Genomic DNA, 144179 nt, shown 5'->3' with positions numbered 1-144179 from the left:
ATTGCCTTCATGGTAAAAGTGGAAGAATTTGTACCTCGCCTATTAAACCTTCAGAACAATTATATAAGCCTGTATAGGACACTCTTCTTATTTCTTTCTAAACCACCTGAATGATGCATAATCACCTTCAGATTCAAATGAAAGTCCATTTATTTTCGTCTTTAACCTAGAAAATATAAACTTCAATAGTAATTCCTTTCTTTGACACTGGTAGAAAGGAGAGAAATACACATTACATAACAGATGGTAGCAAAGGGCCTTATACTTTGCAGTTAAAGTGTACCCTTTGTAACTCAGAAGGGTAAAAAAGGCAAACCATTATGGGACAGTAAAAATATACTCTGAAGATATTAGTCACAAAATGCACTATAAAAGCATTTATTCAAAAAGAGGAGAAAAAACCTGTCATCATTAAAATGTCACAAAATTTAGAGAGGCCAGTATTTCTTTGTGTTAGAGGCTATGAACATAACGATTATGCAGTTATAATGCTGAGATAGCTGCATAAAATATTTCTGTTTCACATGACTGTTTTCAGTCTTTCTGTGTTGATTTCAACTTGCCTTCCAAAAGAGCACTCATTCTCAGTCACTCTGAGGGCAGCCAAGTGAACCAAAAGGTCAATCTAATTAAAAACGAAGAGAACTTCAGTCCACAGGGAAAAGGGTCCAGTAAAATGCCAAAGGAGTTTATACTAGAAGAGTACAAACTAAACAGTCCAAAACAATGAAGAAAATCCACATTGGTGTCAAAAATACCAAAAAAAGAAGAGTAGGTGACCTTTTCCTACTTTATAAATAAATGGTCTTGTCTACATAACAGAAAAATATTGTTTATTAAATACAAGGGATACAACTTTCAGTTAGGAAATTTTACTACCATTTTATCAGAGACCCAGAAAATATTCTATTTTAATAAGGACTTTGAGGGGTGGGGGAATTAAAATGAAACCTGTTTTGAAGTTGTTTTTCCCCCAAAAGACATACTTAATGAGTTTGATATCAATGTGAGTCATCCATCATTCTGAAAGCTTCAAAGAAAAGATATAATTTTAGTGTATAACTGTGGTTTAGTTAAACTCAGAAAGAGCAGGAGATTTAAACCCCTATGGCCTTTGTAACTTCTTTAGTCAAACAAGAATTTACTAATGAAAAATAAACTTACTCTGCATTCTGTTGAGTCTGGGCTTATGGATTGGAAATAAGTAGTGAATTTCAGACTCCGAGTTTTCTGAAATAGTTCATAAATCATATGGAAAGGCACACCAGAGAAACACCTTACAAACTCATCAGAAAAATAATCATTAGCTGTTTCCCACTACACAATTTATGTTCTATAGCATGACCCCATCCTTTAGCCATTTTAATTACTGACAATCTTTTTGTCTTTGGAAACCCTGCCTCCACCTTTCAGGGTGAGCTTTTCATAAATTATTGGAGCCCAGCTTCTGTACTAGAAGCATGTACATAAAGCACAAACACTTAATGCAGAGATGGTGTAATGCAACGTGACTGGAGGTGCTTCTCTTCATTTAGTCAGTGGTCTTGTCCCAAAGCCATAGTGCAAGAAGTTGCCACATGGCCTAAGTGGATGTTGGTGGCTGGTTCTTTGATGGATGTGTTTTGCAAATTAGCAGTATCTTAACATACAGTAGAAAGTATTAGTCACAATTCAATCTTTTTAAAGTTTCTCTCTTCTGAATAATGATTATATGAAAACAGTATTGAGGGACTTCACTGGTCAATGTGGTCAATGTCTCAGTGTTTTCAAATCAAATTCCCATTAAAAAATGGAACTTGTACTCATATGCTATATCTCAATAAAAACAGAGGGGTTTTGAATGAATTTCTGAACTTACTTATTCATCTTGGAGTTTAAAAGTGAATCTTTAGCACATTTGTTTTCATGCCAATAATAAATAAATTCTCTCCATGTGTGTATGTGTGAAAGGCAGTATCTGTAATAAGTGTAAGGAAGAATTCTGGGCTCTGCAGTTAGGGCTTTGTTACTGATTGCATCGATAGCATTCACACCTGAATCAACTTTCTTTCAACATTTTTTCCTCTGCAAGTTGAAAGGGGACTAATGAAAATAACTGTTATTGAGAAAGGAGATGACATTTTAAATCCAGGGAGAATAAAATCTGCTGAACAAAAAAATACTGCTGTCTTTCCTTTGTTAATATTTGGAATAAAGGTTTTTGGACCCCTTTTTCTATGTCATGGTTGAACAAACTTTCTTTTTCCAATGGAGAAGGTACTGTTGCTAAAACAACTTTCATAAATTAAGTTTTAGGTTTTAATCAGGTTTTTGTTTGTTTTTATAAAGTTCTCCATTTTTCTTCTGCAGTTCTATTGTTTGGAGATCAAACGGACATGCATTCACAGCAATGCATTTGTTATTAATAGACAGTAGTATTTTTAGTATAATACAATGTCTGTTATACTAATTTGAATATTAATGAATAATAATTCAGTATATAATAAATCTTAACTTTTTTTGTGTTTAAAAATAGATATTTGTTCTTTGAGCAAAACATAAAAAGGACCTGATTTTAGAAACTCAGCTGTCACTAGGTAACCCATATTCTCCATATACTGAAAATCAGGCAGCAAAGCAGATTTATAATATTTTGTTAGCCTAAAGTTTATTCTGAGGTTTCTAGTAAATTTCAGCAATCTCTTCATTTTCCATAATAAGAGAGGAATACTATCCAAAACTGCTGAACAGCTTTTATACTGAATCCCACAGGTGGCTGCATTTCCGTAGTGGCTGAAAGTGTTGTTTATATACTATAGGGTATGGAGTATTATTATATACTCTCAGGTTAAATGTATTAAACTCCCACCGAGAGTAAAAGAATTTATGCTTGCTTCCCTCAGTGACAGAATTTAGTGTATGAACAAAAGAAGCACCTCACAAGCCTACAAAGTGAAAATCACTGTCATAAACACAGGCAACCCTGCTCTCACTACATGACATCTGCTATTGTTCCCTTCCACTGTTTGCACTACATACGTAATGGAAAGGAACCTCAAAGGCAGGGGTAACTCAGTTCCACTTCTGCATCTTCAGCTGTGCTAAGTGTGTGCGGAAGTGTTTTTTGAAACAAAGCCTTACAGTGGGAGCTGCAGCTAAACAAAGAAGACTCAGAAATTTACTTTCATGTAGACTTGAAATGCTGCACACGTAGATTCTTTTCCACAGTTGCCAGCTCTCTTATGGTAAAACTCATCTCCCTGCAATATAATAAAGAATTCAGAAACTTCAGGTTTCTCCATAACAATAAGACTGCTCCTTAATGTTGTTATACTACATCAGCCATGCCTTCTTTCTGCATCAGTGGAGAGACCCTTAAATCTAATCTAAGGAGGTATCCAATCAGTTATTTTGAATTCTGTATTGCATACGTGTATATATTACTGTAGATTTCCAGCACTTTAAAGTATTTGTGCAATCTATTGCTAAAACACTTGGCAAGTTATCAAAACATGAGGTGAATACTAATGATACTGATCTGATTCTTTCTTGGGTGCACAGGGGTTTAACGCTGCTCTTCAGAATTTCATAGAGTACCAGAATCACACACTAACTGAGCTTTATACTCAATAAGATTTAAAACTAAGAACATTTTAGTAATCTACCAGAATAACAAAACAAAATTAATAAATAATGATCACATTTTGGGATGCTGAAACATATTATTCAAAGCTTAGTAACTAAAAGCTACCAGCTTCTTAATGCTTATTTCAGGAGTTGTGTTATTTCACAGCCTGTGTTGGAGGAAATAAATGTATAGGTTTTGTGCAGAAAATGTCACAAGCTGTAATGGAATTCTATTCTTGGAAGTCCCCATTGGCTGAAGTATGAGCTTTACATTATGTGATGGAAAAATCTGAATCGGATTTTAACAGTATCCATAGAAAAACATAGTTCAAGTACGTCCATATGAGTTTGACAGTGGTGAAGGTCTCTGGGTATAGCTATATGGAAGATACCTGAGCTACTTCCAAACAGACTACTTCTGGAACTGGAAACTGTAGAACCATGGGGTTATACCTCAATAATTATTTCTGCTGAGAAGCCATATATGTTAGCTACTGGAGAACCACTGTAGTGATTCAGCACACTGCTTCCAAGTCCGAAGGAGTACTGCTGTATGGGGCTGCGTATCGTATTCAGCCACGCAGCTATAACTCAGATGTGATTTTTATCTGCCAGATTTCCTGTTCTTTCAGTCACAGCTGACTCCTGAAACACTGTTCCAGCTTTCTTATCCCTGTTTCTTTTCCAATAACGTGTATATTGGAGGCAGAGACTTCACATCGTTCTTCGCATTCTTGTGGCAAAAGGACATCTCAGGAGCAGGGAGAGAAAAAGGAAAACATTGTATAAGGCAATGTAGTGAACATGATTTACACAGTAAAGCCCACAGCTGTTTATCACAGATCTACAATGAATTATACGACCACCTTAATTAAAAACTAATTCAGTCACCACTAGTATTATTCGGACATTTCTAAAACAGGGTCACACATCACAGGTATTATCAGTGCATGCTGTTTTTAGTGCTTCAGAATAAACACTTCCCATATGTTTTTCAGTATTTTCATAATTTCATACAGGAGAGAAACAAAGGAATACATCTGCTGAAAACATCTCAGTAATTTCAGTAAAGGTTGCCCCATTTTCACCCCAAGCCGCATCAGGCAGTGTGCCCTAGTTCCATACATTTTCATTATACCAGCTACTGCTGAACTCCAGCCACTCTCTTAAGTCTGTCTCCTGCCCAAAGTCATCATTTCTCCTGAAGGTAGTAGGGGATGGACAGAATCTGTCAGAAACCTGAGGGCAGTTTCTCTTTCTTTTGTAACCTCTGAGTACTTCAGAGAAAATCTGCTGCACAGACCAGGAGCAAACATTTGTTGGTATGTGATATAGCTGGTTGACCCTAGCAGATTAATAGCTCAAGCTATGCATGGTGGTCACAGTTCAGGTACCAAACTGAAATACGACTTGACTCAAATCTTTCCTTGAAAAAAAAAATAAACATTCTGTTTTGTCATAGTCTTAGGAAGTCTTTCAAAGCAAATGTAGATTTTGTATTTTTAAAACACTAATTCTAATGCTTAACCTCTTAAATAGTAAGAAAGTATTCTTTTTTTAATATCCAAGCTAAATCTTTTAATCTGCAAATTAAGCAGATTATGTCTGTCCTCAGTAGATATAGTGAAAAAAAATACATGATTATTCCATTCTTTTTCCATATGAACAAATTTGGAAGCAACAAATATTGACTTGTGTTTCATCATATGCTATGCATTTTATTAAAACATTAATTGAATCAGAACAACAGAAAAAGGATAAATCATCAATAGGCAGCTAAATCAAGCCATATATATTTGAAAATTCATATTAAGTCCCCTGCAGTCCTTTTTGTTTGCTTGTTTGTTTTCTGAAAGGAAATTATTTAATTCCTTCATCCTTTACTCTGATATCATGTTCTTTTCTCATTATCACTGTTATCATCTTTGTAACTTTTCCATTTAGCCCACAGGCCCTAAATATCCTGTGTCTTACATATTACAATCCTCTGAACATGTCCTCCAGTAAGTTTTGACTTTTCTGAGTGTTCTTTCAAATGTTGGTTTTTTTTCTTCCCCCAGTTCATGAACTATTATAATCCCAGGCCTCTCAGAATCTTCCCTTCAGCTCTGTTGGTTACCTATTATTTCCCTTTTTGTATTCAGGCATTCTATTTCTTCTTTTAATTATATTTTGCTGTAGTATTTAATATGTTTTGTTTCTAAACTTCCTTTGCAAAGGGCTTGCAAATCCTCAGGTTTTGCTGTTACCCATAAATTTCAAAAATTGCTGGTTGCAGATCTGGTGTCTGCTACTTCTCAGCTGTACTACAAATATACTTTATTATGTCATTATTTGAGCTCTATAAAATCACTGTCGTGGAGACATGGGTCAATCAAAACTATAGCATAAACAAAGACTGGCATTAATCATGAAAGCATGTTTAATAAGTCCTAAATATGAAATCAAGTAGGAGAAAATACGCTATGCATTCAATTTAATTTTTTTTCTTCATCTGACAGAGTAACTGTCTTTCAAGGTAAGAGAAAGTCATAAGTGTCATATATGCTTAATATAGTAAGGCTTTAGATCTTCTTCCACTTAAAATTCTTATAGGAAACACTATGTAAAGAAAAGCTATTATACAAGATCCCTAAAGGCCATATTCACAACTTGTTCAAGAATGTTTAAAACTATAATTTTTATTTATATCTTTCATTGTAGCACCCAATTTGTTGAGGAAAATACTGCTTAGTTTTTGACTGAAGATAGGCCCCAAAAGCATTAGGCTTTTTTTTAAAATAAAATGGTTAATCTAGGAAGTGCCGGTCTCCTAAAATCCCAGTTACATATTATACTACTAAAGTATATCTAAATACTTCTACACATAGACTAAAACAGAATAGAACAGAGTAGAGTAGAACAGAGTAAAGGAGAAGAGAAGAGAAGAGAAGAGAAGAGAAGAGAAGAGAAGAGAAGAGAAGAGAAGAGAAGAGAAGAGAAGAGAAGAGAAGAGAAGAGAATGTAGAATATTTTCAGTTGGAAGGGACCTAAAATTATCATCTAGTCCAACTGCCTGACCACTTCAAGGCTCACCAAAAGTTAAAGCATATTTTTAAGTGCAACACCCATCTGCCTCTCAAACACTGACAGGCTTGGGACATCCAGCCACCTCTCCAGGAAACCCGTTCCAGTGTTTGACCACCCTTTCAGTAAAGAAATGTTTCTTAATGTCAAGTGTGAATCTCCCTTGATGCAGCTTTGAACCCTTCCCAGGAATGATAAACTCCAGGAAGAAGAATGAAAGTCAACTATATTTTAGCTCTGGATCTAAGAAATGTCAATTGTACTCCATACCAGTTTTTCTACCCTGTTATTATCCCAATAAAAAATCCTGATAAGTTGTTCTGGGTTTTGTTTCCCTCCCCAGAGGTAAGGTTTGAGGAAAACAACTTCAGAAATTAAATGGATAAAGTTCAGGCAAAATAATTTTCAGCCACTTGAAAGTTAGTAATGAATGTGAAAACTTAAATGAGGAGGACTAGGGGAATGTGCTTAACAATCTGTATAAAATCCTGGCTTAGAGGAAAAAATACATTTTTCTCAAAAGAGATCTCTGAGACTGGTGAAGTAGTCTGAGGACATTAGTTTATTCTTAATTGTGTCTGCTATGCAGTACCTTGGAAAAGCTGATGCAGTGGTATCAGAGCAATGAAATTTTATATATTATGACAGACTGAAAAACCAGTAGGATGCTCAGCAAAATATTGTAGAACCAATTTTGCTTTTAGACTATTACATAAGCTATAAAAATCACTTTTTAAAAAACATAATTCTGTCCATGTCTGCTCTCTGCTGTGAAACAATATTTTCTGTACGTTGATCCTACATTGCTCACACTTCATTTGCTAAAATGAGACAACATAAGATGCCTACCAAAGTGCACCATTGATTCCATATTTTTGCTTCCACAAAACACAGTGGCCACAGATAATTACAGTATACTGGTCCAAATTTGTTTGTGCAGTCACTCACTCACAGAAATAATAATTTGTATCAGATCATGTATTTAAACCATTAATTCTGAAAGAGCTTGTTTGTAATTATTTTGCAGAGCTACATCCCATCACACTTTATGTATATATAGTGGGCCCCCATTACCCCTTCTGAAATGGTAACAGACCATCTAAACAGCTGTTAATTGCTGTTATTGCCTCATTTTTTAATAACAAAACCATTAAAACCTTTGGAAGAAGGCAATTTGTTATGGACTTTCCTTTAATGTGATAACAGAAGAACCAAAATATATTTCACTGGAAAAAAAAGGAAGTAATACTTTTTGATCTGAGTAGGATTCCAGTGAAATCATAAAACTAGTTTCTTACTACTTCCAAAAGGTTGTGGGAGAAACTGAGTGAATAAGATTTCCTGATCAAACTCATAGGACTAGTGTGTTCAAATATTACTGCAGATACACCATCAACAAGAAAAAGAAAGGCAATTATACGCTAATGAGACTTAGATAGCATTCAGCACATGCAGAATACCCCACTCCCTGAAATGAGCCAATGAATGAAATTAAATATTATACATTATAACATGAAACATTAGAGTATAATATATAGATATTGTAATAACATCATGTTTTTCAGAATTCTTGTGCCTATTTATTGTATGATCTGGAGATGTTTGAGAATGTATGTTGTCTTTATTAGTAGTAACTTTAAATCCATAACATTTAGGGAACTCATGCCATTTTTCTCTTCCTTTGCTGCTTTCATGTAAGAGTTTCTGCAACAGAAGTAACAATCGGAGACCTGTTGTAATGTGCTGAAAATTGAAAATGTTCTAATAGACCTAATTTCTTCTACAAAAGAGCAAAGAGAGCAGCCCATAAACATACTTTTGCAGTAAATTTATATTTGCTTTTTTTGTTTTATCAGCAAGATGCCTTTGTTGTACTGTTCTTGGCATCTTTTCTGTCATGAATAACCCGACACTCATTTCTATCCTATTTAATTATCCACTTTGGCTTAAAATATAATCAGCATTAAACCAGCTGTGCAACCTTGAAAGAACACCATTTCAATAATACATTGATAAAAAAAGAGCAAGCAGACTATTAATTTTAATAGGAGCCCTCCCTTCTGACTATAGCCTGGACACCGTTTCAGAAGCTGTATCCATTTACCGCCAAGCAGTAGCATCCCTCGTGCACTCATTATAGCAATAGATTCCATTCATAGCCTGACACTGTGACGAGCTAGATGGCCATCCTGGGCCATAAGGTCACCTTTGAGGTGCCGGCTTCCCTGCTAATACAGTGGAATGGCTCATGGAAACAATGATCAGTAGCAGAAGGAAATATATGTGGTAAATAATGAAGAATCTTAATATAATTTCAGAATGTTTTGTCAACTAAAAATCTGCAAAAGTTATAATTCAGTGCTGTAAGAGTCTTAATCACTCCACTCTGCCAGTTATGAGTTCTGGCCAGAAACCTTAATTGCTGAAAAAGTCAGACTAATAACAACATATATGCTCTGATCCCTTAAGCTGCCAGGATATAAAGCAGAAGTTTTAAAGTAAATATCTGGATTTGGACTTGAATTCTTCTATAATGCTTTAAAAATCTATCTACAGGTGCTGTTATTCAGTGAGCCGAACCCGATCTAGTGAAGTTGTACTAAGGATAAGCAAAGTTTTCAAAAATTACAGCATTTTCCTATTCAGTGTATTTGCTGCACACTAATACAGGCCATTCAGGTGGAAACTTTACTGATCTCAAATTCATGTTCCTTACCAGAATGACCTGCCAGGTATGTGCTGATAGTAGAAGTACCAAGGCAATCAAAACTTCCCTCACTATTCCCTACAGTTGCTAATAATGGTGTCATGAGCAGTACACACAGTGAATTCTTTCAAGCTTAGTAACCTGCCAGGTCTGCTATACATCACTGAAGAGTTTATGCACAGTGGTGATCATGACACTTTACTCTTCCCTGTGGTGAGTACCTAATTTACAGAAGCTAGTGCTGATAGATTTAAAGAATCCGTATTTGGTTACTTTTGTATGGTGGAAATCCTGCAGTCCTCTTATTTTAGGGATAAAGACCTTTACTTCTGAATTATTTGCAGCCATAAATTACAAAGTGTGCAGATGGATGCTTAATATTACTGTATTTTATAAACCCTTAGGATGATCTATCGGTCAATGCTGCCATGAAGTGCACTAATTCCTACATGTCAATATATGTTTCTTTAATATAGAGCCAAACATATATAAATTAGCCCAGATGGCCAAAATCTTGATGAAATTAATTTTAAAATAATATAGCAAGTGCTTAAATCAGCTCAAACAATCCTTTCTCAGTGAGATGCTTTCAAGCGATCTAGGTATTTTAGATGCACATTTTTCATTAATTTGTTTATAAGTTCTATGGTTAAATCTCATAGCCTGCTTTGAAAATAAGCTTGAAAATAATGCTTCTGTCACAGTCAGGACATAACATGGAAAACAGAGAAACTTTAAATTAGATGGGAAGAGAAATTTTATTTTGCCATTTTTGTTAATATCTACTCACAAGCACCTGTTTCTAATGAAATAAACAAGTAGAAGCTTTACTGGTCCTGCAAAAGTTTTGTAATTTTAAGTGTATGTTAAAGGCTGCTTAGCTTAGTTTTACAGCTTAGCTAAAAAGGACTTGATCCTCCCACAGAAGTAACAGAGACGAAAATCCTGACCCTTAAAAGATGCCCTGTAAACTGCTGTCCAAATAAGCAGCACTTTTTCACTCTGAACTTCTTAGGTACCTTGAATTCTGGCTGTACATGTAGCCAGAGGAGCTACAGGAAGAACTTCATAATGCTCTGACAAAAACCGAGAGGGATCTATAAACCAAGTGGTTTTGAATACATTAAGGAGTTTGATGCCATAACTGTTTTCTGAATCAAACTATGCAAGATTTTCCTGGTTTCAGCTGGGACAGATTTAATTTTCTTCATAGTGTCTGGTACAGTGCTGTGTTTTGGATTTGGTGAGAACAATGTTGATAGCACACTGATATTTTTAGTTGTTTATACATATTAAGCCAAGGACTTTTCAGCTACTCAGGCCCTTCCAACGAGAGGGCTGGAGCAGCACAAGAAATTGGGAGGGGACACAGCCAAGACAGGTGACCCAAATGGCCAAAGGGATATTCCATACCATGGCACTACATGTTCGATATATAAACTGTGGGTAGATGGCTGGGGGAGGGCAACCGCTGCTTGCAGAGTGGCTGAGCATCACTCAGTGGGCAGCAAGCAATTGTACTGTGCATCACCTCTATTTTTTCCCCCATGAGTTTTATTTCTTTTTCTCTTTTTTTAATCTCCCTTTTCATTACAAGTAGTAGTAGTAGTAGTAGTAGTAGTAGTAGTAGTAGAAGTGGAAGATTTTACTTTATTTCAAGTATTAAACTATTCTTATCTCAACCCATGGGTTTTACCTTTTTTTCTGATTTTCCTCCCCATCCCACCGGGGGGTGGGGAATGGCAGTGTGTGAGTGTCTGCATGGTATGTAGATGAGCTGGGATTAAACCATGACAAAAATGCAATAGTGAACACTTTTTTATAAAACTCACAAACATGAAATAGACACCTTTTCTATCTATTCTGATACAGCTGCCTTTTCCTAGCTATTCCCTGACTTCATAAACAACATTATTCTTCCTAAGGCTGAGTAATTGACCTTATAGATGGCTTAAATGCAATTCTGATCCTTAAAGCATTTTGGAATAGCTCATTTTCAAATCACAGGAGGTATTGTCGGTCTCAGCTAGGCTGGCATAGAAATGCAGTGATTTCTTATGACTAGTTTTGATGTGATCTGTTTATGAACTGTAATGAAATGGCTGCTAACGTAAACAATGTCCTCAGGCTGAAAACTGTAAGCAACTGGAGCAGTTGTGTCCCTAGCCAAACATCGGTACATATTTCCTGATGGCCTATATGTTATTATGTTCCTATTTTCACATTAGATTGCTACATTACAGGAAATGTGACAACAAAATACATAAAATGCATTTTTCTGGGTATACTGTTGGAGTGATGTTCTCCACAGTACCTATTTTTCTGAGGTACCTCTATCCAACACATTTTAGACATCAACTGAAAGGTATCAGCTGATATCTTCCTTTTTTTTTTCTTGTAGTTAGTTAGCCAGGGTACCTAGGGATCTTATCATTCATATTTTTGTGGTAGACTTACCCTAAAATATTTTATATGAGAAAAATGTTACAGCAATTTGAAAAGGCCCACGTTTTTTTGTCTCTATCCCCGAGTGAAAAAAAAGAGGGGGTTGTCCCCTTTTGCAAAATTAACTAATTTGCTGAGAAAGGAGGGAAAACCAACACTCCTCCATGGATGTTCAGCATCCTCTGCATGCTCACGCCAACCGATTCACACTGAATGTTTGGTATTACTAGAGCTTTATGTTGTGTACTGTGAATCACACTATGAAATGCACTGAAGTGGTGTAGTTCCACTGACTTCTCTTAAGCTACAGCAATTTGTGTAGCCTTATTATCTTATAAGACCAGGCCTTATTACCGTTTAAGAGTATAGAATTTTAAAATGCTGAACTTTTTTGGGGGGCTTCAAATTGTGATGTGGTATGTGTTTTTGTGGGTATCTGCACATCTTGGGTGGCTGGAGACACTTCACTTCACCGTACATCTGACTATACTCCCAAATCATTATGATGACTAATAAACACTACTTGCTTGTCATGTCTTATTGCTTAAAAGCATCTTAAAAGCTTAAAAACATAAAAACAAAATGTATTTATGCTAGCAAAACAATAGATTATATAAATTTAATCACATTTTTTACCATGTACCATGGTACCATGGTGCCACGCATTTTTGCATTTCTTAAATATGTTCTAAAATTTAATAAACCATAGCAATAAATTTAGAGATGGGTAAAATCTACAGGTTGCTGGGATTTTTTAAAGCCTAATGGAAAGTTATATTTCAAAATTCTGCTCACAGCTATGTTCTTTTTTTATTTCTTTCTCTTTTTAAGAAAAAAATAGAAAGTCAACAAAATTCTAGAGAAAAATGTTGCACACTATGCTGGGCACCACCTTTGACAGCCAAGTTTACCACATTTAATAAATATCACTAGTTACTTTATTTCATTCCAATCACTATGTGTGCTTGTTAAACTGCATTTAAGTTGCCAAAAAAGATTTATTTTTCAGCTTGCAGTAAAATGGATTGTGCATGCAAATTCCTGAACAGACAGCAGTGCAGAAATATAACGGCTTAATGTCAAACTATCCTTAATGTCATACAGGTACATTACATAATATCATACTATAAATTCAAAGTTTGTTTGCGTTGATAAAATGTTTTCCTCTCCTTAGGTGCACTTAATTATTGGTGTTTTTTTCTCAGCCATGGAAGTGTCTGCTTTACTTTTGTGTCTTGAAAAGAAAATGAAAACTAAATAAAGTGAAAAACTGTGGGGAACTATTAAAAGTAAATACTGCAAAAGTATGAAATGTTAATTAAAGACCAAAGAGTAGGCAAATAAATTATCTAGGAGCTGTGCAATCATTTCTAAACTTCATCCATTTAAAAAAAAAAAAGTAAAGTATTTCCAAAACTTACTTTTCATTGATTCTGTTTAAAGCTTTTAAATAAACACAGACAATAAAAAGGAAGGAGATTTTAACATTTCCAGCTGAAATTTTGCACTTCACACATTAGACTTATTCTAAAGAAAACAGTTGGATGTAGAGGAAGCTCATGAATTTCAATAAAGGTAAGTGTAGGGTCCTGCACCTGGGGAGGAATAAACCCAGGCACCAGTACGGGCGGGGGGGGACCTGCTGGGGGGCAGCTCTGCGGAGAAGGACCTGGGAGCTCTGGTGGGCAGCAAGTTGCCCACGAGCCAGCAGTGTGGCCTGGTGGCCAAGAAGGCCAGTGGGACCCTGGGGGGCATTAGGGGCAGCGTGGCCAGCAGGTCGAGGGAGGTGATCCTGCCCCTCTGCTCTGCCCTGGGGAGGCCACTTCTGGAGTGCTGGGCCCAGTGCTGGGCTCCCCAGTTCAAAAAGGACAAGGAACCACTGTGGAGGGTACAGTGATGGGCTATGTAGATGAAAGGAAAGGTTGGGACAGCTGGACCTATACAGCATGGAGAAGACTGAGAGGGGATCTTGTCAATGTCCACAAACACCTTAAGGGCGAGGGCCAAGAGGACGGGGCCAGGCTCTTTTCAGTGGTGACCAGTGACAGAACAAGGGGCAATGGGCACAAACTGCCACACAGAAACTTCCATTTGAATATGAGAAAAAAGTTCTTTACTCTGAGGGTGACAGAGCCCTGGAACAGGCTGCCCAGAGAGACTGTGGGATCTTCTCTAGGGACATTCAAAATGTGCCTGGATATAATTCTGTGCAACCTGCTGTAGGTGAGCCTGCTTTAGAAAGGGGTTGGGATAGATGATTTCCAGAAGTCCCTTCCAGCCCTGACCATGCTCTGATTCTATGAATGCCAAGGTGAGAAAGACTAGTGAACAAGAGAGAATGAAAATGCTGATAAAACTTCACTACAGGTAAAAATCCCTTAGAATTCTTAGTGATGCAGCTATGTAGATTTATGATAAATTGCCCAAAATGTGTCATTGACATGGATGCACTGGAATATTTTAGGTAGGCAACAGGTAGTTTCCTCCTCAACAACCTCCCACAATTCTACAAAAGGTACCATTAAATCAGATTGCCAAAAAAAATATTGCTGACAACTAATCAGAATATAATAGTACTTAAAAGGTTTAGCTATGCACTCTGTGTTGATCATTCATGCTATCTTCTGATAGGCAACAGGTAATTGATACTGAAAGTAGTAAATCTATGCCTGTATATAAGGTCCAGTGGCTGAATTTCCCGTCCTTTTAGAAATGAACACTCCATTGGTCAAATCAATCAAAACATCACTTACATATTTTACACTGTTCTTCCATCAGTACAGGATTTTCAAAGCATCACAGAGGGACATTTGACTAGCTGAAAGAGATTTCTATTACTGCAAAGATGCTGGTTGAAATTCTGACCCTACTGAAATCAGTGAGTGTGGCTGTTATTTCATCATAGATCAGGATGTCAAGCTTCAGAAAAAATGCAAATTAGAATAGCAAATTTATAAAAACAGACTTTGTACAAGAAATGGTAAGTCACCCTTAACTACCTGTGAGGCACTGAACATGACACTACAATGATAGCACTTTGCTACCTGTTCTGCATTGTGACTATCACAGACAAGGAAAAAGCTAATCAGCACACTTACCATCAGAGACAGGGGACTTTAACACGTATTTGATTTTACCTCATGTAATGCCATTCTTCCTGTATTTTTTTAGCTAGTACCACATTTTTAATTGGAAAGTTAAATAGATAGTGCTTTAATTTTGAATTGACTTCATGCATTTAAGAGGTGGCACAGGTATTTTCAGGGCAATTCTTGTGTATATTAGCTATTTTGTTTAGGCAAAGAGAAAGGCCAAACTCAAATTCACTTCTAATGAGCCATGTGTTAATGTCAGGGTCTCTGCTGTCCACTCAAATGCCATAGAACACATTTGACTTTATAATGAGCCAAACAGTTGTCTCTTCATAATCTCAAATTAGCCTTCTGTTAGGTATCTGTTTCCAAATTTTACAACACTATAGTGGAAGTTGTGGGCTTTCATGGCTAAAATCCAGTTGAAGATGTACTTGTTTTAAAATCTTTCACATTTTGTCAAAATTATTGGCAAGCAGTTGCCTTCATATCCTTTGCAGCAAAAACGTTTGACCTTACAGAGTCCAAATGGCTTATTGCCTAGTTTTGATCTACTTTGTACACTAATGGGGAAGAGATCAAAACCAGATGACAGACATCAAGGCAAACGGCCAGTGGCAGTATGGTAAGCCTGTAGGCAGAAAACTGAAATAAACCTGCCAAGTATTATTTATCTCAAGGGAAAACTACCTCAAGCTGACCACTTCTATGATTAACTCCTAAATGGTTACTGAGAACCACCAACAAAATTTATTTTGAAATTTGACAGCTTGAACCTTTTTTCCTCTTCTAAAATGGATTTTCTTGCATTGGATTTAGAAAGAAATGCAGAACAACCATGGTTTGATAGCTGCACATAAAGGCAGACAGATCTTGAGGAGATACAAATATGGCCAGATGAAGGATGTGGTAATAAAAATAAGTAACTTTCCCATATTTTTCTTAGGGCAAGGACAGTCTTAAACAATTTCAGTTTCATGGCACTTTAATCAGGTAGGTTGGTAGTGTGTCTGGTGGATTATTTTCTCTAATATAGCCTCAAACAAAGGGATTTAACTACAGACATAGCAAAAGGAAAAGTATTAAAACCCAAACATAATAAAGCTTATTTTTAATACCAAAAATAAATTAAATTAGACTATGTTCCTGCTCTATGATTGTTTATCACTTGTACTGGCAAACAAATTTTATACTCAGAATAACAAATAATAGAAGGGCTATACAAAATTAATAGCTTAGTTAATAAACATTATTGTCATAATTAAAAGTCACAATTTAGTCCCCACAAATTACACATGTTCTTTAAGTATGATAGCTTGTATTTCTTTAGTCTTCAATACCCTTGAACACATTCACATTTAGATGATGAAGAGTAGAGCACAATAGACTGCAGTAAAAGAAACCTCAGCAAACTATTACTATATTACTGTTCTCCTGCTTAGAGAAACAAGGAGTAAAACATAGCACACAAAACATAATCACAGTGCATTGACCCAGACATCAGAAAAAAAAAAAAAAAGACAAATTGTTCACTTAGGTGGGATTAAACCAAATGTCCTAAATAATTTTTGCCCAAGATTAGGTATACAAATCTACAATCACACTTTAACTAATAATAATGCATTACCAAAGGCAAATCTGTAGATGGCAGTCACCAAAATCCTTGGGTTATTTAGGGATCCTGCAGCGTAAAGACAAAAAGAAGTATTTCACATGGATGCAGAAATCTCAGCCTCTGCCCCAGAGCTCAAGGCCCATAAGTCTTTAAAATTCTGTCCCCAGTCAGAGACCATGGTCCACAAAACTGCTCTCAGACCTTGCTTTTGTGAAGACTGACCCTTGGCAACCTAGCTGTATGATTTACTGACTGAAACAAAAACTAATTAACAGAAAACATTAACATTGAATATCAACACTTGTTAACTTGTAGACTCTGTAAAAGCAGCTCACGGAGGTGGAATGGTGTGGAAAAAGTAATCTTTACAGTGTGGTTTGGGTGTCCAATCCTATGTAGAAACACTACTGGAGTTCCTGATAGTCCACAGTTTTAATTATGTTTAAAACATTGCAGTGGGATTTCACAATAATCTCCTGCATAAACGACTGATAATGTTGGTTTCATAATATCCTCAAAGTGTGATAACACTGTGGTGGAATTACTTTGCGCTGCAGATAATTCTTTAAGTGGCAAAACAAGATTATCACAGTAAAAATGACACATAATAAGCATTAACTCTTTCTTCTTCGTTTTTGTCAGTATATTTTAAGTTTTACCTACTGAGATGAAAAAATATGCAGCATTGTTTACTTCTTTATGAAGGAGAAATTGGATTTATTTCTAAAATCTTTGCAGCTGTTAGATGATTTTCAGTCTCCTTCTTGCATATTTTCTTTCCTTTTCAGTCTGTTTGGAAACAATAAAATGTGTAGTTTAGGAATACTTGAGCTTGTCCTTAATAAGAATAGTGATACTGTAATCACAGTGAAGTGACGCAACAACATTGCTAGCTTAATTGAGACTTTCATCAAAATGGTATAGAATTAAATCTAGTATTCTTTAATGGCCCTGCATTATACCATGTAGAACAGCTCTAAATCTATTCAAAGGCCTACTGAGAATATAGCATCTAAACTAAGGTAAACTTCTGGAAGAAAGAATGATTCATGTATCAATTCCTCTGAAGTAGTTCTGAACTTAGCTTTAGTGTGGTGGTGAAGTGGGAAATATTACACTTACAACAAGATATTTCTACTTGAAAATCCTTTAAAAAAAAAAATCTGGTGTCCACAGGGCTGTCTTTTTTTTTTTTTTTCCCAATAAAGTAAAAGTTATATGCACATTTTTAATCCAAACCCGACATAAGCTCACCCTGTACATTATGTTGCTCCATCCTCTAGCTTGTGTGAAGAGAATTAGCTATGGGGTCACATAGTGTTCCACATTGTATCTGATCTCACAGGTGACAAAACACCACTAATATTTTGGAATACAGTAGCTGTGTCCCCTGCTGTCTATAACTGAGACAGCTTTGACTCCTGTGTCCAACACAGGACATGTTACATCTTTCCATGAAAGAAGTGTAAGCATACCTTCCTTTCAAGGTGACCTTAATTTTGCTTTGAGAATGGTAAAATAATAATAACAAAAAGTAAAATCTCTTTGGAAAAGTAGCATCTATCAAAATGACATTGTTTTCCTCTTCAAAAGAAAGAATATTTGTGGGTGGATAAAGATCTAATTTTATCTAATGAAAATGAAGCATTCTGAATTTGTCTCAATTTTATTTAACAGAAATTTAAATGAGAAACAAAGGTGCATCTGAATGGAAAACATAATGTTTAGTTCCAAGAATTTAGTGTTAAATGTTTTGATCTCATAAATTAAATACAAAATTATATAAAATTTATTGAGATTAACAGATTCTCAGGACCAGGATTTCCCAATGAAAGGTATTTTTTCAGAGGAACTGCTGATAGTTCTGTGTGTAACTGTTGTTCACTTTTGCAGTAGTTTGCTTACGGTTGTAAATCTTACAGTACTCTGAAGCAGTTATGGTAATCACCTTTAAATAATGCTCAAAATGAGCCTTCTTCAACTGCCAAGGTAATATTAATGCTATGTACATATAACATTGTGGATGGTGTAACTACTGATTTCTAATATATATAGCTTTCCAAGTTATTTTTCATGGTACATGAACAAGTTTAGGTTCTTGGGTAACTATCATGCCAAGTTAGGAATTCAAAATTACATTACTTTTTTATAAATCCAGACTACACCTTGCTGACTGTTTTGTTTGTTTGCTTGGGTTTTTTTCCCCAAATATTTAAAAAAAAAAACACCAACACTATTTTATAGAAAAGGAAATAATTTCTACTTCATTGTTCTTATTTGGAAAAGAAACAAATCGGATGTATATTTTTCTTGAGAGGAAAGCCAGATTATTCAATATTCTAGATTTTTCCTGTGGACTTCATTTGAAGAGAAGCTGCATTAACAACTTGAAAAGTTTACCTTCTTCCCTTAAAGGGGAATGCAATCTTGGGAGTTGTTCCTGGAAAAGAGGCATTGTTATGGGCTGTTGTGTATGAAACAAGGAATTGCATTGCAATCTGTTTTGTCAACTGGTTTCTGTACTATATATAAATAAAGCATATATACATTGACCTGTGTTGCCAGCAGGTCAAGGGAGGTGATTGTTCCTCTCTGTATTGGTGAGACTGCATCTGGAGCACTATGTCTGGTCCTGGGCTCGCCAGTACAAGAGAGATCTGGAGCTACTCTACAGTGTTCAGCAAAGGGCCACAAAGATAATTAAGGGGCTGGAGCATCTTTTACCTAAGGAGAAGCTGAGAGAGCTGCCACTGTTCAGCAGGCAGAAGAGAAGGCTCCAGGGGAGGTGCGGGGGGAGCACTCTTATCAATATGTACAAATACTTGATGGAAGGGAATGAAGACACAGGAGCCAGACTCTTCTCAGTAGTGCCCACTGGCAGAGCAAGAGGCAATAGGCCCAAATTAAAATAGAGCAAATTCCATCTGAATACCAGAAAGCACATATTTACTATGAGTCTAATCAAACTAAAAGAAAACACTCAAACTACAATCAAACACTTGAACAGGTTGCCCAAAGAGGTTGTGGGGTCTCCATCTATGACCAATCCATTTGGATCAGAAAGGTAAGTTCTCTATCTGGACACAGTCCTGGACAACCTGCTCTAGCTGACCCTGTTGATCAGGGAGGTGAATCATTTCAAAATGTACTTTCCAACCTCACCAAGTCTGTGATTTCCAGAATTCCCTGATGTCTTTTCCTGAAAGAAACAGATTAGAAAAGATTATTTTCAAAAGAGGTATCACTGCTGTGAAAGGATACAACAGTAAAAGGAGGGGTTTATTACATATATTTTTTTTAATAAGACATATATAACATAAAGGATGATGAAAAATTCATACAACCCAAAGTTGTTCTTCATTATAGCATGGGAAATTATAAAATAACTTATAGTAAAAGCTCTTATAGCATACAACTACAAATCTGAGTAAATTCAACCCTAGAGTCTGGAAACTGATATTCTAAGCTTCTTAAAATTATCTGAATTTTAAGACTCTTAAGGAAATATCACTCAATTTCCAACAGAAAAAAAAATATTCCTCTGGATAATCAGTTTCCAATAGAATGAAAATTCTATTCTTCTGGATTTTGCTAGGCTGGATAGTCTTTCATTGTTTTAAAATGACAGCTCAGCGAGAAGCAAAATAAACCATAATATTAAATAAAGTTGCTGCCATGTCATGCTGATTTCAAGACCAAAACTATTAATCTGGTTCATGGGGAAAGTAGAAAACTGTGATATGCAACCCAAAACATAAATATATGCTATTTTGTTTCTTTCTAGTTTTGAAATAAATTGTATTTTCTGCTATACCCCTGTCACTGCACAGGCCTCGATAGGTGTCACACGGGATAGTACCTCAGTGATCAGATTTGAGCCCACTGTGTCCAAGTTCTACAACAGATGGTTGCTGGACTGAACAATGCCTTGGCTGTTTAAAGAAAGTGTAAATCATTTGCTTGTTACAGAATAGTAAAATACACTTTCAAAATGCTAAAACCTGGTATGGTTAATCAATGTTGGCTTGGGGCTTTTTATTTATTTATCTATCATAAATATTATCCTACCTTTGAACGAGACATTTTCCTGTTCATTTGAGCCATCGTCGTGTCATCATTTCCCCTTAAACTTAATGCTACTTCTTTGTTCATTCTTTTTTTCCACATTTTTTGTTTCAGTGTCTTACAGCAGGTTTCTGAAGAAACAATTTTGCTGGAACATCCATTATTGTGTGGAGCAAAAAACCAAAAAGAATTAAAATCTCAAAACCAAAATATTTTTTAAAATATGTTATATTGCCATACTTGTACCAAATCCATTGCCTCTCAACAGAATATTAAAAAATATCTATTCTTCCATTTAATCCAGTTTTTAGGAGTGGAGAAAAGTGTGCTGTCTTACTAGGTAATAGGAGAACAGAAGCTACACATTTTCATCTTAACACATTTCACAAGATGCTTCTAGCATTTTTGTATTTCCTGAAACACTCATTTTGAGTTTTAAGGTCTTTGATACTTTCTTGCTGTTGAAGGGTGTGATATTTTCTCCAAACCTTTTGTGTTTGATGTGTAAGCATAATCTGAAGATACACATTCATCCCTCCTCAGTCATAAAAAGTTGGTTGAAATATATGATCCATTAAACTGAGGGGAAATGCCAAACATCAGAAGATATTATAGATATTTTTTTTATGGACAAGCTGGATTCTGAACTCATGCAATCAATTCAGTTAAACCATACAGTCCTGGGTCCTTGAAATTTCCCCTGGCCAGCAAAAATTAATGTTTTTCTTCACATTTGATTTTTAATTATTATATAAATGTCACTGACGCATGGATTTACTTTGATTCCAGAATTAGGTGAGAGAATCCAAAAGGAACAGTTGTAAGAATGTATTTTCCAGTGACTAGGCATATTCCTCAGTCTGTATGCATTGAATAATGCACTAACAATTCCTAGTACTTGGCACATACTTCAAAGATACTTTTAAGTGGTATGTGAATCAGTAAAGATAATAGATAAATTTGATTAATTTAAAAAGTACTATAAAGTTTCCATAATGTTGTTCAAGAAATGTTCCTGAAATACTTCCATTTTCTTCAATTGTTAGAAATATGGTTTCCAATTTTTTTACCATCTCTTCTATGTCTCCTCATTTCCAAGTGGCAGCATATTATAGCACATTATTATAGTACAGGAGGTGAGATTTTTCTAATACAGAAAAAAAATAATACGATATATCACTTAATCCTACTTAAATGTTTTCACGCAATTTCCTCTGAAATCTTTTTCTAGTGAAAAATGAAGATAATCAGGTTTCTTGTTTGTCCTCATCAGCAGGGGAGATACCAAATTTCTGTGTAGCTGTAGACTCTCTATGAAAAGAATAGGCATTTATAAAAAGAACAGGAAAGTAGATGGTACTAAGTGTGTTGAACAAACTTGGATTTTTTTGACTGTAACAAAACTGGGATATGAGAAACACAGCTCAAGGCTTGCCAGAGATGAGAGCAAAAGTACATTTTACTTTCCTAAGACTGGGGGTAGTGTCCCTATCCTGAGCAGGGTAAGAATAAAGCCAAAAAGTGTTGCACATGGCAAAGGGTCCTCAAGACTTAGTTTCCTGTGTTATTCCCATTGGACGGAGTAAAGGAGGAGAGAAACATCAGAACTCTTGGATTAGGAATGGAGGTGATTAGTGCTGCTGTTGGAAAAAGTTGGCTCAGAAATAGATCCTGCCCCACTCCTAGGAACCAGTCTGTCTTTCCAGAACTCTGCCCCAAGGTTACTTTTCACCATCTCCAGTAGTTTGATGTTCTCTGTGAATCTTTTTTGTCTGTATCTGCATCCCTCCTTGCTCAGTTCCTATGAAACTTTATGAAAGCAAACACCATTTAAAAATTAACCTCATTTTCTCATACAGTATACATGCTACTCCTTTGCAAGCTGCACAGAAGACAGAGGGCAAAAGACCAAGCTAAAACTTTTAAGCAAAGGAATTTTGTAATGAGTAACAGTCAGCTTGTGACCTGAGCTGAATTGCCTCGCCGGAAAAGTTAGATACCTGAATACTATACTTACAAGAAGTAGCCTATATTGTTTAGCCCTGTGTACTCCAGGTCTGCCTACACAAGACAGTGTATAGACACATCTTGTCACCTTCAACCTAATACTGTTGGCTTTTAATATTTCTATAGCTAACTAAATGAAAACCAATGTTCAAGAACATTTTTGTCCTTTTCTTTTTTTGACTTGGTCATAAGTGCCAAAACAGATTTCAGAGTAGATGCCAAATCTGCAAGACTTGAAGACTATATCAAAGCTTAAAAACTGGAGGTTATTATGGGACATTTTGGTGTAAAAACAGATAACACAGAGGATACCACCTAGACAGTTATAGATCTGTTATTTCTAAAATGATCCAGTAAAGACTGAGAGAGCTCATAAGTGCATTCACCCCTGAACTAGGATATCTGAGAATGAATAGAGAATCTAAGTCTGTACCTCACTTCTTTCTGACAATGAATGTCCTTGCCTTTTAATACTATCCATCTCCTTTGGGTTGGTGAAGGAGTCTTGCAAACTCCAAGATTATGTTAGTATAGTGACAAGCCTGATTAAACTTTTTTAGGGATAGAGAGATAGTAAATAGTTATTCTCTTGTGTCTAGGACTTTGACACTGCTATTAAAAAAAAAAAAAAAAAAAGCCACTTCTAGAATGAGAAACCAATAACACTAATAACACATTAAAAAGCCCTCCATCTACTCTATGTGCTTTATGTAATAACTTAAAGGTATCTTCTTTTCCTTGTTTGTTTTTTCTAGTTTCATTTGTGAGGGTTTTTTATATTGTTATGAAGAAAACAATGTCTAATCAAAACTTGTGAATGTACTTCAGAGTGCTGGGCTTTTCATTTTTGTAGAGATAATGCTCATGTACTATCTGTCTTAATATTCAGATAAAATCTTGAATAAATGAGAATTATTTTACATGTATTGATGTAAATATGACTTATATAACAATCAGAAAACAATGAGAAAATAGCCCAATGTGAAAACAGGACTATACAATATGAAATTTGTGACACAAACATATGTTTGAATCTGGTAACTACCTTAAAAGGGCCTTGAGAAAATGCTAGGCATGCCATTAAATTGTACTAGGTGGGACATTTATACCAGCACACTGTTTATTGTCATTAGAAATCTATTGCAAAAAATATGTTCCCTGCTGATCACCCCAGAAAATGTTTGCGCTTTTTATAAGGGATCTAAGGAAAACTGGATTCCACTCCAGTAAATTACCCCCAAAAACTTAAATAAAGGTAATGACAACTAAACCTTTCTAAAAGCTCCTACCTCCAAGAATTCCATGTTAAGAACTTACCTCCTCTCCTTTGTCAAACATCTGTGTGACCTACTTTCTTATTATTAACTACATTTTATTCTGTTGCTGGGGATTGGTAGTTATACAGCACAGCAACACTCTGCTCTATTTAAGACAAAAACCCACTGTTGAATTCAATGTCACAGCAGAGTTTTATAGCAGTGAGGAATTGCCTTGATAAATGGCCCTGACATTAGCGCTTTCATGACTCTACCTTCAATGTCATCGCATCACAGTGCAGAGTGCTAAAGTAAGACCACTGCTACCTTCCAACAACATATTAAGTTGAAGCTCACTCTATCTCTGGATCCCATAGGCACAATAAATGGAGAAAATAACACATTTACAAACTGATAAAACCCAGCAAAGCTAATAAAATCAGACACTTTATAGCTTGGCTAATAGTGTCCTTTGAAGGGCATCAAATAACACATCATGTACTGCTCTGGGGGAAATCAAATTAGGTACAGCAATGCTCCCTCTGAACTATGCATTTGAATAGGCAGGAGATACTAAAGCTAATCAACCCATAATGATAAAAATTTTACAAATCATGTCCTTTATTTTTGTTAGCGTGGATGTATGCTGTTTTGATAGGAGCAGCGATCATCTATCAAATTGTTCCCATTTCAGTAAGGAAGTTTTTTTCAAAATTTTGGAAATGTTTCAGCTATTACACTCTACTAACTTTGAGTGTGAGAGTTTATCTGAAGGACATCATCATATGTCACGTTAGCAAAGAGGACTCTTTTTGTTATTGCCAGACAACTGCAACAATAGCTACATTATTCATTTGTTCTGGCTCAAAAATATTAATACAAATCCTTTTTATTTTCTGATAACACATTCTGTGCAGCCATAAAAATAAATAAATAAATGTGAACTGCCTTTGTTCTCATGTTGCAGTTTAAAATAATACTTCAGTTCCACTTTTCTTTTACTCTGCCACAGGTGGATTTCACTGTGCTGATCTTAAGTACCAAGCATCAGATTTAGTCAGTGCTGAGGCTTATCTACCCTTGATCTCTGACCACTTCTTTCATTTTAACAATATCTAGTCTGCAAAGAGTTGAAAAAAACCCTTTTTAAGTAGTATAGAAATGTGGTGCAGAGTGCCTTGAAAGGCAATAACACTCATTTGTGTTCTGATTCTATCAGATATGACAAGCTAATCAAGGTTAAGCCTGGAGAGTAATAATGGAGGGGATTTCCAAGGACGAGCTAGACTAAGGAAGAAAGGTAGTATTCTTTGATTTTTGTCATTATCTCAAAGATTATGAAGAGAATGTCTGCTTTGGAGCAGAGAGAGACTGCTGTGGTTTTTGTTTTTTTTTTATTTAAGTTACATAAGGCTAAAAACTGAGACCTGGGGACCTGTTTGCTATCATTGCTAAAAAATACCACAGTATATAAAACCATTAAAAAAAATAGTATGTTTTCTTGACCCAAGGAACTTGCAATAGAAAGGTGCAGCAAGTATTTCTGGAAAGCACAGTAAATGATGTCTAAAATGCAAAATGACAAAATGGTGTTTGTGAATAATGTAACTGAAAATCATAAAGGGTATATCACACCTTACATGAAGAACCCATTGCCTTCTTTAGGATTATGGGCTCATATGTTGTCATATTCTAGCAATATCTGCATATCTATCATCTAGAGTTTAGTCTCATTTCATGAGAGATAGTGGTCACTATTATGAACTCAGGAGAAATTGCTCAAAATTTCCATATGTATTCCATCACATGCACAATAAAAATACATTATAGTGAGACTGAACAAATAACTTTCTAAGATGGGATTTTAAGCTGCTTATAAGTAATCGGGTTTTAATATTGTAAGGTAAAGCGTAGTGCTAACTCCTGATTAGCTGTAGTGCAATTGCTGTTTGTTCCCATTTAGCAATTATATTCCATCATTGAAATCACTGCATATCTCAGATACATGAAATAATCTTTATTTATAGGAAATCTGATAGATTTTGTGAGAAAGCTAATATACATATATATATATATAAGCTGACAGAATCAAAGAACTTTGAAGAACATAGAAACATACCCTATGCATGGTAGAAAGTTGCTCATGTGATTTCCTGCAGTGCCAAGGAAGTTTTGGTATTGGATAGAACTGACCAAATGACAGTATTGGCAGTCATTGGTGGGTTTACCCAGTGATAAGTCAGCGAAGGGACTTAACTGAATTTTAATACTTCGATATGACTGTATTTCCAATATTGTATTTCCAATAGATAGATTGGAACATTTAAACAAACATTTACTGACTAGTAGGAGCTCTTCTGAGAATCAAAACAGCCCTGTTACAGTGCACCTTTTTTTTTTTAGATTAAAAAAAAAAAAAAAAAAAAAGGAAAGAAAAAATATGACAAACTTTCTTAATTGTGAGGTCTTTTCACCTTTTTTCACCTTGTGAACTCTTATGAGCTTCCTATATATGAAGCACTGGTACATCTACCATAAGCAAGCAGTTGGATTTGTCACATGGATTAAATAGTTCTGGCATGTTTTTATGAGATCACAGCATGTCTTGTTTTACCAGAAAGATTGCTCCTTGCTCTATGGTTGCGTGCTTTCTAGGTCAATGTATTTCTTTTACAGCTGATCAAAGACTGACTGACATGCCTTGGAAGACAAGAATAGGCATTTTAGGAAGTGTTATTTGTCCCATCTAAACATATGTCTGTTAGAGGCTCTGTCATCCTATTTAAATGTTCATGTATGCTGTATTAATGTCTGATGCTGATATAACATAATCAGTCATTCATATTGACAGTGGTTTCTATGTCCTTTAATTAAGGACAGAAAACAAGTTTATGCAAAACAGAAGCTAAGAACTGAAATTTCTATTCTGTACTGAGGAAACTGACCATTTACAACTTGTGTGAATTTGACTCTATATACAACTGTGTCATCTAAAAATATCGGGTACAATGAAGAGCCAAGAAAGCTAGACTTAACCTCAATTCTGCAAGAACAGAGGCATCTTAAGGTTTAACATATTAACATCAGCTTCCTTTTCCCAGCCTGTGGAATGATGAGGATAGCCATAAGTTTCTGATGTGGTTCTTTGTTAACAGTTCCAGCATACCTTAGTATTTGGGCAAAGTGATAACATACAAGAACATACATTACCTTCCTTTGTCGTTTCTGCAATAGCCATTGCCTTCTCTTCTTCCACTCCTCTTTTTACCTCCCTTTTGTTCTGTGGGTATTAGCTACCTTTCTGAGATGGTCTGAAAGATGCAGATCTTTTTTACATAGATCTGTTAAGTAAATAGACAAATATTAAATACACGATACATGCCTAAATATCTATAGATATAAGCAATAATAAAGTCTAAATGATAGCTAGCTGAATGGCTTCTAACTTGTGTTTAACTGTTTTTCACCAACAGAGACTTGGATAACTGAAAGTATTAATGCAATTCGAAAAACTTTTATTATCAAAATCCTTACACCATCAGAGCTCCAGCAATATGACAATTAATTAAATACTAAGAATCCAGGACACTTCTTTCTAAAAGTACAAAGCAGTGCTTCCTACAGTTAAGATGAAATAAATCAATTTTCCACTAATCCTTACTTTTGCATAACCTCCTTTGAATAGTGTGTTCAAGAGTTTACCTCCTAGAAAGTTTCATGTACTTTGTGGGGACAATCAGTACAAGAAGACCACAAACTTCTAAAACAAAACTTGATCTTTCAGAAGAGTGAAGAAAGATTAATTTCCTAGAATCTTCTACAATTTCTTCTTTTCTGTGGTGTTCTGTCTTATGTCAGGTTGTGTGCTTGTTAAATGTTTTCTAACAGATTGTACCTTTTTTGCAGCATTTGTGACTTGCTACAGACAGAGGTTGTTATCTATGGTTCCTGCTATTGAGAATGGCTGTTTTATCGAGCAAATGTGTCTTATTGTGCTTCATGGCTCTTCAAACATTCCAATATTATAACTTCAGTGTCACTTCTAATTTGTCCTGACTTTTTCTTTGGATATTTCTAGAATAAAACCATTAATAATTAAGTCTTTTTAAATGGCATCCTTATTCTGGCATGTACTCAATATGTTTGAGTGTGCCAGCATAGGGTTACTACTTGACAGCTGATTTTAGTTTCACCTGTCCTGCGTCTGTTGTCATCTGACCTGTGTTTCAACTCATCTTTGCCTTGTTGCCTTTTTTCATTGCTTTTTATGCACTTTAACATTGAACCCAGGCCTATTCCTATATACAGTGGACTGTAATCCTCTGCTTTGTTGTTACAGTCTCCTGCCTAACAGTTTCCACCCACTTTTTCTTTCTCCAGGCAGCAGAAGTCAAACTCTCATGGAAAACGAGTGTCAGTAGGTACAGATTTACTGAGCGGGCTGAGGTAGCTTCATTTGACCTTCAACTCTAACTTCTTAGGAACTTAAAGTCAACTCTACATATTAAGAACAGAACATTTAGGTGTCAAGCACATGGGGTACCAAGCAGTCTTTTGTTCTCCTTATTCATAGTCTTGTAATGCAGGGACAGAAGCCATGACACTGACACCCCTCTTCCCACAATGTAACATGATGTTATAAGGACAGACTTACCTCTCCTTTGCTCCTGCTGGCATCAGGGTTTCATCTGCTTCCATTCCATTCCATTAGTTATGGTGAAACACTGACAGATAAACAGCTCAGTTGTCTATTTTACCATCGTTATCAATCCATCAGCAGTTAAAGCTACCAGATAGCTCTTTCTATGTCTCTGTGGGTGGGCAGGGGAAGATTCAGATATTCAGATTCCCACTTGGCTATGACTTATTTAATTCCTCAACAGTATGCAGAATAAAGTGGACAAAATGTTAATTGTCTGTTAAAAGTGTTATCTATGACATAATTTTAAAGTTGCTTTTGCCTTTAAAGGTCTTGCCTGAACGTCCTCCAGAAATTCCAACTTCCAGAAACCATTACTAACAAAGGGGGGTGGGGACGTGGGGGTGTTGTACTGTTTTCTGGTTCTGGTTGTGATTTCTTGTGTCCAAAAAAATCCCTTGCTCTTGATAAATGCACATGTTAACAACCCAACCCCAGCTTATATTTTGCCATGTTTGTTTGTTGGTTTTGGGGCTTTTTTTTTTGTACTGAGGATTGACATCTGTACAGAAGACAATCCCTTTAGGGCATCTTTGACACAGTTCTATCTTGAAGTATGAAAAGTGCCTTTCTTTTATTTAGTCTGACTGTTCTGTCACAGAAATCCGGTTTACACATGATCTCTCATCAGCCATAACTGGGTAACATCATCTAATACTTATCCTTTACTGAGATTAATTCCAGAGCTTCATTGTTTTCTTGTGTCAGGTTGTCTTTGTTCAGTGCTTTGTCAGACTGAAATGATACTTACCATAGAAATACATCTGTGCTACATTCTTTTTTGAGTTCCTTTGAGCAAAATCCATGTTATACTGTGGAACACTGAATATAATTTAAGGACTTAGCCCTTCATGTCATCATAACAGTTTATTAAGCTACCATCTCCTGGAGAAACTGACTGACCATGGCTGGGACAGGTGTACTCTACACTGGGTGAAAAGCTGGCTGAAAAGCTGAGCCCAACGAGTGGTGGTGAATGGAGTTACATCCAGCTGGTGACCCAGTCACAAGTGGTGTTCCCCAGGGCTCAGTACTGGAGCCAGTTCTGTTTAATATCCTTACCAATAATCTGGACAAGGGGATTGAGTGCACCCTCAGTAAGTTTGTAGGTGGCACCAAGCTGGGGGGAAGCGTTGATCTGCTTGAGGGCAGGAAGGCTCTGCAGAGGGATCTGGGCAGGCTGGACTGATGGGCTGATGCCAGCTGTATGAGATTCAACAAGGAGAAGTGCCGGGTCCTGCACTTGGGTCACACCAGCCCCACACAGCGCTACAGGCTTGGGGCAGAGTGGCTGGGAAACTGCCTGGGGGAAAAGGACCTGGGGGTGGTGGCTGATGGCTGGTTGAACATGAGCCAGCAGTGTGCCCAGGGGGCCAAGAAGGCCACCAGCATCCTGGCTTGTATCCCACACAGTGTGGCCAGCAGGACAAGGGCAGCGATTGTCCCCCTGTACTGGGCACTGACGAGGCCGCACCTCGGCTCCTGTGTTCAGTGCTGGGCCCCTCACTTCAGGAGGGACATTGAGGTGCTGCAGCGTGTCCAGGGAAGGGCAACGGGGCTGGGGAAGGGTCTGGAGCACAAGTGTTATGACAGGCAGATGAGGTACCTGGGGTTGTTTAGTCTGGAGAAAAGGAGGCTGAGGGGAGACCTTACCACACTCTGCAACTACCTGAAAGGAGGTTGTTGTGAAATGGGTGTTGGCCTCTTTTCCCAAGCAATAAGTGATAGGACAAGAGGAAACAGCCTCAAGTTGTACCAGGGGAGTTTTAGATCGGGTATTAGGACAATTTTTTTCACTGAAAGGGTTGTCAAGCACTGGAACAGGCTGCCCAGGGAAATGATTGAATCATCATCCCTGCAGGTATTTAAAAGACGGAGAAATGTGGTACTGAGGGACATGGTTTAGTGTTAGACTTGGCAGTGCTAGGTTAACAGTTGTACTCAATAATCTTAAAGTTCTTTTCCAACCTAGATGTTTCTATGATTCTGTGCCCTTCATAGGTTTTCAGCTACTTCATAGGTTTTCAGCTAACGTGTTATGAGCATCTAACCTTCTAATCTTTCCTATTATCACAGAGGAGAATGAATATGTACATAAATAGAATAAAATAAAATAAAATCTGCAGTATGAAGATATTAAATCAATTTATTATTCTATTAGCAGCAGTGTTGCAAGAGTTACAAGTAGTATATGGTACTTTTTCACCGCAAAGGATTTTGCACTCTAATCCTCTTCACACCTGTACACAAGGATTTATTCTGGTGTTGATTTTATATCAGTTGAGCAAGACATCTTCAATTTTTAAAATATTTTTTCCCTCTAAGGTACTGAAAACAAACACTGGTGTGGTGACTTAATCTAGGTTTGCTAGACCCAGTATCTCTATCGCTCCCTCTCAGAGAGAAAATAAAATGGGAAAGCTCATGCACAGAGATAAAGGAAGGGAGATCACCCATCATTTACTGTCACAAGCAAAACAGACTCAACTTGGGGTCTAGAAATTTAATACTTTGGGAATTAAAAATAAAGTAGGATAATTATAATCAACATAAAAATAAAACCACCTTCCTCCCACCCCTGACTTCTTCCCAAGCTCAATTTCACCTCTCCATTCCCAACTCTTCTACCTCCTCTCCACCTCGAGTAGTGCAGGTGGATGGGGTTTCCAGTCAGTTCATAACACCACATCTCTGCTGCTCCTTCCTCCTCACATTTGTCCCCTGCTCCATCCTAGGGCCCTTCCTATGGGATACAGTCCTTCATGAACTGCTCCAACGTGACTCCTTCCCACAGGCTACAGTTCTATAGTTAGGCAGTGATTCAGAGTATGGCACTGATTTATCAAGCAGTGATCTTTGATATACTAGGACCAAAGTATTGGAAAGGATAAAATTCTTCTGCTGAAGTTAATTTAGAATTTTTACTACCACTGTCTTTGAGAACAACCTCCCACCTTTCACCAAACCTATTTATGTTTTCCTTTCTGCTTTCAAACTGTGATGTCATGAAGATTTTATTTGAGATCAGTGCTTTATTCTGGTTGCACTGTTCTAGACTGCTTAGATTTCTTTTAGCTTTCCTACCATCATGATTCAAACTTCTAACTCACCGATCTGACTTATGCTCCTCTTTCCTTCTCAGTTCTGAATATGGAAAGATTTTGACGTAGATGTCAATGGCATTTAACTGCACAACAAAATTGTGATAACAATCAAATAAATCTGTTATAATAACTGGTCTCTACTGCAGATCCAGATTTGAATTCCTTATATACTTCTAGTTTAAAAAATATTTTTTTGCTACTATTTCTCCATGTCTCTTTCTTTCATCACCTTCCTACACTAAGGTTTGACCTGATCTACTGGTAGTTCTTAAAAATACCCTGTTATTTCTGGGCAGTTTCTAATCATCTAACCTCTGGCAGCTGCTCAAAAGGTTATGGGATTATATTTGTACAAATATTTTGATGTTACCAGTGGGGATCTAAAGAGCTCTGTTTTTCAAATAATGCCTGTTCCTGGTTACCTCTGGAAAAATGACAGTGAGGCATCACTTGCAATTGTAAATGTTGGATGTAATCTGCAATATAACTCATACATCTTCATTAGAGTGACAGCTCTCATCAGATATTTTCTGTGCTAGAATCTAGTAGCAAGTGAAGCATTGATGAGGCTTGGAGCATGTCCCAAATCTGTGAGGAGCATATATATTTCACTACTTTTTCAGCTGGCAACAGCCTATGTGAAGTAATTTGAGCATTCAGTTTAAATTATAAGGTTATGCTAAATGAAAGAGTACCTAGTTAAGCTCTTAAGAAATTTATTTTAAAATTTTTCTGGGGTCTTATGGATAGCTACCTCGTTCATAAAACTAGCATCATCTCTTTGTCAAATGTCCCATATTCTCTAGGATCCATAACTGAAATGTATCTTACAACAGGACACATGTCCTCAAAGGCCTTAGATGCCTCAGTCAATGCCAATACTACAAAGTACGCTTGGATTTTGGGATAATTGAGGCATGAGTGGTGTATTGGCCTTGTATGGTTTTGGGTGGTTGTTTTTTTTTTCTTTTTTGGCAGACTCAAAAAAAAAAGATTAAAAAAAACAAAGCCAGAACTGGATATGTGAAAAGTGATATTCACCTTTGCTTCTGGTATCTCCCATCTAGCACATTAATTGAATGGAGATGGTGTGGAGATACTTCCACTGCCACTGACTGCATTGTGTTTGGTCATTACAGCTCTGTTTAGTGAATAAGATGCAACACTGGCTTGAACTTTTAATTCCTAGAAAGTAGACATTATTAGCCAACAGGAAATATATTGTCATGTCCCTAATTTCATTTTCTTCAATTCTAGTCTGCACTTTCTGACCATGTGTAAAATGAAATAAACCATGTGAAATTTTCATTCTATGTGGATGTAAGAGTATATCAGGCATAGCTGCTGGCTCATCCTTTAGTGCTATGTGATGTTCAGCAGCAGGACAAGTTCTTGCAAAAAGTAAAAAAAAAACAACCAACATTAAAGGCTGGCCAAGGTGCCCTCAGGTTGACTTGCAGCCTGAATGTTCATACTGCTAAACAGTGTGATAAAGTTTATGTTCCATCAATGTGTGAATGTGTTCTTTGGAAGTGTTTTTGCTTCATGCCTGAACAACCAGCAATAAAGAGAAGAGGCACAGCATGTGAAGCAGATCCCATCCAGATGCACCCTGATGTCCTTTCTCTGCACTGTGCCAGATAATGGACAGGATTGTTACCAATGATCATCAACTTCAGTTTTGTGTTCAGTGAAAATGAAATTAAAACACCAGATAGATTTATCTCCTCTTTTAATATAGAGGGGTTTTTTTTCTTTTTTTTTCTTCTTTTTTTTTTTTTTTTTAAGAAGAGACTAGTAGGCAGACATGGTAGAGGCAGAATTTCACTGTCAAACCAACACCACAAAACATGAGATGAAACAGAAAGTGACTGAGCATGAACTTTGTTTAGTGAAAATTCTCAGATGATTTGAATACTGGATGCTAGCTATCATGCCTGCCACAGCAGCTTTAAAACTACCAAGATATGATTTCAGTTAGTAAGTTCTAATGTATGACAAAGCGGTACATTTTACCCTTAACTTCTTGGATCGGTATATGCTTCCAGCAAGTTCAAAAGCAGCAGGTATTCACTAATGAGAGCAACTAAAATTGGTTGAATTCCTCTTCCATTACTTCACAATAGGTTTATGGTCACAAGTCCTTGCTGGATGCAGTTAGATGCAGAGAAGGTGCCTATCCAAATAGTTTACCTTGCTTGTAGCTGCTCAATGTAAATACCTGATGGTTTTTTTTGGTGTTTGTGTTCATCATTCACATTACAGGACATAGAACATTACTTCCTCCCTCCCTGTCTCCCCCCAGAAATGGATAAAGCATTTGGCTTTTTTTGAAAGCAGCAGAGTGTGGCCTCCACCAAACCGTAAGACCTGACCATGACATTGGGATATTCTGTTGCTAAGAAAAGAATCTTTTTGGCTGAGACACATGTGATACCAAAGTAGTTCTGGAAAAATTACTCTGCTTTTCCTGTGTGGAAAGCTATGGCCAGGATTTCCTTGTGGTTATTCCTGCCTGCCCTTAACTCTAAGCACAGACTTCAGGGAAGAGTCATGCAGGGAATGTTGCTGCCTTAAATGAACTTTTTTGTCCTCTTTGTCAAAATATTTCTCCTGGAATGGAATCTGGTAGAGCTTCTTGTTTTTGGAGAATTTGCCCGTAATGATTACAATAAATAAATACATTAGCCCTTTCTTCTGACTTTTAAAAATAATTAACCAATTTACTGTACTCATGACAAAGAAATTTTATGCAGAGGTTTGGGAGTTTGTCCATCAAGGGCAAGATTCACCTCATTCCTCTTAGCTGACTACTTACTTTAAAAGTAACCCTTTTGCACAAGCTGAGATGTTTTAGGAAACATTTTGATTGTTTGTTTTCAAGGCCATTTTTATGAAACCTGAGAAGAGAAGTCCTGGAGATTTTGTCACATTTCAAATGTTATTTGTAGGCTAGAAGTGTTAGAATAGTTCAGGCAGTTTGGGTAAGTAAGTGAGCATTTGGGAGTTCAGCCAAAGGAAATCCGATGTTCTAAGCCTTCAGAGGTCACAAAGGATTGATTTCAGCCTTGCTTGCCAGGAAAAATTTATTATAAATCTACAAAAATTGAATCCTCCCTGAACAATTATTCACACTATTTACACTCCTAACTCTTAATTCAGTCATCCAATTGGAAAATTATGGAATAGGGATAGTCAAAAACTTCAAGTTCTTGAAGTAGGAAAGAGATTTTGGTCTCAAAAGTGTGTTCAGACACTAAGTCATTCATCTGTGGTAATAAGTCTTTCTTTTTTCTTTTTTTCTTTTTTGAAAGAAAGCTAATACCTGGTCAAATCTCTTGAATATATGGGAATATAAATGTAAGTAATAGAAACTAGAAAGTTCGACTGAGTTTTGAACACAGATCAAATACAGAAGGGGTGAAGCAAATTAACTAAAACCAGAGTGATAATAGTTGTTAAGGACCCAAGAATCCCTCATCTCTATTCGCACAGATCACAGATGCCTTGACTGGTTACGTGGGAGCTGAAGTAATTATTTTCAAGTATAAAGGAACTTGTCTCCAGTAAAGTCCTCAAATGTATTTTCCAAGCCCCAATTCAGAAAGCACTTAAGCCAGCAGCTTCATATATGTAGTATACCCATATGTAAATGTCTAGAACTGAGGGGCTATGCTGTAAAAACAAGTCTTGATCCTTGAAACATATATAACAGAAATAGAAAGAATGGAATCGTAATTGGAGTATACAAAAGAATATATTGTTACAGACTCTGAACTCATGACTCTGATAGCTAGACTGGGGACTCATACATAACAGAGGCTAACAAATGAATAAAATTCCTGTTGTTAAGCATGGAGCAGACTGCAGCACTACACTTGTTTAATTTGTAAACATTTCTGTCAGTCTTGCAGTTAGAAGCCTGAAGTCAAACTGAATAAAACTTTACTAATTTTTTGATTAAACCTGACAAATATTTCAGGTAGAATATGAATCAGGGTGAAAAATTACAGTGCTTATTATGCTTGGAGATTGCAAATCCAAATATAGCAGCTTGAGAAATAAGAACTCTCAGAAATGCTTAGTGGACTTAGGGACTGCAGACTGTTTCCTAACAAGATACAAGAAGTGTCTGAAAAGAAATTGTGTCTGATGGCACAAGCCAGTGCTCATCCTGAAAATATCAGAAAGCTAAAAGGCTTTTCTCCAGCCGTAGTCGAGTCTTCAGGTATTACAACACAGAAAGCAACAATGACAGATAAGCAGAATCTTACTTAGGTTTTGGTTTGGTTTGGTTCATTTTTTGAACTGTGGAGCATTTATACATTAAAGTGTTCACTGAATGTGAATCATTATTATTATTAGGTTGGAATGCAGTAAAAAATCATACTACAGATTTAGGACTTATTGTAAATGGTTCTATATAAATACTGCATAAACCCTATTTCTTTTATTATAAATCACAATGCAGGGAGATATGGATAGGAGAAAACAGGAAGGAAGAGGGAAAGAAAAAGGTCAATTTACTAACTGTGAAGCTAAGCACTTGCATAAATTATGTTTATTCCCATCAGTGTTTTGCTCTTCAGTTAAAATCATTAACTAAATCTAACTATTCTTTGCAAAAGTCCAACTGAGTTTTCACAGTGGAAATATTTTTTACAGGTTTCAGGACCTAGGAGCTGATCCTAAGCAAGCTGGTTTTAAGAAATTCAGGCCCTGAAGAATGAAAAATAATTGTAAAGAAGCAAATGTAGCAACTTTGCAAACATGTAAGAAAAAATTCTGGGGGTGAGGAAATTTTAACAGGTGACACGCTGCATCCTCTTCTGCAAATCTACTGATTTTCCTTCTCACTTAACCATAGTGCCTAAAAAAATCCATCTGGCCTTAACTAGAATCATATGTGGAGTCCTTTTCTCTAACAACCGCCATCCATATTCATAAGGGTCAATTGCTCTGAGGAGCATGATTTCTGCTAGAACCCATTGGCTCTATACATTTCACTCTCACAAGTACAGTATCACATACCCTTAATTGATATAATGACATTGTGCTGTTTTGTTCATCTCATGCTACCATGAAAGCTGGCTTATTGCCTAGTTCAAATAATCTAAGCTTGTCAAAAGAATGAGGTAAAAGTAGCTTTCTGGAACAGTAATTTGTTAAGTGCCTATCTGGCAGATTCTAGTTCCTGAAGTCATGTACTGCACAGGGGATAGAGGATAGCTTTCTAACTTTTTGTTCCAACTCTGCAAATGCACTGGGACTGGATTAGAACAGTTATTAACACAAATTCTCCTTGCAAAAGTAAGAGGGCTTTCGCCTAGGAAATTATGTGGAATGGTAATGTCAAACAGCATCTTTTTTTAGAAAGCTGAATTTTAAGGATTTTTTTCTTTTTGTAAAGTCAGTCTTCAATACTATTTGAACTTGTTCTGTGGGAATAACAGTGTTGTACATGTAATTCCTAACTCTGCCAGTCCTGTATCCCTGTCATTTTCTTACACTGATGGAATATTTTTCTACAGACCCCTGGGAAATTAATGTTTTTATCTATGCAAGTATGGGAAATTACTTTCAATATGACATCAGAAGCAGGGCTACGTAATAACAGTTCAGCTGCCTCATACTTCTCACTGTAAGACTTTCTCAGAAAGCTGCTTGAATGTTCAGATATTTTTCTTAAAGTTTCAGCAGAACTGCTCCAACCACTTCTGAAAATAAATTAATGAAAAATTTTCTTTTTTCAATCTCCCATTACAAGTGGATGTTAGAGTAGTTTAAACAAGAGGCTGTAGCAGCCCCACAGGTTAGAATAGTAATTTGAAATGTATCAAAACACACACTAGCAATTGGCAGAGTTATGGATATATCACTAAGATGGAAGTCTTTGAAGACCCCTATTTGTATACGCCTTGTAGAAACTTACTAGAGTTTTGCATGCAAATTCACATAAGACTTTATTTCTACTGAGCATGCTCTGATATTAGAGCACTTCTTGGTGTTCTTAGTTCTGTTACATCTGTTACATCATGTAACATCTGTTACAGGTAGAATGGAGGATAACACTGTCTGACTTTAAATGACAAGGTTTGGATGCACAGCTAAGGCTAGTGGAAAGTGTAAGTTTAAAAAAGGCATGTATGAAAGAAAAGTGAAAATAAATGCTGTTTTGTAGGTTGGAATAACCTGCAAAGAAAAACCTCTGGCAGCCCTAATGACTGATGTCACTGGAAAAGCCTCATATTTCCCTATTTCATTCACTTCTGAAACAACCTTAGCAAAACCAAATTACAACCCTCTACACAAATGAGCAAACCTCACAAACGCACTATTTTAAAATGAAAATTTCAAAATAATATCCTTTAATTATATTTAAACTATGTCTTTAACCAATTCTTTATTTTAATCATTACATAAAGGACTTAATTACATAAGATGTGAAAAATACACACCAAGTATGTGATAAATCCTACATGTGAGAAATTTAGTAAAAATCCTCCTCTAATTAAAGTACTTCTGTCTATAACAAATCTATGCCCATTAAAGTGGAGTTTTTCAGTGAGTTATTATTTTCATGTATTTCTCCTGCACCATTGACATTAGATACTTTTTTCTTTTTTCTTTTTTCCTTTTTTTTTTTTTTTTTGTGTGTGTAGAAAAGATCATTAATGGTAACAAAACAGACACCATTCCTCAAATCTGCCCAAAGAAGTTTTGGCTTTTTAATAGATCACTTTTTCATTCTATGCTGAATACGGGGAAACGCTACACTTTTCAGTATTATTCAATATTTTCAGTAATCTTCATCCTCTCCTGAGCTTCCACCGTGCAAAGTGAGTCAATGACCTCAAGTTGCACAGCAAGTGAGGGGGAAAGGAGAAGCCTGTGATACTATTCACTGTGTTGACAGCCAATATTTGCTTACTTCAGCTGATGAAATGGGGCTCATTTAATTTGGATGCCGTTTGTCCCTCACTTTGATTTGCATAAATTCTCCAGTATTGCCAGTATTTTATATTTGTTGGGTTTGTCCACTTTGCTTTCACTTATTCACCATACAATTTTCTGTTGCTGTAGGTGTAACAAGGTTAAGAAATGTCCCCTGATACTTCCTTTTCAACCTTCCTTATTGCAGTATTGCTTAAGGAGTCCATTTACCTTCATGGAGAGGGGGTTTGGACTGACAGCTGTACAACTGGAATTTTTCATCTGACTAGTAGTTTGGTAACCCATCACATCTTTCCTAAGTTAGTCATACTGCCTTATCATTAAACTTTTTTGTAGAATATCCTATAGTGTTTCATATAGCCTTGTATAGATTCCATGAGTTAGAAAGGAAAAGAGACTGTTCACACCCAAGTCAGATATCCAGAGTTAAATGATATGAATAATCTTATTCCTGTGGGACCTATGAAGAAAAGAAAACAAACAGAAGCTCCCTTTCAGGTTAGTCAAAGTTGAGAAAAATAATTCAGATGATGTTGTTGATTGACGAAAAAACTTTATTCATTCCAATGTGTGCATATACAAATAATTAAAATATTTTTGCAGAAAACCAAAGAAAACTAGAAAACTGCTAAATATGAAAGGGCTTCACATTACAATATAAACATTTTTGTTAAAATACTTTTTATGCTAATTAAAACTACTGATGTAAACAAAACATGTAGGAGAAAGTTCTGATTCTCAGATTTGGAAATTGGCAAAAGACACTGTGATATGTGTTTGTGATTAGCTTGGTGGAGATGAATACACAGGGGCAGAAAAGAACTTTGCTGGCAGTTATTTGGAAATGGTTCTGTAATGAAAAACATTAGAAAATTATTTTTCATGTGCTGCAATAATTCTATTGTATAGCCTTTGGATTAACACAGTGTACACAAGAAGAAAAGCTAAAAAAACCTACACTCACAAATTTACCTTAAAATGAGCTTCATACTGAATTCTTACTCTATGTTTGAGATATATTTAACCATTTACATTCTTGTACAAGAAGCAAATTAATTGTAAGTTATACAAATTTAATTTTTCCCTCATGAAAAACTTCTCATTCACAAATTCATCTACAGATGTTTGACATCATATATTCCAGTTCAGTAACCTCGATTTTCTGTTGGACTGGTCCTCTGCAATTTGAAAGACAGTGGCAGCCCAGGGGCATAGTATAAAAATGGATTTTATATAGTTTGCATTTCTTTTCAGCTTTTATTATTTTATTGCAAATGTAATATTGTTCTAAGAAAAAGGAAAAGAATATTTTGTTCTATTCATTCTTTGCAGCCCTACCTTTCTTGGGACTGCTTTGGAATAAAGGTATTTAAAATTAAATGCAGGGCTGCTCTAATTTTCTAAAGCAAAATGCTTTAAGATTTGGCTGACACAGTTTAAAAAAACCCTTGGGAACTGAGAGATAAAAAAACCTACTATCAACTTATTTTTTTCTATCTGAAGTAATATGGTCTCAAACTTCTACTGCATATGTAAAAACTCATAGGATAGCCTATGAATTTTTAAAGGGGTCAGTTACACAATAATAGAAGTGTATTTTCCCATGAGCACAACATTCCTAATAGCATTCTGAAAACAGGCCTCAGAATAGGCAAAATATAACTTTCTTTTGGAAGTTTCATTTTCTCTGCTATAGCCTAGATACGTGTTGCAGAAGAAGAGGAATCTTAAGGCAGTAAAACAGGGGCAAAGAACAGCCTCAATTCATAACAGAAAATTGAATGATGCATATTAAATACAGGGTTAGATTCTAATTTATGAAAGTTTTTAATATTTTCATAAAATATAACAGTATCTAGAAAGATATTATTGAAAGTTCTAAGAAGAATGTCTGTTGTAAAGAAAAGACAGGTGATGAGCAATTATATCCTCCTTAATCCAAAGTTATTGCCTGGGAACACTATGTGAGCCCCAGACGAATTCATTTAAGCACCACTGATGACACTAGCAATAAGAGAAGCAGAAGTATCTCCTCCATCTATATGTATGTGCATATAAACATGTTGATGTCACTTTCCCACCTACTATGACATTAAACCCAAACTAAGCCACAACCTTACTGAAAACATTACTCTCCACTGAAACTCCTTCACAAGTTCCTCACCTTCTCACAGCATATTTTTATCATCTACACTAAGGTTCCATGCCCAGGTCCCATACTATGGTTTCCTTCCACCTTCGTGCATTCAATTATGTCTCCTCAAGCTACAGACTTGTCTCTAAGGCTTCAGCTACATGTTCCTTCCTACTGCAACACCAGTTCCCTCATAACACAACTGAACTGTGTTACATTCATTTGTAGATAAGTGTTCTCAGTATGTTTATCTTCCGTCTTCTGCACCAGGGCTATAGGGAGCCTTCGTAGGACTCTTAACGTCCTCTGTAGATTATTTTAGAATCACTTAATTAGGACCTTCACAACTATTTTGTTGGATCAGTATATCGTAATGTACATTTTTCTTTTAGGAATTTATTCAATCCACTCCTGAGATAAGTCTTCAGTTTAATTTTTCTCGGTGCGATTGATTTACACCATGGGTACAATCCTATACTGCAAAGCTAATTTAAGATGTCTCCAGTCTCTCTGTTACCTATCATCTTGCCTCTCCCCTCCCACAGCACTTGACTAACCTGTCAGTTGTGTTGTTACCACTGTTTGAGATGACACATTATAAATTAGATTAGTGAAATCATCTGGATGAAAGAAAAAAATCAAGCAAAGGAATTGTGTACAAAAATTTAAATCTTTTTTCATAAACCAAATTTTCCTCCCAATAATCTTTCGGCCTTGGTCTTCTTTAGATTGCCTCCAACTAATATAGTTTTTTTTGCTATCAGGGTAACTGAAGGCTGACATAGTTATTTAAATTGTGAAAGGATAGAAAGGTCTATTTAAAGAACCTCTCTGGTTTATGCCAGGCTAGTTGTTCAGATCACAGCTGTCTGACTGCTGCATTATCCAGTTAGGCAGTATCCTAGTTGTTCACTGGCATCTTTGATTTCTAATACAGGTGCCATAAGTGCAATACTGCTACAAAATGGACAGAGAATTATGTAGAACAATGGACATAAAAATACTTAGTCTCCTTACTTGCTACCAGGCTACTGCAAGAGGAAATGTATCTCCTACTGGTAGGTGTAAGGAGAACTGATATCTTGGTAGCTTATATTCTTTTCACCTTGAACCATTTCATTTATAGTTAAATGGTTAAAAGAATAGTTTTACATCTGCTGAAGTAATCTTTAAATATTTTACTCCACCCATGTGACTGTTCACTTAACTCCCGCATATATTTTGGCTAACCTAGCTCATGCTAAGGCCTGATGTGTGCTGGCAACAGTGCCATGAGGCCAAAGTAAGAGCAGTGTAGGCAGGACAGGTGGCCAGGAAGAGCTGAAGGACCCTTATGCAGCCATGGTCACCTGCAAATTGCTGTCTCTGGCAGCCATAATCTATAATCTGGCAGTTTTCTCAGAATCCACTAACACAGAAGTGGTACAGACCAAACCTCCAAGCTGGAAGGTATGAAACATTAGCTTATCCAAAAAAAGTTTTTGAAGTAGATCCAACAGCAACTGAACTGCTGAGGCTTTCATGCCTCCTGGTGTGACACATGGGACACCTGTTCTGTGATGGAGAAGGAAGGATGAGCACTCTCACCATCAGCTGTGTAACCAAATCTTTTCTTTTGTTCTTTTGTTTTGTTTTGTTTAATATTGTGCACAATATTAAAAGTTACAGGCTATAAGTTATAAAATCTTATGATTGAATGGTGAATAAGTGAATTAATGTGGTGGACTAGTTTGGGCAAAAAAGGCATTGAGTCCTTCTTTGTTGTGTTTGCTTATTATATTTCTTAATGCACTCATGAAATAAAGTTTAAATCACAGAATACGTCATCTTGTACATTTGAGAGATCTGGATGTACCCTGACAGCCCAATAATGTGTTAATGCCATTTTTTCTTGTTATGTAGAATAAGAAAATTTTCCATTCTTTAGGCCTATATAGGCCTAAAGTACCTCCTCTGCTCCTCTGTGCAAAACAATTGGCTGCATCCTGAAGTAGTTTCATAGAAGTTGTTGCATAAACAATTGTTCCTTATTTCAAATGAGTTGTTAAAATGATTCCCTAAAAATGCCATGTTTTCTCTGGTGCTTTCACAGCTTCATTTTGTTGTAGACACAAATCTGGTCAAGCAGTAGCCCAGGAAGGTTTATGACAGCATAATTTTCTGTCTGCAAAGCGGTCTTTGAGTGATCACAGTGACAAACCGAGATCATGATAGTTTGGCTGTTGATCAAGATCCTATCCATTCTACAGTTCATGCACCAAAGACTGGTCTTATCACCTGAGGCTAAAAGAGAATCTTAGAGTTCATTGACTCTTGAGGTGCACTTTCACCACCTCCTTGTAGGAAGTTTTGTGATATTTCCCTGCTTCAGTTCTCATTGCACAGCAGTTTCATGCTGAAAAACTTAGGCTTCTTCAGTCCAGTTTGATTCCTGAAACTCAACCAGATGTATTTCAGAAGCACATATAATGTTTTTGGTAATGTTTATTTATCCATGCAATGATACTGTAGATAGTCTAAAGTAAACTTTTAATACCACTTATATTGTGTACTCAGTCTTCCAACTGTTCCAACAACTCCACTGTTATTGTATCATACTGCTTGCTAATGAATATCTAGTCTTAAAAGTATGCAGAAGAACTAACAGTGGGACACTTCTAGGTTGCAAAAAGAGGGAAAAGATTGGAACCCTTTTCTTAGGTATGGTCCCAAGGTGTCATGGTTTAACCCTGGCCAGCAACTAAGCACCACACGGCCCCCACTGACTCCCCCCTGGTCAGGATGGGAGAGAGAATCAGAAGAGTAAAATTGAGACAGCTTATGGGCTGAGATAAAGACAGTTTAATAGGGAAAGCAAAAGCCACACGTGCAAGCAAAGCAAAACAAGAATTCATTCACCACTTCCCATCAGCCTGAAGGTGTTCAGCCATCTCCAGGAGAGCAGGGCTCCATCATCGGTAATGGTTACTTGGGCAGACAAACGCCATCACTCTGAACATCTGCCCTTCCTTCTTCTTCCACCAGCTTTATATGCTGAGCATGACGTCATAAAACATGGAATATTCCTCTGGTCAGTTGGGGCCAGCTGTCCCAGCTGTGCCCCCTCCCAGCTCCTTGTGCCCCCCCAGCCCCTCACTGGTGGGGTGGAGTGAGGAGCAGCAAAGGCCTTGGCTCTGTGTGAGCACTGCTCAGCAATAATGAAAACATTCCTGTGTTACCAAGTGTTTTCAGCAGAAATCCAAAACATAGCCCTACACTAGCTACTATGAAGAAAATTAACTTTATCCCAGCCAAAACCAGCACACAAGGGAATATTTTGATGACCTACAATTATTGTGTGAAAACACAATTTAATGCAATTTTTAAAGCTTAATTAATCTTAAAACCTTATTAAATGATTTCTAGGGTACTTTATAAGTACTTTAGGTGCACAATGTACCTATGGCAGACAGAGTGAAACCGAGTAATGATTAAGTATTAAAGTTCTAAGGTGCAGATAGATTGTTTTTTTAATCATTAGTCTTTATGTGAATGCTTTTTATTGGGGTTTCAACTGCTTTGTTTGCATTTGCTCATTTGCAAGTTTATGTACACAGTGATTATGTGATGTATATATTGCACATGCTGAAGTTCAATTTAACTGACAAATCATTTTCACATTATTATAATATCTCTTTTTCCAATTGCTACAAGCTAGAGTTCAGAGAAATGTTCTATATGTCATGCCAATAAAGTTAGCTAAACTGGTCTCCTATTATTTTAAATAAGACTATGGTAGCTTGTATCAAGTAATAGTAAATTGCTTTAGGCAATGTCGAATAGTTCCATCCAGGCTGAGCTTTCCTTGTTTTCTGGCTTTTTTTCCCCAGTTTATCTGGCCTACGACCATAAACCCTGACAATTGTACAGGCATTCTTAGATTACATATTTATTAATCTATATCCCTTGCATATCTTTTCACTTCATCCAGAATAGAAGAGATCTTCAGAGCCATGTTATTTCTAAACAAGTTATTTTAGCAAAGTTCCATCCAATGCCCTTTTTGAGCAGAATACATATGTGTACACAGATGTATATACATATCCAGATAGACACCTAACTTTCCCTTTAGAAAAGTCTCCCCTATGTATTTTCATAAGAAAAACATTGCTGTTTGGATGGGACAGCTGATGCTAAGTCTACACTGAAGATGCACTGATCTGGAAAGATGCACATAAGAACTGAATAGCCAAATGTACTCCACAGATTTGGAAAGAATGAGAGCTTCTACCTAGCACTAATAAAACAGAAAAGCCAATCCCATAAATTATATCTGTGAGATTAAAACAGCAAAGGTTTCATGTGAACTTTGCAACTGCTAAAATGCCTATCCCAAAGAGCAAGATCGATAGGAAATGTATGACTGACCTGGTTCATTAATTCTTATTGGATATTAAATGTTTGGGTCAGATTTTAGTGATCAGTAGTTTAGGGGCTTACAGTGAAAAATAGGTTTAGACATGCCACTACTGCTCCTCATAAGTTGGAGGAAAAGAGTCTGAATGATCAAGTGCCCACTACAATGGCTTTTGGAATTTCAGCAATATACAGTAGTGCTCAGTTAGAGCATGGCACCAGTAAAACTTGGGTTGTCACCCACTGACATTTTGTTCAACACAAAACTGAAAGTAAGAGAGTCTGCCCTCTTAGATGCTGCTGCATCAACGATTTATAGGCATATAAAAAGACAAATATAGTGTAAGAATATACAAATATACAAAATTCTCAAGAACTCCATCACCTTCAGAAGAAGCTGGGTAGTCTTAAAATTAACATTATACTATGGAGACTAATTTCAGTAAGCTCTTTCTGTAGTCAGTGGATATCCTTCTCAAGGGGATAATTGAGAACACATAAGTTGGATGGTTTTGTGCAGCATTTTAACAGAATTCTTTTTCAGATTAACTGCTTGCTTTCTTTTTACCAGGCAACCGAGGCAGACCATTATCTGTAAGCTGCAGTGTTTTGTATTTCTGTAGTAGGAAACTGCAGTTGTAATGTTAGAGTACATGTAGATACATACTTGAAAGGAATAAGCACTGATCAGCTGGTGACACAGTGTACTGTCCAGAGTGCTCAGAGAGCAGGTTATTGGAAACCTTAATGCCTTTGCACAGAAAGAATTTCTGTACTTTTCCTTTGCAAACATTTCTCAAAAATTCGAGCAGTAGAAATGAGCATGTAGACCAAAAATATTCACTCCTATTCTTTAGAGGTCTTCATCTTTGCAAATACATGAAGAAATAAAGTAAGCTTAACAGAAATAATTAAGTCTCAGTAGTTTTTATCAACATCATGACTGAATACTGACAAAAAAAAGCTGGAAGAAAGATCTACTAAATCATTCTTTGGATCCCTCATGAAAACAGGGAAGATACCAAAGCATCTAGTTTTGGTCTCATTGTGTTAACCATCTTCATAATGTTGCAGTAACAGTAAAAACACAAACATAGAAATTTTAGTACTTTTGGATTCCCAGTCTGTTCTGCTTGTAAAAAATCCTGCTTTTCATTGAAGGTTTAATACTTGTAAAACACAGACTCATTTGACTGCTTCAGTTCAAGAAAGCTTTCTCAGCTATACCCTGAAAATTCCAGGAATTTAAATAAAAATAATTATTTCTGATGTCTGGCTTGGTAAAACTTCCTCCTCTCGTGACATGGCATAGAATAATTCAAATCTGCAGACCAATCCTCCATGTCAATAACCTACCTGTCACCCTTACAGGGTGTGTTTTTATATATAATATATTAAAAATTTCTTCCTTTGAATAATTCTGTAACTATGCAAGTTTATTGCTTTATCAGATGTGAGTCACTACATTGAAAAATACTGTACAATAAAATTGTTACACAGGAAACCACTGAGAGAGCAGTGGTTTAAACAGAGCTACTCAAGAAATTTTGCTGAATTCGCTAGCGAATTCTACTAATCTCATTTGTTAGATTTAGTACTGTCATGGATACCTTGAATTTTCCACCTTCTTATTGTATGGCTTTCAAGCACTACCTCAGTTATTTTCACTGATTTAACCAGGAATGTGCTTGCTATAAGCTATTCTACCTTTTCAACCTATTTATGCACTTCAAATTGAAAACAATTATTTTTTCAGGAGTCAGCCCCTTGATACTTTGTTTATTAATTCATAAAGTCAGATGAAATGGTAGAATGTCTTTCACTTGTCTGTACACAGAAAAAAAATATCTCACTTTCATGATATTGAATGATATAATTTTGTTGTTTATTCAAGTAGCTTGACTATTGTCAACAAAGATCAGTTATAAAGGAAATGATGAAAAAAAACCACCCCGAAGTACTGTTACATTAATAACAGAACAGCTTGATTATGAAGCATCCTATGTACTGAAATAGAAGCTAACTGTTTTACAAGTTTGGATGAGAATAATATGTTAACTATGAGAAGAAAAAATAAAGTTTACTTTAATTGTAAAGAAGTTACTTCCAAATACCAGGTTTATAATACTGAAACTTGGAACAAGCTCGTGAAATTAACTTGGAATTAGTTAATAAAAACTATTCTTGGGGTAAGCTCACTTCTTTTCTTGATGAAAATAAGTCCATCTGGTGTACTTCACTGTGCCCATGAGAAGCTGGGAGCTTATCAGCTCTCACTTTCATAATGGATTAGGTGTTAAATGAGTATCAAAGAACTTGGAGATTTCTTGATTTATATGCGATACTGAAAACTCAATATTTCATGGGTAATGCTTCTGCTACAAGAGTTCTAATTTCATGAGTAACAGATTGAGTGGGGGGCTATCAGTAACACACTAACTTGTTTTACTATTGGAAATTGTGATTAATGACATTTCAGAACAGAATGTAGAACAAATTTAGATGCCATTCTACAGAATGCTGCATCTTATAGGGACACTTTTCTTTTTTCTGGGAGCAGCAATTTGCAATTATTTCAAGACACAGCTATTGGTGGAAAAACTTACAGGTAAAACATATTGCTATTCTTGTAGATCTGAGAGATTGTTTTCTTTCTAGGAGTGGGTAGTTTGTTTTCAGCAGGTGAAAATGGAACAACCATGGGGTAGAAGGTGGCACACCATTTGAACCAAAAACTTAACTGTAGGAAGAACAGTGGCAGAGAAATATCCTCTCACGCTGACTGTAACAGACTTTCAATTCATCTCCATTATCTGGGAATGAGACTGAGGAGAGGTTTATGTGAACAGCAAATTAAGACTGTTTCACACCTGCATCACCCATGTATTGATGGATAGTGTCACACAGGGCAGACTCCTGGTACCTTTTGTAAGTGTGAAAACCAGTTTACAATGTAGTAAATGGAATATTTCTTCATTCATATTAATGTCCATTTTTTCATCTCAATACATATTTGTTTACACAAAATAATTCCTTATTAATTGAAAACTTTAAATTATTTCAGTGGGGTTTCTGGACTATGGACTTCATTCCACTTGAGCAAAACCAGTATAATCAAATTAATTAACATATTTTTTAGTAGAAGATCTATGCTGTAAAATATGGACTATCTGGAATCACTACTAAACCACAGAGCCAGGAGAATTCAGGCATTAGATTTGTGATATTTGCTCATTTTGAACTTATCTTGGGATTCCACCTAATTTGAGATTTATGGCCTATTACAAAGTTTTCATACAGTAATGCAAATCATTCTCAAAGTGTTGGTAAAGGATCATTGTATGGACATAGGGAAGGCATCTTAAAAAGGAGGACAATAATACTCACTTGGAAATTGGGCTGCACTTTCAGATGCTTTTTACAAGAGTTACACCTTAATACATAAATAGTGTCATTTTCTTACAATTAAATCATTTAAAAATAGATAATGAGTAGCAATATTTCAGTTTATATGAAATACAGAAAAACATACAGCCTAAGTAATATCAGAGTTTAATCTCATATCATAATTTTCATAGGATTACCTCACAGCATCATTTTTAAAAATGCTAGAAACCTTACCTCATTAGGAGAGCACAGCACACTTCAGAATAAGTGCTCAAAGAAGGAAAAGGTTCATGATAAAGCAAACACTTTGGCTTTAAACCTTGATGTTCCTTTCCATTCCACTTCATTATCTCTGTTTTGCAGCATAAATAAACCCAGTCTATGAAATCTTTCTTAATCTGGATTTTGTGCTACAGCGATCTTTTCTTATCCGTAATTTTTTCCATCAGTGACTTTATACTCACCTCCAGGTCACTGATGGAAAACTGAGAGAGTATTGAGGGTCTGCTGAGCACCTCCAAACGTTCCTGGAAGCCTTTTTTTCCCCTTTCATTGATGACTTCTGGCTGACAACAACCTCTCTGGATCCATCAGACAGATTTACTATGCTCTACCTGCACTTTAACTTCACCAGATATTTTATGTGTCAAGAACCCCTCAAAACTGGCTACAATTATGTAAAGATTTTATATAATCATACCTTTTAATTAATCAAACAATTAGAACAATTGCTTGGAAGCTTGTTATGCAGCATCTTCAAATTACTATTTGTTACTTTCTAAATCACTTCTCTGTTCATTCTTATTGTGTCTAAGACTGATGCAAGGGTTATGTGACATACCACACCCATTCTCAGTTTTGATACAAAATTATGCCTCTTCTAGGCTGCCAAAATTTCCTAGGCATTCTAAAACTCACAAAAAATCAAGAAATATTTGGCATAGTTGGAGGCAACTCAGTAAGAACTGCCCTTCTGCAAGAGATATCATAGGTAAAAGCTAGAAATAGTGTCTATCTACCCACGCACACAGATTTGGGGGTCAATAGCACAGAGATTAATACAGGTGAACTCACCCATGAGTTGCAAACAAAAGTAGGAATTACCAACATGTTTGACCCACAGTGACACCGAAAAGCAGGGGATAGGTAGGAGTAGAATGCATTTGTAAACTGTACGATTGCTGTCATCTGCATCCAGACATTGTGGAAAACCTTAGAGAGACCAAAAGGATAGATGTGAACCACAAATGCAAAAATATATAAAGATGTAAAGGTGCTGGAGGGGAAAGTCCAGAGTGCATGGCGTGGGGGGGGGCACAGCAGTGCTGGTCAGTAGGGCTGCAGCCCTGGGTGTGGGAGACTGTACTCCTCAACAGTTATTGGGGTGGTGTGAGTTAACCTTGGCTGGCTGCCAGACACCAACCAAGCTGCACTTTCATTCCCTCTCCTCAACCAGACGGGGGAGAAAATAAGATAGAAAAACACATGGCAGATATAGACAGAGAGATCACTTTACCAGTTAGAGACCTGACTTGGGGAAAACTACTTTATTACCAATTAAAAACACAATAGGATGGTAAGAAAGAAAACAAACAAACAAACAAAAAAACCCTACACCTTTCCTACAACCCATCCCTCTTCCCAGGTTCAATTTCACTCTTTCATTCCCAAGTCTTCTACATCCTTCCACCCCAAACAGTGTGGGGTGGGTGGAGAATGGGGGGTTATGGTCAATTCATAACAGTTTGTCTCTGCTGTGCCTTCCTTCTCACACCTTTCCTATGCTCCAGTTCCTTCACAAACTGCTCCAGCATGAGTCAGTTGGACAGGCTACAGTCCATCTACAGTTCCTACCAGAAAACATAACTTACATGGACTCTACTCCACAGGCTTCAGTTCGTGCCAGAAGACAGCTCCAGTGTGGGCTTGGCATGGGTGCAGCTTCCTTCAGGGAATATTCACAATCTCCAGTGTGGGATCTTCCACATATGTGGTCTCCATGGGCTGCAGGGAGACAACCTGTTTCACCATGGTCTTATCCACTGACTGTAGGGGAATCTCTGCTCCTGCCTGAAGCATCTCTTCCCCCTCCTTCTTCACTGACCTTGGTGTCTACAGGGTTATTTCTCTTGCATGTTTCTCACTTGTCTCTCACAACTTCTGCACAGTATTTTTTACCCTGATGGGCTCGGCTTTGGCCAGTGGTGGGTCCATTGGAGCTAACTGGAACTGGCTATGTCCAACATGGGGGCAGATCCTGGTGCCTTCTCACAGAGGTCACTCCTGCAGGCACCCTACTACCAAAACCTTGCCACACAAGCGAAATACAGATGGACATATTTGGAGCTCTTCTAATGAGGAATGGAATGAAGGGTCTGAGTATGAGAACAGGACATTCCCCTTTGGCCAACTGCTAGTGATTATTAAGTCAAAAGCGGCCTTGAGTGCCATGCAACATATGGTTTCTGTGTGCAATTATACAGAGACAAAACTCCACAAATTTTGATTATATATATTGACCAAAAAACATGGGACTGTCTGGGGCAAAGGCTGCTATGTGTCTGGGACACAGGTGGGGATACTCTGCAGCTACACCCTCAGAAGTTACTCTGCATTTTTGAAAACCACTTTGACTATGCAATGATTCAAAGTGATACGGTTGAATGTAACTCTCCCCTTGCAGGACTGGCTCCATGCAGCTGGAATATTGTAAAATTTTCCCACCTTGTAAGTTATTCCACTACATTGATAGCTCTATTATACAGATCTGAAGTGGGTACTGTCCTTTATCCTCCTATTACTGATACCCCTGCTGAACCCTCCAAATGCTGAGCCTCATTAAAGTTCACCCACAATAATAAGTCTCTGTGTCTGAAGTAACTATTTGGTAACTGGGCCGTCCAGTGAGGCCTCCATGGTCAGTGCCAAGCAGCAAGGTATGTCTGACCAGGGTGCAAAGAACATTGCTTTTTATCAGTTAGGCCCAAATGCTGGATACATGGACACTGTATAGAGTTTCTTGTGTCACACACTTGTGTTTTAAAAAGCAAAAGACAGACAAACTTTCTTAGATGAATGCAAGTCACCTATAGTGCCTTCTTTTTCTGAACAAAAAGACCAGTATAATACAGACACAATTTTTAAAGCCTCTGGAATAGCAGTAAGCAGAAGTATAACAATTCATTCCTTCCTGCATTCTGCACCCAAAGCCAAAAAAAAGAAAAAATATGATTGATTTTACATTGGCAAATATAATTCAGTGAGGGTTATATCTCAGAGGATTCTCAAGCTGTCCAAACAACCCAAAATGAAATCATCAGTATTCAAAATACAGTTAAAAATTTTAAAGGCAGTAAACATAATTTGAAAAACTGCAATAAACTGAAGTAAACTTGGAGGAAACTACAGAGAAGCCCTACACTATGTAAAATATATTCTTGTTTCTTTGAAATTTTTATGTGGTCACTCTTATAAAGTTTTGGACCTTCTACCTGTGCTGGATAATACATGTGTGCTGAGCAAGTCAATCCAAATGCCCCTTCTCTTAAGATACATTCCAACTTCACATCCTCAACTTGCAGAAAAAAACAGCATTTTTAGAAAGAAAAGTGCTTCACAGAGCTCTGAAATGGCTCTAGGTGACCAAAATAAAAGGGTAGTGTGGCCTAAGAGTTTATCAAAGAAAGCTACTTAGTCTTTTTTCTTTTGTATTATTATTATTTTGTTGTTACAGTACATGAGCTGTTTCTGTTTCCTCACAAAATGCCAATCATAACTGGGCAATTGACAGATCCACTGGAATTAATGATTTTGTAGTTGCAAGAGAGAAAAATTGTAAACAGTTTTAAAACTGCCTTGAAATTGCTCAGTTTCTCTTTTTCACTTCTCATTTTTTTCAAATGTATGTGGTGGCAATGGCCAAACTAGATAGTTAAATTCTGCCTAGAGTTCAAGATTTCATGCCCTCCAGCTGGATGCTGAGATGTAGTATCATCCCCAGTGTTAACACTGTGGCACAGAATGGGACTTCCTGCATAGTTAGAGGTCTTCTGGCTTGGTTAAAATATTAGCTGTATGATAGTCAGTTTTCTGTATGGTAAGAATATTATTTATAGTGAAGTTCTCAATTGAATTCTGTTTGAACTATATATATCTGGGCCAACAACTCCAATGCCAGTGGAACAGTGAAGCTGAAAGATCTAAAAAGATTTAGTGTTAATCAATGCATGGAGGGAAATCTATTCAACTGTTAAGAGAGCAGATATTTTCCTCTCTAACAGACTGAAATTTTACCTTCAAACTCATAAATTCCTCCAGAGATTCCAAGGTCATTGATTTGGGAGAGGCTGGCAGCTGTCAGTCTCTTTCCATGACAGTGCTGCAGGTGGTAAAGCAATTGGAAAAGCAGGTAGTGTCTCCTTACAAAATTGTACAATTTTTTTTGAGGTTTGTACTTATCTTATTAGTCATAATGGAAAATTACCAATTAAGTATAAAATTGTGGAAAAGTAATAAGTAGTGAACATTTCAAAATGAAAATGTGTGCAACCAGACATTCCCACAGTAAAAATAATTTCCAAAACAATACACAGCTCTCAGCTTTTAGCATTTGGATTCTTTCATTGTTACTCCCTTCTCCGCACCCCTCCCTGGGAATGCAAGAAGTTAAAAAGATGGGTTATTTCTATGATTTCTATACTCAAGAGTTTTATGGGATTGTAAAATTTGTGTTTATTTGGTCTTTAGTGATAAGAATAAAACAAAAATCATACGAAAAATAGACAGTATAATTGTCCAGAAAGGAAATAAAAGCCCTTCATACTCTTAAGTGGTTTCACTTGGGCATGGCCAAGATGCATCCATACTACTGAAGGACAGTAAGAATATTTGAAAGATGTTCCACTGCACTGGTGACTCTGTAATCTTCATTCTATGCCAGGTTCACCAGTTTGATAAAACATTCCTCATAATGAAGTAAATGCTTCAGTATTTCCACTCTTCATGATCACAAAATGAGCTTGAAGAAAATGCTCTGAATTAAAAATGCCAAGACTGTGGGAGTCTCTTTCCTACAGTGTGGCACACTGAAAATTTTAAATTGTTATCATCTAAACCATTCCTATTTTTACATATTCTTGACATTTTTCATTATTCTGGGTTTGTGGATGTTTTTTCTTTCTTAGCTTCACTGGAAGACACAATCAGAAAATACTTTTTTCTCTGGTTTATATACTACAATCTTAATATAAGCCATGGAAGTATTGCTTGCCGTTCCAGTTTTAAGAACAATTTATCTCATATGCAAAACAAACATCAAATGACCTTATTTTGTAACAAAGATATAATCTTCAGTTTTTTTCTGAAAATTTCAAAATAAGCTTCCATGGATGAATTTTCAAAATTGATCACAAGTTACTTGGTCTTAACATTTTTTGCAATTATCCTTAGAATGAAATAGGTGTAAGGATTTTCTATGTCACTCAGTTGAAACTTGTAGGATCCTTTGGTACAGCCTGTACTTCATGTCGTATAGGATTAAAGGATTTTTTCCTCTCATAGTTCCATTCCTGAAGCTGGTTCTTCCACATGGGTTGATGAATACTATTCTGATGCAAAAAAAAAAAAATTCCATACAGCAGTCTTCTTTCAAAGCTTGCCAACTTTTAGGTGATTATTCTGAGATGATTATCTGCCCCCCATTGTTTTCAATTTGTTCCCAAGAAAGATGTCTGCTGGCTTTTCTCTCTGGAAACAATAATAATTTTGAAAGAGAGCATAGCACCTTAACTGAAGCTCATTAAGAATAATAAGAAATGGTAACCATTTTGAAAGAGAGTGATGGATGAGCTTCTTTGAGGATTTGACCTCTGGTGAAAGTATTCATAGTAGTGGCTATTTAACTTTTTTTTAAAGTTTGTGTGAAAAAAGAACACCTTTTTTTTTTTTCTTTAAGGTTGGATTGAATAGCCTCTCCCTGATAGGTTTGTTTAATTTGGTTTTGTAAAGAAGAGAGATTTCACAACCTTGCTTACTAACTAGTTTGCATATTTAACTATCCTTATAGTAAGAAAGCCTTTCTTAATATCTGTTTAAAATCTTCCTTTCTGTAAACTGAGATCATTATTTCTTGACCTGTCCAGTGGCATAGAGAGTACTGCTGTCTTTATAAAAACTTTTTCTTTCACACTGAAGAACTCTTAAGTCTTCTCTAACCTGAAAAATTAATTCTTTCAACCTTTGTGTCAGTCATATTTTATAAACAGCTTGCCCTCCTAATTATCTTCCTCAGGACTGACCCCAGTTAGTCTGTACCCAAAAGCGTTATTCCCAAAACTGGTTGAAATACCAGTTGAATACCTTATCAATGTCAAATAAAGCTGAGGAATTATTTGTATGCATCAGATCCATTGCACACAGTGAGTGAGTCTCTCTAAATATGTTACACAAGGAGTTTATCTTTCCAGAATTATTTTCCTTTTCCAGTTACTTATTTCCCATCTTGTACCTGTGCATCTGCTTTCACTTTTCTGAAGCAGTACTTTTTTCTTGCCTAACTGAATTCCTTTTCCTTGATTTTGTATAATTTCTCCATTCTATCATGCTTACTTTGAAATCCAGTCCTCTTTTCAGTGGTGTGTTGATGGTCTGAACTTGGATGTCTGCAGCTGATGTGAACTTATGTTTTATTTCATGATTTAAACTAACGATGAAAGTGCTGACCAGAACAGGATTCAGGACAGACTTTCTAGTCAAACAATGACCCAGTGCTAATTAATCTCTGACTATGATTTTTAACTGTGTTTGTACCCATGCAGTGATTTTATTACAACATTTTCTTGCAGATATAGTAAGTGGAACTTTTCACTCCAGCATCCAAATGCACTACATCTCTTGTCTTCTGCTTTATCTACTAGGCCAGTCACTCTGACAGGAAAGGAAATTTGGCTGGCTTGACATGATTTGTTTTTGACAAATCCATGTTGGCTATTCTCATCATCTTGTTTTCTCTAATCTTTTATAAATTGATTCTTTAGTACTTTGTTCTACTATCTTTTTGAGTATCAAAGTTATTCTGTAACTAATTTTGTATATGCCTACTCATTTTATTCTTTTAAATTAGTATAACTAACCATTGCAAGATCGTCAGGTTGCTAGCACGTATTTCCAAAAAATGTTTTTAAATACCTGACTTTGCTATTTTAAATCCATGAAGAATAATGTATTTTATGGACATAATTTTAACAGGAGATTGCTTTCTACATCAAATCTTTCCTAGATTGTCTTAGGCAGAGAATGAAAGAGAAAAAAGGGGATTGGCCCAAAGCTTACTGGAAATGGTGGAAAGCCTCCCAGCTGAGGCTTCAGACTTTGGATAAGGCTCTTAGTATGTGTCTGGCACTTGCATCAGTCTGGCACCTGCATCAGTTTGACAGACAGATCAATTTGTGAGCCTGGCAATGCAAACTGAAAAGTCTTTAAAAAGGCTTTGCTGCTATACAAAATGTGAAGCAATGACATACTGACCATAATTTCATTGCTAAATGTAGCACTGCATACTTTGTGGGAGTCACCACTGTGCTAGTGTTTTATGTGTCAGTAATCAGAGATTTAATAAGAAGAACAGAACTGCAGTGTATTACAGTGAAGAAAGGAGAAGCGAAGAATTTAAAGAATTCACTGCTCTAATAAAACCTCCAGACAGTTAAGCTATCTGGAGACAGTTTATGCTATTCAAGGGGGTTGTTTTGAAAAAATAAAAAAAAAAAAACAAAAAAACCAACCAACAAACAAACCACCCACTAAATATAAACCAGGGAAAACCCAACCAAATTAAATGTTTTGTGTTTTATTTATGCAATTGTAAGGTCGCCATCTGGTGGTTGTTTTAACATCAGAAATGTGAGGTTGTTTTGAGCAGCTGTTGATTTGTGATTGTGGGGTTTGAATTTAATCCAAAATAAGAATATGGCTTCGAATACTATCATGCTGAGTTTTTTCCAGAAATTTTGCAAAAAATTTGCTAAACAAAACATGAGATGACAAAAGAGATCAACACCTGAGTAATGACTGTACTAACAAAATGTAGGGAATGGGGGTTACTATAATGACTTTAGACAGGATGCCTTATGGATATGAGTGGTAAGATATGTTTGGCTGCCTATATAAAAACTCATATTCAGGAAAACTAATCTAATCAAGAGAAAAATGCAGGCAAAGAATATATTTTAGGTTCCAAAATCAAAGAGAAGATTTTTCTCACTCAATGTCAACAATCAAAAAATAAAGCCAGCTGGTTGTCTGGGATACCTCTGTTGTCAGAGAAGAAGTACACATCCCTTTAAATAGCAATTCATCTTCACCTAATAAAGGCATGCAAGCTGAATATGATGAAACACCCTCTGGAAGGGCTTATCTCTGTTTCTAGTTGAGTGACTGTGCCCAACCTTTAGATGACTGAAGAAAGGTGAAATTCAGTCTAAGGTCAAGTGATGGACATTCCCCACTGCCAAGGAAATCTTCCTTTCTGTCTGTTATGCATCAAATAAACCTGGTGATTGTTGTTAAGGCCAGAATTGTGAGCTGTTGAGGCCAGAAGGATGGTAACAGGGTAGGGACTGAACCTGGCCTGTTTCCAGTTGCATTTCCTGCACAGCTATCTATGCTCTGTATCAAGGCATTGTGAGACATAACTATGACTTCACTAATTATGAGCTTTTTATTTAACTAAAGCCATCACTTCCGGTTTTTGTTTGTTTCCCCACTAGGAGAGAAGAATAAGTGAGTCAGCTTAATGGAAAACAAGCAGACTTTCAATTAGTGCCTGTAACTGTGTATCTTGGCTGCAAAATAGATATAATTTAACAAATTATCAAGATGCAGGACACCTTTGTTTCAATCTATTGTATGCCTTAACTTTCCTACACACATATGTCTATCATTATATAATCTGTCATTAAAAGACATTTTTAATTGGTAGAGCAATACTTCAAAAATGTGCTACAATAATGTCTCAGCCACTCCAGGCAACAGCAACCTAAAGCCTTGAAATATCATCCATCTGAAATGTTGATGTAATCTGTACTTGACATATTGGCTAACTACTGTAACAGCTCCTTGAAAGGTGGCATGAGAATGCTGCAGGTTTGGTAGGGTCTTCCTTCTAGTGCAGACAATCAAGGCAAGGTTTAACAAAAAAGACTAGTCTGTTGTAACTGTGGCTTTATACTATGATTGTAAAGGAAGATCATATTTTTCTGGTTAAGAGATAAGGAACCAAAACTCACAAAATATAACATTTCACTTATTTTTCTAATGATGCAAATCCCTCATGATTACCCCAGACTCTTGGTATAAATGTGCACCACTGTACACCAACACACCACCACAACCAACACACATTTTTTAACCTTCAATACATGCCAGACTTCCTTGGTCATAAAATCGGCTCTTACACCATACTGTGAGAAATGAATGTTTTATGAAATGTGCTTCATTACCAGTTGCAGCTCTGATGCCGTCCTTGATGTTGTTTAGTGTCTCCTCTCTGTGGGACCATCCTCAGTGGGCAGAGTTCAAGCAATGCATGTTCTATAATCAGGTTTTGAAGACTTGATCAATGAGCTTGTCACAGAGCGCCAAACAACCTAATTCAATTTGTCATTACTGTTGCTTATAGAATTATCTAAGCGTAACCAATTAAACATGGAGTTTTGTTTATGGTCAGGAACTTGAAACAATGCAGAAGAGATTTAGCTGAGCATTCTGTTTACATAAGTTAAGAATGACTTTTGACAAGGAGCATCAGAGTTATTCCAGACTTAAGCCAATACAGTTTTGGACTTCAAAGAGCATACATATGAAGCATGAGACAGCTCTAGAAGTAGATAACTCCTTGATGTTGCTGAATCATATAAGAAACCTTGTGTTCTGAAAATCACGTGTTGGCAAAAATACTGAAATAAAAAGGACTTCAACTGCAAAGGAAAGAATATTCACTTTTAGGGGGGACATGTATCCACCTTGTTTATTCTAACATAATTTCCCTGTTGCCTCAAACCTTGGTTTTCTCATATTGAGCAGACAGTGGTCATTAACAGATGGATAGCACAAAAGAAGCAAAGGAACTTTAAAAAAAAAAAATTGTGGCCCTTTGAAAGTAAATGGTGCAGATCTTTAATGTTTTTGATTCACTAGCTCAATCCAGGATCATCAACAAATACAAGATGAAGAAAAATCTACCATGATTTTATGACATGTTGGTCATGTTTCTTTTCCCCTGAAATGTTCTTATTCAGAGAATTTACATTTATATTACAGTAATTACATTTAGGTAGAATTAATTAAAAAAAATAAATTAGCTCAAAATGAAAATTTTGGATTCTCCAAATAAATTATGGGAATAGGTCAGATTTGGAAGCTAAACAATCTCTTGTGTGCCACATTTAGATGCAGCTGATTGTGGTTTACAGAATGAAGACATTTCAGGTAGAATAAAGCTCAAAAATGCATTTGGTGTTTAGGCTAAGACTATCCAACTTGCAAATTTTGTGACCAACACAATGATCGGTTTGGTTTATAGTATCTTTGCAATAAGTGTTTATTGTCTAAAAGCTTTAAAATTGTTGTGCCATATTGGGTTTTGCCATCATGATCCTGGAATGGGAAGAGAAAAGAAAGCCTCTATGTTTCTTCAGAAAATAAATATACAGCTATTTTACTTACTATAAATCTGTAAATACGACAAACACTATTTTAGACAATTCAGTTGTTAGACTTTACAGCTGGACAGTATTATTTTTCTTATTTTTTGATGAATTTGAATTCACTAAACTAAAATTCTGTACTTTAGACAGGCTGAAGGTTTTCACATTTCAAAGCTATCAAAATATTTCCTTTAGATTTTTTAAAAACTTTTCATTTCAGAAAGACATTTTGTTGAGTATTTCCTCTCAGAAAAGTTAAGTGAACAAAGTAAGCAGAGAACTAAATACAGCATTTAACCTCAAGCTGATCAGTGTGCTTCTGAATATTTTGTTTGTTTGTATCACCAAAAGAAATAATAAAATATTAAACAGTTAAAAGAATTATTAAAATATCAAACACTAAAAAAAAATATTTGAATATGTAAAATGTGTTTATGTGTTTCAAGTTGACCTGAGCAGAACTTTTTCAATATTTTCCATTAAACTAAAAGTTCTTTGGTTTAAGCTTTTGGAACTTCTGTCAATGTATGTACCGTATGAAAATCATGCATGTGTCACCACAAAGAATACAATTATGCAGGAGGATTTGTATATATATTATTTAATTACCCTATAGAAACAGAAAGAATATAAGATTTGAAAAATCCTCTCATAACAGAGGGCAAAGACACAAAAAGACAGATGACACTGTTATTTGAAATTCTCCTAGAGAGATTTCTTCAAAATCTGTACATGTAGTATCACAAAGGAATTGTTTTCCAGCTCATTTCCTTTTGAGACTATCTCAAGCCTTCCGTAAAAAGATGAAAGGAATGGTTATTATGTGAATCAACATATAAGTTAAGGACACTATACCATTTAAGAACAGATGAAAAATATTTTCTCAGGACTGTTTCTTTGTTTTTCCTAAAGGAGCCAGCTTCAATGTCTTTAAAGATTTCCTATATATTACTTACTCTTTCCTCAGTATTACTAGGAAGCAAAAATTATTAGTGTCCTTCCTCTGTAAATAGGATATCGTCAGAGAAAGATTGTATATTACCTGACATCTCACTGAAAATTTGTGGCAGGAGAACTGGTGTTCAACTTTGCTTCCAAAGTTTTGTTATAAAACTCTTTCTAGAAGTATGGCTTAACTATTTTGAAATATGTTTGAAAATATTTTCCTTTTAATTTTCAATTCAGTTTAAATCTATGTGATTTTTCTTACTAATAGTTTAATTTACAATGTGAATGTAAACCAAAACATTAAAAAAAAAAAAAGAAAAAAACGGTCCATTTTTTAGTGAAACACTGGGAAAAAAGGAGCTTTTCAGTAATTTCTGAATGTGTTAAAACAGTCCTGAAGAGAACAGGACTTCTGCCTTCCAGAAATCCTAGCCCTCCATTACTCTGTTGCTCCTAAACTGCTACCAGAAAATGATGTCAGTGTTCTGAAATTATTCTGAAATACTGATTATAATGTAAGTCATGGTTTGTCCAGTCCAGACTGAAGCAATATTACTTTTTCATCATGCAAATATTGTATTTTATGTTGATAGAAAACAAAACAAATCACAACACTTGCAGGCTCTGAGTAACATAGTATGTTTTATATACATTATTTTGGTACATTAAAACATCTGCACATAAATAGTCACATATAAATAGGAATAGTACATATGAATTATCATATTCTTTGAGATTGCTTTTATTAGCATGAGTACCTAATTTTAATTTGCATTACAATACTAAACACACATTTATAAATTGTAATCTATATTATATCTTCTATAGTACTTTTAAATCTTTTAACAATAAATTCATGCAGTCTGTTTCAAAATGTGGAATTTTCACAGTCTTTTCTCATAGTATTAGCTTATTGTTTACTTTGGATTGCATCACCCTTTTTGCACCTCTCCTGGTTCTGTGAAACAGAACAAATTTGAATTACACACAAACTTATCATACTCCCATTTACTGTAAATCTGTGTCAGCCCAAACCAGCATTGTTTACATAAGAATAAAGTGCGGTATAGTAAAAGATTACAGAAATGAAGTGTATACAAATAAACCACAAATAAACTAAGTGCTATCTAAAAGTATAATGAACCGTTGATTAATAATGCATTAGAAGTTAACACTGAAATCAAATTAGTCATCTCAGGAAGTTTGTATGCAACATTTTTTTTTTCCCTTGTCACTGATGGTGCAGTAATAGTTTTTAAAGCAAGTGTGTTTCTATGATGAGTTCATTTAGCATTCAGTATAATAGCACTGATAATAATGAGTTCATTTGGCTTACATTATATAAGCATTAAATAATGGATACCTATATTAAAGTGTTACTGTTACTGCAATGATTTTTTTCTTCATTTGGTACACAGTGCTAAATCTTTAAAGTAAAGCTTTTATGCAAATTGTTGATGTTTTTATCTTCGAATCATGACTTATTTTATGGACTTTGGAATCCCATTATTGTCAAAGTAGCTTTTGATATGAGACTCTCGGTAATTTGACTTGCTAAGAGTTTTATTATCATTAGTTCTATCCTAGCTTTTTGCTTTCATCTTTTCTCCCTTTGTCAGCTTTTCACATACTGCTGCTTGTAGTATCATCCAACAAAAATATACAGACACACTTCTGGCAATGCTCTGTTAATGTTAACACTGTTCAAGTGTCATAGCCCAGCACACTGGCTTGCTCTCCAGTGAATGACCTGTTTGGCTTGCTGGGTACTACACTACAGTCTCCCCTGGCAATTGCTGATGCTGAACTTCTGTGGTTTTAGTGGGGAAGATATTTATATGAAAGATTAAGAGATTTAAGTAGTAAGAAAGCACAGGCTGGAGCTTTATTTTATTTAAGGCTTATCATACTCCAAAATCCTACACAGTAGATGCTGTGGAGGAGTTTATTCATGGCCATTTAACTATGAAGCCATTTTAAGACTTCAAAATGCAGAATGTTATCAGATCACTTTTGTTTTCTTTTGTGTGCAAGTGCCCATAGAAAAAATAGTTACAATTCTAATTGGCTCAGCTTCCTGTGTGCATTCTGAATTATTTTTTTCATCTACACTGCTTGGCAGATAGCTAGTTGTCCCTACGGTAGGCCAAAACAGTGACTGCTTTGTGACCTGTGTCTGTCCACATGACCCTGGTCCTAGAGCAGCACATCCATACTTTTTTCAATAGATCAGAACTCAGCCAGACCATGTTGTTGTTCTCTCTTATGTGCAGCACTAGGATCTTCTGGGAAGGATCTCAAGTCTGACTTCCCTGGTTGTGTCAGCCCCGTGACACCACAGCAAAACATGATTAGTAACCCTAAGCCAAGCGTGTCCATCCTGCCCACATTATACCCAGCCACACATGGTCTTGAGCTGGTGCCAAGGGTCTGGGTAGGTTTAGTCTGTCTTTGCAGCATTTAAGACCACTCAAACCATTTTGCATACATGCAATCAAAACACTGTACAAGTTTAGGTTTTATGCCAGGTTTGGGCCTGAGATCAGAGATCACATCTAAGACTCACTAAAACAGGAACAGAGGTATTGCCCCATAAACAGAGGACAGAGAAGATAAAAACACTGAAAAATGTGAGATAATGGACCTACATCAGTATCAAAGATTCCTGGTAAACCCAAAAAGCAGTGTCTATTGATTTATAACTTCTGAAACTGAGGAAGAAACCATTCTTAACAAAAAGTGTCTGGGGAATAATTATGACAATCTGCTGTATTATGTCAGTTAAGGGTCTACATTGTCTAGACAGGGGGGTTACTGCTGCTTTTGTTTGGTTTTGAATTTTTTTAAGGGCAAAAACAGTTCTATTAATAAGACAGAGAACCGAAAATAAAAGGATCCACATTTCTAGTGGATCCATAGAGAGGCCTTGTAATTACAAGTATACTGTTTACTCTTTCTACATTCTGCAGAATTACTGAATTTAATAAAGTTGAAACTGAAATTATTAACTAAAGATATTAACTCAAAAATTGACCTTTAATTTTTATAAGTGTTTAAAATGAGCCTCATATCATTGAATGGCATGGGGGATGGACAATTGATGTACCTAGTCTAACTGTCTGTCCTGAAGCCAATAAATCTATATTCTCTGTCAGAATGTTATCTAACCTGTTGTGAAGACATCATGACTTGGAATACTTTTGTGCTTATTTCTGTACTTGCTGGTTTTATGTGTGTGTGTGTGTGTGTGCATGTTTAAAATAATGACCCACAGATTTAAAACTGAAACACACTGCCAATTTGCTCTGAAACAAACACACTGGAATTTGCTCTGAAAAATCAATATAATTATTTATTTTTAACAGAGGGCTATGTAATAACACTATTCTCTGGTAAGACCTAAAAACATAAGAAAAGCAGTACTGGATCTGGGTAAAGGTCCAGCAAGCCCTTTATTCCATTCTGAATTGAGGCAAAATTAAAACCTAGGGAGGGAAGTATGGGCAAGCATAAATGATACTTCTATTGAGTGCTCTCTCAGTCCCCACTTGGTTTTGGCTCAGAGATTTCCTGAGCTGGCAGTAGTTTCTATGTATTTATGAGAGTCTACTCTTCAGTGAATGTGTCCAGTCTCCCCTTGAGCTGATACAGACTTTTCACATACCTGTTATCTGAATGACAAGGGGATCCAAAGCTTCGGTTGCATTATGTTAAAATTGCCTGCCTTTAAAACAGTTACTACCTGATGAAAATAAGCTACAAGGTGCTCAAAATTTCTAACTATATCAGTCAGCAGAGGTATTGGTAGGGGTGGTTCTGCAGTGAAAGGAAAAGTAAGCAGTTGTGCAAGTTTTTGACAGCTTGTGTTCATTTAACACTTTCAGTTTTAAAAATGTATATTCTTTCAGCATCTGTTTACACCAGATATAGATAGGCTTTCTTCATACCATATTTATTTGAACCCCAGACAAAAGATGAGGGGAAAAAAACCCTTTTTCCTACAAAAAAACCACTTTTGTCATACTGGTCACATATGACTAGTATTTCTTTGAAGTCTTTATATATGCAATGTACACTCTCTTTTGAATATCCAGAAATCTAGGTAGTAAGAGAGGAACTGCAGTCTTCTGAAAGGTTCTAAACATCTTCCAGTTTACAAATATATTAATATCCTAATGCACCCAGCTTATATAGCACTGGATCATGAAGGCTACCTATAGCTGATATAAAATTGCTTGTGATAAATATGTCTAAGCACAATATATGTGTCCTGAATTCATTTTTTGAAGATATTATCTAAGTTTTAGCTAGTGGAAAAAAAGGATAAATTAGTTTATCTTTTTGTCTTGAGCTAGGCTATTATTATCATCAAAATATTGTGTGTTGCACTATTGGTTGGTTGGTCTGTTGGTTGGTTTCTCTTGTACGAGTAAAGGCTGCAGAGCTTACCCTCCCCATGACACAGGCAGTCTCTTTTGAGTAGATTTGAGTCAGCAGCAGCACTGATCCTGATCTTGGCTTCTTGGGTTCTACCAGTAGTAGTATTTATAGTCTATTGAATCTTTTCCCTTGCTAGATTAAAGGCAGATAGCCAATTAACAGGCTGGTCAGTCTTAGGCAATCTTTAAAGAAGCTGTAGAAAAAGCAACCTGGGAGAAAAAAATTCTCAGTACTGATGATAGGAAATTATGAGACTGGATGGGAATGGTTTCCTGACAATTAACATGAAGTTGTTGAACTACTGTCCTCAGACAAAGATGTCCCCAGGTTTTCTATGCTTCTTTCTCCTGCAGTGCGCAACCCTGTTCTTAAAGGGGTCTTTAAATAATAAATCTAAAAGTCAGCAGAAGAGGTTGAAAGTAACAGAACAGACCTCAAAAGATTGAGGCGAAGTACCCTGGTGAACATCTTATGAATAAGCAAATAAAAATATATCTCTCTAGTTTATATTCAGGATTTCTTAGTCTCAGTTTTCTTGGATGTGTTTTGAAACGTAATAGATTTATTAGATTACTTCCTCCTTATCTGAATATGAAAACAGTTTTCACCTCTTGAAAAACTTCATATGATAACCTTCCTAGCTATCCAACAGCATATATAAAACTGAATTTTTGGAAGTGCAATCCAGCATAATTGTATTCTAGGCTTGTCTTTAATTAACTTTTAATGGAGAACTACACCAATTTTATCTGAAAGGATCATGCTGTAAATCCTTCATCTCCTCAAGCAGTGTACACTGTGTTTTGAATTAATCTTCCTGGCTTGAGAGAAAAGTCAGGGTTCAACTGTGGAAAGAAGAGAACAGCTCATCAGTGTTAGAATAGTCCCTAATAACAGGCTCTGGAAGTCTTTTGAGTAAAGGAAACTCAGAGAATAGAGGGTGTCTAGATTACACCTGATGAAATAAATATTTCATCTGAGTTCTGCACAGAGAGCATTTCTAGGGATTTACACCAATTTCAGGGCAAAACAGTAACTAACTCTTGGAAAAGAAAGATAGATTCTTTGCTCCCTCGCTTGCAATTTCTAAAAAAACTGATTAAAATAGAAATCTCTGAAACTCCTGAACATATTTATTTATTTTTTTTTTGTCTGGAATAAGAACACAGAAAAATGAGAAAGATTACTAAAGTACCTGTCCCCCACTGATACTCACCTGCTTAGCTCCAGTAGAGCACTATAGGAAGAGTCTGTGTCATTGCAATGGACAGTGTACTGAGCGAGCATCTCTCAGTAAGCATCCATGTGAGTAACTTTGAGGACTGTGACTCCTTAGGCACAAATTCTCTAACTGATCTCCATGGCTCATTGAAGACTTGTACCCTCACCTGTGCACATTTCAAAGCCTCGTTGCAACTGACTACCCAGCTAGTCAGAGAAAGAACAGGATTGTTTTCACACCCTTTCTAAGTGGAAGTCAAGGGAAATGGAAACTTAAATCTTTCAGGCTCCTCATAAAAGCCTTGTTGAGTTCAGTGGTCTTTGAATAAGGGAAACAGTTAATGTACATTGACAGGAATATGTGTTTCCCTGAGATACCTTAGAGACTGCTTAATCCATAAGAATGTTAGAATTGTCTCCTCCACTTTACTAAATAACATTGGACTTTTCCCCTGATTTAATGTTAATACTAAATCCCACAGTGTAACAGTTTGGGGTTGGTTTGTTTTTTTTTTTTGAACTGCAGAAGAACACTTTGAACTTATATAGAAGCACAGACTCAGCTCCAGAAATTATCAAATCCACTTTCTCCTTGTCTGTTGGTTTGACCATTTGTAGGGGCTTCTAAGGTGTTTGCAGCCCATTATATGTTTTAAAATACTCCGACATTGTATGTTGCCAAGGTTTTTAAATGTTGACTTAGAACTACATCAAAATTTCTAGTGCAACTGAGATCAAATAAAATTAAATTGCCTAGGTGGATCTTTTATTTAAAAAGGAAGTTACCTTCCAATACCAATGAAAAAGGATGTTAGGCTGCATATCAGCACATGTGATTAGTCTTAATTCTAAAGTTCATTCATAAATATAATTTATTTCAGAAATCCTCGGATGAAGTACATTGCTTAACCCTTTAGTATGTATCTTACTGATTAATCAAGAATCAGTAATTAAATACTTCTGTTCTAGTATGTGTGCTATGGTTTATAAGTACTGGTCAATGTGAGCTTTTTTCCTGTATGGGTTAAAACATAGCAATGACTTCTTAAATACAATTTCAAATTTTTTAGATTTCTTTGATCAGAATTTTATGAGATTTATTCTGTTCCATCTCAATGAAGTACTTCTTTTGGGGGTTTTTGTTCCCTTAAAGCTTGTCCTATCTGTCTTCCCACAAAGAGTTCCTTTGTTTTGCATATGAAAAACAGGAAAGAAAAGCAGCTTCCTCAACTGCTCTACTATTACAATGTTGCTTTTGACAGAAGTCTCCAGTGGAACCCCAGATTGGATTTGCTGTATTATCTATACTCTTCGTGAAGTGCTGCTCCTCACAGATCTTGTTAGCAAAGATCCTGTTAGCAACTGAGAGAAGAAAAATGAAAGTTGTGAGTCAGTTTAAAAAAAGAAGAAGGTGAGGGTGTGTTTAGAAGAAATAAAAGTAAGAGAGTAAAAAACAGTAGAAAAAAGGAAAGTGTAGAAAGGGAAAAAGAAAAATGAGAGGAGAAACAACAAATAGAGATGAAATAGGAAGGAAAACTTTCAGGAGTAAAGAAAAGAAAGTAAAAATAATCGTACAGAAGGAAGAAACCCAAATGGGGAAATGGGTTAAAATAGATTAAGTGGAAAGGAAAAAAAATCAGGTGGAACAAGGAATCTGAAAAGAAAAGACATAGATAAGACAAGTACTTCAAAGAGAATGATAAATGAGACCTTTGGAACAAAAAGTAAATATTGAAGAACTGATGCATGAGAACATGGGCTTAGAATAAAATATTGAAAAAACAGAAGATTGATTAAGATGTACTGAAATGAAGAAGAAAAAGGAAATGATACTGGAAACTCAAAAGTCGTGCAAATGCAAGATTCTGTAAATTTGTTTTTACATGTCTAAAAGTTCTCAAAGTGTGGTTTCTGGCTTGAAGTTTAGCTAACAGAAAAATGACTTTGAGGAAGTTCTAAGCTACTCTTCTCCTGCATGTACATGTCATATAAACTAGTAACTCAAGGTATCAGTAAAATTTTATGTTACATTATGATGATTTTTGGATACACAGACTGAAATGAGAAATGATTACTGTATATCCCACAGCTCTGGAAGTTTGGGGCATCCAGATCAGCCTCCACCTACTAATAACTTCATGCTAACTCATGCTGTATTTGTTATTTTGTTAATGCCAAGAAATTCATCTGGACAGAAAAATGCCTGTCTCATGTTTTTTAGAGTGTAAAAATCTGCAGTAATTGTTTTTCTTCTTCAATATCTTGTAACTGGCATAAAATCCAAATTATTGAATGACTTTACATTCCTAAACAGACAAATGGAAATAGCTATGGTAACATGATCCTGCCAGGAGTACATAAAAGCTGTCATGTGATTTTAAACTGTTATTTGATTAAACTATTGTTATGCCTTTTCCTGTAACATCCAGTAGCAGGTCCATTTTTAACCCAGAAGTATTTTCCTATTTTTCTTTGCCTGATTTTCATTATTCACCTTCAGTTAGAGATTCAATCAAGTGATATATACAGGGCACATGCAATTGTTCAACTAAACCATGGCTGATGGCTAACGACTCTTTCAACGTTTAGCAGAATAACAGCCCAGCCCTGTAACTCCAGCACAATCTTCTGATCTGGCATCTGTGTCATCCACACCATTTAGGGTATATCTCCGACATACCACTGAGCCCTGAAGCATTGCACCAGCACAACTCCTAACACATTTTTTTAGTTTGATGAATCGGAGGTGTGTACTTCTTGAAGATTACTGTACCACTTCTCTGTAAAGAGAGGTTGTAAATAAAAATGGTAATCCAGTAGGTTTGTATATGAGTCATATGACTAAATACATGATAGCTATGTGTCCAACATACAAGTATTCCACTCCAAGTCAGAAATGTGCCTATTACATGATGAGGTATTCCAGTATTTTGCCATACTTGCCATTCATCTTATAGAGCAATACTTGGGGTTGCAATTTTCCAGCACCTTTATGAGAATTCATGTCATTGGTTCCAACCTAGAGGCTCTTTTACATAGGAGGAAGAGGGCGAAATCACATATGTATAAGTACATACTTTCATACAGGTATTTTATATTTCTTTGTGTTTTGGTAGGGTTTTTTAAAGGGACAATTTTTAGAAATACTTTATATAATCTTGAAGTCCTAATGAGAAAGTGTTTCAAGGGGTTATCTAGGGTTTGGGTAGTGGTAGTACTAGTCTTGCAGTTTGTAGGTAATGTATGGGCAGGAAGTACTAGTTTGGAGACTGGAAAACAGGCAAGTATTGGGCCAAAATGAAACCTCCTCTAATGAATACCAAACCGAAAGTCTAGTCCCAGTGAGATCAGGACCAGAGTGTATACTGGGCTTATTTAGGAGTATGAAAATACATTCATTCAGGATGTAGTTTCAAGAAATAGAAACCTGGTCTGTCACAGAAGGGTTAATGACTTTCAGTACTTTTATATTAGATACAGTAGATGATAACCTTCCACACATGCAGCTTCAGCAGCAGCTTTGAAGTCACAGCACAGCATCAGGGTTTCCTAGGATCAAACAGCATAGTGAATCATACAATGGTGGTGGGATTTCAAGTTATCACAGTGGTGGCTCAAGTAATACTGACAGTAGTGACAGCTGAACCAAGAAGCTGTTCGGAATAATGCCATCCTTGCCCCCCTCTAAAAAGCAATGGCGGGATATTTGAGCCAAGCTACTTCCAGCTGCTTGGTATTTAAGTGTAGTTTGCAGAGACTGTGGAACACATAACCTTATGTCCCCTCACATCTGTCAGTGCTAGTTGCAAAGCAGTATCTTTCACACATACAGAGTTCAGTGTTGCAGCTTAGGCTAGCATAATCTACTAAATGCAAGTCTGTTGGCAAAAGGAAGTTTTATGACCTACCGAATCACAACTCTTCATGCAAACATGAATTTGGAGAGAAAGTTTCTTAAACCTTATCTATTTCTCACCACAGCATGTTCCCAGTAAAGGAAATGTGACTCTTACCATTGACTTCAAAGCACACCAAAGAAAGTGTTTCCCTGCTGCTTGCTGGAATATGCAGAGCAAGTAAAAGCGCAGTGTATATGAAGTCGTAGACAGATGATGTCAGTTCAATTCAGCCTTGGGTAGATGTGTGGATATGGATCACTGGAAGGATCGTCCTACCATTCCCACCTCCCCTCTCTCTGGGCAGTGTGGAAACTCCAAATCTAATCCACTGTTTTCACAACATTTTCATCTACTGGGGAAAGCTGGGGGTTGCCCTTTTGTCCTCATCATCTCTTACAGTCTGAAGCATGTAGTATAGAATTTCTCAAAAAACACACAGATTTTGTGGTTAACGTGTCAGTAGATCAGACAATGTTGCACTGTAAGTATGATAAATGAGTGCTTTTCGATTGCTTCTCTTTAGAGCAATAAGCACTATGGAACTAGGTTCTTTAAACATTGAGAGGAGTCAGAGCTTGGTACTATGGACAGTGTATCAAATTCAGATATTGCATAAAAGAAATCAATCACAGTCCCATTTCCTAAGGTGAATCAAAATCATTTCTAATTACACCAGCAGAATTTACAGCTGTTTTGACAGCACCTGGTTTCTAGGCAGTAATAGCAAAGCTTATTTTGGAAAGATAGGAAGATGCTGATAATCTAGTCTTATAATTCCAATTAAAAATCAGTTCCAGCATTCTCTGCCACTATGCACTACTTCATATGGCAAGAATAAGAGCATTGGACAATATATATCAGTGATTCCCTTGCTACTGAAGGCAGTGTTGCATGTCTAGGTTTGTGTTTTGTTTTGGCAAAAGCCAGCTTTGTGTTTCTCTTTTGCTATTATTTTCCTTCCCATTTATGTTTTTTACAAAATGTTTTAGGCCTTTTTTCAAGTCCTTTGGTGCTATGATAACTTTAGTGAGCTATCAAAAGCTACTTCTATCTGCTATAGCAGATGCCTAGAGCTATAGTATGAAATCAAAGAAAATAAACCCTGTTGACATGATTGGTAGCATATACTCTGTACATCATAGTAGGTTTCAAAAGTTGTCTTTGTAAGGCTCAAAAAGATTTTTTTTTTGTCTTGTAGTTATCTAAAAATCCTGATATAAAAAAAAGTAATAGCTGAAATTAGGTGCAAATGAGTATGACATTCAAAGCAGATTCTCTGATGGTATAACACATCATAACTTCCTAGTGTAATTATGGCACTTTATATTAGCTAAGAATCTGTTCCCTAATGATTACACCAAAGCACATCATATTAAGACAAAAATAATGTGTTTGCTTCTGCTACTGTAAGAAGTAGTCATACTTCCTTATTTGTATATGAGCTTGATGCTGTCAAACAGGTGTAAATGCTGTTATTTTAATTGAAAATTAGTTTGATCCATATTTAATAATAAAAAAGGATTATGGTTGATTTTAGGGATTTGGATTTGTTGTACTGCCTATTTTACCATGCACTGAATCCATCTACTATTTAAAGATCTTAGGTTCACTGTGCTTACTGTCTGCTCTAAAGACAGAAATGAATGCAAAGAACACATTCATCACAGTTATGAGACAACCTAGTGTGATCAATTACATGTTAACTACAAATTTTTTGATTTATTGGAGAAATAAAATCAAAAGTTGGGGGGGAGGTTACCTCATTTGGTCCAGAAATAAGAAAATTTTCAGGAAGAGAAATTTCTTGAGAAAGCAGTTCCACAGTCATCTGACCTGTTATGAGAAGTGCATGTGAATTGCTAAAAGAAGAGCTCTGATAAAACAGATCATTAATTGCTTATTTAGAAGACAGTACCTTTTGTCAAATCATAAAATTCAATCTCATTTGGTCTAGAAATAGGAAACTGCAAGGAAAGAAATTCCTGGAGAAGGCAGTATCATTGTCATCTTACTTCTCTGAGACTAACTCAAATGAAACGCTTGTAATAAAAAGTAACTTCTGTAAAATCAGAAAATGCATTGGAAGGTCTCATATTTCCTCAAAGCTTTTTCCACTTTAAAAGGATATAAATTACCATTTCTGATTGTTTATCCCAAATAGATTTTCACTGTTAATGTTATCAAAACATTTACATTCTTTCCTGGATTTCCCTGATGTTTTATTGCTCCTTATTGTAGATCTCTTTGCCTGGATTTTGGCATACCCAGATCAAGATACAGGTCATTTCTAAACCTGTAGCTGTGCTGAATTGCTTTAGACTTCATGAGAAACTTTATCTAGAGCTAGGGGAAGAATCTAGGACTTCTTTGCTACAGAAGGGCATTTCTACCAAAAAAAAAGTATCCTCCCTTTTTGGTGAAGTTGTACCACAGACAGCTCAAAGTTTCTAAGAACTGTAAGCAAAATTGAATTTTATCACCCCAAGGATAATGACAAAATTAAATCAGTCTTGTGGAAGAGCCAGAAGTATTCCTTCAGGTACCATTTCCCTTCCAGGTTTGAAATACTGAAACTGAACCTGTTCCTAGTACTGATAGTGGATAGCTGCAGCCTAGTTTCCTGCACACACTTAATTTGTCCTCTGTCTCTGACTCCCATCCATGCTGTGTGCATGACTTTCAGAAAAAAACAGCGTTACTGGAAAAAAAGATGGTGAAGGAAAACAATCCTAGTACCTTCCTTTCTCACACAAAGTGAGATACATACAGTCACCTACTGCTACAACCATCTTTTTCAGGGAGGAATGCAGCCACTCTTCATCCCTACAGCCATCTGGGCTAAAATGATGGCACTGGGCTCCACAGAGCACAACGACAAGCATAGGCTGTGGAGCACTAGTTACATGTTACTGAAGGTAGGTATTTCACTTTTCTATAGGGACAGTTTCCTACTTATATAGATTAACCTACCCTGAGTTACAGCACTTGACTACAGCAAGTATAGACACAAAAACTTTCAAATTCCCTTTGTTTTTCATGAGCTGAGCTTTCTGAATACATTTATAAAGCCATGAAATCACTCACTGAGATCCTCACTAAATATTTGTATTTTAAATCACACACAAATGCAGTTTTCCCCCATAAGTTCACACACACAGGATAAGTAAATGGTTCTTATCATCAATTGAAAAATAGTGAATACCCACTCAGAAGCCAGGACACAGTAAAATAGCTGGTGTGCCAGTTGTGTTGGTGGGACTCTAATTATTCTCTGAGGGAAGGAAAAATGGGTAGAGATTAAAAGCTATTTTTTCCTGTTAATGTTTTTTGTCCTGTATATTACTACCACATCTTTTGCCAGAAATCGACTTTGTCTTACGAAAATATGCTTCTTTTGATCATGGATTCAAATAACCTAATGTACTGTACTTCACTAAGTTAACATTCAAGAAAAATAGGAACCACTTTTAAACTCTGACTTCAATAGCTTTTCCACACAGCACAAGAAGAAATGTGTCAGTATCAGTGCTGAGGCAAAGCAACTGCGTTAACATAAGAGGTAAAAGTGATACAGCTGTTATTCACTAAACACCTAAAAGACATTTCAAACCTAGCTTTGAACACCACTGGGGTTTTTTTGGCCAGAAATAGTAGGAAGTCTCAACAAATGTTTAAAGGAAGAATTTACTTGGAATTTTTCCAATGCATTTGTGCATTGTATTTTACATTCAACATATTTTAAGAAACAAAGCTGGCTTTTCAAAAGTGCAAAAGAGTTAGGAACATAGATAATTTCAAATATGCTTGTACACCCAGTGTTAGTATTCAATAGAAGCTTATATTAGGATTGTCAAACACCTCAAAGAACTTCAGAAATTGAACATGAAATAAAGCTTCAACACACTGTCATTTTCCCCTTTTTCCTCTAGGAAGCTGTAGTGTTATAAAGATTTCCTATTTTTTTCTTATTTTAATAGTAAGACAGTAACCAAGACAGTGGGTTACATACTCTGTAACAAAGTAATGCATTTCATTATTTGAAATATAATAAGTATAATAACAATAATTCTTGGAAGACAAAAACATAATTTTCTTCTACCACTAGCATAAATATTTAATAAGCTGTAACTTTTCTTCTTCCTTTGTTACCTGGTGTTCCTGACGGAAGATATGAACTGTCACCATTGACAAGAAAATAACACACAAAGTTGGGTTTGTGGTAAGTTTGGGTATGGCAATAACCCAAACAAGTCCAATATTAATAGTTACCCAAGGGAAGAATCATCACTTTTTCTCAGGTTTTTTTTTTTCTTTCCTTTTTCACAGTTGTGTTTTTTACAGAGTTTTTAGTTTCAGTTCTGAGGAGCTGGTAATAAAGTTCACTACACTAAATAATTAATTCTTAGTTTGATTAATGTTCTCATTTAGGAATGAATATTCTGTTGTGTTATTCCTTGACTCCTCGACTCCTCAGTTTACTGCTGTGTTATATATAAATTACCTTGGCTAATGTTCAAACACTGCTTACCTTCTGAACTGAGTTTCAGGATACAGTAGCATTTGGATGGGTGAAACTCATGATGCACCTCGCTGCAGTGCAAATTAAAGTTGATCAGGTCATAACACCTGCATAATACCTTCCACACCTCAGGAGAAAGCATCCAGACTTTGCATTTTTCTTACTGTTTCCAAACACCTATCAACTAATCAAAGATATGTCTGATACATTTCTACTGCTTATTCTCTGCTGTGAGGGAGAGAAGCAATTTTCTGAGAGCTTGGTCACAGTAAGGTAATGAAAAGCCTGTGGCTTCAAAAGTAACATTATAAATGTTTAGCATTTTTGCTCTGGAGTTTTGACACAAATCTCTTTCTTGTTTAAGTTCTTGTGATTTTGCACGCCAACAGCACTTAGTGATACACTGTACCATTTGGGGAAACCCTCACTGTGCTAAATCTGATTGTTAAAAGGCCTGATTGTTTTAAAATAGCCCACCCGATCTATGATTTGCTCTGGGCTGAATGCACTTGGCCTACTTGTCTTCTTTTCGAGTCTGGATTCTTTGAGGCAAGTTGTAGTCTCTTCATGGGAGCTTAGATTTTATAATGACTATAAATTTATTCCAGTTTAAATATTTCTGAAGTACCTACATGAAATTAAGATGATATTTTTATATCATTTAAGACTTTTTATTTCCTAATTTAGATTTTTCTAGAGTTTGGAGAAAAAAATAATATCCAGGCCTGGATTTTTGGGTTCAGAATGCCATTCATTCAAAAATTCAGATTGTCAGTAAGAAAAATACCAGCTGATGGTTGGGCAGAAACATGACAACCTTTGTCTACGAGATCAAATAGAACTTCAAAAAGAATGATGCTGTCACATAACAGAGTTTCATCATGTTTCTTTACACCTCCACAAACTACTGTTCGATAAAGACAAGGTGAAGCCATGACACCTCACTTGCTTCAAATATGGGTGGGAATAATGTGACATTTTAGCTAACTAGTCACTCTTTCAAGAGATCATCCTCACAATAGTAACAAACAGTAACATACTCTACTGTCAGTCACACTTCTAACGTCTTGCAACTTCTTTATGGCATATGGCAGGAAACCATTATTTGTGTGACTGCTGAGCAGCTTAAATCAGAATCAGCATGGAAAAGATATGCGGACAAACGGAACAATTCAGAACTGTCTTTTTTCATTCAGCTCAACAAGATTTAGCTTCAGGACTTCATTCCTTCCCAAGACTCAGGAACAATGTAGCAGGAGATGCCTTCTTACACTCAGCTGCTGGATATAGATTTTGTACTTTTATTTATTCAATATGAACTAAATCACTTTTGGGTGAAATGAATTGAACTTATGAGGGAGAAAATAGGTTTGCTATTCAAGTTGGTCATATTCTTTTTAGATCAATATAATTTCACTGGTATTCACTATTCAGAACGGCAAGGCTTTGTGAAGTTGTGTCTGTTTCAAAGGTCATCCCTAACGTTTGTCATTGACTTACTGGACTCAGTGAGTAAAACACAGACCTACAAAAAAAATATTAAAAAACCAGCATCTTCAGCTGAAATTACATATTTAATACAGTTTGGTTTTGAAAACATATTTTAAAGTTTAGTCATCTTTCAAGCATGGAGTAAAGATACATTTGGGAGCCTTACTTTTTCATTTCAGAGCAGGATTTCTATCCCTTTTGTCAGCTTCATTTTCACTTCTATTTAGGCTTTCAAAGCTCTCAGATAGTCTGAGATGTGCAAAGTTCCTCAGGGTCTCCTATCCTGTATTTGTGGGCAATGAAAAATTGGCAGTGAAGTTTCACAGGACACTGTGAAAGAAATCACCCAGAAGCTAAGGACACAAAGTAAAGATGGAAGCTTGAATATATCCTACTGTGGATCTTTCAGCCTTAAGTGCATTTGCTTAATAGTTCTCCTGCTGCTGTTTCAAGTCTGAAGAAAAGAAGTGATGTGCTTAGCAATTGTGAAACTGGAAAATCAGTGAAGTGTGAAGCTTTTTCTTTTCCTTTTGAGATGAGTTTCATAAGCCTATACTTTGGAGTATTGAGCCACACCAGCCTCTGGGTTGTATTCATTTTGGGATTATTTTGTCAAAAGTATTCTACAACTAGAAAAAGGCACAAAAGATGGGTAGTTGGACAATATATTGAAACTTGGGCCTCAAAATTCCCAAGGTTCTTTCAAAAATATAAGGCCTTGGAGGTAACGGAAGAGGGAAGGAGGGATTGAAGCTGAAGGGCAGGACAGGGAGCTACAGCTAATCTCTCAGCTGCACCGCTGATCACACGAGCAAAATGCAGGAAGCCCAGGGTCTTCATAAAGTGGAAGGCACAATTACTTTGTAATAAACAGCATTCAGTACCCTCTTCTCCACATTGTTTGCAGCAGGATTTATTTTTTTTTTTGGAAGCCAGTGTAGGAGTTATACTGGTTAGATTTTGTACCATGTGCCTTGTCATTGCCTGAAAATTTATGTAGCTGTTGCTATGGCTGCAGCTTCATCCACTGCATATTCTCAGTTCTGTACAGCTAAAATGCTTCTTGGAGTACAGATTTCCACTGCAGTGGTGCAAGAGAAATACATAAAATGTTCTGCTTTTTGATACAACTTACATTTCCATGAGTAGAATGTCATACGTATTTTGAAAACCTAGGTACTGTCAGTCACTGAAAAGCAGTTTCTCTTCCTGCTAACGCTACAGAAATAAGTTAGTCACCTTCCTCTTCAATACATTGCAGAGAGTAACACGCTCACATACTTGTATAGAGCCTAACTTGCTTTAGCAACCTCAGTATTGTTTTGTTTCCTTTTCATTTAGTTTACAGAGCCTTCTGCTTTTCCCAGTTAAAACACAATTGTTCTAAACTTTGTTTTTCAGTCCTGTTAAGAGGTAAGTGCCAGGATTTAGCATGTATAACATTGTCTGAGGCATTTGTTCAGCTGTCTGTTGAATCCCCTGAAACTAATGCTCAGTCTCTATTAAAGTCGCAGTCCCTGGAAACCAGAGCCCATTCTCTCCCATAATTAATCTTGCAGGTACTGCCTTGACATTATTGGTTCACCAGCAGAGCAGAACTGCCTCAGCCATCAATAATAATTCAACACATTAGGATAAGGCCTACATATACAGCCTACAGATGTTGCTGCATTGTGTGCAGGCTCCAGCACTCCTTGCCGACTGGGGAAAGAGGCGAAAAAGACAAAACCCTCCTCAACTGAAACTGTTTTGGTCGCTGGGTAATTCTGCAATACAAGGGTCATAGTGTTACTCATGCTTTTGCTTTATGTTTTTTCTCCAAATGTCGGCACTGTTTGGCACAATGCTTGTGATTGTCTGTTTACTGAATCTTAATACTAAAGCTGTTACAAATTGTCTTTCACAGATGGTGGGAGCTTCTCAGATCAGGAGAGGCAGGGAATTTATTACTCAATATTTCTGTATTACTGATTGGGACGTGAGAAGCATAAGCAATCTGTCCTACTGCAGGGCTTGAGCTCTCCCCTCTCCTTCCCCCACCCCAAAAATTATGGCTAGCTGGAGAAGGTTTTTTTTTTTTCTCATTTTGTGTAGATAGCAGCTGTGCAATTTCAAGCAGAATGTTTGCTTTGATCCTCCTTTCTTTAATTGAAATCCACAATTATGAGATTTGTTTCTTTTATGTTTGCTAGTTTATTGGTTTAATCTACAAAATGTGCTGTCTTGCTGTCTTGCACAGTTAAAGGCAACAGCACAGTTGGGATTTAAATGGCAAACTTGGAGGGGGGTTGCAGTCTCTCAGGTATTGGAGGTGGGGGGATAAAACTTCTTTCATCTGATTTCAGATCATTATATGTACAGGGTAGCAACAAGAACACAAACAATATGTCAACTAATTGTAAAGAATATCCCTAGGTAGCCACTTTATGTAAACTAACCACATGAAAGGAAATTTTAATATGGAGGCAAAAAAATCCTGCTCTGATAGCTTATTTGGGGATTTCCTCTATTTAGAAGCCTTTGTAGTAACAGTTTTCATTATACAATGTTTTTCTGGCCTCTCCAATACCAACCCCTACTTACATGAGTTTAGCAAAACATTTTAGAACAGCCAGGGTATTTACACTTTGAAGGAGGCACAGCCAAACTGTCAGATGCAGAAAATGGTATTATATGGCAGAATAATCACCTACAAACCAAAGGAACTGAGAGAGCAGCTGGACTCAGATTTACAAAGGATTTTACCTTGTTAGGGCTAATTGGGGTGAAAAAACTGCAAGACTTGGTCCACCTATGGATTTATTATCTTTTTTAGATTAAGATGTCAGCAAAGGTCTTATAAAAAAATCACTGGGAAGAAAAAAAACAAACAACACCTTTCCCTTACGGTGTTTGCCAACAACTATTTCCTGACAAGAATTTTGGCCAGAGAAAGAACTGGTAAATAAATTTTGAAAAATACTTTTTGTTATAATATATGTGCATTTGTGATAACTTCCTTTTCATGTGAGATAGATGCCTCAGACTAAAATGGTTCTAGCTCTGCAATTACCATGTGCCATGGATTGTATATCAGGTTAACCATCAGTATTCTACAATGTTTCCCCAATTAAGGAAAAATAAAAGGACTTCTGGGAAATCCAGTTCAATTGTGTCTTTTTTTCTAACCACTGTTTTCAGAATTTTCCTAAAGATATTCACAAATTAGTATAGATTGCTAAAAACTGTTGAGAATTTGTTCTCAAATGCATGAAGAAAACAAAATAAAGTCATTAATAAAACTGTACTGCAAGTCATGCATCCATTCTGGATCTTTCCTAGTGTATACCAGTAATAAACTTTCCTTAATTTAAAAAGAAAACTTTTTGCTCATCTATAGAGATGTTTTTCCTAATAAACTCAAATGGAAAATCTCTACATAATTAATGTTAAGCAGAGCTACATCAAACCTGGACCTGACTGACACCAGTACAGTCCTCATTGAATTCAGTAAGAAAAGACTCATAGCAGCTTTAAATCAATTTACATTAAGATGTAAAGACCCAAATCTATGAAGTCAGGAAGTTAACCATATGAACTTAGCTTCTCCATTGGCCTGCAGCTCTGACAATGAGTAGGATTTCCAAGATAGGTTTGTCTTCAGTTATAAAAAACCCACAGTGCTGTTCAAGAGTCACTAACAGTAACGAAGAGCAGTTTCCTATTGGTAAAATAAGTATCCTATGGAGGTATTTTAGTGATGACAGTGCAGAATTTTCTCCGGCAGAAGGGTGGGTAGAGAGTAAATGAAATATTTTGTTAATTCATGTAGCCATGTAGCCCCACATTACAGTATTGCCATTGCTAACTGCAGTGTAGAGGCTTTACAGTGAGTTTGCAAGGCCTCAGCTCTGGGGGTTGTTAGGTTTACTATTTCTGAACTTGGATTGATCTGCCTGTTGCTTCATATGATTTGGTTTAGCTATAACAATTTTTCTGCTGTTTTGCTTTTTCTTATATTTTCATGGTACAACCACAATTTTATACAGATAGTAGTAACAAGTAGCTCAGGAAATAAAGAGATAGTTTAATGGCTATGGAGCTGTTGTAGTACTGTGCACAGAAGGTAACCTGTAAAATATGACATCAAGAAGAATAAGATGAAAGGCCTCCTATGGACTAAATCAGGAATGACATAATGTCTACCCTCCTAGCTCTGGCCACAGAGAATTCTCGTCACAGGGCTCTGTCTCTGGTGCCTTGCAGAGCTCCATGTTACAGACAGGTACTGCCATACTGGGTACATGTCATTGACTGACACAAAATATTTCGGAAATAAAAAACATTTTCTGTATCTCTCATATTTTACTATACATTTGTCATATTCTTACCATCATTAGAATGCTTTTTCATTAGAAGCAGAGTTATGTCATCTTGAGATCTTTCAGAGAAATCATGACTAGCTACTGTAAATTCATGAATATTATGAGTATATGAAATAGAGTATACGTACTTTACTATAAAGTACTGAGTGTCATTTCAATGGTTGTAATAAAAAGCAAAAAATTTCAGAATATTAAACTTAAACTATCAGAGTAATTCAACTTGACAGCTTTGAGGGTATCAAATCAGGAGCCCAACCTCAGTGGCAGTAAAGAAGCTAACATTAGATCACTTAATTGCTTGATATGAATCACACATCTCTGCATACAAATATGTAGGGCCGAGCAACAACAGTTTGGATTTGCTGGATTAAAGACTTTGTCTAGCTACTAAAACATTAATGTCAATTAAACAGCCAGACAGAAATCAAAGACTGATAGGATTTAGTGTTAGGCATAATATTTATGTATTCAGTTTTAGCATTTATTCATAGAATCATAGAATCTTAGAATCATTTAGGTTGGAAAAGACCTTTAATATCATCAAGTCCAACCGTTAACCTAGCACTGCCATGTCTGCCACTAAACCATGTCCCTAAGCACAGCATCTACCCATCTTTTAAATACCTCAAGTGTTGGTGACTCAACCACTGCCCTGGGCAGCCTGTTCCAATGCTTGACAACCCTTTCAGTAAAGACATTTGTCCTAATATCCAACCTGAACCTCCCCTGGCACAACTTGAGGCCATTTCCTCTTGTCCTATCACTTGTTACTTGGGAAAAGAGGCTGACTCTCACCTCACTAGTGGCTTCAAAAAGAAACAAGGGACTATAACAAGGGTACTGAATGGCTTAGAAATGAGTGGACAGTTAGCTTGTTCAGGTGAGTTCATCTTCATTTGGAGACTGGCTGGTATCACCATGTCATTTCACAGTACTATCAGCCTAACGCTTGTGCAGTAGCATTAGGTATCATCACTATAAATTTCAACAGTCGGCAATCTCAATAGACTACATTAAAAGTACAGAGAACCAATTTCTTAAAATGTATGATGGAAAAAACTGAATAGGAACACTTACTCCAGCACTTTACCTGCTTTACCTGTTTAGATGATGAAGTTTATATATATTACTAACATAATTTGCTATTTACATAATAATGTTAAAATGATAGAATTAAAGAAAAGGGAAGGGGGCAGGGGGGGAAGACCAGGAAAAAGCATAACTGCATTACTCCACAAAGTTTAATGTGTGACAATGAAGAAATTTGACACTTAGGAAAATGCAAAAGATACCTGGATCTTAGACATGTCAGTACATCCTAGCAGATTTATGTGTTTCTTTTTTAGTATCAAAACCACAGACAGTCAGTTTCACAGTGAGGCTATTATCATAAATACTCTGAGCACACTTAGATGAAAACTGCAGAGGGAAATAATTTATAAATATCTTAATCAAATTAAAAGAAGATTTTCTGTCTCTATTCCTCTGTCTTCCCCTTTTCTATAGCTTTCTTTTTCCATTCTCCACAATACAATGGAATACAGTGAAGAAATGTCTGTGGAACGAGAATGCATATTTTATGTTCTGCAAAGAAAATAGTCAAATGAGTCAATCTAGGATGAATCCAGAATGTACAGTCTCAGAAGGTTTTATTCCTGCTATAACTATCCCTTAGAGTAAGCATTCTCAGCCTTACCTGCCTGCCAAAATTGCAGTTTGGATATGTCAGTGGTGCAAAAAGCAGTGTAAGCAAAATCTCTGCAGGTTTTAGAACTAACTTTATCTATCCATCTTGGTTTCTATATCTGTAAATATAGACAAGCCTCATATACTGAATTTCAAAAAATCTGAATCTTTTAAAAAATCATCTCTACAGCTAGCCAGCAGTATCTAAGATCTTAGGCAGGCTTGTAAGGCTTCCCCTGAAGCTTATGAGACTATAGATTCATTGAAATAACTTAGCTTTATTAAACAATATCTTGACTACTTAGAATGAGTCTGCCCATGATGATACTTTATCTCTGCATTATAGTGTAATAACTCATGTGCAAGTTCATGGTCAAGAAAATAAACCATTAGAAATTGTCTGCTGTGGTTCTGCTATTGAAGAGGACAAGAAGCAAAAAGGAAACTAGGAGCCGACTACCTTTAAATACAAAAAAGTAGGCAAATTTTAGCTTTTTGCAGTCTCCCTTCACCTCTATATAAAAATTGGCAATGGGCTTGATTAAGAAGTGTTCTAATATTTGGTCACTTAATTCAGAAGAGACCTATATTCTTATGTATCTTTAATAAATTTTGTTACAGAAATCTATCTGACAAAGGATTTACATTCCTCGGAACTGGTTCTGCCTCTCAGCCTTAATGGTCTGATGCAGACTATAAACTCCTTGGGATGTTCTCTGGAACTCTTGTGAGTATTGCACTGTACTATTGTTTTATGTTGGTATTCTGGGGGAGGGAGGTGCAATTGTGTCACTCCACCATAGAGATTCTGATGAGAAAGTGCTTTCTGACCTAAGTTACAGTAGTTCAGGTTAGCTATCTTTTTAGTACACTAAACTGTAAAACATACTCTTTCTGAGTACATGTATTTTTATAAAACTCCTACAGTTACATCATCCTCAAAATAGTGCTCAAAAAGTTGTAATCTGCATCAGAAAGAAAATGAATAGCTGATACTAAGAAGCACTCACTATATTATCACCCTCTAGGGTACCTTTTGCTGAAATGATGCAATGCAGTTTTATGATATAAGGGAGGTAATGTATGCAGGTACGGAAGGTATATGTATCAAGTTCTAGCTCAACTGTAAATTAAATTCACTCTAATGGGTAAGGAAAGGAAATATTTCCATTGCAAAATGTAATAACATATGTGCACCTTTCCTTTATATTATTAAAGAAAGGACTTCAGGCTTAATGCACAGGCAAATTTTGACCCAGATTAAAATAGTTATGTTAAGTATGTCAGGGAAAAAATGAGTAAAGCACAATCTTTTTAACCCCACAAAGTGTCCTGCATTGAAATTTGTGGAAAACCACTCCAAATGAGGGCAAATTTTAAAGCAAATATGAGTGAAATACAAGATTGTCAGTGGTTATGTGAACATAACATTTCTGTCTTCAAAGACAGATAACTCTCCTAGCATTACTCTGGTTATTTCAGAAATCAGGTAGGGAAACAGATAAAAAGCAGTATGCATGACAGGGACAGATTTGGGAAAACATCAGTAGGAACATACAAATTCATCTACTTTTACACCATAGAAATTATCACATTCTGGGTTTACCCTGAACTTTATTGTTACTTTCTCAGACCTAGAGAAGAGGTAATTTATCTAAAGGTTTGGCTGCTTTTTCTAACTATATCAAATGCTCTATTAAAAATATGACCTCTCTTTTAGAGATCTCATATCTCTTCTAACCACATTTGCACACTGAGGTGTCCACTTCGTTAAAAACTTGGTTACAGTGTTTAAATAGTGAGCAATAAATATAAGTCATTGTGTTAGTAAGCCTATGTAACAGAAAAAAGTGCAACTCCGAAGATATCTTAGCACCAAAGAAGCAGTACATCCAACAAGTGACATGTGGTGGGACAAGAAAGAAGAACTATAATGGTGTCATTTAAAGTTTGTTCATAAATAACTGAATAGTGCATTCAGGCACTCAGATAGGCAGGAATCAGAAAGGTCAGAACGTTTCTAGGACAAAACTTCTTTCAACAGTATTCTACATATTCAGGAATTGTGAAGAAAGCAGAGATATTTCAGGGAAGAACAGAACAGCAGCAAAAAAGAATGTTGATATATGCAGTAACAAAATGGTTATAAAAACACAAATATTAAGAACAAGGATGCCTCACTTATGATAATTAAATTCACCTGTGTAAACATAATTTATAATTCTGACTTCACTGATACAAATATATTCATTAGTTATCATTGATACTGGGAGCATCTTCATGTCTCTTTAATGTAGCACCATGTCTAAATCCTTACATTTTGGTGACTTCAGCTAATCCTTCTTCCTTTGATCCTATGGGTAGGGTTGAAAAATATAAGGCATGTCCTCATATTTGAAGACTGGTATATTTGTATGTAAGAAAGCAAAACCACGACAGCAAAGCATAAGTGGACAAACTACTGCTTGAAAACATCAAAATTATGTTCTTCTCCAGACTTTATATAAATGCATAGTACAAAACTTGAAGACCAGAAAGAGGAAAAACTGGCCTTTGAAGTAGACGAAAGCTGGGTTTTGCCACAGAAGAAAAGTAGGTTTTCAGATGGAAAGGAAAGATGTATCTCTTATAGAAACTAGCAGTCTGACATAAATCTTTTAATACAAAGTGTGCATTTGCTCTATATTAAAAAAAAAAAAAAAGTTACAAAGAGTAGTACATGCTTAGGTTAGTTTCAGGAAAAAGCAAAGGGCATGAAGGAGCACAGGTCTGAATGACACCTGAATTTACTTAGAATTTTCAGGATGTCTGGTATGAGTGAAAGAGAGGAGAAACATCAAACCAACGAAGACATTTCTTTTTGACATAAGATTCCATCTTCATCATACTATCCATTTCTGTTACTAAGGAATTTTTGCTTTCATACTTCAATTAGAGAAAAACAGAACAGGTCCTATTCTATGATCATGTAAATAAAAATGTGACCAGAGTATTTGACTTTATAATCTCCTTACTGATGGATAATGGAGAGCAATCTCCATCAACAAGACCACCAAAAGCAGAAAAGGCGAAAGCATTTTCCCATTTGATCTGCTTAGAATCTGTCCTGCTGTGTTCTTCTACTATCCTTCAGTGTCGTGACAACCATCTCATCTGTTTTTCATTTAAATAAAATCTCATTTATTCCTATTCAAATTAAATCTCATTAAATTTAATTTAAACCATGACTGAGATGGATTGACAGAACAAGAACTCACAGAGCAGCTGACTGTTGACTGTACTGTTGCCCCCCATCATGTTTGCTAATATTTATCCACAGCCCACACACACTCACAAAAAGAAATGTCACAGAGAACAATAATTCTGCTTAAAAAACATCAAATGATGAAGCCACGAGGACATTACCTATCAGAGAATGTGATTACATAAAGGTTCACAGAATCATAACTGGTAAATCATACACCACAGACAGAATTAAGCTTTTTACCTGTATTTCAGATTTTTTAAAAATCAGTTATTCATTTATATTCCTATGTATACATAAATATCTATCTAGCCATATATATCTACCTGTGTTTGCATTAGTACACCTTCATGTCTAATGAAATTATCTCCAGGAGGTTGACAGGTGAATAAGCCTTACAGCTAAGGAACTTGTACATATGACTGACAATCTATATATTCCTGAAGTTTGATTCCCTAGCTGTAAAACAGGCATAACAATGCTCAGAAATTTGTGAGGAAAAGTATATTTTACGGACTTATTTATTATGTGTATGATGAGAGCAAAATGTATATATACCTCTTTTTTAGTATCCTTTTGAGCCTTTCAACTATCATTTAAAATGAAAACATTTTGCACCTGAATACAACTCAGTCATTTAGTCATGATAGACGTAAGGTCTGCAGAACATGACATAGGTGACTTAAAAGTTCTCATAAAGGTCAGGAACAGGCAAGCCTGTAAAATTATAAAAAATAATCCCTTGATCAATATTAATTAATAGAACGTGTTAATTTTAAGTGTTATAAATGCCAACTAAACTACATTTTTAAATCTCATAGTCTTTGATTATTTTTATAGAAAATATTTACATATTGTGTGTCCCCACTAGTAACTCTTCTAGGTTGCTGACAATAATTATTTAATATATTTAAAATAAAATCGTGGAGATTAGTCAAGTATGAATTCTAAACTTATTCAGGAAATATTGCTGGCAGTTTGCTTCCTTTTAACATTTATTTTTGCTATTTTTTTAAATACAAAATTAGATGTTTTTTTCACTCTTGTAGTGAAATTAACTTAAAAATTTCAGTTGTGACTGAAAAGAATGTTTAGTTACTGTATAAATACCCTAAAATTACTAGGAAAGGAATAATGAAAACCTTGTGACATTGCATACAACCTTCACAGTAACTTCTAGAATTCTGTGTGTAGTTCAGAGTTATCTGTCTCAAAATAAATGACAGAATTTTTTAAAAAATAGAGAAGATGGATAAGGATAATAAAGGTTTCTGTGTAAGGGATATTGAAACAGGAATTTTCAGGACAGAAAAAAAGGATGAATAAGGAAAGAATATGGTAGAGTTTTATAGAGTAGTAAGTGGCACAGAGACACTGAAAATGGATTTACTGTTTGTTATGTCATCCCAGTACAAGGACATGGGGAAATGCAAGAAATTAAAATTGAAAGGGCAGTTCCAAAACAGTTGGTCATTGCACAGGAATAAAGAAGCTGTAGAAGACCCTACTGCAGTCTATTCTAGTAACGACTCCATGGATTTAGAAGGTGACCAGACAAATTTGTGAAAGAAGAATACTACTATGACTGCTATGTACACACACTGTAATTCTGGTCTTATCACCTTCATGGTCTCAGTTTATCAGTTAATTATTCTGAAATGTAACATGATGATAAACATTGAGAATTGATAATGGTCTGGAAGCCCAACAGTTTAAAACCTTGGAAGAACATACATTAAAATTATCTAGTATTTGAATTATTATCCTTAATATCTGTAACAAATGGTCCAGCTTAACATTACCCTTGACTTCTAACTACCAACATGCAAAACAGTGGCAAATGCCAAAACAGTTTAATGCTCTATCAAGGACAACACTGCAGGAAAGGCTGCCAGGTGGGATGCTACTGAATTCAATTAAGAACACTGAACAGCCTGCAACAGAAAAAGACTACAAACTAGTTCACTCATACAGCCAGAAGAAAATACACTGTGAGTAATCAAAGCCTGCAGTATACAGTCTCAATTTTCAGTTGTTCCATGAAGACTTCAGCATAATTAGATTTAATCATCCTTTGCTTCATGCTCATTGCATTTTGGTCTAAATGTGTTTCTCAGTCTTTCAAACAAAAGTTACTTTAAAATTATGCACTAAATAACAACCACAGAATCTACAAAGAGGGAAAAGGAAGGCGAGCAGTCAAATCTATAATTTTTAGATTTATTGCATCATTAATTAGAATAGAGACAAAAATAAGAAAAGGAACACACCAATTGCACTTCTAATTGCTCAGACATTCTGTTATGGATTAAGCCATTAAAAATTGCTGGGTTACTAAACAAAAATTAAAAGGAAACAGGACCACATTACTAAGAGGGAACTCAATAATCATTCCTGTAAAAGCTCCTTCCCTTGATGATGACAGAAGCACTGTAAATACATAATACAAAATACATGCAGCTTTAGGAAGTTTTATAGCTAGAATTTTCAGATAATGATATTTCTAAAAATAAAAATAATTTTAAGTATCAGTTTTTAGTTTCAAAATTGTTATAGACTGTACATGTCAGAGTTAAAACTGCAATTATTTTTCCAATCTATTACTCACACTACAAAGGAATGCTTATTATTTGTCAACAACATTAAAGTGAAAAGTGACTTTTCATGGTTTTTTCTTCTTCTGTTTTATGTGGGCTGAAACTATTTGATTATCATCCATTCATCTTGTGCTAAGTGCTAATAGAACCTCTTTTACATGACTTTCATGAATGCTGGTTGCATTTGCTTAATTCTGGGATCCTAGCAACAGTCCACTTTGCAATGTGCAATATCTTTTTTAAAGTAAAAAGCTTTAGTTTTGGAAAAACATGTAGAAATGCATGTAATTGTTGATTAGAAATCAAATGTTTACTGACCCAGATAAATATTTTTTACTTTGGTAGTTACTTGATACTCTTTCTTTCTGAACTTCTTTTGTCATAGTGTCTAGAGTGTGGGTTCAACTTGCCCCTCTATTAATTTGCAGGGAAGATATTTCAAACCAATATCAAATTATGTTTCAGTCTAAATTATTAGAATCTTTTGATACTGAAGCAGCCCATACAAGACAGATAGAACACTCAGTAGTTGCGGGAGAATTTACATCAGCATCAAAATAGCAGATTGTATGGAGGTGTCTTAAACTCAAAAAGCAGTTAACTATGGTGGGGCACACATGAATTCCAGCAGTTAGGCAACTAACCAAAGAGCAAAATTTCCATTCTGTTCTGAGGTGAATTTTTAACATGCATGTTCGGCATAAGCTTCAATAATGATGCAAAAAAGTATTTCCTTATTAATAATATAATGAAAACTTAATTTGCTTTTGCTGAATTTTTAGTAGATACTTTTTATATTTTTCATGCATCTCATGCATGAGTAATGGGATTCATTGCATGCTTAGATTTTAGTTTTCTATTTAATTACACATTATAGTCAAATTAATTTAAGAAATTGATTGATCTTCTGCCAATGTGACAAGCCCACAAATATCAGTGAAGATAGCATATTTAATACCTCCATGTGTTACCTCAGCTTTTGGAATGCAGGGTTTTTTTTACTTCTGTCTTGTTTAACATACTATAGGGGTTTTAAAATACTATGTTTGGAGATATGCACTTTTATCTGTGTTCTTCATGAAATATTTGGTAAACCTCTTTAATTTGAAACCTTGGACGTAAATCAAGATACAATGGTCACAAGGGAAGCAAATGAAGAAAGTAGAACCAAAGAAAAACACATTCCTCTTGTTCAAGATACGAGCTTCAGATAGGTATCATTTATTCCTTAGAAAGCAATCATGCCTTTTAAAAAAGGACCTGATTACATGTCTTCTGCATTTCTGAAAAAAAAAAGGTATTGTTATATGTCTTGTTAAACCTCAACAAAATAGTTGATTTACCCAATGTACCTCATTTAACATGTATACATATACACACACATTTATATATACATATATATACACATACATAAAACCATTTAACTCATAACCCTGACCCATAAGAGAAGCTGACAAAATTGATCAAGAATGTAGATAACTTGAGATAATATCTTTTATTAGAATCTGGCAGATAAATGCAAGTACATCACACAGTGCAGAAAAAACTCAGGTGAGGGAAAGACTAGTAATAGTAGGTAAGATCTGGAAAAATAAAAGACCTCAGTAAGAATATAATGGTAAAATGTCCTGCAGAAATACAAAGTGGGGGGAGGGAAACATATTGAATTGAATTAAGGAAAATCTCTGTGATTCTCAGAACTGAGAAATAAATAATTAATAAGGAATAAAGTATGTATTTGATCAACAGCTAGAAGTATTCAAATAGACTGGAAAGCCCACCTAATATACCCCTGGATCAAAAGTTAAGACAAAGTGATTATGTAGATGGGCAAACTAGGAAACACTAACTGGAAATAATTCCTTATAGCGAAGAAAAACAAATAAATATTGACCAGGTAAAAAGTCATTGACAATAATGCATTTTCTTAGACTTGAGTGCACAAATATTTACATGCAGAAGAAAATCGGAAAGTCAGAGATCACAGCCACAGTCATACCTTTAGGTTCTATACTGGGAAAAAACAATAATCTGAGTTCTGAAAAAAGAATTATTGCTCACCTCTCCTCCACCCCACAAAAGAAAACCCTTTTTACATAGTAAACATTCAATGAGTTTTTCAGTCCTGCTATAGCAAGGAGTCTGGTTAGAAAATTTACTTCCCTGTAATGGTTCTTTATATTCAACACTGCTGAAAAGCATCTTGCTAGACAGCTAATGAATCAAAATTCATGATGTTACAGTCTCACGTTGACCCGAGCACAAGTACTGGCCTACCCAGATCAATTCACCGTGGGGGACCATTGCAAGCATTTCCTTAACAGGAAAGCAAAGGCTTGATAGTGAAGGGAACATATGTGTTCCAAAAAGACTTGCATGCATTTTTTTTCAAAATTCGTATTCCTAAGTAATCTATAGGAAAATGGGTGGAAGATGGCAGAAGTGGACTCCAGAACAATAAAGAAACAACCAAAAGAAAAAAAGGACTTTGACTGTTGTTCTCTGGTGAATGTTGCAGGCAGTTCCTGCATGACAGATTAATTGGCAGTCATCTAGAAGTAAAGTATCCATCCTCAAAAAACACAATAAGGCCTTTCTGCCCAGTGGGAACACCTGTGATTGAAGATATTTTAAGATGGCAGATACAATTGTGTTCAAATTGCAATTAGTTGATTCAGTATAAGCCATAATTCTCAATCTACTTAATTTGCTTTTTTTAAAAAAAGGACAAAATAACAAAATATAAATTTTAAGTAAACTCAAATGAAATATTGAGAAGTTACACAATTCAAGGAATTATTTTATATTTGAAAATAGAAATTGGATTAAAATTTGAAAGAACATGGATGATATATTTGCACTGTAAAATATACTTTCACTCATACCATCATTATGAGAATTTTAATTTTGGGTTATTTTTTGGGGCAGAAATATAACAAGTCACTACTGACATGCTTTGGCTTTTCCCTAATGTGAAGCCTGGCAGTCAGTGTGAGTTGGTAAATGTCTCCTTTTCGACAAGGTAATCTTCTCCATAAAAATTGCCACCATATCAAAAGCTCTGTTGAGTGGGCTGTCTTCCAGACTTATATGAAAGACAAGTCAAAGGAAGATCATTGATTCTTAATTATTTAAGGTTTATGAGAGGCCAGATCAAGTTAACACTCAACACAAGTATGACATGATCAGAGAGTGAAGGACTCTGGAGAATGCCTAAAGTTTATAGGTATTCCAGCTTTGTCATAAAATGTGACGGAATAAGGAATAATCTTTATGGTTTGTAAAGCATTGGTCAGTGAAACCAGCGCATCCTGATGCTTCCTGAGCTTGGACAAGCTGAGGATCTTAAGAAACCTATAGCTTGACACTCTTTGAAGATGAAAAGTTTAGTTCTGATTTTTTAGAAATCCTAGGATCTTAAACTGAAAAAACAGCTCACAGTTTCTAAAGAAAAATGAATGATAGTGTTTTTGAAGTAAGGTTCTCACATGCAAGCTCACAATGTCTTGAACGTTGTTTAATTAACCATACATTTTTGTCACATGTTGGCCACCAGAGCTAATAAAAATTAAAAAAAAAAATCAAACCCATAAATTAACTATAGGTTTACATTATAGATCCGTATAGTTAATTTTCATATCCATGTATTGATTATTAAAGCTGTTTTTAGAATGAGGCTTTCAAAATGTACTGCAAAATGAAGCTGATTTAAAGCCAAGCTAGCAGTTCTCTTTCCACTGAAGTCTCAGTCTGATTCAACTGACTGCCTGAATGAAAGTGTTCCTTATTCCCTCGGAGCAAGTGACCTGTATCTAACAGCAGTGTTATTAGCCATTGTAGTAGCCATCAAGAGCCTACTTGATACAAAGTGCTATGTGTTCTACTTTTCTAGCCTGAATCTGTCGTTTCTTCTTGTCTGCAGTGCTCCCTCAGTCAAGCAGAACAAGGCTAGAGCAGTATGATATTTAGTGACTTTTTGCACATGCTTGAAACTGGGAAAGGTGAACATCTTCTAGTCTGTTGCAGAGCAAAAATACCCTGGAGTCAAAGTAGTTTATCCTACTTGGAAAGCATGGCAGAAATAATTCATAATGACGAACGTTAAATGGAATAGAGCTGAAGCACCTGTAAAAATATCTAAGGTTATAATACTCTGAGGTTATAGCTAAAGGTAGGCAGCAGGAATACCTCTATAACTCAGTATTTGAGAACTAAACAATGTAGATGATTTAAAGGAAAGACCATTTTGAAATCAGTGGCCGCTGACATTTCAACATTCTAATGGCAATTTTTAAATGTTTTCAGTTCTCAGGTGGTATTTCCATTTCTATGACTTGGTGCATTTATACACATTTGAATTATAGTTGTCCATTGTGTTTAGGAAACCTCTTAACCTAAGCATAGAAATTGGGCCACTTTCAGCTCATCATACTTAACTGCTCTATTAACACAATTTGATAAGCAGCACAACATACCTAAAGCACTGCTGCTGCTGCCAACTGTGTCATCATTTCTGCTCTTTCCCTCTTATAACTTATTTCAGCTATTTTTCTGAACAGACTGAAAGCAGCTCTTACAGAAAGTTTTCCTGATGCCCCTGAACCTGCCATTGGGAAAAATTCTGTTGGTTTTGCCCAACACATTATTGAGTGTTCTAAACAGGAACCAAAAATGGCAATTATATTTTATTATGAAATGATTAACAATCAAGAACATATTTTGGGTTCTGCAAGCAAAATGCAAATCAGTTATTTTAATATTTATTTTTGATAAATACCTAACGGTGTAGTAATACAAACTGTGAATGAAAGAAAGAAGTTGTAGATGCCATTTTTCTCATGGGAAGTCAAAATTATCAAATCATTATCAAAACAACAAAAAAAATCTTCCCATTTTTAAACTTGAGTATTGTTCAGTATTTCATGAAAATTGTGCCTACTTCATGCCTGTTGACATACAACATGTATATGTGAGGTTTTCCCTCAAAATCACACAATTACCTCATGCTCAATTACCCAAATTTCATGCACAATCACATGCAAGCATAAGCCAGGCATGCTTTTTCATATTTGGCTATATATTAAAGGCTTGTTAATAACATTTCTAATTTTTATCCCTTTTAAACATATTAGTTTGTGGGATGTGATTTCTCTACAACATTTTTAAAATCAATACTTGTGTTTGAAGCTACATTAACAGACCATGTGACATGACGGTCTGAAGTTTTCAATAATTTTAGTGTACTGCAGTTTTCACAATGATCTATACATTTAGTATCAAACTGGGAATTCATATTAGTTGTGTAATTTTCTATCTTCATTTTCAGACTAACAGGGAAAAAACTGAGTGTATAGTTGATCAAAAAACAGATATTTAATTATCTTCTCTGGCAATTAATTTTTGAAGTGAATTGTTATTTAGATAATCAATTTTCTCAAAGAAAAACACAATTCAATTCTATAGTGAAATGTTTTGTTTCATCAAATATTCCAGGCAACTAAAGAGGAATCTGCCAGGCAACCTAACAGTTGAGCTGGAACTTGAAAGTTCTCTGAGTCTTATAAACAAACCTCATTTCTGTTATTTACAAAGCATCTGGTATATTTTTCTTTCAGCCATGCACAAGCCAGATATGCTAGCAAAGTAATCTATTTTGTTGAGCTAGGAAGAAAGAAATCCTACTGTTCAAAATCTAAATATAGACAGCTATGACAGGAAATTTTGGTGAAGGGAACAAGTTTTGATTGCTTGGAATGACTTCTGGAATCAACATCAAGCTGTATATCCTGGCAAAAGTATCTGTAAGAACATGAATGCTCTTGCAAAATTCATAGTATCTGGTTCAGACAAGATTAATCCAGAGGGAAATAGTGACAATACATAAAGTATATTAAAGCTATAAACAAAATGAGAACTTTCTTTAAATAACAAAATCTCCAGACTACTTCAAGGTCTTCTCAGCCTTAATGAATCCAGAGGACCTGAACCTGACAGTACCACAGTGCTCTATATAAGCAGGGGGATTTTATGAAATATTAACTATATATTGGCAGATATTATTATATCTATATATTTTTATTGCAATATGCAAGTGTTTCTTTACTCTGTATAACTTACCTTCATAGTCTAAATGTCTTATCAGACCTTGCAAATTCTCTTTGGAAGAAAAAGGAATCAGAATAAACTTCACTGTATATGAAGTTTACATGTTTTGGGTAAGACGTAAGAGAACTTCTCGGATACCATATTTAAGTTTTCCTTCACTCAACATAGAATATATATGTTTAAGTGCATTGTTTCAGAGGATACTGGAGAAAATACTGCTCTTTCATTGGGATTGCCTTAATTTCCCCTTTGTAACATCTACGTACATAATTCACTTACAGAAAGAGTTTGTCACTTCTGAGCAGTCTCTGCTTCTCACTTCAGCTCATTACACTGAAACAGAAAGCTCTCAGTCCCTGCTTAGTCTTTAGTCAGGTAAAACAATGCTAAAGTATAGGGGAAATCTGCCTGAGAATATTTCAGGAACTGGCTCAATAGCATTGGAAGCTAAACCAGGAGAAGGTAGTTCACCCTTGCAATATTTTGTGTCCCTATCCTCTGTAGTCCCTATGAATATAGTTTAAAGAAAAGCAGGAAAGAACGTTTAAATATTTACATTTTAGAATTAATTTTATTTTTTTCTTCTTTATGTTTCTACAGTTTTCAAAAAGAGGATATTTTATATTTGCTGTTGTCTGAGAATCTTGTCAAGAGCACATTTGTAAGAAATGCAGCAGTCATTAATCTAGATCTATGTAGCTGCAGAAACTTTAACCTATTTGTGTATTTGCATGTCACTCCTGCCACCTGGCAAATGACTGAATCATTGATGCAGGCCTTTAAACTGACAAAAATTATGAAAATGAGGCAGAAAGTGCAAATCAAATTTAGAGCAGGCATAAAATACATGTAGAAATGTTTCTCTTTCAAGCTTCCATGTAAGACTTTATGGAATCAATGGATTTTACATTCATGAAATTTGTATCAAGGAAGTTTTACAAACAACTGATCTCCTGTAGCATCCACAAAACTCTTTGGAATCAGAATCCAAAATACAGTCTGTAACATACTAAAAACAGAAAAGGCTTTGAAGAGTTTTGAGTGTTTGAAATTTTTCCCTTGTAAAAAGACTCAGTCAGTTTCTAGGCAACGTAGCTCTCCTAAATCCCTTTCATGCTCTTCATAGTATCCCATCAAGTGACCCTGCTAGAAGAGATTGGTTAGAGCAGCCACAGGCATCATAATGATTTCTGCCTGCCAGGTTTGTTTGTTATTCAAGATTTTTGCAGGAAGTCTGCTGTATAACTTAACAAGCCCCCATAGGAGTCTATATCTAAGTTGATTCCCCCGGCAGCCAATCTTTTTGCTGCAACTAAAGAAAGTGACTTGCTGATAACTGGCTTGCCTCTGTTCTCCTTTCACATTATTGCTTGCATTTGCATGGACACACACAAACCCTGACAGAAAGCAGACAAGCCTGATGCACAAGATCTTCTTTGAGCCTCCTCCTTCAATGTCTAATGCTGGTTTATTGTCTTTACCAGGGGACTCAGCTGATAGTGGTGTCTGGCTATAGCTTTGTGGTGGGATGCCTAATCTACACAGATAAAGAAATTGTGCTTTAATTCATTTCTTACTACAATTCACCAGGCCTGCTGACACCTGTGAAATTGTTTTGGTCACTGTAATATCTCCTCAGAAACAGTGTTACATTATAAACACAATCTGTTGCACAACTGAAAACTTGATTTATGGCATGCAACAATCCTACCTAATGGCCTTACATAGTATATTGTACATCCTTGACAAGCAATTAGATGTTTATGAAGACACTTGTTGCTTATAATTATAATCCTGCTAATTTCCTCATTCCCAAAAGCAACATTAGTGTTTGCTAATGAACTGCAGATTAATTCGCTTTGAATTAGTCTCTACCCCTCCTCTGCTCCCCCCCCCCCCTCCCCCCGTGCATACTAGATGGCATTAATTTTGCTTTGGGGACCTTAAAAGGATTTGTTGTTATGAGAGTAGATTCAAATGGCCTGTGCTATTATTTAAGAATTTGGTTTACCTTATTTTTAATTCAATTATTCTCTAATGTTCTGAATTTGAGCTGAGAGATAGTGTGTTAAAAAAGAAAAATAGCCAAACTATACAGATCAATACAAATAAATTGTATGGGTGATATGGTAAGAGTAGATCAAAGTGTTGCCATTTTCTCTGGGACAGCAAATGATATGAAGTTGCTAAACTGAAACAAGCTTGATGGTCTGAGTTCAGTCCTTAATGGTTTAATAGCAATAGCATATAAGCAACAAACACAATATAACACATTTTCTCACATATGACAAATTTCATACCTGTTGGTGCCATGCACTTCTGCAATGCCATTTTAAAACAAAATAACAACAGTGATTGTCCTTCTGCTTTTTTTTTTTTTGTCTAAATCTGTGTAATATCTGACCTGACTATATGTGACTAGGATTCACTCTAGACTGGTACAGACAACTGTCAGAATTCATGGCTTAAAATAACAGATTCTTGCTTCCAAACTTTATATCAGCTGCCAACCTCACAATATAATCCTTGATTCACACTGCATGAAAGCTTTTATTCTCTGCCAGCAGCTGCTTGCTGAGCTGTTCCTGCCCTCCCCTCCTTTCCTTGGCAGATGATGTGTTAAAAAAGTACTAGCTGGGATACATACCCGCTGCAGGTGTACCAAATGGGACAAGCAGACACTCAGAGGAACAAGACAGGACATAGTTCCTCCTCCGTGGGTTTACTTTAAAATACTATAATGAAGGCAATGTACACGCTGCTTCAATGAAAGCACTAGATATGTTTACCTGCTTTCAGTTGATACCGGCTGTTTTTACAATCAAATATGGGGGTTTTTGGCTTATTTGTATTAATTAAGGAAAGGTAGATTAAATGTGTTTTTAAAAAATCTAAATACATAAACTGTGAGCCTACTGTAATCCTGAAGGAGTTCACATACATTCTACTAAGTGAAAATAATTAAATGAAAGCATTTGTCTCAGTGATTCCTAATTCTGATTCTTCCATGGTAAACTTAAAATTCAAGTCATGGCAGGATTGGGGTTGGGGCTTTTCCTTGAGTAATAATTAGGAGAGTATTTTGAGAATCTGGCCCACAAGGACCAGATTTTCAAAACAATTCAGCTCTTATGACCCGAACGAAGAGACCAGATTTTCAAGTGCTCAGTATGCAGTGGAATGATCAGTAGTGAGTACTACCACAAATGAAGCCGCTATACAGAGACTCTGAAAAGTGTATTGAGAATGAAGGGGGCTGAAGATTGTTAGGGGGGTTTGTTATAAATCAGGCCTCAAATGTTAATTTTGATGGTTTAGTTTTTTGTAAATCATAAAATTGAATTATTTGATGATATTCACATTAGCTAAGAGAAAAAAAAGGAAAATATATATAAAGTTTTTAGGATTCAAAAGTTTTAAAAGTGCAGTATGTGCTAGTCATAACCTTTCATTTAGATTTTTTGAACCTTGAATTAATCAAATTTGTGAGTGTGATGTTTGCTTATAATATAAAATTCAATGATTTTTTTCTCTGAAATAATTTCAATGCTCTTTTGTGCTCTGCCTCTGAGATGATCCAGACACTACTTGTTTATATTTTAAATGGAAAAAAAAACTAATTTATTATACACAAGACTGATATTACACTTATCACAACAGGTTTAGATTCTTTGGACCTAAGCTCTGTAGCTGAAATGACCTCTTACACGGAAATAAAAGATTGTCACAGGCAGAAGTTGTATGGTCAGACATTTAGGCTCAAATGAAAATAGCTATACAATACTATTCATTGACAATGACATACTTTATAAAGCAAAATCCATAAACAGCATTAAACATCAAAACGTTCTGGGCAGTTGTCATTCCTGTGAACTTTTTAGGCTTTGAAATTCACATAAATTATTTAAAAAAAAGAGAATAATTTTAATCCATTAAATTGAGTCTTGAATAAGTGAAGATCCAGTTGAATGGAAAGCATAATGTAACCTTCAGGTAAAGTCAGAAGAAAAATCTGAATTAACACCTTTATCTGCATTGGAGACATACCAAAACCTACAAATAGATGTCTCTGGTATCAGGTTTTTTGTACAGTTTCATAACTGAATATGTGAGGGGTGAGATGTATATTTTAGCTTTGTGAAAATATGTAGTAAAAAACATAATTTTCAAAGTTTTTCCATTTTGATATGTAACATAGAACAACAAAGTGATGGCAAAACAGTTCCTAAATTAATCACACAAATTAATATAAATTATCATATTATACATTCACTGTGATGGTGGTTGCTTTTTTTATTATTAAATCAGGGAAAAATAAAAGTAAAATAAAAAGTTGGATCTGTGTAGGAGACTTACCTTTCTCTGTAACAACTGATAGAAATGCTATAGACATCTCAGAATAATGTGTAAGGCATCTTGTATCTAAGCTGAGCTAGCTATCTTTGCAGCGTATGCTTCTGATGGGGTTGCTTTATCCTCGGTGAGTTTCTTTTAAGTAGTTTTGCCTGCAGGGAGCATAGCCACCCTCACTGTGCAGGAGGTGAAGGTTTTACTATGTGCCTGAAATTTGAAAGCAGTGAGTCATCACCCTTCACAGGTTTTTATACCATAATTGCTCAGTGGCAAGTGTATAGAAAAAGTTCAAAGAACAGTATGGAAGTGACACAGATTTTCTGGATTTGCACACAAGAAAACAAAGAAAAAAAATGTCAAGTTACTTGCAGTTATTTGAAGGGGGAAGTTCAGAAGGAACTCTGCTAAGTCAGTCAATTCATTACATTCTTCAGTCTGTAACTGATGAGGATGATGTCATCTTGATTATACAAAATTCTTCTGAAACTTTGCTAGAAATACTTTTCTTTCATGACATTAATGGTGTTACACACTGTCTATGAAGTAGAAGTCATACTCTATTTGTTTTCAGGTCACTCAATAATACCAAGTTTCTAACTGGTATTTACACTGTTACCAATCTATACTGGAAATTTAGCTATTAATACAACTTCCCCTTTTACAGATGTGAACAGAGGCTGCTCTATCTATAGGTAAATATTCAACTGTTTTCCTATTTCACCCATTTTAACTTAAGGACATGGACTAATTTTGGACTAGTTATGGAGAATTGCTGTATTTACACTAAAAAAATGCATGTTCTGGATTCACAAGCAACAAATTGTACTGATTTGGTATATTCACTGTTACTAATTTTGTTATTATTCCTTAGCTTATAGTTTATGGCTAATCTTGTGCCAAATGTCCTGCTTGGATATCTCCTTAAGCAAATTGTATTTAAAGAAAAGAAGCAGCCAATGAGCAAAGGAACCAATAGGCTTTTTGCAGCTACTCTGTCACTTTTCAAGGAGTAGTCAAATCAAAAAAGACTTTTCACCAACGCACAATGGACAACAGTACCTTATATTAGTAGATTCTTCAAATTCAATGTAGATTTACCAGCCAGGGCTTACAAACATTACAGCAACTGGCATGATCTTCCTCAAAAGAGGCAGAGATTCTTTTATTATGGTTAGGAACAACAGAAGGCTATTATATCCATGTGGCACCATCACAAGCTTCTTTAAAAGGGCTTTCCAACATTTCTGGCTACAGCTTTCTCTTGGGAAGAACCAAGCTGGATGCCTTTAGCACAATAATTAGACATGATGAAATATAGTAATGACAAACTATATTTCAAATTCATGGGTTATAATTAGTTGTGACTCATAAGACTAAAGTGTAGCTACTAAATGTACCAAGTGACTCAGGCATTAGGTGTCACATCAGGTTTAGATATCCTAACACATCATAGTGTCTGCAGCCCTGAAGGAGACTTTCTGGTTCCTCCATACAATATACAGAAAACTTACAGAAGCCAACAGTCTGAATGGAAAGTTATCTAAGTTGGTCTTCAAGGACATAGACTTTGGTCCTCTTAGAAACGCAGAAGGCCCTTAAGCACAGTCATCCATTTAGCAAAGAATGATAGAAAAGAACTTCCTAGTATTGTTTTTTTACACAATATCCAGTGGTTTGGATAACAACTTGAAAGGTGAGACAACTCATTTTAAAACTCCTCATCTACTTCCTGTTTGGAAAAAATGTTCTAACACAGAAGTTCTACTCCCTAAATAAATGCTCTAAGCACTAAGCTGCATTAAATTTCTCCTTTTGAGTTTGTGAACATTGCATACAAGATTGAGCATTTTTAAGCAGAGACAGCTGAGAGTCTTGTCCTACAGAATACCATGTTATCCAGTAGTAGCAAGTTTCCAGTGCAAGACAGGAAAGCCAAATTCCTTCTTCAGATCATAGCAATAAGGGATGCCATTGACATCCTCAAGGGAATTTCCAATATTAAATGAGTGAGTAGGAAGGCATCCTACCGTCCACATTAAATTTCTGCAGTCTGTGAGGCAGTGCACATCTTCAAAACACAAGATATACAAGCAAAATATTTGCTTGACATGTACAGAAATTTCTTAGAACTACAATGGTAATACTCGTTGTGAGAAACATTTAATATGGAAATTTGGAGATATTTAACAGTAATAAATGTATGTATCGCTAGGATTAGGCTCCAGCTGACAGATTTGAGACTCCGTTGACTTCACAGTGTCAGAGTTGGAAACCGGACTAGGAGATAAAACTAAACCCACAAGTCCTCCCCAGCCACTCAAAAGAGATGATTTAACACAAATTAACGCTTCCATTTTACACATTAAAATTTATTAAACTATACAGCCATCTTGCTACTGAATAAAAGTTGTTAGATCTTTGCAGAAAGATACGAGAAAATAAAAAAGCGGATGTGATACATGGTCTTGTTTTTTTCTGTTCTTTTGTATATACTTATTCCTAGTCTAACCAGTGTGCGATCTCCACTTTCCAAAGTGTCAACAATAAAGTATTTGAATCAGGTCTCTCTGCAGGATATGTGCTTTTTCCTGGATCTTGAGTAGAGAAGATAATTTAAGTCTTTTTATTACACATTTCCAAGTAAACCATGGATTTTGGAGAGACTATATATTTTTTGACTCCTGTCACTGGTTTCTAGAGCTGGTTTAAGTTTAATTTAATGAAGTATGGATTGTTAAAAAATATATAATAAATAATGGCAAAAACCTGTCAAGTAATGAATTCTTTAATGAGATCCAAAAGATAGATTAATGCCTAGGGGAGGAGTAAGACAAAATAAGACTCCAGCTTTAACAAATATCATAGATGAAACTAATATCTAAGCAAAAGTTTTATGTCTCAGACTGTGGCATGTATTGTTTTCAGTACAGTAGGCATATGCAAATCTTGTATTTCTAAAGCAGGATATATAGTGGTAGCAGTACAATTAAATTCGAAGTTTTGAGAACAAATGAATTTGAATTATCAAGCCACCTAATGAGTGTTATTCATAAGACAGCATTCTAGGGCATAATTAAACCAGCATCTAGGTACTGTAGGGAAGCCATTGCTTTTTTTCAAGGGCTTCGCTTATATTCTTATCTTGTAAGAAATTTCCATTATTCTAACATTTTGCATCCAATGAATAATGGATTCAAGGGAGTTACAAGTAATGGACAATTAAATTTTGAAAGTAAAAAATGTGATATTACAAAATACAAGGTATTTTTCTAAAGACAATAGTTAAAACATTAACACCAAAATCCCATTAAGATTCAGTCATAGTAATGACTAGCCTTCCAGAAGAACAGTTCCGATAAGCCATTTCTTTCTTCTAGTAACTGTTGTTTTATGCCTAATCTAAGTCTATAGGAGGTATGAATATTGAGGTTCTAGCTACCTTCTGCCTCTGTGGGAATGTATAAAGTTCCTTTCTATGTTTACAGATAATGATCACTTTTTTGTAAAAATTTACATATTAGAATGTGTCCTCTGCCTCCGTCTGTTAAAATTCACATGTATTAGGCCAGTCAAGACTCTTCTGACTAATTTTGTTACTGATTTTTAAAAGAGGAAAATACTAAAATCTTTATTTTCTAGGACAAACACATCTATTTTAACCAAACTTTCATTGCTAGCTGAATCTCCGGCCTATCTTAATTTTCTAATTTAAACCAAATGAAGAAAAATTGCAAAATATAAATAGCTCATAACTAAGGACCATTTAATTTTTCTAAAAGAGTATGCAATTAATAATCTGTATAAAGTGTTCCGAACAGGAAGTGGAGCATCACAGAACACAATGTTTAGTCAGGTCACTCAACTTTAATTGAGAAAATAGAAAGGGAAAGCTTTAATCTAGACTTTTCTTTGTGTAGCCGAGTGAACTAATTATCTACTTTCACCCACTTACTGTATTCCCTTTTAAACTTCATCAGCACCTGCTGTTAAAAAAAAAAAAAAAACAACAACAAAAACAACAACAACAAAAATCCAGAAACAAACAAAAAAAACCCCAACTGAATCCCATGTTCACATCACTTAGTCTCATTTATTCAGATGCAAACCTATATGTAAATAAACACTGAAGTCATTGCTTTGACATCAGGTTTTCCCCAAGGCCCACACAGAAGTTTTGCTCTCAGCTGCACTGCTCCGTGGGTCAGGGAGCTGGAAGTTGCCGGGAATTTTCATGGGTCTGGCAGGGCAGGGCCTCACCCAGCAGCCTCAAGCAGGGAGCAGAGCAGGGCAGGCTGCAGATCTGCCAGGGCATCCAGGAAACCAGCTTGCCAGGCAAGCCCAGAGCAGTGAGGTACTGCCTCCAATGTCAGTGAGGGAGGTCAGGATAGGATTACAACCAAATAACAACAAGCAAGCTCTAAATCCTGTGCAAGTCCATAGTAATGCAACAGATCTGAGATGAAGGCAGTCTGTAGGGCTGGGACAAAGTTGGGGCGTACTTGGCCAGTGCTGGTATGGCTATAATGCTGATGAGGTACAACCTTAGCTGGGACCCAAGCATGAGAGCTCATCTCAAAAGGAGCGTTACGCTCAGAATCTTGCTAATGGGCAAGGGAAGCATACCACACAAATACCTATCTACATAAAGCCAATCATTTATTATTAGTGTAAGGGAAATCTTAATCTAATTCAAAGGTCATCACTACTGTAGACCTAGTTTTACAAATGAAACAAACATTGTTTAAAAAGAGCAAAGAATAACACTGCAATGACAATGCAGTTAAAGTGCTTTTAATACTTAAAATACAATTTTAATTGTATTCCTGCTAACGATTAACATACACGCTTAGTTTCTATCCCTCTTCCTCACGTTACAGTCATCCTTCCACAAATCCTCTGGATCCTAAGGTGGTGTCTTCACACTGGCCGCTGTTCGGGGGGGGGGGGGGGATGTTGTTGTGGAAAGTAGTCAGCATTTGGAGCCCTTCACTGGGAACTATACAGTGTTCATGATGATTTCTTCTTCCTCTCCTTTTTTTCCCCTTATACATACACACACACAGTCTGTGAACACACATTTACATCTTTCAGTTTTCATTGGTCTGGCGCTCCAGATTACACACAGGGTTACTATATTTGCACTTTAGATACCATTACTTTGTTATCTTTGTTATCCTTAAACCAGTTTAGAGGATATCCAGCTCATTTTTTTTTTTTTAATTACTGATCATTAGTGAGCATTTTATAGGAGTGAGTTCTCCCATACAAAGCTGTGCTCCATCTGTTACCAGCCCATGCCTGTACTCCTCAATACCACATCCCGTGTATCCATTTTTTGAGGCCTCTGTTACTGTACCCAGCCTGTACCTCTACACTACATCATTCTGCAAGTGTCATAAATATCCCATTCTGCCTAGAAGAAGTGCTTATACCACAAAAAGATAAACAAAAGTGAAAGAAATTAGACATAAACACTTGGTCAACTAAAGAAATTACTGCCAAGAGAGAAATTACTGCCACAGCTAAACCTAGTAAACCAAAGTTGCAGATCAAGAAATACTACGACAGGGCAGGCCTGAAACGTCTCAGTCTAGAGACCGTGCAAATTCATACAAAGTTTACTGCCTGTTACTAGCAATCACAATGCAAGGTTACAGCAGCTTCCAAACAGAAGGAACAGGCTTTTAGTGTGCAGATGGTGACCTTGTATAAAGCAAGGAGCCACCTCCATCTAAAGTCCAGCAGCCAGATCAGCAGGATGTGCTCAGGGCCCTGAAACAGGTGCATTTGTTTCTGGTCTCAGGTGATCAAGATCTCAAAGGAATGTTTGTTCTTAAGATTTCAGCCAATAGGAAAAAATGAGAATGCAGAATTATTTACTAATTGGCCTAATTAACTAATTTTGGGGGGAGTGGGAAAGAGGATAAACCCCTTGAAACAAACAGTTAAGTGATCAGCTTCTGAGCACCCTAGGAGATGATGGTGAAACATACACAAAACCTGATATTAATTCAGTCAAGAAAGATCCTTGCAACAAGCCTGATTTACTGATGAGGTTACTGCTCTGGTAGTAAGGTAGTATGTGTGTTATATATTTTTTCAAAAAGTCTTTTGTATAATATTGTATAATAATTGTATAATAAGAAATACAAATTATTTCTTGTATAAGAAAAATGGTGGAGGTGGAACCCTGGTTGGCTGAGTTCTTAGCTGAATGGAAAAAGAGAATATTAAAATGAGGTCTATCATACTGTCTCCTGGGTTTGAGTCTTAGGACCTAGATAATGGACTAGATACTTAATAAATCATACTTGTGACACTGTAATAGTAGGGGTAGCGAGTTCTTTTCTAATGGATCACATCCTAAACAGGGAATATTTTGTGCTTGAGAAAATACTTTGGCTTTGGAAAGTTAAAATGACCCATAAAGTTAGGCAACAATGTGAATTTTGAAAGAGGTTCATACAAAAAGATAATACTTGCAAAATGAGGTAATATGTATTTGGGAAATAGTTCATTCTACTTAGCTTGGTAGGTCTCTTCTGGAATATTTTGGGATGCCACATTTTCAGAATTTGTTGTACTGAAGGAAGTTGAAAGAAGAACAGAGGGGGAGATGTTTAGAAAACATGAACAATAAGACAATAAAATGCAGATGTTAGTAACAAAATATAAGGTTAGGTTTGTAGTAGTTAAAAACCTATGGTGGGCTTTAGTTGTTTAAACAACGATGTCTAGAGCCAATTTAAACAGCCCACATGTCCTGCTTAGCTTCCAGCAGCTGTCTCAAAAACACGTGTCTCCTATAGGTCCAGTGTCATGCCTGTTAACTTTTTAAGGAAATCCTAAATGCTTTAGAGCAGGGGTTCTCAAACTTTTTACACAGGGGGCCGGCATGCGGATGAAGTGGCAGGCAGCCATCTACGGCTGCTTGGTTTCCACCCCAACCCCCGGTGGGGGGGGTGTGGGGGTCTGTAAATACCGGGGGCTGGACTGAGGACCCTGGGGGGGCCGTATCTGGCCCGTGGGCCGTAGTTTGAGGACCCCTGCTTTAGAGGATCTGAAATTATACAGTTCTCTGTAATTCAGACACCTCAATGTCTCTCCAATTGTTCAAAACAATACATGAAGATACAAAAAAAATTGAAGTAGTTTGCAACCACGCAAACTTCAATGAAAAAGATAAGAAAGATAAACCTAGGGACCCAGCTTAGAGTCAGTGTTTTCTGGAACCTCATTATAATGAGGTTGGTTTGGTTGTTGGGTTGGGTTTTGGTTTTGTGTTGGGGTTTCTTGTGTTTGCTTTTTTTAAAGACACCTTTAAATAAACATCTTTTATTAGTCCAAGTACTATTTCAGTTGTCCAGATACCCTTAATCTTGCCCAGAATAGAACAACAAGTTCAGGGATATATTGCAGGTTGAAACAAATTCATGTTAGTTTATGAAACAATTCGTGTTATTTTATGATTTTCATCTGGAAATTAATCTCATGTAACTGACTGATTAAATTAAAGTTTAATATTATTTTCATGGCAATGACCATTGAGCTTCCAGCAGTTCTGTCTTTAAAATTGGAGTGAAATATTTCCTAAAAAATTATTTTTCTAAAATTCAGTAGGAAATAGGATAAAGTACACACCTGACAAGCATCACACATAAAAAATGTTACCCTGCTGAGGCAAAAACAATTCATATTTAAAATATATTGTTTAGTGAGAGTGAGATACAAGTAGTAAGCTTTAAGTCTAAACCTTCTTACATATACGTCCAATTATGCTGAGAATAGAAGGGAATCAGGTGTTCCATAAATAAATATACTTACAGAGAGAGAAATACAGTATGGGGGAAAGCAAAACAAAATAAATGCAGCTTCCTGTGGTTTCAGGTAATCATTCTTCTTTTAGTGTTTTTGATGATTCTTATCAGAGATCATAGCCCCAAATCTTGTTGCAACTGCTTTTGTTCAGATGGCAATTTAGTCTTCATTTCAAATTAATGGCATCTGGGTGCAATAACTCTTCAGGTAAATTTTCCTGAAGCATCTTTTACAGCTTTTGATTTATCATCACTTGAAACAAAAGTTGTTTAATAGAGGGTATGGGGTTGTTCATGTCTTTGTAAATTAAGACAAAATCAAATTTTAATTTCCATGATTTCACAAAATATGAAACTGTTCTATCAGGGAAAAATCTAAGCTAAACAGAGCTAGGAGATCAGGGGGAAATCTGATTGAAATGCCTCAATGTTTTGTTTATTAGCAGTGTGTATAGTCTACGCTATCTATGAGTTAGGAAACGCTGGGATAAATCTGCCTGGGGCCTTCCACCACACTTAGCAAAATGTTGACTGAATTGTACATCTTCTGTCTCCAGAGGTCTTTTGTGCAAATGAGTACAGTAGTCATAAGTAGAAAGAGTTTTGTTGGCTTTTTTTCTTACTGACTTTATAATAGTTATCCCACAATATATAGGAAAATGCTCTGTCATTGATGTGTATTGCACATATAATAGCTCTGTGAAACTGTCTTGTTAATATATTAAGTTATTTAAGAGGCCCTCAGGAAAACACCTCTGTGTGCTCTGGGTAACATAGTTGTGATTCCTATCTCAACAGTCAAGATGAGAGTTTTTTCCAGCAAGCAGATTTTTATAGAGAAAAATCCAAATACGTTGTAAAGAGTGACTTCAGAATACAGAGAAAGCAAGTGTCAAACCCACTTATATTTTTTCTGTTATTTACTTGTTCTGGAATCTAGAATCACTGGGCAATTAAGAGTTATATAAAAAAAAACCCTACCTGAAAAAAAAAGCTTCCCAGAATCTGGTCTTCAACCTGTCTGTTGTCTTCAGAAACAAAATTTCTGAGATCAGGCATCAAATCAAACATGACTATAACTGAGCAACATGCGCAAGTGTGTCAATACATATAAAATGGAAATTGCTGGCATGCAATTAACCACTACACACTAAAATATGCTTGTGTAGAAAATATGTTGATGTTCTCTTTTTAGATTAAAATCTAATCATCATTAAGAGAACATTTCCAAAATCCCTACCTCAGTCACCTCACCTCTGCAATCTCAATATTTTTAAGGGAATTCTAAGTAAAATAAAACTAATTAAAAAATTAAAATAAACAACCTTCTAAAAGATTAGGCTGGAGAATAAAATAACATCATCAGCTCTCCAAAATCATAAACTCTAGAGATAATGGTTTCATGGATCATGGTAATTCATCTCATCTTTCTCCTTGAATACAATTTTGGTATCAACTCTTTTCTTTAAGACAGTCTGATTAATGTATCTTGTTACATTCACAGCATTTGTTCTAAAACTTGTACTTACCTTTGAAAATTGTTTCTTCAGTTTCTGATAGCAGAAGAGCTTATGGATTCAAATGCTTGCCTTTTTTTCTCAAGCTGTACCAATTGATCTAAAAAAAGATACTATATCTTCCTACAAGCTTTGCTTTATTTATATCCTTACACTGTCACATCTGCAATCAATATAATCGACTTAACACCTAAGTTATGGTAACATTAAGTGAATGATCATAATGTCTTTTTAATGCATTTATTTAAAATTTAAACATTCTTTGTTTTTTCTGAATGTATCTGCCTCCTGTAGTTCTAAGACACCTATTCTTGTTACATTAGCTATAATAGTCAACTTTTAAAATGTATTAATCTTCCCCAAACCCTTTTCAGATAATAAAGTGCTGATTTAACAGGTTTAAATCAATGATACATGAAAGTTGGATGTGATTTGCTTGTTTACCTAAAATACCTCTGGACAAAAGCACAATGTGAGACTTCTAAACTCTAGTTTATTCTTCTAACCTGTAGAAATATCTTTTTGCTCATTTATAAAGGTTAATAAAAAGAAAAAATTCCATCTCATGTTCAAGAAATATGTTTTTCTAGTGTGGTAGGTATTCTGACTCAAACCTACAGCTCATTTTAAAATTGTGAATTATATCCAGATGTCACTTTAGGTTAAAATAATGTGGCACAATTGAATTACACTGCAGTAATTCCTTAAGGATACATGGTCATAAGTCTTCTAGTAAAAATATCTAAATTAGATCAAAGATTCATTTTTGCTCACAGAAGTTCAGTTGCTCTGGTGACTTTGTGCCAAATTTGGGAAGCAAGGCATATGCAAATGGCTCAACTTTACTCCTATATACAAATGTGAAGTTCCTTGAAAGTTCACGTTTCTCAGCCAGAACTGAAAATCTTGAATTCTAAAACTATAGCAAAGAATGAATATAAAGGAACTGCAGCCATCTATGAGGAGTTTACCTATTAAGTAATCACACTAGGACGTTAAAAACTAATTTAGGTAAATAAGGAAAGTACAAAAAAAAAACCCCTGCATTTTCCAAGTTGCAAATCCCAAGCTGATATTTCAAGCAATGTTTCTGCATAGAATGTATATCAGAGATAGCAGCTGCTCCAGAATGAATAATTCTTTGACAAGATTAGCATGTTAGCTAGGTCTTTTTCTTTAACCCCCGCCCTCGAGGTTGCTTATTGGCTCATAAATCTTGATCAGCTTTGTAAACGTTCTCATATTTTCATTAACTGTGACTGTATTGACAGCAAAAGTATCCCTCATGGCTAGCAGATGACTATGCAACTATGCGGTTTCAGAGTGATACAAAGGCAAGAAGTTGAAATAAAACCAAGTATCTGTAGGTCATATCTCTGTGGAGCTCTGCACTTCAAAACAGTGTTATGAAAGTATCAGTTTTGAATAATAATTAATAGAAAAATCCCATTCACATTTCTTAAGTAGACAAAAATTATTAATCTGGGTTTTTTTCACTGAGTTTGTAGTCAGTTAATGAAATAAAGATGAAGATCTGCAATTTATTTCTTAGGTCAAACCATAACATTTCCTGAATTATTTGATTGAATGAGAAATAATAGACATCCAAGTTGCTGATCAACATATTTTTTATACATGATACATTACCTAGCATTTTCTATTTTGGCAGGTTCTGTAGTTTAGTGGTTGATAATTTACATCAGACTAATTAGGATAGTATTAACATTTTTTAAAAAATGGTGATTACAAAATGCTGCTGAAAGATGCAAGTTTTAAAAATAATCTAGAAAAATCATGAAAATTGATTTCTTAGTCCTTCCTTACATACCTTAGAACCCATTGTTGCAAACCTCTGGGCAACTTATTACTACTTCCTAAAACAGAAGCAGTCACTGGACTAATGGCATGTGTTTTCTCTACTTCATCTTCCTGAAATACAAAGTTATCCGAAGACCGCTAATCAGACAAATTTTCCTTCTTATAAAACATAGCTTAAGGGGATAAAGCATCAGGTCTTAGTAGTGAGGATTTCTGTCTGCAACTTGAAATTGTTTATCCTCCATTTTCAGTAAAATTCTTTATTCCAGATGGTCAGTTATAGAACTTCGTTTATGAAGACATTATGTTGCCATGTTAATTAAGGACAGGAAGGTGGTTTATAAAGGGCATTTTGTGCTGGTTTTCCCTCTATCCTCTATTTTTGAACCCTACATACAGTGGTTTAAAAAAAAATATTAAGCCAGTGAAATTGTTTCCATTGCAATCAGTAAGTTTTTGAACCAGGGCCACTTATGCAAATGAAACAAAACTGAGTGAGCCATTTGCAATGCATAATTTAGCTAAAAATGTTAACCTCTCCTTCTGTTCAAGGCTTATCCACAAGCAGATCACACGTTCCTTGAATTTATTTCTATTTAGACATGCTTTCTGGGAAAAAAAATAATTACTCTAGTGGCTTTATAATCACAATTATTCATCAGTATATGGTAACATTTATTTATAGTTGTGTCTGGTAGTAAGTACAGATTTATTTATTATTTCTAATTCAAATCATGGGGTTTGAAATATTTGCAGCTAAAATCCTGTAAGATTTTCTTCAAAGACAGAGTAGGACCTGTTTGTCTTATTCTTGATATTCTTAATATTTTCGGAACCACATTATAGGTAGTTCCTCTGTCTGATACTGTAACAAGCTTCCATCCATCCAAACTGCCTGTACTTTAAAACTTCCTATTTCCACAACAATTGGAACGTAAGTTCTAATTCTATTTAAAATTATATTTCTGGCTTGCTTTTGTGAGAGGTCATAAAGACAGAGTTGTAAACACATTGTTATCTAAGGGCCCTTTGCATGCAGAAGAAAACTTGCTGACTATGCAGAGACCTCACTGGAAGCCCTGTGACCATATTAGCACACTGTAAATGTTAATATGATACAGCTGATCTCTCAGCTTTTTTTTTTTTTTTCTAACAGACTGGGCAACATAGTGATGCGGCTTCCTCTTTGCTTTTTTTTTTTTTTTTTTTTTTTTTTTTAAGACTTGGAGAGCTTTCATCTATTCACATCATGAAGAAAGTCATGTCACTTGCAAAAAAAGGTGCTAGATACACTCGCTAGAAGCCCAGTTTTGAATATAGGAGCCTATGCTGTTTGGATAACAAGGTATGGGAGCAGCATTGTCTTAGTTCTCTTCCATAAATGCACAAATCAAGTGCAACTCAGTAAGTAGGACTTTGGCTTATCAGAAAAGTAATACTTTTCTATCATAATAATAGCTGCAGAAAACCAAAGAGAAACAATTATTCTTAGTAAATTATAAACATATTCTGTCATAGAATGTTTGTAATTACCTGCTATCACGTGATTTTGAATAAACAATGTCTTAAACTTATGAGTATTTAACTGCAGGGAAGAAATGTAGATATTCTAATATGTTTATTGGCATGAAAAGTGTAGTGTTAATAAAGTTAATGGTTTATAAAAGAAATAAAACTACAGTATAACAGAAACACCAATTATAGCAAGATAATTATGTAGATTGTTCTCAACATAATTAACTAAACAATATAAGAAAATGATTGGCTGTTACCCGTAAGAAATAAATTTTTTTTGTATATACAGTTTTACATAGAAAATGTTGAACTACATTATAAGCACCCATTTTAGATTTAGTACTTATAAGCGCAGAATATTTCTGCTGCAGCTTACTCAGCATCCCATTCCCCAATTGGATTCCAGTCTATATCACATCAACAAGGCTTAAATTAGTGAAAATATGACTATGTCAAAATCAAAATGATCCCAAATGAAGATTATTTTATTTTTGTTAAATGAACCCTTTTGGATTTACTGTATTCCATTAAAATATTTTTAATGTTGAAAATTTGTTATATAAATTAACCACCTTGCCAAGGCCAATATCTGTCATTGTCAAATGATTTTGGATTTTAGTATTTGATTAGTTTACCCACAGAAGCATGTACTCCTGCTGCCTAAGGAAAGTTTCTTAGTAAATAACACACACCGTTTATCATCAAAGGGATCAAAAAATTTGTCTTAACTTTGTTCCTGAACTACAGCATAGATTCTAATAGTATGTGCCTTGAAATGCCACAAAGCATAAAGATTTTAGGCTTTGCTTATGGTTTCCTCATATTTTTATATAATACATCTGACACTTTAATATATGTATATGTGCCTTTATTCAGCCTGCCTTCCTATAAGGAATAATCCCCATCCCTTGAGAATGCAGCGAGAATAATTTCCTAGCTCTAGAAAGCAAAAGAAGTTCTGTTTGGTAAACCACAGCGGTGTTTTCCCTTTAAACTTTTGCATGAACTGTCAGAGAATCCAGTTTACCTTTGTAAGAAAACATGTATGATCAGTTGACTCTTAAAGATTCAGGACTGCAGAACACAGACTGAATGGGAATAAAAAGAAGCAGGGAGTAGCAGAGAGATGTCCTGTACACTGGGTATTTTCAAGAAAAAGAATCTCAATTTGACCTGAGTACTGAATGTTAAATGAATTTGGATTTTTATATTCAGGCAAATTTAGAAGGTTACTTCTACTGGGATAAGGAACTGAACAACCTAATTCAGTTCCTGTTGTAAGACCCCTAAGAATTGACTGCATCCTGTATTAACTTAATGATTTGATTGCTGAATGTATTAACTTGATGGTCCGTGATTTAATTCAGTCCCACCTCTGATCTTGATTTTCTACTTATAATAATTTCCTAAACAAATAATTGACAGTGGTTTGGATTTATGGTGACTGGCTTGTTTGTTTTATAGGTTTTTATAAAACCTGCAAAGATATATAAAAGCAGATTAAATGAGAAATTAGTAACTCATACTGGCAGTCATAAGAAGTTAGTTAAGTACATTCTGTTGCCTAACTAATTGATTCTCTCTCTGAAACTCACAAACTGATTCCTAAGCAGAAAGACAGGGGTAAGAACACCAGGGTTTTGCAAGATTATCATAGAATCATTTAAGTTAGAAAAGACCTTTAAGATTATCAAGACCAACCATTAACCCAGGACTGCCAAGTCCATCACTAAACCATGTCCCTGAGCACTGCATCTATGGTTTTTTTAATACTTCTAGGGGTGGTGACTCCATCATGTCCCTGAGCAGCCTGATTCAATGTTTCAACATCCTTTTAGTGAAGAAATTTTTCATAATATCCAATCTAAACCTCCCCTGGCATAACTTGAGGCTGTTTCCTCTTTTCCCAACCTCCTTTCTGGGAGTTGTAGAGAGCAGTAAGATCACCCCTGAGTCTCTTTTCCAGACTAAACACTCTCAGGTACCTCAGCTGCTCCTCATAACACTTGTGCTCCAGACCCTTCCCCAGCCCCGTTGCCCTTCCCTGGACACGCTGCAGCACCTCAATGTCCCTCCTGAAGTGAGGGGCCCAGCACTGAACACAGGAGCCAAGGTGCGGCCTCACCAGTGCCCAGTACAGGGGGACAATCGCTGCCCTTGTCCTGCTGGCCACACTGTGTGGGATACAAGCCAGGATGCTGGTGGCCTTCTTGGCCCCCTGGGCACACTGCTGGCTCATGTTCAGCCGGCCATCAGCCAGCATCCCAACCAGGCAGCTTCCCAGCTGCTCTTCCCCAGGCCTGTAGCATTGTCTGGGGGTGTTGTGACCCAAGCGGAGGACTTGGCACTTCTCCTTTGACTCTAGGCTGTGTTATGTGTGACTCTGGGCTGCAGGTTTCCTTGTATTCATTATAAGATACCACTGCCTGTGTAGACTAGTGAATTTTGAAATAAGATTGCCCTATGCAGATATGAACTTGGGCATGGTGGTCACAAAAGATGTGAAAACCAAGACCTTATAACTCAGTTCCTGCAAACAGAAAACCCACTATTTTTAAATGGTTGTAAGTTGTAAACACAATATCACCATGAACATAGTAGAAACAATTTATAAATAAGAGTTAATATTTTTTAAATTATTTGCCTGTTGCCACTTGCATGAAAATAATGTAAAAAGGAGAAACAAAATTATGCAAATTTTCTACTCTGTTGGAATACTTTATTAATATTCAAATAACACAAAAATTTGCCTTCAGGTTTCTCCAGAAATTCTTCTTTTTTGGTATAAAGTCTTGTAAGGCAGTAAGAAATGTCAGAGCTAAAAACATAGTTAAAAGCTTTATACTTGAGTTGTCAATTTATTCTTTTGTGCAGAGATTGAATGTAAGGGTCCATACTTTTAGTCAGTGATGTTGACAAAACTGACATAAAAATGAAACAACTCGCAGCTGAGGTTCTGTGTGCATTTGACAAGCTATAATGGAATTGTTTGCAAAGTTTTATTGAAATCCCTGCTTCCATTTATCTTTGTTAGCACAGCTACCGAAATCTGCGATATAATATTCCTGTATAAATTAAACTAACTATAACAGAAATAGACAAGGAGAGGAAAAGAGAGTAGCATATTTTATTCTAAAGGAAAAATGTTTGGTAGGAAAATATTTATACATTATTACTTTGACTTTTATGACAGTTGGTTTAAGTCCATTACTTCAAGAATGCATAAAACTTGTAAAAATCTATAATCTAGTATGTTGAACAATTTCCTTTCTTTTGTCAGGAAGTGAATTTCTGTACATTAATGAACTTTAAACCAAATATTGCTTCTAAACAACCGACAGGGTAGATTATCACTCCCAAGTGCTTTGTTCTCTTTTGCTATACAATGCATGATGAAAAAGTTCATAGCAGTCTAAGCCATGTTTGCTGAACAAGGGACTAAGTTCATACAAGATGCCAAACACTAATTCTCAGTTCACGGAAATGTTTAACTTGTGCATAAATGTAAACATGCAGTAGGCCTGCAAAGTCATTTGAAATCAAATGCTTCTATCCATAGGTGCCCACCAAAAAAGCTAACTGGAAAATGTCAGGAAAGAAAGTCTTATCTTGAATTCAATTATATTTTCACCTGCATATTTTATATTGGCTTTCATAAGACTCCAGAAGTTCCTATGATCTTGTGGCTTGCAGTTAGAGACCAACTTCAATAATACCATACAACAGAAATGTCTTGACAATAATGATATAAATGTGTAAGTACAGCAAAAACAGCTGAAAGGAAAAAAAATATTGGAAAGTTAATACAAGTTTTCTGACAAATGGGAAAACAATTGTTTCCGCTCATTTGAAGTCTAACTGCAAGAATATTTATGTACTTGTCTTTCATGATGATGAAACTAGAAATCAAAATATCCGAAATGTGCCGGTACGCTTTAAACTATTCCATGATTCAGCTGAAGTTCCTAATAAACCTAGCAGTTTAAGATAACAACAGGTAAAGAATACATTGAAGCAGTGAATTGCGCATCCTTTTCAGGAGAGAGCAGGCTGAGTCAGTTAGCCTTTCCTAACCCATTACTCTCGGCTCTCCGTTACTTCACACCGCCTTCTTCCTGCATTTAAACCTCTGCATTCCTGAAGAAAAAAACTCATGTCTTGACTCCAGAAATTAGTCTAAATTATTTAATTATCTGAAATTGGATAATTTAAAATCCATTTAATATTTAAATTGCTTCATTATTTTTCAGAAAATTGAGATCTGCGTGCTTACACAAAAATCATGCAATGGTGTGGGATATTTATGACAAAATATCAGTGTGGATAGGACCCTACCTAAATGGCAAGAAAACCAAAAGAAGATGAGCAAAAGATAATCACTGTTTCAGAAAAATCCCAACAATTTCTCAAGATGAAAGTTTTAATGATCCATTTTACCCTATTAAAGTCAAACTAGATAAAAATACCTATGTTAAAGAAAATAAAAATGTATATTGTTGGGTTTTTTTAGGAACAAACATTTTTTTAAAGCTCTATGCATAGTTAACTGAACAATTCACTAAGCACATTTGACTGTTTTGTAATACAGAAGAATAAATTATATTTCATTGTTTAATTTTCAAACCACTCAACACAATTGCTTTTAGATTAAATGAGTCTGTTCACGTTAATAAAAGTTATGTGCTAAATCCTATTTAAAGCACAAATCCTTTGTGGCTAGCCAACTGCATGTTTAATATTTTACCTTAAGCATTTTCTAGTTCTGTTTCTATCCAGTCTTGCCTCACAAGGTTGTGCTTCATGACAGAAGCTCCAGTGTAAGCAAAAATACAGCCCCTTCAACAGAGGAGACTTACAGCATTTAAGAGGAAATGGAAAGAGGAAGATATATACCCTCTTAAACAAAAGTTCTAAATTCAGAGCTGTTCATCTGAGTTTGGGTGAGAGGCTTCCTTTGGGTGGGGGAGGAAGAATTTTTGCTTTCTTTTTTTTTAAATTAACATTGTAAAATTATTTTCTTAAATGGTTTTGGACAAATGAAGGGAAAATGAAAACACAGAAGCCTGAAAACACAGCAAAAATTTCAGGAAATGTTTATAAACATAAATTAAAGAGAAAAGGTGGGGAGGGGGGTGGGGAGTGGTATTAACAAAATATTTCATCATTCCTCCACATTCATTCAGTCCTGCAATCTGTGTTGGCTATATCACTGATAGCGCAGAAGAGGATTTTAAGAAAGTAAGCACATGTGTTTATCCTTTTATCTTATTTTAAATATATCAGAAGCAAAAATATATGTTCCTTCTCTATGCTTTTATTTCCACAATAGGTACTGTTCAAAAAAAATGCATCATTACAAAATCACCACTGAAAAAGCTTCTGGTAACAGGACTAAAGATCTCCTCTACCTGAAAGAGTTGCTCTCCCTCACTCTGTACAGACTTGGCAGATGCTGAAACAAACATGATTACTGGAAACCCAGCTGTTTTGTAATCAAAGGGAGTTTTCCCACACACTTTGACAAGGTCAAGATTCCGCCTTGTAAATTCAGAAAAATATTTATGAACTCCCTTAGAAATTCCAACTCTTCCACATGCTTCTGGAATCCTGAAGTTTCCCAAACTGTGCACAGCAGGAATTCAGCTCTCCTTATGAGAAAGAACTTGTATCTGTTTACTCTTACGAAATACCAGTTACACCTGAATTTTATTTCAGGTATTTGCTTTTTCTGACTGCTACTGGCTCCTGTTGTGCTATGTTTTTCTTCACAAGACACTTACTAGTGAATAACAACTATTTGAATATCAGCTTGACACGAGCTTTATGTATTTAAGACATGCTTTCTATAATATTTATAAGTGTTTTCATCAAGACAGCAGTGCTCTGTTGCAGGGAATTATTATGCTCACAAACTAATGCTGAAGAAATGTATAAAAGATTTACCCTAGGGTTGATACATCCAGTTGGGAGTCTGAAGAAACCAAATTTCTCCTGCTGTGAGACACAGAGCAAGGCAACTTAGACGCTGTCTGTGATTTGAAATGCCTTGCTGTGCTAGTTGTCCGCCCAGCTTGCCTGAACTTTTTGAGTGATTGTGCTGCTATGGGTGCATTTCCTACATTCACAGATGATGCAGTGGCAGGAAAAAAATACTTCAGACTTCTGTATAGTGATAGGCCTGGTTCTTTAAATTCGTACACTTTCTCATGCCACTTTTCCCTCACTTACTACTCTACTCTACCTCAGACTGCGCAAAGATTACAGTTTCTAACCAGTCCTTCCTCTCAAAGTTTGTTCAAGATTCTATGCAGGTATGAAAATTGTTTTAAATGATTTTTGGGTTTCCCTCAGTGTCTGTATCAAATGGCAACTAAGATGTACCAGATCCTTCTTTCCCCTTCAAATACTTCAATAAAATGCAATGTAATGTAATATAAAAGCAGGAATGTTTAAAAAACATGTTTGTTAATGAGATCAAAATTATGCTTCTAAAGATGATACCTGACTGTCATCTATCCCATGCACCTTTGTTAAATATATGTTTCTACTCCATCCAAACGTCTATTATTGTGTAGGAAAACAGATCCAACTCACTAATAGTGGGTTCATTTTTTTCCTACTTACTTCAGCAGAAATAAGACTTTCAGTCATTATACTTTTCATAAATCCAGGTAGAGTTTTCAAAAGCTAAATTACAACACAATAGCTCTTTGTATTTAAAGATCACTTAGAAATTGTCTTGCTAGTATATATATAATTATATTAGAAGTTTGTTTTTAAGTGCAGTACTTGTTAATAAATTAAATATAGGTTTTTAATAGGTTTGTCATTCAAAGTTAAATTAAATTTTCAGGAAGACAGTCTCTGTGGCAATTGGTGTCACTGATAACAAACCAAAAAGCTGCTTTGCACAAAATGATCCTAGTTTTCATCTAAAATAGAGTTCATATCCAACGTGTTTCTGAAGCTATTATGCTGAGAGTTATTTAAAATGTAGGCTGCTGAATTTATGACTCATTATTCAATAAAATGCTACTTAAATCTTAGTCTTTGCCCTTACCAATAGCAATATTGAATCTTTTTTTCTGTTCCTTTCTACAGGATTTTAGCTAACTAATGGAATTAATAACACCACCCTCAACTTTGGCAATGCAGTAGGGAATCTAGTCTGATTGAGTAGAGATTTATCCTTTAAACCCTGTGATTCCTGTTATCTTGTTTCCATTGGCATTAGGCAAAAGGTGCTCCTGGGTAAAAGTAATTCAAGCAGCTGGGAATTGAATTTCTGTTAGTATTCTGTTTCAGTTTGCATTTACTGATACAAGCCATTGTGCTAGAGATACTACGTCTCCAAAATCTTTGGCTAAATCATCATCACCTTTATTAGCGCAGGACAGTTTGCATTGTTTTCCAAAGCATTAAAACATCAATAAAAATTGAGTAACGTATTTATCGGGGAGTGGGGTGGGGTGGCGGGGACGGACATGACACACACAGCTTCTCCTATTTTAGCTCTCCTTTCAGGCATTATACTTGAAGTCCCCATTAACCTTAGCAATTTTTTGATTGGATGAAATATTCCTCTAACAGAAAAGGCTGGATCTGGAGATGATGAATCCCATGAGAAGTCTTAGCAGGTTACAAACGTCTGACAGAACTAATATATCAACAGATTCTATACAGCAGAGGGAGTGCCTGGTTGGCATACAAAATTCAGGGAGACCTTTTTCAACATTATATCCTTCTCCCAACATCTTCTGTTACATTAACATTTTCTTGCCCCTCTTCAAAAATAGTTCAGAAGCCCTGCATACACCCACTATAAAATCAAAATGTATCAAAAAGTCCTAAGGAAAAACTCTGCCAAAATCAGGCTTTGCTTTTGAGTACAGATACCTGCAATGTCAAGCAGACACCTTGAAAAGTACCGGGGAAGAAAATTTCCCTACCTTCACTTGCAAAACTGTGAAGCAATATGTAAAGGATGAGGTACTTCCTGATTTTGTTTATTATTCTTAACCTTTGGCAAGTTCTTTCTCTGTATATTGGCTGTTAATTATGTGCCTATTCTGAGGCAGCACAGGTGTTACAGTTGCTCTAGTTGGGTTGCCCTTCTGTGACATGAGGACCACACATCGAATCTTTTGTGATAATTATGAAGGGAAAGCCACCATCAACACAGAATAAGCTCATACAGAAACAAGTAAATGACATTATTAGTTGTCAGAGCTGAAATGGAATGGCAGTAGAAAAGGCAAGGTTGATCACTTGGGAAGCAGAAAGACAGCAGTCTCCTAACTGTTCAGAAATGATGGAGGCAATTTAGAGAGAAAAAGCATATGGCAGTCTGGCTGCAGTGGCAACTGAGCTCCAGTTTAGCAGCTTGAATTGGTACCTTAAGAGGATGAATTTAGGAGGCTGGATTAAAGTTGAAATTATTCTTATTTCCTTGAGGAAAAAAAAAATAGGATTTCCTTGAGAAAAAAAAATATTAAAACCCATCATTTGAATGTCATAGAACATAATCAAGTGCTTGAATCTTTGTGTTTAATTGTTCTAAATTGCAAACGCCTAGCAAGACAAGTGATGCATCAGTGGAGAACTAAGATATTTCTTTTCAAAGAACAGAGTGCAAACAACTGACCACACTGAGATATATTGTCTTAAACGTACACTTTTTGACTTGAAATTCAAGGTAATTTCCATAGCGATTTCAGTGATAAAAATGCATGTAGGGGTTCTGGTCTTCATTGTCTCTTAAATGACATTGAAACCAGTCTCAGGCTTTTTTTGTTAATCCCAGACCATGATAATTACAAATCTACAGTAAATTCTATATATTCTGGTTTAGTCAAACGATTTTTAAAGATTGAAAAAAATGTTTAGAAGCGAGCATCAGAAATAAAGCAAAAATTATTTTTTCAAATGTGGATCATCTGTGTGAAGAAAATTTAAAAAGTTAACCTAACTATACTTATCTCATAAATTACCAGTGAAGAAGGGCTTCCTAAGGGATGAAAATATTAAAACATACAGTTGATTTTCAAGCTAGCTTTTATTTCTATTTTTCTCCAATTTTCTACATCATGTCCTATTCATGATAATGGCACTTAAAACTAAACAAGGGTGATTTTTTATGGCTTGTGTGCCACAGTAACAAAGTGTTTTGTTTGTTGGTGTTTTGCATATGAACATAAAAGGTTGCTACTGTTTTGTCAAGCATCGAGGTATTATTTCCATTTAAAGTTATTTTTCATCCTGAATCTGTCATAATTGGCTGGATCCTCAGCTGTTACACAATTGCATATAGTACAAGTCAAGATGGCAGAGACACAGACTGCTTATAATACAATAGTGTGGAAAATGGCAGTCAGGATCCTTATTGAAACCCTTATTATACCTTTGTTCAAAAAGAAATAAAGAATAAAATCTAGGCCAGAGTTGACAACTGAGAAATTTGAAAGCCATTTTATGAAGAATTTATTTCTAAATATTTTTCTCTACTAACTTTGTCTATCATTCTATTTCAGTTTTCAGCTGTGACCTCAATTTAATTTGTTAGAGATCGAAAGTTATGAACCTGAATGTATTCACGTGCAACAGGGTTGTGAAATCTAATCAAGGTCCAGTCAGTTTAAAAATGGGATACAGAAACAGATGTGATAAAGACTACCATAAGCAAACTTTTCTTTTATACTTTCAAGCACAGCTTCTCTGTTCTCTCCTCTTCTCCATAACTTTATTTGATTAAGTAGTTCTATTCTGATCTTATCTAAAAATAATGAACAATTGGAGTTTAGTCTGTGTTAGTGCGAAGGACTTCCAGTCTGCCATGGGGCAAATTCTGCTCAGTGTCAAGGGCATAACTAAAGGTAGAGAATGGGCTCGTTTTATGTTCTAGTTCCATGAAAAAATCAAAGTTGTTCAGTAGCGAACATCTTTCCTACCCAAATATGCTATTAATTAAAGAACTGTGCACTACTCTTTTCCTCCAGGACGCCAAACCTCATAAATTTTGGTTCTTTGGGAAAATTAGAGTGGGTTCAAAGTGATCTCAAATTCACTTCTCCCTAATCGGTTAGCTCATTAAGCAACTTTAACCACCTTATGTAACAGCTTTTATGTTAAATAAATTATAATAAGGAATCAATAGTAAAACTAGCCTGATCAGGGAGAAGATCAAAGCTTTATACACAGATTATTGTCTGAATGTCCTTGGAGTGTGATCCCTATGAAATTAAGGGCAGATGCTTAATAGCCTACAAAGTGATTTTTAAATTACAAGTACACAGATACATGACCAGTCTTGTGTGCCTAAGGATCTTTCAAGCAGATGCAAGTACAGATCAAAACTTAAATATGCCTGTGTTCTTCACACCTCAAGCTAATTGCATCCTGTTCCTTGGCATGTTCAAAATTTTAATGAATTTGCATACAATAGCATAAAGAAGACATTTCTAAACTGTTTTTTTTTTTTTCTTAAACAACTCTCTTCTTTGACATTACAGAACCTTTAACATAGCCTTTATTTCACCATTTATGTTCCCTAATGTGGTTAAATAATATGAAGTACAGTTTTTAACTTCCCAGAAATACATAAAACAAGGTTTCTGGGAAATTAAACAACGTTCAGATTGCTATTTAATATTTAATGGATGTTATAAATGTGCAGATTCACCACATGTGCAAGAAGGGAGAAAAAAACAGGAGGAAAATACTTAAAATTCTTTTCTAGAAAATAGCCACTCAAACCATGAACAATTTTTGCTTAAAGTTGTACTCTAGAATTCAGCTTTCTAAAACAGCTTTCTGGGTCTCAGCTTTTATCTCAGTGATTTGCAGATACTATCTGTTTTGCGTAAAAGTGGATGGACAGTGTATTCTAACTGCCAGCCCAGCTCAACTTACGACCTAAAAGCCAAGAAAGTTTGCTTTCATTTTACTTTATTTTGTTTGTGTGTTTTTTTAATACTGACTCAGGTACCACCAGTAATAAAGTTTCTGTAACTGTAATTTGGCTTCTAAATTAGTTGATTACATGGGAGGCAGAATAGAATAAGCCATTCTTTTCTTCCATAGTCGTCTTTAAAGCAAATAAATCTATTGCAAGTTTTCTTACCAAAAGCAATAGATAGATTCTGAATGCCTAGAAGTGTCTTCAGAAGGGAACTACCCTAGAGGGTTCCAAGGAATGTTAAGCCCTCACAGCTCCCAGCCTTTGTCACCCTTGTTTCCTTACACCACTTGATATTATTCCTTTCTGTTCTCAAAATGAGAAAATAGCTCATGGGAATTGTTTCTGTGCTATACCCAAGTAATCAAGCTTCAGAAACAAATGAAAACAACAGAACAAGTGGAAACAGAATAGCTCACTTTCTCTGTAAGTCTATATTTTATTGTCCTTTCACAGCAAACTCTTGTCTCATCACCTGCTATTTTCAATCATCTAGTGGGGAAAGGGCACTTCCCATTCAGACTCTCTAGTACGCACAGGGACTGGAATATAACTGCTGCTCTGCTTTCCTGCTGTTATAAAAGCTCTTCCAGTCTTGGTTATAATGAAAGAGACATTTTCATTCTGAGTCCCATTGTCTTCTGGTTTTTTGGTTGATTCAAACCCATATTCTAAGACCAACACGCTTAACCTTTCTTTTCACATGGTTCACAAGTTGGCAGTTGTAACTTTAGAATCAGAAGATTAAGTAATGCTCTGTTAGCCTGGCCACTGTGGCTAGCTATCTTGATTTTCATATCCTGCATATTCTTTGTTTCTCTAAGTTGTTGCTCCATTATTTAGCTACTGAGCAGTGAAAGTTGTGTTTACAAATCTCTGCTGTTCAAATCCTCTCTCCAAAGACTGTTCAGTACTAACATATAGACAAAAAGCCTTTGCTGCATGCAGGATGCCAGGAAATCAGTCAAGAGATTTTCAAATATTATGATAAAGATGAGGCTTTTTAATAGATCTGAAAACACTGTTTCCAAGTGACTAATCTAGCATGTCCAGATCAGTGCTATTCAACTTTTAATTTATCATCTATGCCATGATAATAGTCAGCCCTGAGGCTGGTCTGCAATCTTAATTAAACTGTTGTGAAGTCAGTTCACAATAATGAATTAATTATCTGTGGTAGTGTCCCTAAATTTCAGAGAAAGAGATCCACTCCACAACTGGCATGGACTCAGCAGATGTACATAGACAGTTATCATGGCTGAGCTGACAGCTAAATACGTTTTTATGGTGCGTATAGCCAGTCAGACCCAGTTGCTGCTGCTTTATATCAAATCATGCAAAAATACTTTTATTCTCTCTCTGAACTAAGTTTATGAAGATTCAGACAGCAGATGTTAATGGATCTTTTAAAAAGTTCTCAACAATGTGGGCCTTGTACAAAAGATTCGCATTGGAGCTATACAAGTGTTTAGACCTTCTGAATACCTATACACATCATATGGGTATGCATGTTATGGTTGGAGACTTTGAAAATTATTTCTGTTTTGTTTCTTAGAGTTCTATTGTACTAAGTATATCTGGTAACAGCAGAAAAATAATGTCTAAGTATAATACATACTACTGTGCATATACCGGGTTTCATATCAACATCTGTGGAAAGAGAGAAACGGTCGACAGATACAAAACTAGCTTCTCACAGACATAACTCAGTAGGAAACAAAACTCTTTGAGTTGCTGTTAATTAGAAATGTAGGTCATAAGAATATTTCCAAAATACTTCCACCAGCATAATGTGTTATGTATTAATGCTTCTCTTTTCATGTTTATAGCTTCTTCTTCTACTTACCCTCAGTCTCCAAAGTTGTTGCACAAGGGTTTATACAGTTTAATAAGGGAAATAGAACACAATAAATATTTTGATTCTTTTTTTCCTGGTCTGAGTTTGATTATCCTCCCCCTAGACAGATGGCAATAGACCTGTGAAACTGTAAGATTCCTTACAGTGCAGTCCTACTCAGTGTGCTATCTATCACCAACAAGAAGTACTTCTGTGCCAGTCTGTAGCCTGAGGTCTCCTTCGTGTGCCTACTCCTAGACCAGGGTGGGCCAGGATCTCTTCCACACAGGCTGTGGGAGCTAGAAGTGCCACACTGGTCCACACTGGGAACTGTACATCCAGTCTTCATTTTAGTCTTTTCAGCTTCTTTGCCTCGTGACTTAACGTTATATACTATATCCTTTTATTTATTTCAAGCCTTCCACCATTTAATTATGTCTTTGTTCTTATACCATAGAACCAGATAGGAAATGGGCCTTTTTGTTTTTTCGTCTATGCTTTATTGAGCATTCATTATTTTATACACATATCTGATTTCTCCTTTTTCCTTTCAGAAAAAAATCCAGACTTTTCACGCTCTTATTAGTTTTTTTCCATGCCCTTGAGCACTCTTATTTTCTCTGAATTCCCTGTATTTCTCCCTTTATTTATTTGTTACAGTGATTAGCAAATTCATTCTGTATTTTACAAATTATTTACAAGTATTTGGCAGCCTCTATATTCCCAACTGAAAAGTTTCATCACTTTTTTTAATACACGGAGCAGATTATTTTCCTGAAACTGCATAACTAAGTGATTTATTAATCATTTATATTTGGATATTTGTCATTATAGTCCTTGTAAAACTGCCATCAAACAGCTGAAGAGCAGATATCCTGTGTGAATAGATAAAATATGAATAGATCAAACACATCCTATGAATAATATTACAGCAAAATGATAACTTTCAATGGGACAGACTACTCAGTGATGGAGACATTTTTGAAAATAAGACTCTGTGACCTAAGTAATTCAAAAGTTTATCAAAAATAAGGGGGTTTAATTCTTAGATTATAAAAATTAATAAATCCCTTCAGCAACTTATTACAATAAATTTAATAGCTGTATAAATTCAGTGTGAATGATTTCAATGCAGAATGAAAGGAACACATTGAGCGGTACATCCATAAGGGACAAATTTTCAAAATTAGATGCTTATATTAGACTTCCTAGTGCTTGTTGGATATCAAGGGCAGGAGAAGGAAATTCAAAAAATTACATGGGCATCTAAGCCATTTCCAGGGATTTTAGAAAATGCATCTACTGTCTTTCAAGTTCAAAGTGATACCTAAGTCATTTAAACATCTTCAGAAATTTTACCCTTAAAGGAATGGCCTGTTATGCAAAGATGCAGCTCCTTCTACTGAAACTCAAAATGTGAGCTTATGATTCTAATTTTAAGCACTAAATTAAAAGATTAAATGTTAAAGAATTAATAATTCAACCAGCTTTAGCTACAAAATAACCTTTCCTACCTCTTTGTTCCTTCTTCTTTTTGTTCCTCCAGTATTTCTCCATAAAACTGTAAGTCTCTTCCAAAAAATATGAAATGGGGCAGTAGATGTTCAGAGGTATTATTAATGTTTCTGTCACAGTAGCTTCTTGTCCAATGGGAAACTGTTCATTTATGGTGATCCAGACCCCAACTATAGATGGAGCTTTTCAAGCTAAAAAAACTTCCCTTCCCAATAATAAAGCACGGACTTTGAAATAATATGTTTAAAATGTCAAGAACACTGTAGATGACTAATGAGTGACTTGAAAAGAATGAGTGCAACATTTAGCCTTATAAGATTATTTATTGGCTGGAATTTTACCATATCTACTTTTGATTGACCTTTTCTGAAATATAAGAATTACTTTGTGTCTGTCACCATATTTATGAGGTTTTGGTGTTAGTGATTAATGGCTAAAGAAAGTAGATATACCACTAAAGATTTGTTCTCTTATTATTTTGTAAAGGGGAAATAAGTCACTACCACAAATACTACATCTATGCTAATGACAGTCTTCAGACTCAGACTTCCTTGCAGGTTTCAGTCTTACTTGTTTTATCACAAACTTAGTATCTTTTAAACAGGAAACCCTACAATTTCTACAAAGAATGTCTTGTGCTTAAAATTTCTGGCATATTATGATATTGGTTAAAGTTCTAGTCAAATTTCATTTAGATCACAGATTTATTTAGTAAAACTATTCATAATAAAGCCTTCACAAGAAAAAAAGAAATAAAGAAATTCAGATAGTTAGAAATGGCATGAACATTTGAGAGGTAAAGCAAAACAAACCCACAACTTGACAGAAGCAAGGAAAGGCACTTTCAATTTTTATTGTAATGTCCAGTGAATAAAACATACTTGAAAGCTCAGCAGCAGGCAGAGACTTTATATTTAAATGAGAGTAGATGACACTGAGCAGGAATTGGTATGATTGTGCCTTTCTGATGAGTCATAACTAATGAAAAAGTCTAAATCTCATGAAGCAACACTGGTGACAAAAGTGAGAAGAAAGCAATTGGGAGCACCAGAAAGACAATAGAGGAGAAGATGTGTCTATATGCACACGTGGTTTAAAGAAAGAAAAAAAGAGGGAAAAAATAAAGAAGAAAACAAAGAAGATATTAAAAAAAGCTTATTTTAATGTCTTGCAGAATAAAATGTCTCAGATAACTTACCGGAAAAATATGCTTAGTGTGTATTAAATTCTAGGAGGAACCTAATGAAAATAAGTAAACTATCAAATGTTGAGGAGGAAAAAAATCTCAGCTAAAATCAGTTACATTTTACAAATACTGAGATCATAAAAAGGCAGAAATGAAAACCATAGGGTTTTCTGCAAGATTATCCAACTTTTAATGTAGAAATCACCCCTTTGAAATCTGTGCCAACTTTTCATTTTTTGTTTAGATTAGTGTTTTTCACACATCTATAAGTACGGTTTCTCTGCTTCCAGATGCCATGATTTTATGCTTGACATTTTTCTTAATTATTTGGTTCTTGATAGCAGGTAGTTTCCTTCTTCCCTTCCTTCTGCCTCTCTCTTTTTCTCTCTATTTTCATCTCGTCTCCTCCTCACTCCTCTCCTGTCAATGTGTGGGCTTCTACTCTTGCATAATTGGGATAATTAGATTTAGTCACATCTGCAGTGAAAAAGAATTCACATGAGCAGTTAGTGTCTCAGTTGACATGCAATAGCTTTTTAACCTTCAGCAACTTATTTGTGTGTCTGAGTCTTTATATTTCTGAGCTTTTTTCAAACATTGTAAAAGTCTAGTGGAGTTGATATATTGTATTATTTCTCTTGTTGGACGTACTAAACCAGACACTTAAGTTTATTCCTCAGCAGTCTCGCTGAAACTATCAGGACAGTTTACATACCTGTGCTTCAACATCTGTATCTTGGTTTAATCCCAGCCACAAACTAAGTACCATGCAGCCACTCACTTCCCACTCACCCCAGTGGGATGAAGAGATTCAGGAAAAGGTGCAACTACATTCACATGCAGTACATTCTTAACAGCAGCAAAAGAAGAAGAAACAGAAGCAAAAAAGAAGCAGAAGAAGAAGAAAGGAAGGAAGAAAGGAAGAAAGAAAGGAAGGAAGAAAGGAAGGAAGAAAGGAAGAAAGGAAGAAAGGAAGAAAGAAAGAAAGAAAGGTAGAAAGGAAGAAAGAAAGAAAGAAAGAAAGAAAGGAAGGAAGCTAGAAAGGAAGAAAGAAAGAAAGGAAGAAAGAAAGGAAGAAAGCAGTATACTGGAGCCAGTATTACTTTGTAACAACTAAACCATCAGTGTGTTATCATCAACATTATTCTCATACTCAATCCAAAACACAGCATTGTACCAGCTACTAAGAAGAAAATTAACTCTATCCCATCCTACATCAGAACTATCTGATTTCTCAGAGGGGCAGAGATACCACATCACCTGCTTTGGAGTCTGAGAAGTGCCTTTCAGCAACCACATAGTTCTCTGTCTGCCTCAACCTCCATACTGTCTCCTTTGTTTTCCTTTCCTAGGGGACATCACGAGGGCTACATAACAATCATAACTACTGCTAGACCTTGAAACACTCAAAATGTGATTCTCAAAATAGGCAATTCTTTCCCCTCTTGGCAGGACTGCTGAGTTGTTGGGGGGTTTTTTTCTGTTTTAAACCAAACTGTGAATCATTTCACAGACTCTTAGCTCTTACTATGAGATCTTCTGTGTGAGGAGTTCTGTTTGCCAGATGACCCCTTCAATTACAATATGCAGTGTTGATTTTATTCTGTCTTAGTACTTTTTTAGGAAATAATCCAAGGAAACATATGTATCATGTCAGATTAACAGAGCCTGAGGTACTCTGTTTCAGAAGAACCACTAACTTGTTCATCTGTGGTCCTGTAGTGTTTAGTAAATGCTATGTAGTTAAATATAGCTAGGTTGGAAAGTTAAGAAGGATAAGCAGTATTCTGTACCTGATTTTGGCCAAAAGACAGTCCTGGGGATGGTTAATATGGATCAGCTGATACACAGTAATTAAACTGTGAGAACTTCATTGTAAGCAAATCCTTAAAATGTTTCCTAAATCTCTCAGAAGGATCCTGGAAGAATTACATGTGTCAATACTTCTGTGCTACTGTCCTGCCTCCTCAATTCTTCCACAATTATGCCCAGATTTCTTCCTCAGTTCAGTATTGGCCTTATCACTCTTATTCTCTTCCAAAGCTACAAGACATGATCTGGATTCTCCTCCTATTGTGAAACATGTCAGAGTATGTACCTGTCTGATTAGCACTATCAGACTCATGTGTTATCTTTCTGCAGTTGGACATACTCAGTCGTGAGGATGTAAGGGAATTGAGTTAGAGATATCCTGTGTAACCCTGTGAAGATTAATGTACACTGCTGAATCTCTGACTACAGGAGTTCCCACTGGATGGCAGGATGGAAAGAGTAGGATATTTTGTTATCTGTGGACATGACATTATGTCCTAGTTTCACACACCATGATACAAATCAGTCATACTGCTCTGAGAGAAGTTGCTTACAGGGATGATGTAGATGGAATATCAGAAAAGTAAAAATTATTTGAAGAAACATCCCAAGCCTGTTCTTAGGAAAGGCTGTACTTTGGCAATTATTTTATACAGTGTCATGGAGACCAGCATCTTGCAGATATGTCCTACCCTGCATGATTCTAAATGTCAGGTGTTTTTAGTAGTTCTCACCTCCACCTAGTTTCCAGACCCTCTATAAAATTCTCAATATGATTGTGCAATATATTTCTGATGTGATTGCTGACATTTTTCATGATCAGACATCAAGCTACATTAAAAAGCAGTAAATACAATGCTTACTAGTATTATCCCCCTTAGATGTCAGACTGCCTCCTTCACACCCTTTTCCCTGTTTTGCTCCTTTTCTTTCTGTGGTGAAAAGCTTTCTGAGTGGCTCTGCTTTGCTGTTGGTCTTTACTGTCATAGGGTTTTTTAACAGCTGGTTTGAGGCTCCCATTTCCATATCTAGAGCTGGCAGAGAAGGTTTCATCCTGAAGTTACTTTAATGATAGAGCAATGTCTTCTTAGCAAATAAAAGGCATCTTGAAAAGGCAACAGAAATTTAAAAATAATGGCCTGTTGCATAGGCTGTGTTGGATTTTAGGTTCACTCCTGCTAACTTTCACCCTGTCATATATTGGGGGAGGAGTATATTAATTTGGTTTTATGAGGATTTTTAGTATTATAAAATAAAAACATTTTCTGTGGTAAGAAAGATTTGCATGAGAGAGAGAACAATATGAATAAAAAGGATTTTGTTTCCACAAAAACCCTAAAAAACAATTTTTATGTGGTTGCACACTGGAAAAAAAAAGCCTCGGATGCAGTGCAGATAGCTCCAGAGTCTCTATTACACTACCAATACAAGCTGACAGAAAGCTGCTATAATTTCTTTCTTTTTTTCCTTTCTGTAACACTTTTTAGCCTCCTGCAAAATGGGATTAAAGGGGAAGCAGCTCCAGCTAGCCTTGGAAAAGCTATTTAGCTTGCGTATTGTGGAAATGTCTTCCCAAGCTAGTTAGTGCCGTTTTATAACACTGCAGCATATTGGATCAAAGACTAGAACTGCCACCTCCTGTTTACTATGGGCTGGAGCAGTCACAGAAGTATCAGGGCTGCTTTCTACCATGGTATGATTGGGAATAAGACTGACAACCATAGGTTTTGCTACCAACAGGTTAATTTCTCTGGGTTTTGGTTGGAGGTTTTTTTGCCTTTCACCTGCAATGTCAATGCAAGCATAGCTAAAACTTTGAACCTAGAAGAGAAAGAGATTTTTTGCATTCTTTCAAATATTCTTGAATATACCCAAAATAACAGTCCCAAATATGCATGCAATACTATTGTATCAGAGATAAATTAAAAGGCAAAAGCATGGAGAGACTGGAAAAGAAAAACTGAAAATAATCCTTAAAGTGTTCCACATTTTTAATATATATTATTCTGAGACAAGAACTGCTTTTAGACTGCACAAACACTATGTATAAGGCTTAACGCTTAGAAAGGATAGCTTTATAGCTCTGCCAGTACCCAATTTGTGTGAGAACCATGATTTTCATTTTGCAGAGACAATATAGTGTTTAAAAGTACCAACTGACTGCTAAGAATACTTCTTTTTAAAGGTGAAGTTACAAAGTATCCAAACAAAGGATGTAACTTGGCAGATCTGGTAGGGTAACCGGCATTTGACAGCCCAATTTCTAGTTTACGCTTCTGATTACTCTTTCCAGCTTCAAGAAATTGGTTTTGTTGATTATATTCACCCAATAGAGAAGCAGAGCAGAGAGACAACAAACTGCAATTTTCTCACTGGACTCAAATACAAACTTTAAAATTCCCTTCACTGACTGTGCCTGCTAATGCAGGTACCTTAGCAGGAAGATGTGCATGTACCATTAAAGGTGGCTTTTCAAGAGAAGAAAGAAACACAAGAAAGAAACATTGCACTCATCATGTTCTGATAGCACCAACTAAGGTGGGAGACCTGTGTCGTTCTTCTGTGTCACTTTTGTATATATCTATATCTATATTTTGTATATATACCTTAAGCAGACAATGTAATTTCTTTTCCTGTATGTGTCTTGTGGGGGAGCTAGGAATTACATCATTGCCCTCACTTAGTGCTTCTAGGTGGTTATCCAAGGGATACAAGGGATGCACACTCTCACATGTGAAAAATAATAGGATAAAGATGAAGTTGACCCGTTTTCGCTCTTGCAGTGGCCTTGGAGGTATGCTGAGATTAGAGAGCAAGATTCATGCTGCATCATAGGACCAAGGATCTTTTGAGGATATTAGCCATCTATAATATACAATCTGCTTGTGACTTAAACCACTCTAAAAGGTCCAGACCTTTTTCTTACTTATTTTCTGATTTTTTTTTTTATTGAAAGGCTGACTTGTATGTGCAAGCAAGTTTGTGGGCTCAGTGGTAACTTCAAGGAGTTTTGCCTGTAGACTTCTAATGTTTTTGCCATCTGTACAAGTGACCTTTTTTTCCTTCGTGATCATCTACATCCAACTAGAACCTAGGACCTGCATACTAGGTGTGTAATATTTAATGGGCTTCAACTTTTGTAAGACCATTTCCTTGGGTCTCACAACACTGTGTAAAATAAAGGAATGTGAGCTATCTGGTACCTTGTACGGTTTGGTACAGTGAAAAAGAAATTATTTTCAATGCACTGATAAGTACAACTTCTGTAGAAATTCTACAAAGTGCATAGGAAGAAGCTTTTCCTTCTTTAAAGTGAGGTCCTGAGCCATAAAAGCAGTACAACTTGTGCATTTTTTAGCAATTAGATATTAGCAACTAATTTATATGAAGGTTACAATTAATGTATAAGCTTAAAAACTATGCTGGATCAAAAGCTGCATTTGAATTTCCCTTCTTTATTTTTTGTGCTTTTTTGTAAAAAAAAAGCATGCTTTATATTTCTGTAAAATATTTGAGACTGAAAAGTATACATATTTTTTCTTAAACATTTTTCTCTTTCTGCATTGAGAGATCAGTAAGTTACTGAAATCTCTTCTGTATTCTTTCTAAACTCTTCAAAACTGAAGAGACACAAGATTTTACATTTTAAGTTTCTTAATGTAATCAAGAAATTATGTCAGTAGAGACTAAGTCAAGAATAAAATCTTGTATTTGACAGCTCAAAACATGAATGGGACTTTGAAATGTAGCTCACATTGAAGTCCTAGAGTTTCCAGCCTGGTTCAGTTAAACTATCATAACAAAACAGAGTGATTATAGTAACTACTACCCAGTTATAACTGTATCTTCTAATTAATTACCTTTCCTTACAGACATCCAGGCTCACACTTTATGCATTGAGATTCAGGCAGGGTTTTTTAATCTTCTTCTTCAAACCTTGGTGTCCTTGTGTGTATTTGCTCAAAAGGGAAGACAAGAGGAACCATTTACTTTTTCTAAATTTACCAAAATTGTTATTAAGGTAGTGGTGCAAAGAACAGTTGTTTCAAATCATGTACATCAGGCATACTTCAAACAATATTCTGGTACCTTTCTTGCTGCTACTCCTTGCCTTGTTGTGTTGATTTTAAATATCTTCATCTACTTCTTCTCTATGTGTAACTGTTTAAAAGGCTGCCATATAGAAAACAAAATGCTCTGATGGTTACAAGAGCCACCCAGAAAAGCTTATTCTGCCTCAGGTGCCCATTTGAAAAAAAAAAATGTCTTGGTGGTGACTCATCTTTCAAAAAACTTTGAGAGCATTTTGCCATGCAACTGAAAACAACTACTTTCCAAGGAGAGCGAGGTGGAGGGGGAGGGTGTTGGGAGGGGGGTGTGTGTGTGTAGGTGATTACACTCTGCCATTTCTTAGCTCTTTTCTTCTGCCTGTAATCTGCAAGCCCTATTTTATTAATGCTATCACAGAATGGGGAAAAAATTCCACAAAGTATTTGTTATATGAAAAACATTCTTTTAAAAAAAGAATTTAAATACTGTTCCTTAGGCAACAGTCAGAGTTTAAGCACAGGTTATCACTGAGCAAGAAGGAAAATGGCTCCAGGTGCATGTAAATCTAGTTTGTATCGTATCTTTATACTCTTGGAATGTAACCAGTTAATCTCAGATCATATGATCAGACACCCTCTTGTTTTTTTACTTAAATACTGTTTCACATCTGGTACAGCTGAAAAAAAGAAAAAACCTCTAATTCTGGCTGGGTTTCTTTCCCTAGTCATAAATATGAGTAGAGAAGTTAGGCATTTGTTACTGTTTCACCTGTGATTTGGATTTCATTTTTCATCTCAGAGAACAGAGTTGTGTGGACGATGCCTTTAAAATCCCTTCCATTTGTTGATATTTATAAGCCACAGAATGTGGAGGTTAAGCTCTGACTCTGTTTTCAAAGGCTTTTCTCATCAGCCAAGGGCAGGAGCTGAACTCCTGAGGGACCTTGGGTTCATAGTTGTATTACCAATGAGTAATGCCTTGAAACTGCATCTAGTTCTGCTGCACTTCAGATGTTTATGTGGTGCTGGTTTTAGTATCTTGATTAAAACTTAGTAGTTAACATAAAGTAACTCTCTTGTCACTATATATTTTAACTTTTTTACTATTTTTTCACCACTCCTCTTTATGATCAGGGTAATAAATGCACCTCTATAGGCTTTTCCCTGCCATTTTATGCTTCTGACTCCATCAATAAAATCTGCTGCAGCAATGCTAAGGTAATGTCTCAGGCAGTTAAATAAGCTGAATGACCTTATTAAATGCATGTTTTGCAGTATTTAAAAGTAAAAGATATATTTTAGACAAAACATGCAATTGACCAGTTTTGTGGTTTGCACTCTTTTATTTTTAAATACAGCAAGACAATCAAGAATTGCTCATTTCTTCACCTGCAGTTAAACGTGAAATGAAGCAACCTTGTCAAATTTACTTTCAACAGAACATAATTATGATTATAATTACACATAGATTTATTTAAGATTACCGCTATTCATTCTTGGCATTTTCTTGAAGATTTGTAGACCTGTTAGCTTTTCCCCTTCCCTTGCCTTCCCCCCTGCCCCATACTGTAAAGTGATGATCAGGTTCAGTGTCTAATGAGGCAGCCATTCTGAACACGTAGAGACAAAGAAGAGGTTTCCCTGGCAACAAGGACCATGCCAAAGCTCTCAGAACAGTTATTTCCCCTGTATTCGTGTTCCTTTTCTGTTTAGGATGCCTGATAGTGTGAGTTCACAGGTAATGCCTGGCAAGCTTTTCAGAGATTACAGCTCCTTAATCTACATAATAAAATACAGCTGAGGCTATATTTTATGAGTAAACTGAAAGTGGTGAGCTGAAGTATTTTTTTTTGGTTTTATATTTTTCTTTAGAAAAGCTTAAAACAATGGTTACTACAAGATCATTACATATGGCTAAAGCTATTAAATATGCTACTTATATCTCTCTAGAACTTTACTGGTCTCAGCAACATTTCTGGGAGTTCACTGAATTCTGAGCCATATTTCTGCTGTCACTAGCATAAGTACTGATCTAGATTTTAGTTTTGAAATACACATGAATTTAAGCACATACAGATGTGACTAAAAATTTAGAACCATATATAATACAATTTAGGTGAAAAAGTGAAGATTACAGGATTAAAGCATTGAAATATTAGGCAATCCTTAGTAATTTTGATAACATTAAGTGCTTTAATTAATTTAAATCTTTGCTTGCTAGGAGCAACCTGAAATCTATGAACTTTCTCTGATAAAGACTTGTAAAGTCAGATTAAGAGGTGACCTCTTCCACTTCCTTACAATTTCTTGAGAGAAATGAGCAGGTTAGTACATCACCTAGCCCTAAGCTTGATCAGTATCCTGAAATTGTTCATGCAGCTATCCAGCTCAGCTAAGAGATTTGATCTGGAAAGTGGTCTCAAAGTGCACCTGTTCACACACATTCAACATAAAATTGCAGTTTCCACTTCCTGCAGAAGAGAAGTATTAAGCTCATGTCCAAGATAGTCACTGGTGATGTAGAATAGAATAGTTCCAGTTGAAGGGATCTACAAAGGTCACCCGAGTCCAACTGCCAAAAAGACAATATTTAATTTCACCACCTTCTTCAAAAGAATTCAAAACAACTATTTTTCTATCTTTCTTTCACTCTTCCTTCCTCCCTGCTTCCTTCCTTCGTTGCTTCTGTCCTCTTGCCCAAATAACCACAGCCCTGTGACTACAGCATTGTATAAAGGGATGGACCGCAAGCATATGAATATTTTGAGCAATAACAAGGATTGTTTCTGGACAAGTACTGCAACCAGCAGGCTTTTACTGCAGTCATCATTTCATCTGTCAGTAGCTGAACTTTTAAATCATTAAACTAGCTCATTTTTTTGAAAGAAAGATCCTGAGCACTTTAAAGCTCTTCAAGTGAAAATTCAAGCATTAGGATCCCAAGAGAACACAACCTCCCTACAGCCCTGAGTAAAGAATCTAAAAGGCAGAATTTAATATCTTTCTCTTCATTATTCACTATTGATGATCTGTAGGAAGCCACATAAAGAGTGTCTATGCATACTGAGTAGAGTCCTGCATATTTAGAGAGGACCCTAGGCAGATGCTTCACTGGGATCTTAAACAGATAGCAAATAACTTCCCCTGTGTGTGAGATAGAAAGCAAGGTTTTCTGATTGCCCTGTAATGATTAGAAGCCTAAAACCAGGCTCTGTAAAGTGCCTTGGATCTGGTTCTTATACACTAACTAAATCACTTGTCACAAGTTCAGCTGGGATTGATAGGACTGGGAACATAGTGCTTGGCTCTCCTTTATATCCTATCTCAAATTCAATTCCACTGTTACATGTAAAGGCAAGCTAGTTGCAAAATAGTAAGAAACTAAGGAAGAAAAATCAAAATGACAAATAGGAGTAAAAATAAATTAAAAAATGGAATCTTACTTTGAACTAGTAAGGATGATATTTTCATTTTTTACTCCTGTGAAGACTGCAAAAGAAACTTATTTCAGCTTTGTAATACCACAATGATTGCTTCAGACACAAAATGAATCAGACCTCTTGTTGGATTATGTGGGTGGTATTTCCACTCTTCCCTAGTGTGATAATTCACAGCCTGCAGCTGTGGCATGCAAACACAAATATTTTTCTCTTTCTGTTTGGCTTTAAAAGGAAGGACCTGCATTCATGTGCTGTTTTTAAGAAAAAAAAAGAAAAAAAAGTTGAAGGTCCATTAAAGATTAGTACTTTGAAACACAGAGTCATAAAACAAAAGAGTATAAACACAGAATGAATTAATTTGTGTTGATAACAGTGTATTTTTAGTGCAATTTTAATCTAGTATTGAAAAAATAACAATAAGATAGCAACTGCTCAGGTGTATAAATAATAAGATAAAAAATATGATAATAGTTGTAAGCAACCCCTTTTGAACCGTTAAGAGTCATAAAAAAGACTTTGTATCTAATATTTACTTACCCGCTCTTAAAGAATAATTTTTTTTCTTTGTACAGCAAAACTGTTTGATGTTATTAATTCCTATTAAAGCATAATTATTGGTTTCTGTGTGTAGTTCAAATTAATCAGGAAAAACACAAACCATAAACTGACTGTTCTATATCATTAAAAGAACTTTGTAAATTCCCAGCTGAACTTCACTTCCAAGCACACTTTTATTAGTCTAGGAATCTTTTCTCCTGGGGCGGGTGGGGGAGGAGGCAGGGGCAAGGAGAGAAGTAGTAAAACTTAAATTCAGTGTTTGCTTGCTACTACAACATAAAGTTGATCTTCCATGGCATGTTTCTTAAAAGCTGCTCTAAAGTTTTTCCATACCCTGTAAATTATTTTCTTTCCCTAATGGCTTGTTGTATTGTTTGCCAGTACAATGACTAGGAAAGCACTATTAACACTTAAGCTAATTAAGGTTTTCAGAAAACATTGGTTACGTTGTTCTCATTAACAGACTTTAAAAAAAAATATGCTATTCAGATGTATGAAAAAGAAGATTGCTTTTAAATCTCAAGAAATGAATGTAAGTGTTCATATTCTGGTACATTAACAGTTTGTTCCAGTACATTGATATTTTATGTGGAAATCCTACTCTGCAATTAATATGCCTGATGCAAATTGAAAAACCCATAATCCATCCTTCTCTGTTGGAATGTAAGAGCATATTATTATTGAGAAGCTACAGGATACCAGAACTATTTTTTAAAGTTGAATGCTCATTACCTCAAATCTCCATATAAAATGGTTTGCTTTCAGACTAGGTAATATACTGAACGTATCATGATACACATGAAAATGTAACAAATAAGAATAATAACGATAACAAAAAGTCCAATGTGTTTCACCTACACAGACATATCTATGTCTTCTGGAATTAATTATTAACAATAACTAAAAACTAAACACAAAAAGGTAATGAAATACCTGACTGTGCTAGCTAACACAAGATACCTGAGTGGTCACTTCTGTTGAACTTGAAAATCATGTGATCATTATTATCTTGCTAGGAATTTCCCAGATCTACTAAAGAGAAAAAAATATACTTTTGTACGTATAATATCAAGTAACAGTTGTGCAAATGTAAATTAAACATGTCACTGCCACTTATTGCCTCCTGGACACAATTTTAGCTGAGGTGATTCCTCAGGTGAGCATTGATAATGACATAACCTTTCCTGATCATATGTGGAATGTTTGTTATCAAGGAGCAGGGTTGTGGTGGGTGACCCTGGCTGGACACCAGGTGCCCACCAAAGCCACTCAATTGCTCCCCTCTTCAGCTGGGCAGGGGGGAGAAAATACAACAAAAGGCTCGTTGGTCGAGATAAAGGCTTTTGGCCAGTTACAGTCATGGGGAAAACAGACTGAATTTGGGGAAATTAGTTTAACATATTACCAATGAATCAGAGTAGGATAATGAGAACTGAAACCAAATATTAAAACACCTTCTCCCCGGGGTCCCCAGCCCTGCCCGCAGCCCGGCCCCAGCCCGGGCTCCTCTCCCCGCGGGGCCACGGGCCCTGCCAGGAGCTGCCCCAGCGTGGGCTGCCCACGGGTCACAGCCTCCCTCGGGCACCCCCTGCCCCGGCGTGGGGCCCTCCGCGGGCTGCGGGGGGGTGTCTGCTCCCCCGTGGGCTCCGTGGGCTGGGGGCACAGCCTGCCGCACCGGGGGCTGCACCTCGGGCTGCCGGGGGGTCTCTGCTCCGGCGCCTGGAGCCCCCCGGCCTCCTCCTGCCCTGGGTGCCGGCAGGGCTGCTGCTCTCACACAGTCTCACCCCTCTCTCCAGCTGCGATTTATTGCGCAGGTTTTTCCCCCTTCTGAAATACGATACCCCCAGCGCTGCCACCGTCGCTGACGGGCTCGGCCTGGGCTCCATAACCATGGGGGAAGCTGCCAGCAGCTCCTCACACAAGCCACCACATAGCCCCTGCTACCGAAACCTTGCCACGCAAACCCAATACAAATAAACATTTAACTTGCTTTATTGAAACAAACATTGTATATATAAAGTCATTTTACTACATGCCATACCTGCAATTTCCTACTGACAGTGTGACATGGGGTTTTTTTGACTCTTCAAAGTAGATATGTGCAGAGGTATCTATTATGTAATTTACTAGCTTTATCTAAGTTTGTAAAAGCATATGGCATGTACTGAAATAACAAAAGAAAACAACCAAACCACCTAATTATTAATGACATTGTCTTGTTGCAAATAAAATATATTCAGCCCAGTAGGTGGTCCAAATTTCCTCAATAACTGCATCTTAATAGCTTGGTAAGTTTTTAGAAGCCATAACATAAACCAGAAAACATCAGTTGTTTCCATGGCTTGGATCTGAGCAAGTCTCCATAATCATTTTTGCATCACAACATCCTCACAGACAGTTAAGCACTGTGCAGCTAAAATATCTGGCATCACAGCCTGTCTTCTACTATTTTTTGTAGGCCTCAGAACCTACGTATATGAAAAAACCACAAAGACCATCAGTGTAACTAAGTGCTTTAATCATTTAAAAAATACTATATAAATTTAGAAGTCAGAGACTCTAAGACAGCTTTCTCTGCAGTCAAATAACAATACCTCAAGTCCCTCCCCTCAAAAACAGTCTGGAGTTATATGGGGTTTAAAAATAATGAATTATTAAAATAAATCCTTTGAAAAATTACTTTCTCAAGCAAGGGATTTTCTTTACATTAAACCAGAGGATTTTGCTTGGGAACATTGATATAAAAACCTGTAATAGATAAATGGATGTGGATTCTATTCCATTCTGGGACTCAGAGTCCTTCTGTGATGTGGGGAGAATAAATCATGTAGTCTCTCTTAACAACTGTAGTTCACTGCATTTCTCTCAGTCCTTTCTAGCAGTAATGGGGATAGGATATATTAAAGGAAAAAAAAAAAAAAAAAGGTATTGTAAGGATACCTAGACTGCTTCTGCCTTATATTGAGAATTTTGCCCTTCTGTGGAGGAAAGTGCTACCTTGTTGAAAGAACTTTGTCTGACTCCTGGAAGTCTTTGAAGTGTGATGGTGAAAGAAGAACAAAGTGGAACAAGTGCAGTGAGAGAGTGAAGGACTTAAAAAAAAATAGAGAGAGAGATAAAATCAGCAGCCTGGGAGGGAGGGGAGAGAAGAAAAGCTGCTAAAAGAAGGGTGCATATATATATATATGTAATTGCAAGTAGAATGCAGTTGTTTTCAAAGGAAACCATTCAGCATATAAAAATCTAATTTAAAATTGTATCTCAGTTTTACAAATTTTGTCCTCATTTTTGCTTTGAGTACTGCTAGTTTTCAGGCTCATTCTTTGTGAATTTATTTAGTGTGAAGAAAATTTCATTGGTGCCATTCTGTCAGCTGTCACAGCCACTCTGAACATTATCAGCCTGTTGCCACCAGAGTGGATGTTCAGTCATAAGTATGTGGCTGTCTGCCATACAGTGTGCAGACCACTTTGTTTCTCCAGCTGCTCTGTTCATACCAGGCTGATATCTCTCATGAGGACTGCAGTTGCTGCCTGATAGTAAGCAATGGTAGTAACTCTATGCTACATCAAATTACAGAGCCCTACAAGAATATGCTGTTCAATAAAGTCATTCAGGGGATGGGAATAAAGAACTTAAAACCTAAAATTTATTCCCAGTTTGATTTGCATCTTCCTAAATTAAACTAAATCAAGGGGAAAGTCGTGCCTGTTAGACATGGCTCAGTCATGTAGATACTGGAGTTGAACTTTTCTGTTTTAAGCTCAGGATGGCGATACTTTGCAATAAGACTCCTGCCAGGAGGGATCACAGAATAGTAGTGCTGTATATAGATGGGCAGACGCAGGAAGTGGCAGTCAGAGTAAAGGGAAACTTGAGTTTAGTTTGGCATTAGCTATTAAAACAATGTGCTTATACATCTACATAGCTTGAAATACCGTAAAAAGTTGTAATGGACCATCTCCATACATCCATCGCCTTACATAGACACAGCTGAATGTGTTCCAGCTCCCACAGAATAGGAAACTAATCGCTATAGAAGTCAATATTTTAGGTTCTGAAGTAGTTTCTTAACAAATTATATTTGACAATTTATGTAAAATTTTAGAATCTCCTGCTTGGTAATTGCGACAGTATCCTTCAAAGCCTTCAATTTCACCTTCCACTCATTACCACCTCAAAGTTGTTTTGATCCCATGATGTCTCATTTTGACTGAGAGCTAGGCATGAACATGAGTAAATATTTTCGATTACTCCTGTAAAATAATGTTATTATTGCATATATATTTACAATAAATGTTGATTTCAGGGTATGAAGAAATCAAGCAGGGAAGGATGAACTATTTGCCTACGGATAAGCACCAGAGCAACAGTTTACATATTCTATATACAGACCAGGCTCAACATAGCTCTGTAATATCCAAATGACAGTAGTACTTTTAAAGTCAGGCATTCCAGATTTCTGTAAAGGAAGAAGATTAAAAGCTGCCTCCTGAAGAAAGACAGAGCAAAGTCTGAATATGGTCTCAGGCATGTTCTGGTTTCAGAAAGCTGCATCTATCCCCAGAAAGGAGATACTGTTCAGACAGTGATCCTGTGAAGGAGGGCTTTGATTTCGTGAGCTTGTGCAGTATTCCAACTACTTTTGCTGCATGAATCAGAATGCAAAATCACTTGGAATTCTAAAGCACAGACAGAAAGATGCTGTCTCTAAATTGAATAGATGTATTGCTACACATTATTTATTTTCTTGTGCGTATTGCTGCACATTATTTATTTTCCTGTACTAAACCTTTGCCTGGCTTTAAAGAAGTTTTCAGGGTATGTGATACATAAGGTGTTAATTTCCCACAGCTGCAGCAATACCTAAAATCATAGTACTAGCAGTATCCAGCACTCCAATACAAAATTAGGCAGCTGCAGGAAGTTACTGTGCTGTTTGTCCACTGAGATGATAGAGTTAGGGTTTTGTAATACAGACTGTTATTATTGGGGTGGCATCTTCTATTGAGAGCTGCTAGTCAGAAGCCTTTAGGAATGCATCAAGGTATCAGAGACATTGACTGAACTATGATGTTTCCCAAAAGTTTGTAACATCCTCTATCTGCTTGCTAACAGTTTAAATTACATTATGTTCTTTTGGATGTTTCTGGAAAGATGCATAACTTGATATATTCTCTTGAAACTGAGTTTAAAGTGGTGATAAAGTAAATATTTTCAAAATACGGTCTCTTGTTGCTTTCTGTGCAGTGAGATGATAGAGATTTTTTTGTTTAATGTATCATGTAAACTTGCTGCTGCAACATCAAGGATAAAAAGCCAGGAGTATATTCTGTCATTCTGCTGCAGTGTGCATTTCATGGAAATATGTAAGTGATGAGCACTGATGTCAATCATTAGACCATGCCCTATGTCCATAAAGCTTTTTCCCTTCATTTGTCTCAGCACTGAATACTTCAGCAGCTTGAACAATGAAAGAGGAAATACACAAGGGGAAAAGCAGCAGAGGTGATTTATGCTATTGCTGCTATAGAGAGCTGAACACATCAAGGAGTGGTGGTTTGATGACACAATGATAATTAGGAAAACAAAAGAATAATTTTCTTGTTAGAATATTTTCCTATAAAAGTTAACAGGATTAAAAAATGAGATTTTCAATGGGTTGTTTTTTGTCTTTCTCTTTTCTTGTTTTTGCACGTTACAGTTAAGATACAAACCCTTAAATACTGCTTGACTATAATGGGAGGAAGTGTTTCTTTTAATATAACTACTCTTTTCTTGACAGAAGGGAATATTTAAAGAAGCCATGAAAGAAAGATGAGGGTTCAGAGATAACTTAAAATTCATCAGCAACATTGAGTTTCATAAAAGGGAAACAGTAAATACTGAAGAAATGAAAACCTTAATAGAAAAGTTGACACTAGTCATGAACTAGCATTGCTGAGTGACAAAAATGGATATTTTGTGTGGATTTGTTTCTTCTTGGGTAACAAAATTCAATGGCACTTTTTTTTCATCAGAAAAAGAATCAAGAGAACATGCTTTGTGAAACCAAGAAAGTTTTGAAGACCTGCTGTTTAAAATAAAACTTTTAAACTATAATGCTATACCAATGAAGCCAAAAATGACACATTTGGTTGGTTTTTTTTTTGTTTTGAGGTCCACACCCCATTGTATTTAACAGAAAAAATACATCCTAAGCAAGAGAAAACCTAGGTTTTTAATTATCATTTTGAGATCAGTCTTGCAGTAATTGTTGTAGAATACAGTTTGCTGCTTTTATTCATTTTGAGTTTAGCTTGTGATAACCGACGTGAAGTAGTAATATTCTGAAAGAGTTACAATGAGATGTTGTCATTATTGTTAATGAGAAAATTGCTAGAGTAGCAACTGATTTGGTGTTGTGATGATGTTATTTTGATTTTGGTGTAGTGAATTTTTCTTGTCAATGTGAGTGATGTGAGTGAAGTTTGTGAAGATTGTGTGATGAATGTGGATTTTAATGGTAAATCTTAAATGTTTGATTCACATAGGAGAGGGGTGGAATGTATTGAGTTTGCCTGGCAAAGCTTTGATAGCGGGGGGCTACAGGGGTGGCTTGTGTGAGGAGCTGCCGGCAGCTTCCCCCACGGCCGATGCAGCCTATGCCAGCCGGCTCCAAGACGGACCCGCCGCTGGCCAAGGCCAAGCCCGTCGGGGGAAAAACCTGCGCAATAAATCGCAGCTGGAGAGAGGGGTGAGACTGTGTGAGAGCAGCAGCCCTGCCGGCACCCAGGGCAGGAGGAGGCCGGGGGGCTCCAGGCGCCGGAGCAGAGACCCCCCGGCAGCCCGAGGTGCAGCCCCCAGTGCGGCAGGCTGTGCCCCCAGCCCACGGAGCCCACGGGGGAGCAGACACCCCCCCGCAGCCCGCGGAGGGCCCCACGCCGGGGCAGGGGGTGCCCGAGGGAGGCTGTGACCCGTGGGCAGCCCACGCTGGGGCAGCTCCTGGCAGGGCCCGTGGCCCCGCGGGGAGAGGAGCCCGGGCTGGGGCCGGGCTGCGGGCAGGGCTGGGGACCCCGCGGGGACCCCCGGGGAGCAGCCTGGGCCTGAGGGGCTGCGCCCCGCGGGGGGACCCACGCTGGGTATGTTCATGAAGATCTGCAGGCCGTGGGAAGGACTCACATAGGAAAAGTTTGTGGAGGAATGCCTCCCATGGGAGGGACCCCACACTGGATCAGGGGAAGTGTGTGAGGAGCCTGTGCTTTTCCCCCCTCCTCTGGGCCACTCTACAATCTCAGGGCACCCTGTTAGGCCTCCGCCTTTGTGTAACGAGTTGGGTGGTTAAACATCTCTTTACCATATCAGCAAGTCTTGCCTGGCCAAGTTGGAGAATGACAGTCGCAATAATCAGTCATCCTCTGACAGCCTTGAACCTTTCCTTGTATGAATCATAGCTTGAGTGCTATGGTACCACTGTAACTGGAATTAAGAGAATTCTAGTAATAGCCAACTCAGACTGTGGCCAGGATGAAAATTTACTGCTGACTAAAGCAAATCATCTTGTGACCCTAAAACCAGTAATCATAAGTGACACCCTTTGAGCTCTGGTAGACCACAGCAGGCTGTGACCAGCATCTCCCTGTGAGTGGGACACCTCTCAGAGGTTGCAAACTCCCAGCTTTGCCAAGTTCAGAGGAATGTTCTTGAAACCTGACAACAGGGCCTTGGCTGAAACTCCCACTGCTTGATGCTCAACCTTTTGCCCATTGAGAAATGCCAACATACTTGATGTATTTTGCTGAACATGAAGGGAATTTTTTGACAGGTATTCCTTTGTATATTTATGTACATATATCTTTATATATTTATCTCTTTGTGTCTGTGTGCATGTGTGTGTGAATTGGTTTAGATCCCCTATCTATAATTAAGTTACTGCTGTGGTTGTAGTAAATCCTATTGATTCACTTTGTAAATGTTAAATTAGTGAATGATTAAGTGCTGCTAAAATCTTGCCAACCACCTTAAAACTGTGAATAAACCTTAGACATCATTTAGATATAAACCATTGCCCAAGTATCAG

At 36.1% G+C, this 144179-nt stretch overlaps 1 long non-coding RNA gene across 1 annotated transcript; it reads left to right on the top strand.

Annotated features, from left to right (window-relative positions):
• The first annotated feature begins 63508 nt into the window (after positions 1-63508).
• On the top strand, positions 63509-127297 carry LOC308067156. Its single transcript, XR_013929463.1, has 2 exons — positions 63509-84215; positions 84254-127297. It is a non-coding gene; the product is annotated as an uncharacterized lncRNA (long non-coding RNA).
• Positions 127298-144179: the final 16882 nt, after the last annotated feature.

Source organism: Falco punctatus (genome assembly GCF_963210335.1).
Source record: "Falco punctatus genome assembly, chromosome: 7".
Lineage (NCBI taxonomy): Eukaryota > Metazoa > Chordata > Aves > Falconiformes > Falconidae > Falco > Falco punctatus.
Note: the sequence above shows the minus strand (reverse complement) of the source record. Positions and strands in the feature narration are given on the sequence as shown.